General features: G+C 34.5%; 2 pseudogenes; both read left to right on the forward strand.

The window, feature by feature from the left end:
* The first annotated feature begins 4,502 nt into the window (after positions 1-4,502).
* On the forward strand, positions 4,503-116,775 carry LOC118893963 (annotated as a pseudogene).
* A 4,393-nt stretch (positions 116,776-121,168) lies between these two features.
* LOC118893964 lies at positions 121,169-124,304 on the forward strand (annotated as a pseudogene).
* Positions 124,305-144,179: the final 19,875 nt, after the last annotated feature.

Raw genomic sequence — 144,179 nt, forward strand, 5'->3', positions numbered from 1 at the left:
AGACAGAAATAAAGACAAAAAAGAAAATAGATCAATGAACCTAAGAGTTGTTTTTTTTTGAAACGATAAACAAAATTAACAAACCTTTAGATAGACTCACCAAGAAAAAAAGAGACAGAACTCAAAGAAATAAAATCAGAAATGAAAGAGGAGCTGTTACAAATGATACAATAGACATACAAAGATTTGTAAGAAGCTACAAGGAATAATTATGTGCCAACAAAATAAACAACCTAGAAGAAATGGATAAATTCCTCTAATGTCAGGAACAAGACAGGATGCCCATTTTTCTACTTTTCTTTCAACATAGTCCTGATAGTCCTTGCCAGAGTAATTAGGAAGGAAAAAGAAATAAAAGGCATCCTAATTGGAAAGGAAGACGTTAAACTGTCACTATTTGCAGATAACATCATTTTATATACAGAAAACCTAAAGACTCCACCAAAAAAACTGTTAAAACTAATAAACAAATTCAGTTAAGTTGCAGGATACAAAATCATTGTACAAAAACCCATTGCATTTCTATTAATAATGAACTATCAGAAGAGAAATTAAGAAAACAATGCCATTTACAATTTAATCAAAAATAATAAAATAACTAGCTAGAGATAAATTTAACCAAGGAGGTGAAAGACCCATACCCTGAAAACTATGACCCACTGATGAAAGAAACTGAAGATGACACAAATAAATGGAATGGTATTCCATGTTCATGGACTGGAAGAATTCTTAATATTGTTAAAATGCCCACACTACCCAAAGCAATCTAGAGATTCAATGCAATCTCTATCAAAATATCAATTGCATTTTTCACAGAAATAGAGCAAATAATCCTATAATTTTTATGAGATCATAAAAGATCCCAAATAGCCAAATCAATTTTGAGAAAAGAGAATAAAACTGGAGGCATCACACTTCCTGACTTCAAACTATACTACCAAGCTAGAGTCATCAAAAATAGTTTGGTACTGACATTAAAAACAGACAAATAGATCAATGGAACAGAATAGAGAACCCAGAAATAAACCCACACATATATGGTCAATTAATTTATAAAAACGTAGCCAGAAGTATACAATGGGGAAAAGGCAGTCTCTTCAATAAATGGTGCTGGGAAAATTGAACATCTGCATGAAAATGAATGAAACTGGACCACTACTTTACATCATACACAAAAATTAACTCAAAATGGATAAAGACTTAAATGTAAGACTTGAAACCATAAAACTCCTAGAAGAAAGTACAGGTGGTAAACTCAACAGACTTTTTAGATTTGACACTAAAAGGAAAGGGAAAAAAAGCAAAAATTAACAAGTAGGACTACATCGAAATAAAAGCTTCTGCATAGCAAAGGAAACCATCAACAAAATGAAAAGACTACCTACTGAATGGAAGAAAATAATGTAAATCATACATCTGATAAGGGTCAATTTCCAAAAAATTATAAAAACTCATTCAACTCAACAGAAAAAAATAAACAAAACAAAACTCAAAAACAATGGGCAGGGGATCTGAATGGACAATTTTCCAAAGAAGACATATAGTCAACAGGTACATGAAAAGGTGTTCAACATGACTAATCATCAGAGAAATGCAACCACAATGAAATATCACCTCCTATCTGTTAGGAGGACTATTGTCAAAAAGACAACAAATAACAAGTGTTGGCTAGGACGTGGAGAAAAAGGAACGCTTATCCCTGTGCAATGTTGGTGGGGATGTAAAGTGGTGCAGCCAGTATAGAAAACAGTGTGGAGGTTCCTCAAAATATTAAAAATAGAACTACCATATTATCCAGCAATTCTACTTCTAGGTATTTTTATGAAGGAAAAAAAAACCCTTAACTCAAAGATATATGCATCCCCATGCTCATTACAACATGATTTACAATAGCCAAGATATGGAAGCAATGTAGGTGTCCATCAGTGAGTGAACGGACATACACACAATGGAATATTATTCATCCAAAAAAAGGAAGGAAATCTTGACATTTGTGACAACATAGAGGTTCTTGAGAGCATTATGCAAAGTGAAATAAGTCAGACAGAGGAAGACAGATACCATATGATCTCACTTATATGTGGAATCTAAAACCAAAACAAAACACCAAGCTCACAGATACAGAGAAAAGATTGGTAGTTAGCAGAGGAGGCAGTGAGCAGAGGAGGCAGTGAGGGTTGGGGGAAGGGCAAAGTGGTTGAAGGTGGTGAAAGGTAAAAACTTCCAGTTATAGAAATAAGCCTTGAGGATGTAATGTACAGCATGATGACTATAGTTAATACTACTGTATTGTATATTTGAAAGTTGCTAAAGGAGTAGATCTTAAATGTTCTCATCACAAGAAAAAATTATAACCATAGTGATGGATGATAACCTGACTTATTGTGGTGATCATTTCACAATATATATGAATAAATATCAAATCATTATGTTGTACACCTGAAACTAATATAATGATGTGTCTATTATATCTGAAGGAGAAGGAGGAGGAGGAGGATGTAAAAAGAAGAGGAGGATGAAGAAAAGGAGAAGGAAGAAGAGGAAGAGGAAGGTGAAGAAGAAGAATAGGAAAAAGAAGAAGAAAACATGCCTTATTGGCCTCTGTAAAGAAAGGAAACAGGGACGGCTGCAGCGCGTTCTCTCTATTCTTCTGTACCTCGCTTCCTGGTTTGAAGACAGGAGCACTTTATAGCTCTAGTGTTCTTCCTCAGAGTTGATGTGATAGGGACAGATGAGTTCTGAGTATCCCTATGACTTGATCTTTATGGTTTGCTAGTAAGATTCTCATTACAGTAAAGTTGAAGGAATAAGATTAAATTCTGGAAAATATTAAAATTAGAAAAGGTGTCTGCCGTAACAATCCCAAGGAATACATTATTTTCTAGCCACATTTTTCTAAAAGAGACTCCTTTTTCAATTCAGTATTAATATCTCCAAGCCCACATCTCTAAGGGTATCATTAAGGCTTTCCTCATATTAACTTACTAACAATGCCCTCATAGAGGATCACATGCTTAATTCTTATTTTCTAAATTCTTTATCTTTCTTAGGAAAATGTTTCATAACACTAGGAACTCAATCATTCTTATAGTCAATATTACAGCCCAAGGAATACTTATTAATTGAAATACACTTTTATTCTAATATCCTTTGTGTTCACAATACCTAGGTCAGCGTCTGGAAGACAGTAGGTACTTAAAAGAATTTGTGAGCAACTGAGGAACATTTAACTTTATTTTGAAAATCTGTCACTTACTTTTCTGTTCTCATCCTCTTGAGTGAGATAATTTCAAAGGTAACTTTACTGATTCCTGAGAATGTAAGTTTAATGGGAATAAGGATAGTATCTGCCTTTTCACAGCTACAGCCCCAGTACCAAGAGCAGTGACCAGCATACAGTAGGCCTTTAGTAAGTGTTTATTGAATGTAGTGGAAACATTTACATTCACCTGTAATTATAAATTATAGCAAATGTACCAAGAAGAATATGGCAGCCATGTATCTCTCAGATATGTCGATATTTGCTCCAATTTCTTTATTTGTTAAAAGAAACAGCTATAGTTCTACCACCTCTGCCTCTTCCCACTTCTTTTCCAGACCTACTCTTTTAAATTTCTGTGTAACACACATATGTTTTTATATGTTTAAAATAAATATATGATATTTTTGTATTTAATTTATATTTATATATGGAAATAAATACTTTGTATTCTAGGAGAATCTGGCTTTTATTCTAAAATTGTATTTCATTTAAAATTGTAAGGCTATGACAATATTTAAAAAATCTTTTTGTTTTCTTTTTCCCAAACCCTAAATTTATTTTTGTTCTTCTTTAACAACTCAGAAAAACTCCTCCTTAGCCCTACTCTTCATGCTTTTATTGCTCTTTTCTTTTTTACCTGATCTTAGAATCTGAATCATAAAGGAACAAAAGAAAAGGTTCATGAGGGAAACATGGAGAAGAAAGGGAAAATGATTACATTTATACTTTGATCCTATTATAGCATCAAATATAGACTGCTGACACCAAAACATAGACCTCATTTTAAGATGATCCCCACAATCCACTAACCAGTGCATGGATATTGTGTACAGGCATACCTTGCTTTATTGCCCTTGGCTTTATTGCACTTTGCAGATATTGTGTTTTTTACAAATTGAAGATTTGTGGCAACTCTGAGTCAAGCAAGTCTATCAGTGCAATTTTCCAACATTTGCTCACTTCATGTCTGTGTGTCATATTTTGGTAATTCTTACAATACAGCAAACTTTTTCATTATTATATTTGTTATGGTTATCTGTGATCAGTGATTATTGATGTTACTATCGTAATTGGTTTTGGGCACCACCAACTGTGCCCATATAAGATAGTGAAATTAATTCATAGATGTGTGTGTTCTGACTGCTCCACCAACCAGCCATTCCCCATCTCTCTCCCTCTCTTTGGACTTCTTTAATCCCTGAGATACAATATTGAAATCAGGACAATCAATAACCCTACAATGGCCTCTAAGTGTTCAAGTGAAGGGAAAATTCACAAATCTCTCACTTCAATCAAAAGCTAGAAATGATTAAGCTTAGTGAGGAAGGCATGTCTAAAGCTGAGATATGCCTAAAGCTAGGTGTTTTACACAAAACAGTTGAGTTGTGAATACAAAGGGAAAGGTCTTGAAGGAGACAAAAAGTGCTACTCTAGGGACCACACAAGTGATAAGAAAGCAAAACAGCCTTGTTGCTGATATGGAGAAAGTTTTAGAGCTGTAGATAGAAGATCAAACCAGCCACAACATTCTCCTAAGCCAAAGCCTAATCCATAGCAATGCCCTACTTCTCTTCAATTCTACATACAGCCATGAAGGCTGTAGAAAAGCAGCTTGAAGATAGTGGAGATTGGCTCTTGAGGTTTAAGTAAAGAAGCCATCTCCATAATATAAAAGTTCAGGTTGAAACAAAATGCTGAGGTGAAGCTGCAGCAAGTTATCCAGAAGATATAGCTAAGGTAATTAATAAAGGTGGCTACACTAAACAACAGATGTTCAATGTAAAGGAAACAGCCTTATATTGGAACCAGATGCCATCTAGGACCTTCACACCTAGAGAGGAGAAGTCAATGCCTGGTTTCAAAGCTTCAAAAGACAGGCTGACTGTCTTGTTAGGGGCTAATGCAGCTGGTGAATTTAAGTTGAATTGAATGCTTATCTACCATTCCAAAAATTCCAGGGTCCTTAAGAATTATTCTCAATCAATTGTGCTTGTGCTCTGCAAATGAAACAACAAAGCCTGGATGAGAGCATATCTGTTTACAACATGGTTTACTTAATATTTTAAGGCAACTTTTGAGACATACTACTCAGAAAAATAGATTTCTTTCAAAATATTACTGCTTACTGACAGTGTACCTGGTCACCCAAGAGCTCTGATGGAGATGTACAATGAGATTAATGTTGTTTTCATGCCTTCTAACACAACATCCATTCTGCAGCCCATGGATCAAGAAGTAATTTCAACTTTCAAGACTTACTAGGTAAAAAATACATTTTGTAAGGCTACAGTTGCCAGATAGTGATTCTTCTGATGGATATGAGCAAAGCTAATTTAAAATCTTCTGGAAAAGATTCACCATTCTACATGCCATTAAGAACATTCATGATCTGTGGGAAGAGATCAACACACCAACATTAACAGGAGTTTGAAAGAAGTTGATTCAAACCTTCATGGATGACTTTGAGGGTTTCAAGACTTCACTAGAGGAAGTAGTTGAAGATGTGGTGAAAAGAGCAAGAGAACTAGAATTAGAAGTAGAGCCTAAAGATGTGACTAAATTGCTACAATCTCATGACAAAACATTAATGGACGAAGAGTTGCAAAGAAAGTGGTTTCTTGAGATGGACTCTACTCCTGGTGATGAAGATACTATACAGCTTATTGAAATGACAAAGGAGGATTTAGAATATTACATAAACTTAGTTGATAAAAGAATGCTAGGATTTAAGAGGATTGACTGCAGTTTTGAAAGAAGTTCTACTGTGGGTAAAATGCTATCAAACAGCATTACATGCTACAGAGAAATCATTTGTGAAAGGAAGACTTGATGTGGCAAACTTTATTGCTGTCTTATTTTAAGAAACTGCCACAGCCACCCCAACCTTCTGCAACCACCACCCTGATCAGCCAGCAGCCATCAACATCAAGGCAAGAGCCTCCACCAGAAAAAGATTACAACTTGCTAAATACTCATATGATGGTTAGCATTTTTTTAGCAATAAAGTATATTGACTAAGGTATGTACATTGTTTTTTATACATAATGCTATTGCACACTTAATAGACTACAGTATAGTATAAAAATAACTCTTATATGCACTTAGAAACCAAGAAATTCATGTAACTTACATTATTGTGATATTTGCTTTATTGTGCTAGCCTGGAACTAAACCTTCAATATCTCCAAGGTATACCTATACCAAGTTTGCATTTTTTTAAATCAAATAGTTGTCCTTAGTAGTTGTCCATATTCTTAAGCACTGTGCTAAGAATTGAATATCTATTGCTTAACAAGACAGTATCCAATGCCATCCCTATCAAATTTCCAATGACATTTTTCACAGAACTGAAATGAGAATTTTAAGTTTGTATGGAAAGACAAAAGACCCTGAATAGCCAAAATAATCTTGAGAGAGAAGAAAAGAGCTGGAAGAATCATGCCCTCTGGCTTCAGACTATACTACAAAGCTACAGTCATCAAAACAGTATGGTACTTGCACAAAAACAGACACATAGATCAATGGAACAGAATAGAGAGTCCAGAAATAAACCCACACACGTATGGTCAATTAATCTATGAAAAACAAGGTAAGAATATACAATGAAGAAAAGAGAGTCTCTTCAATAAGTAGTGCTAGGAGAACAGGACAGCTACATGTCAAAGACTGAAATCAGAACATTCTCTAACACCATATACAAAAATAAACTCAAAATGGATTAAAGACCTAAATGTAAGACCAGATACCATAAAACTCCTAAAGGAAAACATAGGCAGAATACTCTTTGACATAAATCGCAGCAATATCATTTTGGATCCATTTCTTAGCATGGATTTAGGAAATAAAAACAAAGATAAACAAATGGGACCTAATTAAAATTAAGTTTTGCAAGCAAAGGAAACCATAAACAAAATGAAAAGACTACCTACAGGATGGGAGAAAATACTTGCAAATAATGTGACCAATAAGGAATTAATTTCCAAAATATACAAAAAGCTATATAGCTCAATATCAAAAAGACAAACAGCCCAATCAAAAAATGGGCAGAAGACCTAAATAAACATTTTTCCAAAGAAGACATACAGATGGCCAACAGACACATAAAAATATGCTCAACATAACTAATTATTAGAGAAATGCAAATCAAAACCATAATGAGGTATAACCTCACACCAGTCAGAATGGCCATCATCAAAAAGTCTACAAACAATAAATGCTGGAGAGGATGTCGAGAAAAGGGAGTCCTCCTACACTGCTGGTGGGAATGTAAATTGGTGCAGTCACTGTGGAGAACAGTATGAAGGTTTCTTAAAAAACTAAAAATAGAGATAACATATGATCCAGCAATCCCACTCTAGGACATATATCTGGAGAAAATAACTAGAAAAGAGACATGCACCCCAATATTCATAGGAACACTATTTACAATAGCCAAGACATGGAAGCAGCTTAAATATCCATCAATATATGAATGGATAAAGAGGATGTGGTATCACAAATATAATATCAAAAACCAGCAATCATGAGAAGAGGAGAGTACAAATGCAGATATTGGATATGCATTTGAAACTAAGAGAGCAGGAACTTAAAACAATCTTGTTTATATATAGACTGCTATATCAAAACCTCATGGTGACAGCAAACCAAAAATCTACAATAGATACACACACACACAAAAGAAAAAGGAATCCAAACACAACACTAAAGACAGTCACCAAATCACAAGAGAAGAGAACAAAAGAAGAAGGGGGAAAAATAAAGACCTATGAAAATAATCCCAAAACAATTAACATAATGGCAATAAGAACCTACATATTGGTAATTACCTTAAATGTAAACGGATTAAATGTTCCAACCAAAAGACTGGCTGAGTGGATACAGAAACAAGACCCGTATATATGCTGTCTAAAAGAGACCCACTTCAGATCTAGGAACACATATAGCCTAAAGTGAGGGGATGGAAATTGTTATTCCATGCAAATGAAAATCAAAAGAAAGCTGGAGTAGCAATACTCATGTCAGACAAAATAGACTTTAAAATAAAGACTGTTACAAGAGACAAAGAAGGACACTACATAAAGGATAAAGGGATCAATCCAAGTAGAACCTATAATAATTATAAATATATATGCACCCAACATAGGAGCACCTCAATATATAAGGCAAATGCTAACAGCCATAAAAGAAGTTGACAGTAACACAATAATAATGAGAGACTTTAACACCCCACTTATGTCAATGGACAGATAATCTACACAGAAGATCAATAAGGAAATGAAAGCATTAAATGACACATTAGACCAAATGGAGTTAATTGATAGTTATAGACCATTTATCTGAAAGCAGCAGAATACACATTCTTCGCAAGTGCACCTGAAACATTCTCTAGGATACATCACATGCTGGGCCATAAAGCAAGACTCAATAAATTTAAGAAAATTGAAATCACATCAAGCATCTTTTCCGATCACAATACTATGATATTAGAAATCAACTACAGGGAAAAAAACTAAAAAACACAAATATGTGGAGGTTAAACAAGATGCTACTAAACAACCAATGCATTACTGAAAAAATCAAAGAGTAAATCAAAAAATATCTAGAGACAAATGAAAAAGAAAACATGACCAGAGGGGCAGAGTCAAGATGGCAGAGTAGGAGGATGCAGAGTTCGCATCCTCACAACTAGGGCACCTACCAGGCCTTGGTGGGGGACCTCAAACGCCTAAGGGGATGGGAGGAACCCCTGAATGACCAGGTAGGACATGGGGGGAGGAGGATTGGAGGTGGGACGGGACTGGCGCCCCTGAGAGGCAACTGGGGAAGGGGAGGGGTTCCCATGCCTGGAGAGGCCCACTCAGGTGAGGGATAAGCAGGGATGGGGAGAGACTTTCAGGGGATCAGGGGATCAGAGGGGAATGCGGCCAACATTTCCCCTGCTCCCTTCAGCCCAGGCAAGCCTGCTAGGGTCCTGGGCATGAATCTCCACCATCCAGGGCCTCCTTTAGCTGTGCTGAGCCGAAGCCCTGCCCCCCCACACCTCATAGCCTTTTCTGGTCATGTGCCTGAGCCTATGCCCCGCCCCTGCTTAAGCCCCACCCCTGCCTAAGCCCTGCCCCCCACTGCCAAGGCCTTTTCTGGCTTTTTTTTTTTTTTTTTGGCCGCATAACTTTTGGGATCTTGGTTCCCAGGCTAGGGGTCAGGCCTGAGCTCCTGTGGTGGGAGTGCCAAGTCCAAACCACTGGACTAACAGAGAACTTCAGACCCCAAGAAATATTAATCGGTGTGAGGTCTCCCAGAGGTCCTCATTTTGGCACCAAGATCCAGCTCTACTCAACTGCCTGAAAACTCCAGTGTCAGACACCTCAGGCCAAAGAACCAGTAAGACAGGAACACAGCCCCACCCATTAAAAAAAAATGAGACAAAAAACAAATATGTTACAGATGAGGGAGCACTCCCAAACTCGTTCTACAAGGCCACAATCACCTTGATACCAAAACCAGACAAAGATATCACAAAAAAGAAAATTACAGACCAATATCACTGATGACCATAGATGCAAAAATCCTCAACAAAATACTAGCAAACAGAATCCAACAATACATTAAAAGGATCATACACCATGATCAAGTGGGATTTATCCCAGGGATGCAAGTATTCTTCAATATATACAAATCAATCAATGTGATACACCAAATTAACAAATTAAAGAAAAAAAATATGATCATCTCCACAGATGCTGAAAAAGCTTTTGACAAAATTCAACACCCATTTATGATAAAAATGCTCCAGAAAGTGCATAAAGGAACCTACCTCAACATAATTAAGGCCATATACAACAAACCCACAGCAAACGTCATTCTCAATGGTGAAAAACTGAAAGCATTTCCTCTAAGATCAGGAACAAGACCAGGATGTCCACCCTTTGCCACTACTATTCAACATAGTTTTGGAAGTCCTAGCCATGGCAATCAGAGAAGAAAAAGAAATAAAAGGAACCCAAATTGGAAAAGAAGACTGTCACTGTTTGCAGATGACATGATACTATACATAGAAAATACTAGAGATACTACCAGAAAATTACTAGTGTTCACCAATGAATTTGGTTAAGTTGCAGGATACAAAATTAATACACAGAAATCTCTTGCATTTCTATACACTAACAACAAAAGATCAGAAAGAGAAATTAAGGGAAGAAGCCCATTTCCCATCACATCAAAAAGAATAAAATACCTAGGAATAAACCTACCTAAGGAGGCAGAGACCTGTACTCTGAAAACTATAAGATGCTGATGAAAGAAACTGAAGGTGACACTAACAGATGGAAAGATATTCCATGTTCTTGGATTGGAAGAATCAATATTGTCCAAATAACTATAGTGCCCAAAGTGATCTACAGATTCAATGAAATCCCTATTAAATTACCAATGGCATTTTTTACAGAACTGGAACAGGAATTTTTAAATTTGTATGGAAACACAAAAGACCCCAAATAGCCAAAGCAATCTTGAGAAAGAAAAACGGAACTGGAGAAATCAGCCTAGCTGCCTTCAGATTATACTACAAAGCTACAGTAATCAAAACAGCATGGTACTGGCACAAAAATAGAAATATAGATCAATGGAACAGGATAGAAAGCTGAGAAATAAACTCACGCACCTATGGCCAATTAATCCACAACAAAGGAGGCAAGACTGTACAGTGAAGAAAAGACAGTCTCTTCAATAAGTGGTGCTGGGAAAACTGGACAGCTACATGTAAAAGAATGAAATCAGAACATTCTCTAACACCATATACAAAAATAAACTCAAAATGGATTAAAGACCTAAATGTAAGACCGGATACTATAAAACTCTTAGAGGAAAACCTAGGCAGAACATTCTTTGACATAAATTGCAACAATATCTTTTTGGATCCACCTCCTAGAGTAATCCATCTCCTAAAATAAACAAATGGAACTTTACTCAACTGAAAAGGCTTTGCACAGCAAAGAGAACCATAAACAAAATGAAAAGACAACCCACAGAATGGGAGAAAATATTTGCAAATGTTGTGACCGTCAAAAGATTAATCCCCAAAATATACAAACAGCTCATTGAGCTGAATAGCAAAAAATCAAACAACCCAATCAAAAAATGGGCAGGAGATCTAAATAGACATTTCTCCAAAGAAAACATACAGATGACCACAAAGATATAAAAAGATGCTCAACATTGCTAATTATTAGAGAAATGCAAATCAAAGCTACAATGAAGTATCACATCACACCAGTCAGAATGGCCATCATCACAAAGTCTACAAAACAATAAATGCTGGAGAAGGTGTGGAGAAAAGGGAACCCTCCTACACTGTTGGTGGGAATGTAAATTGGTACAGCCACTACGGAGAACAGTATGGAGGTTCCTTAAAAAACTAAAAATGGAGCTACCATATGATCCAGCATTCCCACTCCTGGGCATATATCCTAAGAAAAACATGGTTTGAAAGGATACATGCACCTCAATGTTCACTGCAGCACTATTTATAATAGCCAAGACATGGAAACAACCTAAATGTCCACCAAGAGATAAATGAATAAAGAAGATGTGGTATATATATATATATATATGTAATAGAATATTACTCATCCATAAAAAGAATGAAATAATGCCAATTCCAGCAACATGGATGGAAAAATTGTCATATTAAGTGAAGTTAATCAGACAGAGAAAGACAAATATATGATATCACTTATATGTCAAATCTAAAAAAATTATACAAATAAACTTATTTACAAAACAGAAACAGACTCACAGATTTCAAAACAAACTTATGGTTACCAAAAGGGGAATGGTGGTGGGGAGGGATAAATTAGGAGGTTGGGAATTAACATATACACATTATTATATATAAAATAATCAACAAGGACCTATTGTATAGCATAGAGAACTCCACTCAATACTCCATAATAACCTGTATGAGAAAAGAATCTGAAAAAGAATACATATATGTGTATGTATAATAAATAAATAAATAAATAGATAGATAAAAGATGAATGGGGAAAAAAACGATGTGGTATGTACATACAATGGGATATTACTCAGCCATAGAAAAGAATGAAATAACGCCATTTGCAGCACCATGGATGGACCTAGAAATTATCATATTAAGTGTAGTAAGCCAGACAAAGATAAATATCATATGATATCACTTATATGTGGAAACTAAAAAAATTATACAAATGAACTTATTTACAAAACAGAAGCAGAAAACCAGAGGAAACCAGAGGAACATCTTTGAAGTGGAATGACACTGACTTATCTTATTGGGTTGCAATAACAAATATAATAGACTCGGTGGCTTAATCAACAAAAATTTTTTTCTGGTAGTTCTGGATGCTGGAAAGTCCAAGATCAATGGGCTGGCCAATTCAGTTCCTGGAGAGAACCCTCTTCCTGGTATGCAAATGGCCACCTTCTTACTATATCCCTACATGGTGGAGAGTACTCTGGTGTTTTCATCCCCTTAAAAGGCACAGTATTAAGGTTCTCTAGAGAATCAGAACTAATAGGATATATATAGCAGGATATAAATCCTGCTTAGATTTGTATCCTATTTATATATAGGATATAAATCTTTTATATAATAAAAATATTTATTATAAGTAATTTGCTCACACAATTATAGAGGCTGAGAAGTCTCACTATCAGCCATCTGCAAACTGGAGCCCCACAAGAGCTAGTTAATGTAATTCGGCTAGAGTCTTAAGGCCTGAGAAGTAGGAGTGCCAATGGTGGGGGAAGATCAATGTCCCAGCTCAAGCAATAACTCAAGTCTTCCTTTCTCTGTGTTTTTGTTCTATTCAAGGACTGAAGAGTGTTCACCCACACTGCAGAAGGCAAACTGCTTTTCTGAATCCACTGATTCAAATGCTAATTTCATGCAGAAACATTCCCACAGACACATCAAAAAATAATGTTTAGCCAAATATCTGGGCACCTGAGAGCCAGTCAAGGTGACACATAAAATTAACCATCACATGTCCACTCCTTAACAACTTGAAACCCATATATCCTTAAACTATACTTAATTTCCAAATAAAGATAATAACAAGGTCTAATGTGGTACAATTATCCTGTGTACAACCAAAACTGCACTAACCCCTTGCCCCGGAGAGGAAGTAAACTCCTTGAGTGATGTTTATTCGTCTTTTTGATATTGTACTTTAGGTAATATGATATATAAAGTCAATACATCTTATCTTATGTGATAAGGGAATAAGAGAGGAAAGAAAAAATACATGCACACAAGGATATTCATAACAAAAGTATCAGTTAGTTTCATTAGTTTTTTAAAAAGATTCAAAAGTATCATATACAGAGTCACCTGGCTTCTTGTTTCTTTTAAGTGGTTGACTAGGAGTATCTAATGCGGATCATTTGTATATCTCTATAAATAGTCCGTACCCTGGACTGTCAGTGCTCTATTTACTACTAGAAATAGAGTCATTAGAGATTAAAATTAACTATCATAGACATGAATCCCAGCATGGGGGCACCACACCCACAAAACTCATCCAAACCCACTTACATGCCAAAGGCCCCATCTCCAAATACCATCACACTGGGGATTAAGTGTCCAATATAATGACTGCGGTGGTTGGGGGGGGACCCAAACATTTAGTCAACAGCAAACGTCATCAGATGGACATGTTAGGAAGTTCATTTGTGCTGCATATCTGAGCAGAACAACCTGGAGGCTAGTATCTGCCTAGAGTAGTGATAATGAGGATGAACATAAATAGATATACTCAGCAAATATAGGAGGTAGAATTGACAATTCTTGGCAATAACTGGATTTGGAGAGGATGGAATTAAATAAGACCCAGATATACAGTGCTGATGGCATATTGCAAGGCATGATGAATAATACATTACAGATTATTAAACCCCAATCACCTTTTTCCTATGCTTCTTCCCTAAAAGTTGAGAGAACCTCTGAGTAGATGGAGTCTTTATGCTGAATGATCCAGCTCTACCCTCAAAGATTTTGATTCTGTTTATTTTCTGAATTTTAATGGCATTTTGTCTTTAAATATGTTAGCATCCTAAAAAATATTTTAAGATAACAAGCAACTGAAAAGTATCTCAGTTTTCACCCAGAAGAGACAATTTAGCAAGAAACAGCAGATCAAAGGGATACACACAGTGAGACCGAAAAGTGTAATGAAAGTATTCATAGCTTTCCAAATCTAATTATTTTTCAATAGCTGCCCCACAGAGAAAAATGTAGACTTAGTTACCAGGGATCATCTATATTTGCAAAATAAGTATTTTCAGGAAAAAAAGGACACTAAAATTAAGCACCTACTTCGTGGTAGAAACTGTGTTAAATCAACATTGTCTCCTTTTATTTCCTTAAGACCCTGTGAGGTGTTTCTATTTTAAAGAAGGAAAAAAAAAAGGAAAATAACAAGGTTGGTAGAGCTTATGTAAATCATCCAAATCCAGGGAAATGTACTATTAGAATTTAAATATGTTTACCTCTTTACATTAAACTTTCATCAGAGAGTAAGACTTTCAGAAGTATTATGAAAAAGGTGATTTTAAGTTTTAAGTCCCTCAGGTATCAAAATTTAATCTCTAATTAAAAGAAATTAAGTTTCTACATCTGAAAGTTTGGAGTCTAGACAATAATATCAAGACAAAAAATGATGACAAAGCCTCAGGAAAACTTTTCCTGAGTTGCAGGCGAACGCTAGTTAAACTAATTATAATAATCTTTAAAAAGTTGTTCAAAATTATTTTAAATAGGAACTTTAGTTTGAATATTATTTTTAAAATGGCTTATTTAGTAATATTTGTTAAATTTTAATTATATTGTCATTTACTATAAAATGTCAGTCATTATAATAGTTGATCAATTTAAATGAATCAATATTAGAGAAAAAAGTAATAATTAAAATAAATTTTTATCTTAAATTAATGTATTAAAATACATGTTTCCTTTTAGAGTGATTTTTTAAAAAAATAACAACATATATGCCCTTTTTAAATATTTTACAATTTATATATTTATTAGAGTCCACAGCCTGCTAAATAAAAACAGTAACGAGATATTTCACAAACTATTATATAATTTAAAATTATGAACTTAATTTCATAAAAAAGTTAGGTGTAAGTGCATACTGGCTAATCTAAAAATGTTATATTCCATCTCTGGTCTAAAATATTTTATGAGAGGGATTCAGATCAAAATGGTGGAATAGGAGGACACAACTCACTTTCCTCAATAAACACATCAAGAACGTCTATATGTGAAGCAATTCTTACTGCAAATTATCTGGAGACTGACAGAAAGACTCTTGCACAACCAAGGCTGTAAGAACAGCCACAAGGAATTGGGTAGGAAGGGAAGTGCAGCAATAGGGTCACGACCTGTGCCCTGGAAGGGGACTCAGAAGAGGAGGGTTAACTTCCCTGGAGAGTGAGCGGTTTGAGCCACATACTGAATGCCCCAGCCCTGGAGTCCAACACCAGGAAGACAAGTACCCTTGGCTGGTTGGAGGGCTGGTGGGACTAACAGGAGGACTATGGGAAGCCTGGACTCCACTTTTAAGGAAGGCATACATGCTTGCTTACTCCCAAAGCAGAGCAGAGGTGGGGGATTGAAACTGCAAAGGATGCTGGCCAGTTTCCTGTGACCATTCAGGTGCATGCCCCAGCCTAAGCTGAGTGCCTGCTCCAGACCCACTTGCTTCATGATGCAGCTGCACACTGGGGCAAGGGCTGCTCCAGCTGAGGGGAGAGCTCAGCTGTGAGGGACAAATGTGATTCAGACCCAGAGCTGTATCTGAACAGGGCAGGGACAGCTATTATAGGTACTTACAGAGGTAGCATAGCAGAAGCAGTCTGGGTCTCTGACTGTGGCTAGGGCCACCATAGCACACACCGTGGCTGACACTGAGTACCCACACAAGCCGCACCTGCTCTGCAGTGCAGCTTCACTCTAGGGTGAAGGTTGAAGCAGCCAAGGGGACAGCTCAGTTGTGACAGACGAAGGTGTCTTGGACCGCAGCTGCATCTCAATGGGATGAGGGCAGCCATTACTGGTGCATATAGGGGCAGCACATCAGAAGCATTCTGAGTCTCTAACCATGGCTGGGACTGCCAATGGCCACAGCCAGACCCACACTGAGCCCTGGTGCCAGCCCCTCTTGCTCTAGCACTGGTTCCCTTTGGGGCAAGGGTGTTGGTGTTAGGAAGAGGGAGAGCACACACTTAAAGGGAATGGAGCCAACTCAGACATGACTCTCAGGGCTTCTACACCAGCATCTTGGGACCCAACCCCAACCATCAATAGGGTGGTACAGGCCCCTGAGTAAAGGAGAAGCCTGAGCTCACACACGGCTCTGGACCTAGCTTTTCCATCTCCAGCTCCACCTCCTACCAAGGCTGCCAGCACACCCTGAAGAAAGATATGATTTGTGCTCACATCAGATCAACCTTTCCCACCAAAGCCACTGGGCACACACAGACTGTATAAGGATGCTCCCAAACAAGGACACCCCTTCAAAATTGCAATAGGTAACTGTTTCACTTGATTTTATAGAGATATAGAAAGTTAAGAAAAATGAGAAGACAGAGGAATTTGATTCCATTGAAAGAACAATAACCAAAAAAATCTGAAAAACTAATGAAACAGAAATAAACCATTTATCAGATGAAGAATTCAAAGCATTAATAATAAGAATGCTAACTGAATTAGGGAAAAGAATAGGTGAACACAGTGAGAATTTTAATAAGTAATTAAAAAATAAAACAGAGAACCAGTCAGAACTGAAAAATACAATAACTAAAATGAAAAATGTACTAGAAGGAATTAACAGCAGACTAGGTGATACAGAAGAACATATACATGATCTAGATGATAGAATAATGGAAATCACCCATTCAGAATAGCAAAAAGAAAAACAAATTTAAAAAATGAGAACAGTTTAAGGGACCTCTAAGACATCAAGTATACCAATATTCGCATTGCAGAGGTCCAAGAAAGAGAAGAGCGAGAGAAAGGAGTCTAAGATGTATTTGATAAAATTATGGCTGAAAACTTCCCAGACCTGAAGAAGCAAACAGATATCCAGGTACAAGAAGCACAGAGGGTCCAACAGAAGATAAGTCAAAGAGAGCCACATCAAAACATATCATAATTAAACTGGCAAAAGTTAAAGAGAGAATTCTAAAGGCAGCAAGAGAATAACAGAGTGTAATATACAAATGACCCCTATAAGGCTATCAGGTTATTTTTCTACAGAAGCTTTGCAGGCCAGAAGTGAGTGGCATGATGTAGTCAAAGGACTGAAAGGGAAAAACCTGCAAACTAGGATACTCAACCCAACAAGATTATCATTTAGAATTGAAGGAGAGATAAAGAACTCAGTACAGCAAAAGCTAAACGAGTTCATCAATACTAAACCTATCCTAAACGAAATGTTAAGTGGTCTTCTCTAAGTGGAAAGAAAAGGCTATAGCAGAATATAAGTATATATAGAAAAGGAAAAATCCCACTAGTAAAGACAAATGTACAGTAAAGGCTGACTATCAATCCCTTTAATAAGCTATTACAAAAATAAAAAGACAAAAGAATTGTAAAATCAACTACAAGTACAATAATCAGTAAGGGAACGGACTTGAAGATGTAAAATATGACATCAAGAACACAATATGTAGGGGAGGGTAGTAAAAAAATATATAAATCTTTTAGAATGTGTTTGAATAAATGACTACCAGTTTAAAACAAGTGGGTATAGTTATAGGTCAACATATATGAACCCCATGGTAACCATAAATCAAAAACCTACAATAGATACACAGAGAGTAGAGAGAAAGGAACACAAGCACACTATTAAGAAAATCATCAAACCACAAGGGAAGAAACTAAAAGAAGAAAAAACAGAGAACTGAAAAAACAACCAGAAAACAAGTAACAAAAATGCAATAAGTACATACCAATCAATAATTACTTTAAATGTCAATGGACTAAATGTTCCAACAAAAAGACATAGAGTGTCTGATTGGGTTAAAAAAAAAACAACAAATAAACAAGATCCATCTACATGCTGCTTACAAGAGACTCTCTTCAGAGCTAAGGACACCCACAGACTGATAGTTGACAGAATGGAAGATATTTCATGCAAATGGTAATGAGAATAAAGTGGGGCTAGCAATACTCATACCAGATGAAATAAACTTTAAAACAATATCTATAACAAAAGACAAAGAAAGATATTACATAACAATAAAGGGATCGATACAAGAAGAGGCTATAACAATTTTTAACATATATGCCCTTAATACAGGAGCACCTAAATATATAAAGCAAATATTAACAGATATAAAGGGAGAAGCTGACAATAATACAATAATAGTAGGGAACTTTAACAGCCCACTTACATCAACAGACAGATCATCTAGACAGAAAATCAATAAGGCAACAGTGGACTTAAATGGAAGATTAGACCTGATGGACCTAACAGATATCTACAGAACCCTACATCCAAAAACAGCAGAATACACATTCTTTTTAACTGCACATGAAACATTCTCCAGGATATATTACATGCTAGGTCATAAAAAAATCCTCTACAAATTTAAGAGGATAGAGATTATACTAAACATTTTTTTTTCCAACCACAATGGTATGAAACTAGAAATCAGTTATAGAAAGTAAAATGGGGGAAAAAACACATGGAGACTAAACAACATGCTACTAAAATACCAATGGATCAATGAAAAAATCAAAAGAGGAAATCAGAAAATACTTCCTGATAAATAAAAATAGAAACACAACTTTCAAAAATCTATAGGATGCAGCAAAAGCAGTTCTAAGAGTGATACAAGTTTACAGTGATACAAGTGATGCAGTGATGCAGTTTACAGTGATACAATCCTATCTCGAGAAATAGGAAAAGTCTCACATAACCAACCCAACTTACCATCTAAAGGAATTAGAAAAAGAAGAACAAACAAAACCCAAAGTAAGCAGAAGGACGGGCATAATAAAGATTAGAGAGGAAATAAGTAAAATAGAGACCAAAAAAAAAAAAAAAAACAACAGAAAAGATCAATAAAACAAGAGCTGATTTTCTGAAAAGATAAACAAAATTGAAAAACCTTTAGCCAGGCTCATCAAGAATGAGAGAGGGCACAAATTAACAAAATAAGAAATCAAAGAGGAGAAATAACAAGTGATACTACAGAGATACAAAACAATGGTAAGAGAATACTATAAATAGTAATATGCCAACAAATTGGACTATCTAAAAGAAATGTACAAATTTCTGGAAACATACAATTTGCCAAGACTGAATGAGGAAGAAATAGACACACAAGAAATAGACCAGTCATTAGTAGTGAAATTCGATTCATAATTAACAAAAAACAAAAACAAAAACACTCAGCAAACAAAAGTGCATTACTGGACAGCTTCACAAGGGAATTCTACCAAACACATAAAGAAGAGCTCGTACCTATTCTTCTCAAACTACTGCAAAAATTGAAGAGGAGGGAACACTTTCAAATTCATTCTATGAGGCCACCATTACCTTGATACCAAAACCAGACAAAAACACTACAAAATAGAAAATTACAGGCCAAAATATCTGATGAATATAGGTGCAAAAGTCCTCAAACCAAATTAGCAAGCTGAATTCAACAATATATAAAATGGATCATACACCATGTTCAAGTGGATTTATTCCAGGGATTCAAGGATAGTTCAGTATCTGAAAATTAGTCAGTGTGATACACCACATTGACAAAAAGGAAGGCTAAAAATCACATGATCATTTCAATAGACACAGGAAAAGCATTTGACAAAATTCAACATTCCCTCATGATAAAAACTCTCATTAAAGTTGGTATAGGGGGAACATATCTCAACATAATAAAGGTCATTTATGATAAACCCACAGCTAACATCATAAACAAAATCTAAAAGCCTTTTCTCTAAAATCAGGAATGAGACAAATATGCCCACTCTTGCCACTTCTATTTAACACATTTAACATTGGCAATTCTAGCCACAGCAATCAAGAAATAAAACATCCAAATTGGAAGGGAAGAAAGAAAACTGTCACTTTTTGCAGATAACATGATACTATTTATTCAACCTTAAAGCTTCCACCAAGAAAGCTATTAGAATAAATGAATTCAATAAAGCTGTAGGATGTAAGATTAATATTCAGAAATTTGTTGCTTTTTTATACATTGATAATGAATTATCAGAAAGAGAAAGCAAGAAAATAATCCCATTTAAAACGGCATCAAAAATAATAAAATACTTAGGAATAAATTTAACAGAAAAAGTGAAAGACTTATACCCTGAAAACTATAAAACACTCATAAAAGAAATTGAAAATGATACAAAGAAATGGAATGATATCCCATGTTCATGGGTTGGAATACTTAATATTGTTAAAATGTCCATGTAACCAAAAGTAATCTACAGGTTGACTGTAATCCCTATCACATTGCCCATGACATTTTTCACAGAACTGGAACAAATAATCCTAATATTTGTATGGAACTACAAAAGACTCCAAATTGCCAAAGCAGTCTTGAGAATATTCAAAGCTGGAGGTATTATGTTCCCTGACTTCAGCTATACTACAAACCTACAGTAATCAAAACAGCATGGAACTGGCGCAAAAACAGACACATAGAACAATGAACAGAATAGAGAACCCATCAACAGATGAATGAATTTTAAAAATGTGGTGTATATACAATGGAATATTATTCAGTCATAAAAGATTGAAATTTTGCCATTTGCAACAACATGGATGGACTTGGACGGAATTATGCTTAGAGAAATAATTCAGAGAAAGACAAGTCGATTAACATCTTTACATAACCTTAAAGATGAACTGCAGAGTCAGAGTGATACCCTACTTATAACAAAAGAAAAATTTTATTTAAAGGGCTTTATAATATTTGTAGAGACAACTGTATTTTGAAAAATAAAAACATAAACATTATGAAAACAATATTTTCAAAGAAGTAGGAACCTAGATTGATGCCAATATTTTCTTCATATTTAAAAAATTTTATTCAATCTATTTAAGCAAAATAAACAAATAAATAAACAAGCTCGCCCATTTCTCCCACGCACCTCTTGCAACAACCAATATGTTCTCTGTATCTATGAACTTGGTTTGTTTTTTTTTTTTTTTCTCAGATTCTAAATATAAGAAAGATTGTATGGTGTTTGCCTTTCTCTGACTTAATTTCACTTAGCATCATGTTCTTGAGGTCCATTCACAGTGTCACAAGTGGCAAGATTTCATTCTTTTTTATGGCCGAATACTATGCCACTGTGTATATACCACAATTTCTTTATCCATTCATCCATCAATGGACACTTAGGTTACTTCCATAAACAACTATTTTAAATAATGCTGCAATGAACATAGGGGTACACATATCTTTTTGAATTAGTGTTTTTGTTTTCTCCAGATAAATACTCAGAAGTAGAATTGCTAGATCAGATGATAGTTTTTATTCTTAGTATTTTTAAATTTTTGAGGAACCTCCAATACTGTTTTCTACAATGTGTGACTGTACAAATTTACAGTCCCACCAACAGTTTCCTATGTCCTCACCAACACATGTTATTTCCTGTCTATTTGAAAATAGCCATTTTTATGGGTGTGAAGTGATATCTCATTGTGGTTTTGATTTGCATGTCCCTAATGATTAATAATGTTGAGCATCTTTTCATGTACCTGTTGGCCATCTACATGTCTTCTTTGGAGAAATGTCTATTTGGATCCTCTACTCATATTTTAATAGGATTTATTTCTTTGTCATGATTTTTGTCTTTTGTTTTTTTTTTTAGAAATGTGTTTGGCTTTTTTAATTAATTAATTAATTAATTTTTATTTTTGGCTGTGTTGGCTCTTCGTTTCTATGCGAGGGCTTTCTCTAGTTGTGGCAAGCGGGGGCCACTCTTCATCGCGGTGTGCGGGCCTCTCACTATTGCGGCCTCTCTTGTTGTGGAGCACAGGCTCCAGACGCGCAGGCTCAGTAGTTGTGGCTCACGGGCCTAGTTGCTCCGTGGCATGTGGGATCTTCCCAGACCAGGGCTCGAACCCGTGTCCCCTGCATTAGCAGGCAGATTCTCAACCACTGCGCCACCAGGGAAGCCCTTTTTGTCATGATTGACTTGTATGAGTTCTTTATATATTTTGGATATTAACCCCTTATCAAATATGTAATTTGCAAATATTTTTCCCATGTAGTAGGTTTTTTATTTTGTTTATGTGGTTATCTTTGCTTTTTAGTTTGATGCAGTGCTACTTTTTATTTTTGCTTTTCTTGCTTTTGCTTTTGGTATCAAATTCAAAAAACATCACCAACACATACGTCAAAGAGCTTACTACCTATGTTTTCTAAGAGTTTTATGTTTTCAGGGTTTAAGTTCAAGTCTTTAACCCATTTTGAGTTAATTATTGTGTATGGTATAAGATAGTCATCCAATTTTCCCAACACTGTTTATTGAAGAGACTGACCTTTCCCATGGGATATTCTTGACCCCTTTGTCATAAATTGACTATATATGCATAGGTTTATTTCTGGATTCTTGATTCTGTTCCATTGATCTATGTGTCTGTTTTTATGCCAATACCAAACTATCTTTGATGAGTAGATTTGTAATATAGTTTGAAGTAGGGAATCATGATGCCTCTGGCTTTGTTCTTCTTTCTCAAGATTGCTTTGCCTATTTGGGGTCTTTTGTGGTTCTGTAAACAGTTTAGGATTGTGTATTCTATTTCTGTGAAAAATGTCATTGGAATTTTGATAGATATTGTGTTGAATCTGTAGACTGTTTTGGGCAGTGTGGACATTTTAACAATATTAATTCTTCCACTCCATAAACATGGAATACCATTCCATTTATTTGTGTCTTCTTCAATTTCTTTCACTAATGTCTTATAGTTTTCAATATAGAAGTCTTCCACCTCCTTGGTTAAATTTGTTCCTAATTATTTTACTCTTTCTGATGAAATTGTAAATGAACCATTTTCTTAATTTTTCTTTCTGATAGTTCCATATTAGTGCAAAGAAATGCAACAGATTTTTGAGTATTGATTTTATATCCTGCAAATTTGCTGAATTCATTTATGAGTTCTAATAGTTTTTTAATGAAGTCTTCAGGGTTTTCTAAATATTATAGCATGTCATCTGCAGATAGCGAAAGTTTTACCTCTTCCTTTCCACTTTGGATGATTTCATTTATTTTTCTTGCCCAATTGCTCTGGCTAAGACTTCCAATCCTGTGTTGCATAAAAGTGGCAAGATTGGACATCCTAGTCTTTTTTCTGACCTCAGAGGAAAAGTTTTTAGTTTTTACCATTGAGTATGATGTTAGCTATGAGCTTGTCAACTACAAACTTTACTATGTTGAGGTATGTTCCTTCTACACCTGCTTTCTTGAGAGTTTTTCAATGTCCAAAAATGGACATTGAATTTTTTCAAATGCTTTTTCTGCATCTACTGTGATGATGATAAAATTGTTATTTTTTTTTTTTTTTTTTTTGGCTGTTGGGTCTTCATTGCTGCGCACAGGCTTTCTGTAGTTGCAGTGAGCAGAGGCTACTCTTCATTGCAGTTCATGGACCTCTCATTGCAGTGGCTTCTCTTGTTGAGGAACATGGGCTCTAGGCATGTGGGCTTCAGTAGTTGGAGCACACAGGTTCAATAGTTGTGGCACACGGGCTCTAGGGTGCAGGCTTAGTAGTTGTGGTGCACGGGCTTAGTTGCTCCACAGCATGTGAGATCTTCCCAGTCCAGGGCTCGAACCCGTGTCCCCTGCATTGGCTGGCAGATTCTTAACCACTGTGCCACCAGGGAAGTCCCAAAATTGTTATTCTTCATTTTGATAGTGTGATGTATCACATTGACTGATGTGCAGATGTTGAACCATCTTTGTATCCCTGGAATTAATCCCACATGATCATGGTGTATAGTGTATTCTTTTATTTTTGAACTTGGTTTGCTAATATTTGTTGAGGATTTTTGCATCTATGTTCTTCAGGGATATTGCACTGTAAATTCTTTTGGTAGTGTCTTTACCTGGTTCTGGTATCAGCATAATGCTGATCTTGTAGAATGAGTTTGGAAGCATTTCTTCTTCTTCTATTTTTTTGGAAGTTTGAGAGGATTGCTATTAATTCTTCTTTGAATGTCTGGTAGAATAAACCAGTGAAGATGTCTGGTCAAGCACTTTTTCAATCTCCTTGCTAATCATTCATTTGTCCAGAGTTTCTATTTCATCATGATTCAGTCTTGGGAGGTTGTATATTTCTGGGAATTTATCCATTTCTTCTAGGTTGCCAAATTTGTGGGCATATAATTGTTTATAGTAGTCTATTATTATCCTTTGTCTATCAATTATATTGTCTCCTCTTTTGTTTTTTATTTTATTTGAGTCCTCTTTTTTTTTTTTCTTGGTGAGTTTAGCCAAAGGTTTGTCAATTTTGTTTGTCTTTTAAAAGAACTAGCTCTTAGTTTCATTGGTCTTTTTTATTGACTTTTCAGTCTCTGTTTCACTTATTTCTGCTCTAATATTTGTTATTTCCTTCCTTCTACTAATTTGAGCTAAATTTGTTCTTTTATTTTTTAGTTTCTTGAAGTGTAAAGATAGGGTGCTTATTTGACACTTTCTTCTTTCTGGAAGTAGGCATTTATCACTATGAAATTCTCTCATAGATCTGCTTTTGCTGCATCCCAAAATTTGGTATGTTCCATTTCCATTTCTATTTGTCTCAAGGTATTATTTCTCTTTTGATTTCTCCTTTAACCCATCAGTTGTTCAGTAGTATGTTATTTAATTTCTACATATTTGTGAATTTCCAGTTTTTTTTTCCATGTGATTGATTTCTTGTCATACCATTGTGGATGGAAAACAGACTTAATAGGATTTAAATCCTCTTAAATTTATTACCTTATTTTGTGGTTTAACATATGATCTATACTGGAAAAATGTATGTGCTCTTGAGAAGAATGTGTATTCTGTTGCTTTTGGATGGAATCTTCTCTAAATATCTGTTAAGGCCATCTAGTCTAACATGTTTAAGGCTTTTGTTTTCTTTGATTTTCTGTCTAGACGCTCTATCCATTGATGTATGTGGGATACTAATATCTCCTACAATTATTGTATTGCTGTCTATTTCTTCCTTTAGGTCTGTTAATATTTGCTTTATATATTTAGGTGCTTGTATGTTGGGTGCATAAATATTTACAACTGTTATATCCTGTTGGATTGACCTCTTGGTACACTTATATTCCTTGCTTGTCACATCTTGTATAGCTACTCCAGAATTTTTGGTTTCTAATTGCATGAAGTACCTTTTTCCATCCTTTCATCTCAGTCTGTGTGTGTCCTTACACCTAAAGTGTCTCCTGTTGGCCGCATACAGATGGGTCTGTTTTTTTTCTTTCTTTCTTTTTGTTTAATCCATTCAGCCACTCTGTCTTTTGATTGGAGAATTTAGTCCATTTACATTCAAAGTAATTATTGATAGGCACGTTCTTATTGCCATTTTGTTAATTGTTTTCTAGCTGTTTTGGTAGCTCCTCTTTGTTCCTTTCTTACTCTCTTGTCCTCTTTCTTTATGGTTTGATGACTTTCTTTAGTGGTACACTTATATTCCTTGCTTGTCACATCTTGTATATTTACTATAGTTTTTTTGTTCTGTAGTTACTATGAGGCTTACATATCACAACATATCTGTAACAGTCTATTTTAAGTTGATAACTTAAATTTGATCCCATTATGAAGCTCAACATTTTTACTCTTCCTACTTCTCAGAGAAGTAGGAACCTAAATTGATGTTCATTTTTCTCTTCATATTTTTAACACTAAAGAAAATAAATACTGTTCCCATATACTCAAAAGAGGCAATCAAATGCACTTAAAGAATTCTGGTATCTTTATTGCTTTGTTCTTAGTGATACTGTCAACAGCTGCTATGCAAACCGGACAAATTCCTTGGACTTCAGACAGGAGGCTGGAAGAACATATCCCCGGGGTTGCTTTATTTGTTGCCTACCTTACTGATTACCTGCTCTACTTAAGACACTTCTTTAATAATTGATATCTCTGTGAGGGGTTTGTTCTTGAACAGCATCATAAATGCAAAGAGAAGTGAAATTCAAAGACTTGCATATCCACTTATGAGGATCTTAAAACCCAATACAATATAAGATAGTTAATGAAACTGTATTTTTTTTTTTGATCCTTGAGTAGTGTCATCTTTAAATTTTGTGACGATATACCCAGAGACAACAGTACCTAACTTTGGGAATGGCGGCAATAGGCTCAAATTACTACATATATAATATGTATAATATACATAATTTTCACAATGTCCTTATACACCAAAACCTTAAAAAGTTCACTTTAATTTTATAAGATGGGAAAATTTGTGTTAGGTATATACTATTTTCTGAAATTATAAAAATACTAGCATAAACTATTTAATATAGAATTATTAATATTAATCACTATATGCAGTAATATAACTATTATATTAAACATATTTGTCTCCATATGCAAGTAATAGAGCAACTTTGTCTTTTCCTAGTCTCTTCATATTTACTCATTAGCTTGGTTCTGTGTGCTTCTGGGATAAATTCATGGGTAGGTCCTTAGGTATTTCCAAGCCTCAAAATAGTTCCATTTCATGAAGTGAAATGATGAGTTAATAAAATTTTCAGAACTCTGAACCTCAATTATATTAAAGTTTCTCTCCTCCTCCAACTGAATGCTGCTATAGGTCTGCAAGTCTGCACTTAGTGAGAAGAAAATCCCAACTTTTTCCCTCCTTTGCCAAGTCTTCCCTCACCACTTAACTTCATTTTCTGGTCCCACAGCCCCCTTCAAGGGTTCAATCAGATGAGAGGTGATTCGGGGTTGAGGAGGGTAGCTTAATTCTATTTCAATCTACTACTGTCCCTCTTTGAACCTGGCAGTTATTCTATGCTTACTTCATTCTTGAAATGATTTCCTGTGTGTTTTCAGAGAATCCTCCCTCCTACACTGGCAAGTTCCAATTCCTGCTTTCTTGTTATTGAGGTCCCCTCCAGCTGACCTTTTATGCCACTCCTCACCCTCACTCAGGTTTGGACCTAACAGGACACAAGTGTAGTCATCTCAACACTACTTCAGTTGGGAAAGTTCCTTTCAGTACCTGACAAATACTCTGTGGCCCACATCTGACTCAAGGGAAATGTGTACCTTTGTCCTGCTGTCTATCCTGCCACTTCAAGCAAATAATAAAGTTCTTTTATCATTATACTTCTCAGATGTGTTTCAGACTCACTTCTGTGGCCGGCAAGACATGGGGATACACAGGAAGTTTGGTTAGTGGTTCTCATGAAAATCTTCTTATTTGGTTTAAGGTGAGGAAAAGAAATACCACAGCACTCCAACAACTCTTGCCAGTGTAATTCTACTTATCTCTTTAACTGCACCCTCAATTTTCTACCTTTTACATAGACGATGAGCTAACAGTTCAAAACCGTTTGTCAGCTCCCCTTTTGCCAGTTCCTTATATGTCTTCTAGCACATTCTGTTGGAATTTGAGTGTTCTTGGCCATAAACCTCAAGTAGTGGGAGCCATTTTGTGTTGATCAGCTGTTGACTCCCTCACTGGAGGGTCACAAACTGCAGTAGCAGTACCAGAGCTGCAGCACCAAGTTTACTGTGTTCTGACTCCCACAAATTTAAGCAAGGTCTATTTTATGCCATTTCCAGAAGAGGATACTGTTGCAGACAATGTTTGTTGCTGAAGCACTAACCCATGAGGTATTACGAGAGGGGGGCCTTTGGGAGGTAATTAGGGTTAGATTAGGTAGGGTGGGCTCCTCATGATGGCATTGGTGCCCTTATAAGAAGAAGAAGAGAGGTCTCTTTCTCTCTCTCTCCCTCTGCATGCACACACTGAGGGAGGGTTATGTGAGGACATGACTAGAAAGAAGCCATCTGCAAGCCAGAGAGCGAGCCCTCATGAACCCCAAATGAGCCAGCACCTTGATCTTAGATTTCTCAGCCTCCAGAACTACGTGAAATTAATTTTTTTGTTAATGCCACCCAGTCTATGGTATTTTGTTATAGCAGCATGAGCTAAGATAGATACCAAGGTTCAAAACTTTTGGAAACTTGTCCAAAATATGACAGCTAAGTGGCTAAGTTGGGAGTCAAAACTAGGACTGTTTGAATGAAACCCCTGCTCTTTTGATTGCTGTCTCCTGTGGTTTTGGACTTCTTGTATACACTTTTGTGGCAATGTTTCACAGTTTTTCTGTTTCTTTCATAATTGTATTCATTCCTTCACTAAATATTTCCCAGCACCTCAGAATTGAGTTGAGATTTATTCCCATTGCTAGTCACTAGAGGTACCCCTGTCCCTTTGGTTGCATTTATGTACTTTGTTAGTTAGCCAATGTACATACACACAGTGCACATATTATATGTATACGTGTGCATATGTATTTTTTATTTATGTGTTCAATTAATGCCAATTGCTATATTTTGTTAACTGCTAGAGCCTTGAAATTGGTGTATATACATTCCTTGGAAAGTAAAGCATATATTTGGAACTTTTCTGTTAGCAACACACATAGACCTGAAAATATGATTTAATTGTTACCTACTTTGGCTTTTCAGAGGTCTTCAAGGGATCAAAATGTTTTAGAGTAATTCATGTTGAAAGATATTTGATAAAGCTACGTGAAGATTCACATTTTTGAAAAATAAAGCATAGAGACAAAAGTCAGAAATATAATGTACTATAATTCTATATAAATCCTGGCAGGCCCTCTCCACTATTTTTCTTTTGGGAAGTCCTCTCTCTGAAGGAGCAAAAGGACTGGAGTAGCACCAGCCCATTGCTAATATTACAGCTTAACAACCCTGCAGAGAAAATCCATTCAAACTTACTGAATCCAATTAAGTTGCTGATATACTTTCTTATTTGATTACAAACAGTGTGAACTGCAGTTAAATGATTTCAATATTCCACATATGATCTGAAATTCATCAAGTATTTCCATATTTCTTTCTGTTAAAGATGCTATTTACTTGGCATTTATCCAAATGTATGAGAAAGAGAAATAAACATTGAAAGGGTTGAGATGTAATGATCACAACATTTACTGTAATTAAAATATTCCAGTGAAGATCTTAGCGGGGTGTCAAACTTCAGAATGTGTAATATATCTCCGTTTTCTTTGATCATGCATGTGTTTGACTAAAAAGAAAATACATTTTCTAGTCACCTAAAGTTGATATTTCAGAACAATTCCATTTTGAAATAACCAATATAGGTTCCTACTCTATAAAAAAGGAATTGAGCTAAATCACTTAAATTTATTTCCAGCTCAAATATTCTGCTTTTAAATATGATGTTTTGATTCTTTGTAAAAATAAAAGCCCTCCTATAAATCTGATCAGTGTTTTTTGGAAAGGAAACTAAAAAGGCAACTGATTGCACAAATATAATGTATATTTGACACAGTAAGGTGAATAAAATCTCCTTAATTTCCTAAACAAGTATTATTCAAGAGAAACTAGAACTCAAATACATAAGCCACAGTTGTATTCAACGTGGCTAAGAATTGTATATTTTGTGTCCTATCGTCTAGACCATACACGTTGCAGTTGCTAAAATTTAGGCAATTTATATTATGGGGTAATGCTGACTGGATAAAATGCAGTTTGAACAGCAAGTTGTCCTTAGCAATTATAGAAACAGCATAGCAGAAACCTGACCCAATGCATATATGATATTCATCTGTTTGTTAAAACCTTAAAACAGTGTTTAATGCCCTATCAAGAGGGATAGAGGGACCTGCTGTTGTTGTTCTGTATTACTTTTATTCCATTAGCAAGTGTCATTATTCAAGCCTCATTATTGCTCCTAAGGAAGCAACATGCCAAAGCTAAATTCAAGTCAGTATAAAATATTTGAATGAGTTCCTGCAGTGCATTGAACTTGATGAGAGAGCTTTTGAGAAAAGGGCAAAGCCAGAGAATAATCTTTCAAGTATCTTAATTTCCCTGATAAATGGTGACACTCTTAGTTCAATATATGCCCCAAACTGATACTCATATAAATAACACAAAAGCTATTTGTAGGGCTATCTACTTCTCTTGGTGCTTCAGCAAATAGCAATTTTATTATCTGGTTTGTAGGCAAGGCAACACAAAACAAGGGTACTTTCTTGAAATCTGCAAATCACTAGGCAGGTATGTTTGTCAAGGGAAACAATGATGAAGACTTTGCTTTTAAATATACAAGTTTACAGTATTAAGTTTCTCTGGTTGGAATTCTTTACTGTATAAATATTCCATCAGAGAACCAAAGATTTAGAGCCACATTTTTATATGTTCCCATGACCAAATGTAAATATATCAAAAATAATGTCATAAAATGTCACTTTAAAAAAACTGTCTTCTGTTATCAACTTTCAGACTACAACCAACCTAAATGGTACTACCTCCAAAGATAAATAAGTAATGTAAGGTTAAGGTATTTACATTTTAAATAGTGAGTAATAAGATTAAAAGTGAAAAATTATTAAATGATTGAACATTTACATAAATAAGTGATAAAGTATGAAGTTGAAGAAATTTAGTCAAAGAAAACAGGGAACTGAAAAATAGAGCAATGGGACTGACGGTGAAAAGGTGGAGTTGGGTGGGTTGCTTTTTGTTTAGGGAGGTCAGTTAGGCCTTTTTAAGGAGGATGTAGAACAGACCAGAATTCATCAAGAAAAGGTCTAGGAGAACCTCTGGGAAGAGTATACTAGGTTGAAAGCAGAGCATAGCAGGCCATCTTGGATGGAGTTGAGATAGTATGCCCACACTGTCCTCTACATGCAACTGGCTCACCTAGCTCAGTGAAATTTCTAAAAACAGACCCAGAATTCAGAAATTCAGAAATTCTCTATAATGATACACATTTCTGGCACCCTACGTGGATGATAGATTAGATACATTATGGCAGGGCAGGATCTCATGCTACCCATCAAAAATACCATCAGGTGCTCCTTTTGTAAAGTAGCATTTATGACAGATACATCTAACTAATAATATCTTCATAAACTTGGCTGTAACTTGGTTTTCTTTCTTTTTTTAATGGGAATAATATTACCTAACTCCCAGAGGTTTAATTTTATTATTCATCTATTTTCTTATTTTGAACCACATATTCATTGAAGTGGATTAATTGTAATGTTTGCTTTATGACACTCATAATTTGTCCACAGGAAGTCTTCTTTTATTTATGTATTTACTTTTCTATAGTAATATAATAAGCATCCATGAGACAACTGAAAACAAACCTGGGCAGTTGGCAACATTTCATATCTACCAATATATACCCCCTGATAAACCCATTCCAAATTAACCATTATCCTGAATCTTGTGTGCAACAGTCCCCTGCTTTTTTATATGCAATTTTATCTCTTTTCTTAGATTAACTTTTTTGTTTAACTTTTTTAAAATTAATTTTTATTGGAGTATAGTTGATTTACAATGCTGTGTTAATTTCTGCTGTACAGCAAAGTGAATCAGTTATACATATACATATATCCACTCTTTTTTAGATTCTATTCCCTATAGGACATTACAGAGTATTGAATAGAGTTCCCTGTGCTATACAGTATGTTCTTATTAGTTATCTATTTTATATATAGTAGTGTGTGTATGTCGATCCCAATCTCCCAATTTATCCCTCCCCTATTTAACTTTCAATAAAACTTCTAAATTTATTAAAAGTATATCATATTCTATGTAATATAAGGAGGCTTTTTATTCAAATGTATATTGCTATTTCATTAGGTTTGTTGCATGTAGTTATATTCAGCCTTTCTCCTATAAAATATTTCATTTTAAATATGCTACAATTTATTAATCCATTCTACCAGTTCGCATTCAGGTTCATTCAAATATTTTGCTATTATAAACCTTTTTATATTATGTCCTCTTTAATACCTGAGCAGTTGTTTCCTTTGAGCATATATTGGGGGATGAAATTTCTGGGATTCAGGACATGTTAACACATAAATGCTTGATTTTATATAATTATGCCAAATATTTTTCTTAAGAGACTCAACCGATTTACATTCCCACCAGCAATGTATAAGAATCCACTTTCTCTCCAACACTTGGCAGAGAAACTCTCCATTTGAGGAGTCATTTGGGGATTGGTGATTGAGAAGTTTTGTCCCTGAGAAATATTTAAATGCAATGAAAAAAGTTAATGTGATTTCATTAGTATTCAGAGATTGGTATAGCTTGTTATAAATCAGTTACTAACACAAAATAACTATCAAAGTTACTGGCAGATAATATTAGTTTGAACCATATAAAATTACTGTGCTATTAGATTTTAAAAATCAAATATTAGTAATTTCATATGATTCAACCCAAGAGTTGCTTAAGACATTCTGTGGTTGTCCCTTTTTTCAACAATCCAGAATGACTATTTCAGTAATGACCATATTTTCAGTCATCATCTCTTAAAACCATGAACCTGAAATTATTCTTGTTTATGCTTAAATGAATCACCAGTATAGAGTTCTTTTTTCCAGACCTTTAACTTTTAGTAAAAGGTGACTGATTCTATTTCAATTAACAGTGTCTGTTTATTGCCTCTTCTTTCTACTCTTGAATTCTTAGGTTTGTGATTATAAATATTTTTTAATAAAAAGCTTTTACTAAATAAAAAGTTTATTATAAAAAAATTTCTGCCCAGTAATAGTATCTCAAAGAGAGCACATACATGCAATTAAGGGGTAAATATTCTAGTCATTAATGCCAGGTGGCAGAACAAATGAAAATTTAGGGATTAAGGTGTGACTAAATCCTGAGTCTCCAAATTTCCATTTATGCTGGATAGTTATTTTAGATATAAAAGAAAATATGAAATGAGACTATTAATTTAGAAATTTAATCCAAACATTTATTCTGGATATATGAGAAAATATTAGATTAAAAGTAGAAATGACAAATTTTTTATAAAGTATTGACACAGCTTGCTTTAAAGAAACTAAAGCCATATTGCTTCTATACTGAATTTGACTTTTGCTTATTTTTAAATGTACAGAAACCATAGATGAACGTGATACCCTGATGTCCTTCCTTGTGCCCTGAACAAAATCAGGAGGCTTTCTTTTTCTTTTTTTGAACACAGATCTTTATTTTTAGTAGAACCTTAATATTTGGACACTTTGGGTATTTGGTTATACAGCCATGATCTCCTCCACAACAGCTTTGTGAACAGTGTGCTGCTGCACAGAGGCTGAGTGTAGACACAAATTTCAGCTTAACTACTGACTTCTGAACCCATCCTTCTAATTTCAACAGCAAGTTGTCACTTGTAGATATCAATCAATTTAACCTTTATATTAACACTGAAAATTTTAAAGTGATTTTTCTCTATGACCTACTGTTTTGTAATATATGTCAGTGCCTTAGGCTCTTGAGGGAATGATGGCATTAATAGAAAGAAAAGTTATTGTCTCTAAATGCAAGCAGTGTCCTTATCAAATAGAAAATAATGTTCCTTGACACACACACTATAAAGTTCCATTTTTACCCTGAAATGAGATCCTGACATAATATAGCAAAGCTGACAAGTACTAAATTGCTGGTATATTAGTACAATAAAATGTAGAATTTCTTGAATATTTTGCTCAGTGGATCAAAAATGTCCCATAATTTTTAATCCATTCATTCCTTAAACATGCATTTATGGAACAGCCACTATCTCTCAAGCATTGTCTGGTTTCAAACTTCAAAGAAATCAGAATCATGAGTAAATAGACATGTATAAAACTGTAATAAAATGTGATAGATGGTACAAACTAAGTACTCTGTTAAGGGTGAGTGTCTAGTAAAGACTCCACAGATAAAGATTTCCAAAGAAATAGAAAATATTTTGACTACTTCTTGAAAAATAAATATTTCTCAAGTAGCAAAATTATTTTTCAAGTAAAACAAGTTATTCAGTTATTCATTCACTCACTCACTCACTCAGTCATTCATTCACTAAATATACAAATCAGACACAGAGGTAGAAAAAACTTATCCAGATAGAGCCTATGACAAGAGCAGTATGGGGGTGGACAGGAAATACCATTCAAAAAAAGTCATAATGTAATTTTTAAATGTACTCAATTACTGCTCACATTAGTAATCCTGATTACATAGTTTATTTATTTCCTTGTTTATTATCTGTGCTCTCATTTCTTGCATTTATACAATGTGTAAGCTCCAAGAGGACAAAAGCATTTTCTGTTTCTGTGTCTGCCTTGTATATTAAATGAATGACTGATTTATTGCATGAATAAATATATTACTTTTGCTTGGAAAATACTTTTGTGACTTCAGAACTCATACTTTTAACAATACACTCAGTGTTGAAAACATCTCCCTAAACCTGGCAGCACCAAATCTAGAATGTCAGCCTTTACTACCCACATCTATTCAATGTTGGGTTGAAGGCCCTAATTTGTGCAAGATGGTAAACAAAAGAAAAACAGACATGAATATTAGAAACAAAGAAGGACAACTCTCTTTATTCAGAGATGACTTGATTGTTAACATAGACTATCTTATGGAATCTGAGAAAAAGAAAACTACACAAATTATTAAGTGAAGTTAGCAAGTTTGCAGGATTCAACATCAACTTCACCAATCATGTGCATTTCAATAGCTAGCTGAGAACAACTGGAAAATAAAACTACTGTTTAAAATAGCATCAAACATATCAAAACTCTATAAGAAATAAAACACTATATGATTTAGATCTCTATAAAACATGGGTAAATAACTAAATAAAACAAATAGAGATATACACCATTATCATGAATTTGAGGAGTCAGTATAAATATTAAAAAACCCACAAGTTTTAATGTTTAATTTGAGAAACATTATAGTGCTGTATGTGAAACTCTAAATTAAGTCTAAAAATTCTTGATGAAATTTTAAAATACCTTTGAAACTTTTGGAAAGACAAACATTTTTATTTCTGTAAAACATTTTTAGACAGAACATTTTTTAGACAGAACCTAAAAACATTTTCCACAAAAACAAATTAGACTTAATTGTAAACTTCTGTCAAAATTGTAAACTTTTGTCAAGACACTTTTACAGAAATAAAAAGGCAAGTCACAAACCAGGAGAAAAAAAATGCAATGCTTATGTCTAAGAAAGAACTTATATTTAGGATATATAAAGAATTTTTATAATTTTATATTAAGAAAATAACCCAATTTGAAACTATTTGAATAAGTCCTTCACTAAAGTAGATATATAAATGACCAATAAGGACATGAAAAAGTGCTCACCATCATTATTGATCAGAGAAGTAATGATAACATCATGATGATGTATCACACTTCACACCCACTTGAATGACGAGAAATGACTGAAAATACCAAATGTTGGTGAGGATGTGGAGAAACTAGAATTCTCATATGTCATTGGAGGGAAGGTAAAATATTATAACGACTTGGTAAAAGTGGTTTCTTACAACATTAATCACGCACTTACCCTCTAGCTTAGCAATTTCACAATGCATACTTTACTCAAGAGAAATGAAGACCTATATATACAACATGACCAGGAGAATGGATAAGTAAGTTGTGGTATATTCATACAAAGGAATACTATTTAGTGATAAAAAGAATAAACTAATGATGCAAGAGCAAGGATGAATCACAAAAGCTATTTTGAACAAAAAAAATAAGGCACAAGAATGTTTACTATATGCTTCATTTTATATAATATTCAAAAACAAGGAAAACTAATGTATGAGAATATAAATCAAAACTGAATGACTATGGGAGTGGAGGTCAACTCGAAGGGACCATGTGAACATTTTCTAGAATGGAAACATTTTATGTGTGAATTTTTTAAAGATGTATAAATTTGACAAATCTCATCAATCTTCACACTAAAGATGTGTATATTTTACTGTATGCAAATCCAACATAGACACACACTCACTGGATACATTTTATAGCAGATATGACATGCTGAAAGGAATTAGTGAACATAAAGTAGGTGAGAGGAAAATTCACGGAAATACAGTGGCAAATTACTAAAAAATAGAGAAGAAAGGTAAGACATGTAGAGAATACACTGAAAAAATCTTAAATACATTTAATTTTCAGGGAAGATGAAGAGTGAGAGAATGGGACAGAAGTCATATTTAAAGAGATAATGGCGGGAATTTTCCAAAATTGATGAAAGAAATTAATTGATAGATTCTAAGAACTCAACAATCATCAACTGGGATGAATAAAAAGAAATCCATGAAGAAAAATCAGAACAAAACTATTGAAAACCAAAGGTAAAGAGAAAATCTTCAAAGATGCCAGAAAAAAGAATGCAAGGTGGGTAAAACAAATGAAAATCTATCAATGAAACCAGTTACACCAACAAAATAAAGGGGAAAAAATGACTACCTCAATAGAAGCAGAATATGTATGCAATAAAATTCATTCTTTGTTCATGTAGTAAGAAGAAGGATGAAATACTGGTAAAAGCACTGGTGGGTGTCAGAGATATGGGGGCAGTCCTAGGTCTGACATTATTCTTTTTAGTTATCCTAGACAACTTGGTTACCTACCATCTCTACATAGCTAGATACAGAAAAAAATCAATAATTCTTAAATCCTATTCTTGAAATCTTTTAACGCCTGATATGCAAAATAGAAAATAAGGCAGTTTCTCCATTTTTCAAAAATATCACTATGTAGTAAGAGAACTGTGAGATGGCCCCCAAGACTCTTTCCTCCTGTTGCATTCACTCCATGTAATACTCTCTCCTTTTGTGTGGGCAGGATGGGGAAAAGAATAGATTCCACTTCCATGATTAAGTTATGTTACCTGACAAAAATGAAAGGATTTGAAGATGTAGTGAAGGTCCCAAATTAATTTGAGTTTGTTGAAAGGAAAATTATTGTGGGTAGATAAGACCCAATTAGGTGAGCCCTTAAAAGGACCTGGGTCTTTTTGAAGAATGAGATTAGAGTGTGAGAAATATTCTCCTGCTGGCTTTGAAGACGTAAACTGCCATATTTTGAGAGGGCCAGGACCTGAGGGCAGCCTGTGGGAAATGAGAGTGACTTCTGCCGCACAACAAGCAAGAAAACAGGGACTTCAATTAAGAGCAACTGAATTCTGCCAACAACCTGAGCATGGTTGGAAGACAGCCTCAAGTTCCAGATGAGAACACAGACCAGTGACACCTTGATTTCACCCGTCTGAGCTACGGATGCCTGGACTTTTGACCTGCTGAAACTGCGAGATAATAAATCAGTGTTGTGGGGGTTTTTTGTTGTTGTTGCTGTTTTGGCCACACCTTGCGGCTTGTGGGATCTTAGTTCCCAGACCAGGGCTGGAACCCCGGCCTTTGGCCATGAGAGCATAGAGCCGTAACCGCTGAACCACCAGGGCATTCCCATGAGTGTTGTTTTTAATACACTAAATTTGTGGTTACTGTATTTGTTACATGGCAATAGAAAACTAATAGAGTTGCCATCGAAGAGCAATTATTTTTTTATAATTCAGAGAATGAAACCCTTATATTCCATCAATTAATTAACCGTAAACAAATAAGACAGGTTCATTTACAACTGCAGATTTACAACTTTTAAAATGTTAAAAAATATATTAAGATTGTAATAATATTGAATTATAAAATAGGCGACAACCCTTTGTTTTTCAAATATTCTTGATTTGTTTGACATTCTCTTTTTATATTAGGTTTATTTTTATGCGCTACATATAGTGGTTGCTCATTCGGAGTTTTCTATACTCTTCATGGATTTGTTTGCTAGTAGTATGTGCTGTGAAAATGACTTGAAAATACATGCTGTATGTAACTCAAAATGTGTTTGTTGTAGATCTGATGTCTACAGAAGGGGAATCATGTTAATAATAGCTCTACAAATTAAGCAGTTATAATTATGCACTGAAAAACTACACTTCTCCTCAAGGCACTTTCCCCAAAGCTCTAAATTCCCTTGTCTGGATCTCAATTAGTTATATGTATTTTTTCAAATTGTTATATTAATTCCAATTTTTTCACTTAAAAATGTGTCAGCATGCTTTTTTCATGTGATTCTTAAGCATTCCATATATTTTCAGATTTAAATAGTCATGAAACAGCATAATTTTGTAAGAAATAAATGCAATTGAGACCACACTATCTTTATTTGCTGATGTCCATTAAAAAAGCACATTCTGCAATTCTACTTCTAACAGAGTTGTTCTCAGACTAAAAATACTGGGTATGTTCATGCATATTCTTAAACTACAAGTGCCATTTTTTTGTGAAATTGAACAAAGCTTTCAGTTAAAGTCAGATATATAGAAAACAAGACAAGTATTCTACTGATGTGTAAATAAGGACCTAAAACTTTATTGTTCAGGGAATAAATCTTATCACTTCTCTGCTAATACAATGCTATGATACTGCATGACCTACAACTCAAACTGCTAAAAATTTCTCTCCCAAAGGACTATAAAATGGTAAAAAGGCAGGGGGTAATTTACATTATTGCCTTATTGTGACTCTATCAAAAATTCTATTCTCTTTAATTTGAGATTTAATCCATTTCAATTTGAGAGTTTCAGGGGAAGTCAAATAGAATTGAAATTAATTGATAAAACTCATTTTGTCTTCTATTAAAGTTCTTGGCATAATTGCCCACACTTTAGTCTGATCTCATTTAAGCCAGTATTTATTATTAACTTTAAATTGTATGGTAATTAGGTTAATAGCATGAGGGCAGGACAAATTAAGATACTTTCGCTGCAGGTTTCCAACCTGTGTCTTACTGTGTGCGACTCAATTCATTATTCTTTTTTATTAAAGAGAATATATCAAGCTACCAACCCATAGACATTTAACTAAAGACTTAGCTGAAACCATGCCTCCTGATGTTTGAAATAAATATTTTATTAGATATGATATTACCCAGCATAATTTATTAACCAATGACAAATATTTGGGAAGGCTTAGCATATTTATAAATTTTGCAGAATGCCGTCCTGCTGGGAGGATAGAAACTCTGAGGACTTGTAATGAGTTACATATTCTTATATCTGTTCTCAGAGGGAAAAGCTATTATCACATTGTGATTAAGTAATTTTTATATATTTGGGGTCTTGAAGAAATTAGCCATTGGATTAAAAAAAGACAGCTCTAAAACAATCTGTAACTTGCATGGTAGTTTTGAAATGAAACTAGATTTCGAGTTTAAACCTAACCTTACCTAGGACTATAAAACAAAAATTCAGAGCCAGAACAGAATTGCTTTGTTGTAACTCAAGTACATATTTGCACCAAAGGCCCCATTCCAAGGCTGCTACCATGTAAGGTTTTTAAGAATTAGACACTCACTTATTAAAACCTGGTGCAATTGAGAGAGGCAAGGAAACCAGTGCTGGACAATATTTCTGGTCAAGGTAGTAGTGACTTCCCATTTTTATTTGATAGATTTTTTAAGTGGGAAATTAAATCAGCTTATTATTTTCATTAATACAAAAACGTAAGTAAGTCATTTGGTACATCAGAGTAGTGATGGATTTAGTGTCAGGGCACTTGGGATAAAATCCTAGCCCTGCATTTATTATGACAAAAAATGAATCAACTAAACCACTGCACTAAACCATTACAGAGAGTTCAGAGATGCCCTCCCAGAGATGCTGAGAGTGAAGAGTGAAGGAAGACAAAACTGTCCTGGGAACAAAGCTAAAGGGTTTTCCACTTAAAATGAAAAAACTCTGTAATATTAATAAAATTGATTTGTTTCAGTTGGAATTATTATGAGGCATTGAAAGCTGAGTGAGGATCTGAATAGTGTTAAGATTGATATATTTATTTCATATGCTAAGTGGCACCTCGAAGTTAACACCAGTACTATGTGGTATTTATAGGCAACTATTTATTTACTTTAATACATAATTATTTTTAAAGAAAGCCTTTGGGGGAAATGTATAAGTTCTATGTTTACAGAATGAGTTTATTTATTTACAGTTACATTTACAATTAACTACTGTTGGTTCTTATAATCTAGAGTAAAGGAAATCCACCAATGATTAAATATTATTCATGCGATCCTGCACACACAATCAGTAATACGTCTGCAAATTCACTGAAACTATATTGTGGTGGCCACTTGCCACACAATTTAGTTGATTGCTTATCATATCCACCTGTTTTAACATATTGACCATTTTAGCAAATAGACTTTTGTAGAAGTAATTGTGGAGCCTTTGTTTAGTCACTGAAATCTTAAATAACTGATTTTACATTGGACAGTTAATATTTTACCATTTAAATTATGAAAATAAGCAACTGAGATATTTTAAGTTGTAATAAACCAAAGACATGATATCATATTTTAACTCTGTATTTGTAATTTAAGTTTCATCCTCAATATTTTTATTATCCATTGGATTTGGGTGGGGATTTCCTAAATCAAATACTTTCACACACAAAAAAATACATAAAACATAATCCTGGTAGAATTTACTGTGAATGACTTTTTAAAATACAGAATTTGTTTTACTGCTTTATTTCTACTGTTATTAACTTGGAATCTACAGAGAAAGATTAATTACTTAGCATGTCAGAAGTCACACAGCCCATAAATGGCAGAAGTTAGTACACGTTTTTGAATTACGTACCTTGTTCTAGAACCCATGCGCATAACGGTTATATACCATACTGCTCTCCTTTGGCTGATAATGACTTTGAGACAATATTCATCTCACTGATTTGGATCTTAAATTTCAATGAATGAGAAAGGGAATTAAAAGAGGCAGAAACATAATTTATTATGCCACATCATTAATAAAAATCGAACTTCTGTCCAAGATACAGCCTAGGGGAAAGTTTAGTCCTTCTTGCACACTAACACTAGGATATCCAATTCAGTTGAGTTGCACATTTGAGTTTAAAATATATAGCTTAAGAACATCAGGAACAGTGCCAAGAAGTAAAGTGAGCTAAAAAATTCTACCAATAAGACAGTAGATATATAAAGTATCTGCACTGACAACAGACAGATGATAGAGATACAAAAATTTAATCCCAATATTTTGATCACCCAAGGTCTTTTCAATCTATCCACACCATTTTTTCTGATTTTTTTTTCAACATCTTTATTGAGTATAATTGCTCTACAGTGGTGTGTTAGCTTCTGCTGTATAACAAAGTGAATCAGCCATACGTATACACATATCCCCATATCCCCTCCCTCTTGTGTCTCCCTCCCACCCTCCCTATCCCACTACTGGGCTGGGACGAGGTGAGAGAGTATCCATAGCATTTTAATCTCCTCTTCTACCTTATTCAGCCTTCACTAAAATTCTGATACTCATTTCCAATCCCTGACTTCAATCAATTAAGTTCATGTTTGTCTTTGAGACATGGGTATTTTCAATTCTCAATTTCATTCTCAGGATCTTCAGAAATTTCTTTTACCTTTTGTAAGCCGCTTTTAGACTCTTTAATTTTTCTTCAGACATCCTCTGCATTTCTATTAAATTGCATTCCTGCTCTAATAAAGTTTAGACACTTTCAATCCTGGAAAGCCTTGAATACATTTTAAGGTGCTGTTTGGGACATCTAGTGGGCTTTGGAATTACAGAAACTGAAAAATTCTGTCACATTTCCTTACCTCAATTCTCTGATTAACATAAGTCTCTAGGCAAATGTTTCTCAATTCTGCTTGCACATCTGAGTCATATGGGGGCTTTTAAAAATTCACATACACAGGAGTCACCCCAGAATCTCTAGGAGAGGGACACAAACATTGGTAAATTTTCAAACTCTCCAGGTGATTACAGTGTACACTCAAGGTTGAGAACCCTTAGACTAGAATTTTTTCTTGTTAATTAATTGATCAGATTGTTTTATATGCCTTCTCTCACTACAATGCATAAGCCATAGGACCAGGCAATTAAGACTTTTTCTTTTCTTCACTCTTTAATTCAGTGCCTAAAAGAACGCCTGACAGAGTACTGAGCAAAGAAATGTTTGTTAAAGGAACAAATAAAGAAATGAGTACTATTTCAGTTTTTCCAGGTGTCTATGATTTTGTGACAAATAAGACTATCTTCCTTAGATCTGCAGTTTTAGGAAATTAATTTTATCAAGTATCCCATAGATATATATGCTCACATGTTAAATAGGTTTACAATGATCATTAAAACCAAATGACATTTATTTAAATTAGCAGAATGATAAACCATTTCAGTACTCTGAACATGAAGCAGAGAATCATTTTTCTGGTTCTGAACGACTTGGGAAATCACAATAATTCAGAAAACTCTGCAATAAGTATGGAATCACTTTGACAAATACTTTGACAGTTATCTGATGATGATGCTATATGTATGCATTTTCTCTTTTTGATTTTCTAAAAATTTTTATGGGATTACGTTGTACTACAGCATTTTTTAAGTGGTAAAAATTTGTAAATTTATTATGCCCTTTATACCATTTAACTTACAAATACCAAAGTATAAATAAAGCTGATAATTATATAACTTAAAAAAAAAAAACTAGTCCTTGATGGAAACTCTCTTCAGAGGCTGCAATGCCCTGGCTGTTCTCCAAATCTGGTGTGGGCAGGGCAGCTTTCCCATGTGAGGGCTGCCACAGCCTACAGCTCTCTATTAAGAATGCTGAATTAATGTGATAGTGTTAGCAGAAGTTATTCTGCTGTGGACTGAAGAGTTAATTTGTGTGAGGGGAAGGAGAGAGAGAAGAAAGAGACTAAAAGGAGGACACCTTAGGGTGCTGCCCAGAGGGGTGGAGATTTGCTCCTGATGGACCCTGTTAACACAAGGGAAGCATAGAGGAGGGACAGTTTTTTTGGAGGAATAGAATATTTGTGGTCCATTCGTAAGTAAAGAAAAGGAAGCAATGACATAATGCCTAGAGTTGGAGCCAGTTAAACTGGCCAAACTTTGCTATCTTCAGAAAATAATTTAAGAAATGAGAGGCAAGGAAGAAAGGACATTCATCTTGGAAGAACCCAAAGTACTTTGAAATTTTAAAGAAATGTAATGATAGCTGCTAAAACCACTTTTGTCACCATAATGGATGCAGTACTTCAAATGTAAATGGTAAACAGAATTCTCCTAGCATGTTACTTTTCCACCAAGAACTCTAGATGACCTAAAGGATTTGTTTTTAAGTTTAAATATTTACCTGTCAGAATTTAAATCTTGTTTTATTGAAACCTGTTTATATATATATATATATACTTCATTATTACCTAGCCTATCATTGTATGGGTGTGTGAGTGAAAAGTAATAAATCTTATTAAAATAGACTAGAAATCTATAGGCAGCTTAAATCTATTCTTAATTACTAATGGTAAACAGTTTAATACATTACCAGAGTCACAATGGAAACTGAGCAAATCTTTTATTCGAATGTCAATTTTGAATATTTTGAAGAATTTGTTATCAGGTATCATACTTGGAATTCATACGCCAGGGGGCTTTTATTCAATTTGAGCCAAAATTTTTAAAAAATAGCATGCCTTGAACAGAAGGAGGAAGTGTTCCTATCTACACTAATAAAATCTTTTATCATTTCTGCTTCCCTCAGGAGCAAGATATATAATGATGAACTTTTGAGAATATTTATGGCACAATATTAGCTGTTACCATGAGTTACTGCTTAAAGCAGGGTTTGAAAACTCAAATGCCTATAGCATTTATAGTAATATGAATGTTTGAAATATGCCAAGTTGAAAAATATTCTTCACTTATGGGGGGGAAAAAAGCACCCCTTATCTTTTCTTGAAAGATGAAGCCTTCTGCGTCAATTTTTACTTTTCCCACCTGTGAAATAGATAAGGGTACAAGCAGTGGTTTGCTTTCGTCTTAACTCTACTATGAGAAGAATAAAAGTGGAAAGATGACGCTGAAAGCCTCTGCTACTAGACTTAAGTGCTGCTATGACAACAGAGAGTGATGGGGAATAGAGCAAAGTGGCCTGCTGGTTCCTTATCCAAAAACACAATAGCTATCTGGCTCCAGGAAAATTGCTGGCATGCTGAAAGGGCCAGATCTCTAAAGTGTCAAGCAAGAGAAGCTGGAAATCTGTATCTTTACACAGAAGAGTTCAATTCTTATGCACATAGCTAAGTCTTTTGTTTTTGAATACCCTCCAGTATAAATAAATGGGGAAAAAAGTGAACGATACTATCTGTTTAACCAGATCTAAATCTCTATCCACCCTTTTATAATGTCCTTTTCAGAGACTTAAGCTTGATAAATCAAATCAACTACTTTTAAAGAAAATACTATGTCCACATGCAAAAGAATGAAGTTTGACCCTTACCTTAAACAACAGCCAAAAATTAACTCAAAATGGTTTAAAGACCTAAACGTAAGACGTAAAACTGTTATACTTCTAAAAGAAAACATAGGGGAAAACTTCCGTGACGTTGGATCTGGCAATGAGTTTTTGGATATGACAGCAAAAGCACAGGCAACAAAATTAAAAATAGGCCAATGGGACTACACAAAACTTGAAAACTTCTGTGAGACAAATAAAACACTTAACAGAGTGAAAAGGTAACCTATGAAATGGGGAAAATAATTGCAAATCATATATTTGATAATGGTATAATGATACCCAGGATATATAAGGAACTTTTATAGCTCAACAGTAAAAAAAAGAGTTAAAAATAGGCAAAGGACTTAAGTAGATCTCTCTCCAGATAAGATTACAAATGGCTAATAAGTACATGAAAGATGTTCAACATCACTAATCATTAGGAAAATGCAAATCAGAACCACAAGGAAATATCCCCTCACACTCATCAGGATGGCTACTAACAAAAGTGCAGAAAATAACAAGTTTGGTAAGAATGTGGAGAATTTGGAACACTTATACACTGTTGTGGATATAAAATGGTACAGCTATTATGAAAAACAGTTTAGGAGTTCCTCAGAAAATTAAAAATAGAATTGCCATTTGATCCAGCAATCCAACCTCTGGGTATATGTCCAAAAAAACACAAAGCAAGATCTCAAAGAGGTATTTGCACACCCATATTCATCCAAGCATTTTTCACAATAACCAAGAGGTGGAAGCGACCCAAATTTCTATTGACAGATGAATGGATTTTAAAAAATGCTATGGGGCTTCCCTGGTGGCGCAGTGGTTGAGAATCTGCCTGCTAATGCAGGGGACACGGGTTCGAGCCCTGGTCTGGGAAGATCCCACATGCCACGGAGCGGCTGGGCCCGTGAGCCACAACTACTGAGCCTGCGCGTCTGGAGCCTGTGCCCCACAACGGGAGGGGCCGCGATAGTGAAAGGCCCGCGCACCGCGATGCAGAGTGGCCCCCACTTGCCGCAACTAGAGAAAGCCCTCGCACGAACCGAAGACCCAGCACAGCCAAAAATAAAAATAAATAAATAAATAAAATAAAAATAAAAGTAGCTTAAAAAAAAAATGCTATATACATACAATGGAATATTACACAGCCTTCAGAAAGAAAAAAATCCTGGCACTTGCTACAACATGGATGAATCTTGAGAACATTATGCTAAAAAAGATGAGTCAGACACAAAAGGACAAAAACTGTATGATGACACTTACAATATGTATCTAGTGTAGTCAAAAGCAGATAACTAGAAAGTTGAAATGTGGTCACCAAGGGCTAGGGAGAGGGGGAAAGAGTATTTAGTGGGTTTCAGTGTAGCAAGATGAAAAAGTTCTGGAGATCCATTGCACAACAATGTGAAGATACTTAACACTACTAAACTGTACAATTAAAAGTAGTTAAGATGTTCACTGCAGCACTATTTACAATAACCAGGACATGGAAGCAACCTAAATGTCCATTGAGGGATGAATGGATAAAGAAGATGTGGTACATATATACAATGGAATATTACTCAGCCATAAAAAAGAACAAAATAATGCCACTTGCAGTGTATGGATGGACCTAGAGATTATCATACAGGGTGAAGTAAGTCAGACAGAGAAAGACAAATATATGTATCACTTACATGTGGAATCTAAAAAAAGGGTACAAATGAACTTATTTACAAAACAGAAAGAATCAAAGATGTAGAAAAAAAACTTACATTACCAAGGTGGATGGGGGGGAGGAATAAATTGGGAGATTGGGATTGACATATACATGCTACTATATATAAAATAGGTAACTAATAAGAACCTACTATATAGCACAGGGAACTCTACTCAATACTCTGTTATTGACCTATATGGGAAAAGAATCTAAAAAGAGTGGATATATGTGTATGTTTAGCTGATTCACTTTGCTGTACAGCAGAAACACAACATTGTAAATCAATTATACTCCAATAAAAATTAATTTTAAAAAGTAGTTAAGATAGTAAGTTTAATATTATATGTTCTCACTACAAGAAAAAGTATTACCATATTTTAGAGCTGTCTCATATGCATAATCATTACAATTTGGAGAACATTTTAAGATTTAGTTTAATAATCTCCTTGCTTGTCTTTGACTTTATTAAATGCACATTATATAGGTAAATAATTTATTTTAAACTACAAAGAGAGATAGACATATGGATCATGCACTAGGAGCTTACCACAGGGGTTTTTCCCACTGCTTCATTACTGAACCAATTTTAATGGTATAAAAATTTAATTAAATACTTTAGCAAGTGAAGTCATATAAATTTAAGTTTCATAAATGTAAGTAGCCACTTCTCAAGGGATACTGTCCATAATATTCCTACAGAAACTTGTCAATAGCATTAACAGAATATAAGTATGCTTTCTGTAGTAGGTGAAGATCAGTACTAACTTAATACATTCTGCCCTGAGTTTTGACCGTCAAAGTGTGCCCACTGATTCAGATGTTGAGGAGTGCAGTTTTTCAGAAGTGTCACTGTGAGAAATTTTAACTCTTGCAAGTGTAGAGAAGGGAAATATAAGGTTAAATGGTCTGGGGTACTTTCATAAAAGCTGTTAGAATAAAGTGGGTTTTACACACATACCACACACATACACACACAATCCAGCAATGGCTTTTCCATAACTGACATCTGATTGTAGTATCAGTTATTGCCTTGAGAAATCCCAAGACCTTTCCCGTTAAGGGAATGCTACTTCTCTAACTCAGCCTTAATTCTCTTATTATCTGAAAAGATATCCTTAGAAATGGCAAATCACTTTTTCATGAAATCTATATAATCCTAACACGTTGAAGAATATTGAAATTCAAAGGGGAAGTCTAAAAAGCATATTATTGTTCATGGTGTTGAGACATGTAAAATCTGGGGAAATTTTACTCTTTCCTGATTACAGGAAAAGGCAATCACCATTTGGAATAAGGAATTTTTAATGAACTATTTCAAATTTTCCATCTTGACACTGATTATGACCCTCCTCAAAATATGGGGAAAAGGTTTATTTGCTGTAAAGATCAATGAGTTAAACTATTCTATTTGTAAGTATATTTTCAGATATTGATTTTGGAAGTGGAAAAGTGAAGAGTCTTTAAGAAAAGTAAGGATGAAAGATAGTTTTCATGTTGAATGTAACCAAGCTAATAGCAATTTAGTTATTTAAGTTCCATCATATCCATATATAATACTAGAATGATGTAATCTTATATTTAGCATCTTCATTTAAAATTTTTTATTATATCAGTAACACCTAGAACCAGGAACCAAAATACTTAACAAGCCATGCCTCATTACAACTTTTGAATAACTATGTTTAATTTTTCTTATACTGACAAAAGATCAGCTTTCTTTTATTATAAAATATATGTTCAATTTTTTAGGTTATTGGCTTAATTTCTTTCTGCACTGATGGATGATAGTTCTTTAAAATAATATATTCTTCATAAATTCTGTATATGAATGGAAGAATCAACTTGGTTAGTTTTTCAAGCAATACATATAAATGTTCAGCAAAGAAAAATAGATATTTGATGAAAAAACAGAAAAGGCAGTAGAAAAGCCCAATCTATTGTAATTGCATAAAAATAATGAGGTTATTTTTCATTCCACACTTTTTTTCTGGCATGGAAGCTATAAATTGAAAGAGAGCTCAGGAATAGTCATAGGTCATTACCCACACCTGGAAAAATATGTTTGCATCTCTAAAATAAATAACTGTGGGTTACAAAATATTTGGAAAGATTATAATTACAGGGATGTACATGACATATACTGTACCAAATTGAATTGTGGTCAAAGTCATATGTTGTTTTAGCTTCGTGATCAATTATTTTTCTCATTTACCCAAAGCTAAGTTATGTTACATTGACAACACACCTCTAGGGAATTCTCTGGTGGTCCAGTTGTTAGGACACCGCACTCTCACTGCCGAGGGCAGGGATTCAATCCCTGGTCGGAGAACTAATATCCCACAAGCCATGTGGCTTGGCCACCCACAAAAAAACATTTCTATAAAGACAATTTATAAACTGCTTTAAAAAGCAATTAGTAAGGAATATTAAAAAGATAAGACTCAAAGATTTTAAAAGTAAATTACTTTCTAATTTGATCCTAAATATTTATTCTACATATATATTACTTTGAAGAAATGTTATATCCTAAAGGTGTTCACAAAGGACTATTAAATACATCCTTTTTAGCCTTGGTTCCAGAACAAAGTTATCATGTTATCTTTACCAGACTGGACTTTTCCACTTTCAATAATAATAATTGAAAACACATACTGAGCTCATACAGTGTGTCAGTGTGGTGCTAAATTATATGCATTATTACACTTTATCCTCACCATAAACACAGCCAGGTGAGGAGATTAAAGCTTAAAGTTCAGTTACCTTTTGTTCATACAGCTGGTAAGAAGCCAACTGAAAGACACCAAATCAAATACATGATTACTTTCCTGGACTAAATGTTTGTGTCTGCCACAAATTTATATGATAAAGCTTTACCCCACAATGTGATGGTATTAGAAGTGGGGACTTTGGGAGATAATTAGGATTAGATGAGATCATGAGGGTGGAGCCCTCATGAATGCAATTAGCGTCCTTATAAGAGTTAAGAGAAAGCTTGTTCCTTTCTCTCTGTCCTCTGCCATGGGAGGACACAAGGAGAAGATAGCCATCTACAAGACAAGAAACAGGCTCTTAACAGACATTGGATCTGCTAGCCTCTTCATCTCGGACATCTCAGCCTCTAGAACTTTGCAAAATAAATGTTTGTTGTCTAAACTACTCAGTGTATAGTATTTTGTTACAGCAGCCTGGACTAAGATAATTACTAATGAATATTTCTCCAAACATTGAACATAAAATTAATATATTCAGAGTTCTAACTTTAAATTTTAAGTTTCAAAAGAAAAAGAAGTTTTTAAGAAATTTTGTCCCCATTCTTAAGTGTGAAAATAGGTTGGTTCTAACTTAGTTACTTTTGCATCTACCTTTGGAGCTAGAAGAACAGAAAAAAATTAAAATAGAAACGGAAATCTCCACCTAAGAATTCCTAATGACAATCACCTCATCATATAGATTTGAGATCTAAATCCATATTACCTGGGCCGTAATTAAAAACAAAATAAGCAATAAGGTGTATTAGTGATGTACTGATATGGTATATCATTGCCCATAATATGAAATGGTGAGAAGGGCAATTCACCACTGTGTTCATCTTTCCCAAAACCTATAACCCCAGTCTAACCATGAGGCAAACATCATCCAAACCTAAATTGAGAGACATTCTACAGAATATCTGACCAGTAATGCTCAAAATTGTCAAGTTCACAAAAATCAAGGAAAGACAGAAAAGCTGCCATAGATCAGAGGAGACTAAGGAGGCAGGAAAACCAAATGAAGTATAAGATTTTGAGTGGGATACTGGAAAAGAAAAAGAACATTAGTGATAACAGTAACAAAATACAAATAAAGCCTGGAATTTAATGTACCAATGTAGGTTTCTTGGATGAAAAAATCTACCATAGAAATAAGACGTTAATAAATGGGGATACTCAGTGAAGTATATGAGAACTCTCTGCTATGTTTGCAACTTTTCTGTGAATCTAAAACTATCCTCAAAAAAGGCTTTATTTAAAAACAAACAAAACAAAAATCCCAGGCTTACAATAAAGTTGAAAATAATCCTGAGTTTGTAGTGTCATAAGTATATGATGGAAGCAAAGTCAAATCCTCTCTTGAGGAACTTAATCCCAAACAAAGCTTCAAAAATGCCACAGAAAAAGTTCAAAGGAAAACACATTCATTAAAAAAAATCCCAAACAATGAAAAAAGCAAGAAAGTACAGAGGCTTAAATCAAAGTCTTCAAAAATCAGGAGCAGTTATTGGATTTATCAGACACACAATATATTCAGCCAAAATGTTACAAGTTTCTTATCCTTCAACATAATTTAGTGAGTATTTTTGTATTAAATCATTAAAAAAGATATTGAAAGTAGGATGAAGAAAAACTGTCCATAAAAAAATGAACAGAGAGATCTGAATGAAAAGCAAATTGAATTTCTAGAAAGGAAAATATAATGATTAAATATGGAAACTAAATTAATGATTTAAAACATCATGATTAAATATGGAAACTAAATTAATGATTTAAAACATCAGACTAGACCCAGTCAAAGGTCAAATTATTGAACATGAATTAAGAGTTAGGTTATTATATGAATGCAGCAAAGTAAAACAAAGAAATAGAATATATGAAATGGAAATTAAGGGTAATGGGGAGAGAAAAAGGGGGGGAAAATCTACCAAAGTCAAAACATATCTCCATCAGGAAGGAAAACAAGGATATAAAGAGGAGGATATTTGGTGAGATCACACTTAACAAATCTTCCCAGTTGATGAATGTCAACAGTTTTACACTCTGAAATCCTAATGTATCTTGAGGAAAATAAATATAATGAAAACCACTTTGCGGATTTACTGAAACTTTAGAACACAAAAGGAGTGAAGTAAGAGTTTAAAACTTGTGGAGAGGACAATGGCAATTTGAAAACTCTCATCTTGACAGAGATAATGGAAACCATAGACAATGAAAACACATCTTTAAAATGCTTAAATTCACTCAAGAATTCTATATTCCATGGAACTATTTCTCAATAGCATGTTTCAGACAAACAAAAACTGAGTACCCACCATTGAGAGTACTACCAGGAGACTCTTGATAAAGTAACTTTTGAAAGGTGGTTTTCAGGAAGATAGGGAATGATCTACAGAAGAAGGTTTGACTCCCAGGAAAGAATGTTGGGTAAAAGAATCGATGATACACATGAGGAAAGCTAAATATGCATTGCATTTATAAAACAGCAATAATAATTTATACATTGTGGGTTTAAAAAAACAGAATTAAAGTAATGGGCAAGAAGGGTTTGCTAATTGAGAGGAGAGATGCCAGACATAATAGCAATTTACTTTACCTGTATTCTTTGGGATGTGATTTAAGGTATTCATTAACTTTGGATTTTATTATTATAAATATGCATATTTAAATTTATAGCATAACCACTGAAAAAGTGGAAATACAGTGTGTAATTTTCCAAGTGGTAAAGAGGAAAATGGAATAAAAATTCAATTTAGAAATTGACTAGAAATAAAAAAATATAAAAAGGGAAAAACACAAAGCACAAATAATGCTAAAAAATGAATCTAAAAATATCAGTAAATGTAAATTATTAAAATCTCCACTTATTAAAAATTATCAGTTATATGCTGGTTATAAGACACGGGCATAAAACATAAGGTCCAGTAAATATTTGAAGTCAAATGATGGAAAAAAACTATGCCATCTTTAAGCAAATATCAGTTATTCCAAAATATTAATATCAGGAAAAAGTACTTTAAGGGACAGCATTATGAAGAAAAAAAAAAGAAACCATTCCATAATGGTAGAAGTTTCATTAATCAAGGTGATATAACAATTCAAAATATATTTCCCCTAATAATATAGCTTCAACTATAAAACTAAAAGAGTAACAGAACTGGAAGGAAGAATTCATAAGTCTACTATCATACTGTGAGGATTTAAAGACAGTTCTCTCAGTAAATGATAGAACAGAAAAACATTCAATAAAATATAGATTTAAACAAATTAATTATCATGATTGACCTAACATACATGTATAAAAAATTAATCCTAGACTTGGAGCATGCATGTTTTCTAAAGCACACAGGACAAATTTTAAAAATTACTTTTAACTAACCAAAGAACATCTGCAAAAAATATTAAGATTATCCTTAATTAAGTTATCCAGACTAATTTTTATATCTATAAAAGTATATACTGATAATTATTTAAGTGTTATAACTACAAACATTTTAAAATAATACTTTGTATGGTTTATGATTATAACAGTTTAAAATTATAATATACTTTATATTAAAGTGGATTCATAATATAAATTATTAATTTCATTCAAATATTTTATCTGATTTGATAATGATAATCTGAAACATAACTGTCCATTTTCAATTTGTATGGATATATTAAAGCTTGAAAAATATATGTACATATTTATATATGCAGAAAGTAAACAAAAAATGAGTTTTTTCCTATCTTGTCTGATGTATTTAGGATGCACTTTTTAATTAAAGCACAAATTAAGGGCTTTACCAAAGAAAATTTCCCAAATAATATTGTTTTAACCATGTTAATATATGTAAATATCTTTTCTCCTTAACCTACTTACTGAGATCTAAACCACAGAATCCAGTATAATTGAGATTTTTTTCTAGGTTCTCTTTATTAAACTTTTGAAGTCACTTTTATCCACTGAAAATAATATATTAATATTATGGACACTCATTTAAAAACTTCCCAGGTTTTAGTAAATCTTAACATTATGCTATATTCACCTCAGACATTTGAAAAAGAAATTAAATATTAAATACAGCAGATACAAATGAGACCCCATTTCTCTTCCCTTTCCCATTTTCCTCTGCTGGGTGAGAATCAATCCATCATTTGAACGTTTTGCTACTATGAACAATGAATAATATGAACTTCTTATAAATATATCCTGATGCACATTTTTGAGAGTGTCTCTAGGTTATAGACACACACACACACACACACACACACATAGAAGTGGAATTACTGAGCCTAGAGGGTTTGAATAATTTCAACTTTACTAGGTGGTATAAATACTGTCCTCCAAAGACTTGTACCCATGTCCACCCACTCAGGAGCACATGAGATATTTTTGTTTACTCCTCACCAAAAACTTGCCATTTTCAGAGTTTAAACCTCTGGTCAATACAATGTTGGATAAATATCATTTCATCATAGTTTTAATTTACTTACTTGAGTACTTATAGATTGAGTTTATTTTCAAAGTTTGTAACAGATCAAAGATGGCCACAAACTTTTTGAAGCTCTGCTCACTGAGTTGAGGTATATGTCCTCATCCCTTGAAACCAGGTGAGCTCATGATTGCTGTGTCCAATAGAATATGGCAGAGTAGAAACTGTGCCAATTTGGGGGTTCAGGCTGACATTTTAATCTTCGTTTCTTTTGGAATGCTCACTCTGGGTGAAGTCAACCATCATGTAAGAAGTCCAGTATGATGTTAGAAAACCTAAGGTAGCCTCTTGGCATTTTAGAGAGATGCCTGACAGACCTCAGCTTTTCTAGCCATCCAACCTGAGTGCTAGACAGTACAAATGATGACTCCAGTCCCAGCCATATTCTGACTGAATATGTTTTAAAGACTCTTAGGGAGAAGGAGGTGAAGTCAAGATGCTGGTGTGGGAATATGTAGAGTTCACATCACCCCACAACTAGGGTGTCTGCCAGACGCTGGTGAGGGACACCGATTCCCAAGGAGATGGAAGGAACCCCCAAACAAACTGCCAGGGATCAGGCCTGAAGCTCCTGTGGTGGGAGCTCTGAGTCCGAACCACTGGACTAACAGAGAACCTCAGACCCCAGGGAATATTTATCAGAGTGAGGTCTCTCGGAGGTCCTCATCTCAGCACCAAGACCAAGCTCTACCCAACAGCCTATAAACTCCAGTATTGGAAGCCTCAGGCCAAACAACCAGTAAGACAGGAACACAATCCCACTCATTAAAAAAAAAAAAAAAAAAAAGAGACAGCAAATATATATGTCACAGATGAAGGAGCAAGGTGAAAACCTACAAGACCAAATAAATGAAGAGGAAATAGGCAGTCTACCTGAAAAAGTAAAGTTGACAGTAATGATAGTAAAGATGAGCCAGAATCTCAGAAACAGAAGGGAGGCACAGATTGAGAGAATACAAGAAATGTTTAACAAAGATCTAGAAAAACTAAAGAGCAAACAAACAATGATGAACAACACAATAAATGAAATTTAAAATTTTCTAGAAGGAATCAATAGCAGAATAACTGAGGCAGAAGAATGGATAAGTGACCTGGAAGAAAAAATAGTGGAAATAACTACTGCAGAGCAGAATAAAGAAAAAACAATGAAAAGAATTGAAGACAATCTCAGAGACTTCTGGGACAACACTAAATGCACCAACATTTGAATTATAGGGGTTCCCAGAGGAAGAAGAGAAAAAAAAAGGGTCTGAGAAAATATCTGAAGAGATTATAGTGGAAAATTTCCCTAACATGGGAAAGGAAATATTCAGTCAAGTCCAGGAAGCACAGAGAGTCCCATACAGGATAAACCCTAGGAGAAACACACCAAGACACATATTAATCAAACTAACAAAAATTAAATTCAAAGAAAAAATATTAAAAGCAGCAAGGAAAAAACAAAAAATAACATATAAAGGAATCCCCATAAGGTTATCAGCTGATTTTTCAGCAGAAACTCTGCAGGCCAGAAGAGAGTGGTAGGATATACTTAAAGTGATGAAAGAGAAAAACCTAAACCAAGAATCCTCTACCCAGTTAGGATCTCATTCAGATTCAATGGAGAAATCAAAAGCTTTTCAGAGAAGCAAAAGCTAAGAGAATTCAGCACCACCAAACCAGCTTTACAACAAATGCTAAAGAAACTTCTTTAGGCAGGAAACACATAAGAAGAAAAAGACCCACAAAAACAAACCCAAAACAATTAAGAAAATGGTAATAGGAACATACATATTGATAATAACCCTGAATGTAAATGAATTAAATGCCCCAACAAAAAAACACGGACTGGATGAATAGATACAAAAAGAAGACACATATATATGTTGTCTACAAGAGACACACTTCAGACCTAAGGACATACAGACTGAAGGGGAAGGTATGGAAAAAGATATTCCAAGCAAATGGAAAGCAAAAGAAAGCTGGAGTAGCAATACTTATATCAGATAGAATAGACATTAAAATAAAGATGGTTACAAGAGATAAGGAAGGACACTGCATAATGATCAAGGGATCAACCCAAGAAGAAGATATAACAATTATAAATGTTTATGCACCCAACATAGGGGCAACTCAATACATAAGGAAAATGCTAACAACCATGAAAGGGGAAATCGACAGTAACACAATAATATTAGGGGACTTTAACACCCCACTTACACCAGTGGACAGATCATCCAAACAGAAAATAAATAAGGAAACACAAGCTTTAAATGACACAATAGACCAGACAGATTTAATTGATATTTATAGAACATTCCACCCAAAAGTGGCAGAATACACTTTCTTCTCAAGTGCACATGGAACATTCTCCAGAATAGATCACATCTTGGGTCACAAATCAAGCCTCAGAAAATTTAAGAAAATTGAAATTGTATCAAGCATCTTTTCTGACCACAACACTATGAGATTGGAAATCAATTACAGGAAAAAAAACTGTAAAAAACACAAATACATGGAGGCTAAACAGTGCTACTTAATAACCAAGAGATGACTGAAGAAATCAAAGAAGAAACAAAAAAATACATAGAAACAAATGACAGTGAAAACATGATGACCCAAAACCTATGGGATGCAGCAAAAGTAGTTCTAAGAGGGAAGTTTATAGCAATTCAATCTCACCTCAAGAAACAAGAAAGATCTCAAATAAAAGATCTAACCCTACACCTCAAGCAACTAGAGAAAGAAGAACAAAGAAAACCCAAAGTCAGTAGAAGGAAAGAAATCATAAGTATCAGAGCAGAAATAAATGAAATAGAAACAAAGAAAATAATAGCAAAGATCAATGAAACTAAAAGCTGGTTCTTTGAGAAGATAAACAAAATTGATAAACCCTTAGCCAGACTCATCAAGAAAAAAAGGGAGAGGAGGAAAATCAATAAAATTAGAAATGAAAAAGGAGAAATTACAACTGACACCGCAGAAATACAAAGGATTATAAGAGACTACTACAAACAACTATATGCCAATAAAATGGATAACCATGAAGAAATGTACAAATTCTTGGAAAGGTACAATTTTCCAAGACTGAACCAGGAAGAATTAGAAAATATAAACAGACCTATCACAACTAATGAAATTGAAACTGTAATTAAAAATCTTCCAACAAACAAAAGTCCGGGACCAGATAGCTTCACAGGTGAATTCTGTAAAACATTTAGAGAAGAGCTGACATTGATCCTTCTCAAACTCTTCCAAAAAATTGCAGAGGGAGGAACATTCCTAAATTTATTTTACGAAGCCACCCTCATCCTTATACCAAAACCAGAAAAAGATATCACAAAAAAAGAAAATTATAGACCAATATCACAGAACATAGATGCAAAAATCCTGAAAACAATACTAGCAAACAGAAACCAACAACATATTGAAACAATCATACACCATGATCAAGTGGGATTTATCCCAGGGATGCAAGGATTCTTCAATATACGCAAATCAATGTGATACACCATATTAACAAATTGAAGAAGAAAAACCATATGATAATCTCAATAGAGGCAGAAAAAGCTTTTGACAAAATTCAACACCCATTTATGATAAAAAAACTCTCCAGAAAATGGCCATAGAGGGAACCTACCTCAACATAATAAAGGCCGTATATGACAAAGCCACAGCAAGCATCATACTCAATGGTGAAAAATTGAAAGCATTTCCACTAAGATCAGGAACAAGACAAGGATGTCCACTCCTGTCACTCTTATTCAACATGGTTTTGGAAGTCCTAGTGATGGCAATCAGAGAAGAAAAAGAAATAAAAGGAATACAAATTGCAAAAGGAGAAGTAAAACTGTCACTGTTTGTAGATGACATGATACTACACGTGGGAAATACCAAAGATGCCACCAGTAAACTACTAGAACTAATCAATGAATTTGGTAAGGCTGCAGGATATAAAATCAATGCACAGAAATCTCTGGCATTCTTATATACTAACAACGAAAAATCAGAAAGAGAAATTAAGGAAACAATCCCATTTACCATCACAACAAAAAGAATAAAATACCTAGGAATAAACCTACCTAAGGAGGCAAAAGACTTGTACTCAGAAAACTATAAAACACTGATGAAAGAAATCAAAGATGACATAAACAGATGGAGAAATATACAATGTTTGTGGATTGGAAGAATCAGTATTGTGAAAATGACCATATTACCCAAAGCAGTCTACAGATTCAAAGCAATCCCTATCAAACTACCAATGGCATTCTTCACAGAATTAGAACAAAAAATTTTACAATTCGTATGGAAACACAAAAGACCCCGAATAGCCAAAGCAATCTTGAGAAAGAAAAATGGAGCTTGAGGAATCAGGCTCCCTGACTTCAAACTGTACTACAAAGCTACAATAATCAAGACAGTATAGTACTGGCATAAAAACAGAAATATAGATCAAAAGTACAGGATAGAAAGCCCAGAGATAAACCCACACACATATGGTCACCTAATTTATGACAAAGGAAGCAAGAACATACAATGGAGAAAAGAGAGCCTTGTCTATAAGTGGTGCTGGGAAAACTGGACAGCTACCTGTAAAAGAATGAAATTAGAATACTACCTAGCACCATACACAAAAATAACCTCCAAATGGATTAAAGACCTAAATATAAGACCAGACACTATAAAACTCTTAGAGGAAAACATAGGAAAAACACTCTTTGACATAAACCACAGCAAGATCTTTTTTGACCCACCTCCTAGAGTAATGAAAATAACAAAAATAAACACATGGGACCTAATTAAGCTTAAAATTGTTTGCACAGCAAAGGAAACTATAATTAATACAAAAAGACAACCCTCAGAATGGGAGAAAATATTTGCAAATGAAGCAACAGACAAAGGATTAATCTCCAAAATATACAAACAGCACATGGAGCTCAATATCAAAAAAACAAACAATCCAATTAAAAAATGGGTGGAAGACTTAAATAGGCATTTCACCAACGAAGACATACAGATGGATAAAAAGCACATGAAAAGATGCTCAACATCACTAATTACTAGAGAAATGCAAATCAAAACTACAATGAGGTATCACCTCACACCAGTCAGAATGGCCATTATCAAAAAATATAGAAACAGTAAATGCTGGAAAGGGTGTGGTGAAAAGGGAACCCTCCTGCGCTGTTGGTGGGATGTAAATTGATAAAACCACTATGGAGAACAGTATGGAGGTTCCTTAAAAAACTAAAAAAAGAACTACCATTTGACCCAGCAATCCCACTACAGGGCATATACCTTGAGAAAACCATAATTCAAAAAGAGACATGTACCACAATGTTCATTGCAGCACTATTTACAATAGCCAGAACATGGAAGCCACCTAAATGTCCATCAACAGATGAATGAATAAAGAAGATGTGGTACATATATATAATGGAATATTACTCTGCCATAAAAATAAACGAAATTGAGTTATTTGTAGTGAGGTGGATGGACCTCGAGTCTGTCATACAGAGTGAAGTAAGTCAGAAAGAGAAAAACAAATACCATATGCTAACACATGTATATGGAATCTAAAAAGAAAAAAAAAATGGTATTGAGGAACCTAGTCACAGGGCAGGAATAAACACATAGACATAGAGAATGGACTTCAGGACATGGGGGGAGGGGGAAGCTGGGGTGAAGTGAGAGTAGCATCAACATATATACACCACCGAATGTAATATACTTAGCTAGTGGGAAGCAGTAGCATAGCACAGGGAGATCAGCTTGGTGCTTTGCAATGTCCTGGAGGGGTGGGATGGAGGCTCACGAGCAAAGGGATATGGGGATGTATGTATGCATATGGCTGATTCACTTTGTTGTACAACAGAAACTAACACAGTATTGTGAAGCAATTATACGCCAATAAAGATCTATTAAAAAAAAAAAAAAAGACTAAGTGAAAACCTTCCGAATGAGCCTATTTGATCTTGATTCATCACATAGCAACAAGTGACTAGACTAGTGGTTTACTGATGATTCAAACATCCTCTACAGTGAAGCATCTATTCATATTATTCACTCATTTTGAAAATAAATTTCCTGTTAATCAGGATTTTGTAAACAAACATTCTAGGTCAAAGATTTATGTACATATCTTTCCCACTCTCTGCTTGTCTTCTGACTTTATGTTCTTCCTTCTGTTTTGTAAATTCAAATTTTAATGAACACAATTTTCTCCTTTTACAGTCAAATTCATTTTAAAATTTTTCCTTAAAAATAGTAGTGTTTTATCCAACATTAATAAAATATTCATTATTTTTCTAAGAATTGTGTAGTTTGCTGGTAACACAAATTTCTAACCTACCTGGAATTGATTATTATATGTAGTGAGACATGGATATAGATTTTATTTTCCACTAATCTAGATTATTAGCTCTGCCATATATCAAGTTTCTATATTTGCACTGAAACGTTTCTGGGCTTTTTACCTTTCATTGGTCTCTTTGCCTATCAGTATACCAATCACATAATCTTAATATAGCTTTGTAGTCAGATGTGTTATATGTACGATTTATCCTCATCCTGTTCTTCAAACATTCCCCATATGTTCTTCAAACATTAGCTCATATTTTCTGACATAAATTTTAAAAATAGCTTATTTACTTTCATTAAAACTCTTTGGGTTTTGAATGAAAATTCACTGCATTTACAGACTAACATGTCATATTATTAGAGAGTTCCAGTAGTAGATTATCTATGCTTTTTGTTTGATAATTATATTTTTTAAATTTAGGCCTTTTACATATTTTATTAGGTTCATTCTCAGGTGCCATATAGTTTTGATTACTATTGTCAACTGAGTCTTTTTATTATGCTCTATGTCCTAGTTTGATATCAACAGTGTATCCAAAACTAGTGACTTTTAGTTATTCACAATTTTGTTTTTCCATTGTGTTTCTGATATTGCTTACTATAGTTGGTGGGTTCTACCTACCAATGCAATGTTGAAAAACAGTGGTGCTAGTGGATCTCCTGATCTTGTTCCTAACATAATGGATGATTCTAGACAACTTCCAGTAAGTATGATTTTTAATAGATGCTTTTCATTAGATTATGGAAGACTGCTTATATGCCAAGTATGAATAATGAAAGAATGATGAATTTTGCCTATGCCTTTTCTACATTTATTAATATGTTCTTAGGCTGTTCTCTTTAGCCCGTTAAAACAGTGTATTGCATTAATGTTCTACACACTGAGGCATCCTTGCATTCCTGGGATAAGCATCCTTAGTTATGATTTATCATATTTCATCTAATCTAACCTGCCATTGATTGTGAGATGCATTATTATTTAATGAACATCTAAGGAATAACAAAAATAAAGTTTCATGGAAATTATGACCCCATAATTTCATATCACTCAGAATTATTATTTCATACTTATTGAAAGACCTGTTAGGTTTATACAAATACAGTTTTTATTACTTGACACATAATAATATAATTTATATTATATAGAGAGAAATAAATTCCTTAATTTTTTTTATTTTTTACATTCAGAGTTTGAATGTATTGCAATAAGAAACTATAATGCAGATTTATCTATGGGGATTTTTATTTCACAGGCCCCATAAAGCACTTAGTTGTTACTTCAAAAGGAATATGAAACTGTTGTCATTCCTTCAATAACAAATATTTACTTCATACGTATTTATTCTTCATTAGTTTTTTTCTAGTCTTCTAACACACAAAATAACTTCAGTTCAAATGCTAATTCATTCTGTGTTTTTTGTTGAACCAATTTCAAATGGAAAATAACCTTAACAGACAAAATACCTAAAGTGACAGTAATAAGAAGAGCTGTGAACAAGGTCATGTATGTGCAGTTCATGGAAACTACTTATAAATTTGCCAAGACTTAACAGAGCCCTCCCTCAAATGTTTTCAAGGACTGGGCAGGATTACAAAAGGAGGGCCATTTAACATGTCTCCATAATTTTTTTCTGTATTTAAAAATTAGAAATTAATCTAATAAGCTGTTAAATATAATGCTTCTTACATCTGATTTGAAAATTATTCTTTCAAAAAGAAATAAATAAAACACACACATAAAGCTTTTTATATGATTAAAATTTGGCAAAATACCAAAGAATTTTTAACTTACTCTTGTGCATGACTTAGTATATACTTAATGGGTCAGCAATATTTAGATGACTGACAATAAAAGAAATACATAATTAATAGCTTATTTTATTCCATAAGGCTAATTTTTATAGCCTTAATGTCAAGAAAATTTATAATTTTGTTATAACAACTATAAACATAATTTGTGTTCTATTGAGATTAATGATCTAATAAATTTTTAAAATTGCATCTAATTATATTAATAGATTTAATACATGTTCTTCAAAAATATAAATTAGATAAGAACATAATTTTAATCTTTAAAATATAATCAATTACTATTCTTAAATGTAAAATATAAATCATAATTTAATATTATAAAATTTTAATCAAAATTCTTTGAATAAATGTGAAAATGTTTACTGCAAATTATATTACATATTAATAATATAGTCACAGTTCTGTGTTCAATATGCATCTAGTAGGCAATGTGAAATATTGATATTATACTTAGATAATACATCCATACATATAAAAGATATTTAAAGTTAATATAGCTTCTTTAATATCACAAAATATTCCTTAGCTAACATGTGCAATTCTTTTATATACTATGACTCACAAATGGGAACTATTAGAGAAGCAATAAAATATGCACACCACAAATAGGAAATGATACTTGCTGTATAAGAATCAGTTGTATCCATGCTACTCTAGAGGAAGGATGTGATAAGTTAATTCACCTGTCTTTTCTCGTACTCTATTTGTTTTCTATTGCTGTCCTAACAATTAGCACAAACTTAATGGCTTAAAAAGAAATTTATAACATTTATTATCTTATAGTTCTGTAAGTCAGAAGTCCAACATGGGTCTAACCAGACTATTATCAAGGGTGTTATAAGGTTATCTGGAGGCTCTGAGGGAGAATCCATTTCCTTGTCTTTTCCAGATTCTAGAGGCCATCTACATTCTTTGTGTTAACCAAAATTTCAGAGACAGAGACCTGATTGAAATAAAAGGGTGTTTTGACAGTGGGGGCTGGGGGTGGTTAGCCTGGGAGGTGCAGATGCAAGAAGCAGTTGAATTGTGTTCCTCCCGACTACAAAATGGAGGAGGCTTATAAAGGCAAAAACCACAAGGTTACAGTAAGTTACATGAGTTGTTTATCAAGAATTGTAATTGAAGCTGGCAAGAGGTAGGGGTGCTTATTAAGTAAGGATAGGTTGGGGTCTGAAATAGTTGTATAGTTACAAAGGGGAACAACCTTGAGACATAAGGTTGCAGCTTGCAGATGTTGTTCTTAAAAAGGCTGGTGTACTTGGGTTGGGTATATTTCACATAAAGTTCAAGTTCTCAGTGGTGCAGGGACATGTCTGAGACCAGGTCTTCAATGGCTGCCCGAATCCATTTTTGTATGCCTGAACTATGATTACTCCATTATAATTTCAATTTGTCCTCACTTGGTTCCTGTCTCCCACCTCTATCTTCAAAGCCAACAAAGAGTTGTATCTCTCTGACCATCTTGCATAGGTACTTAATCTCCTTTGGTCACGGCTGGAAGAGATCCTCTGCTTTAAGGTTCTATGTGATTAGCTTGGGCTCACCTGGATAATCCAGGGTCCTTAACCTTAATTACTTCTGCAAAATTCCTTTTGCCATGTAAAGTAACATATTCACAAAATCTGGATATTAGACCCTGGAATCTTGGATGGGCCATTATTCTGACTACATTTAAGCATAAATCTTTCTCTGTATAAATCTTTCCCATACTGTAAGGCAGTCTTTGTTTCCAACATATATAGCAGCAGAGCCCAGGCATATTCATGCCACTCAGATATAAGCAACTTTTGCTTCAAGGGAAAGAAAGATGTAGAAAAGTGTTTACTTGGGACTGGAAAAATGTTAGTCCAAGAATGAATATTATATTTATCACTTTGATTTATGCTAATGCTGAAAATCAGAACACAAGTGAAAGAAGTCTCTGAAATTTCTTTAAGTATTTATATTTTTGTAATATTTGTGATATATAGGATTCATCAAGGAATGGAGCTCAGAGCCCCTAAGGACCCTTCTTATCTGGGTCTAACTGCAGTATTAAAAATAAGTACAGGGTTACTACAACCAGGATGCCTTCCATAAAATATGAGAAACCAATGAACCAAAAGAATTATCCCCAGTTTCTTTCTAGTGGTTTACTGTTATTCCCAGATATATTCTTTCTAAGCACATGTTAAGACTGTACTTCTCTGACTCCATATTGTTAGTGTTAGTTCAGAAACTGTGAAGTTTTTGAGATTTTACTCTATTTTCAAGATGACAGGCTAGCTGTCAGAGTTTTATATTTATACCTTGACAGAAAATCTGAGGCCTTTGGGTCAGAGACAAAGAATTTATTACTCATGAAAAAAGCAGCAACAGCCAAAGTAACATCATAATATCTATTCCCAAATCCCAGTCCACACAGGGTGACATGGTGAGGGCTAGATGGTATTTGCACACGCAATGGAATGTAATAAAGGAAAGGAATTCTGAGTTTATGAGACTTTGATCTTATATCAGGATACCTGCAACAGACCCATCTTTCCTTCTGGAAAGAAAAAAGATTTTTTCTTCACTCTGGAGGGTAGACTAATCTTTCCCTAGAAATGGAAAGAAAATGTCTTTTTCTTTACTATCCTGGAACATCTCCAGGGAGGAAGACATCCCTAAACTTTACTATCCTGGAATATGTTCTTATACTAACATCATTACCTAAGTATAAATGTCTTAGCTCATATCACTCAGAAACATGAGATATGCATGGGTAATCATCTCTCAACAGTTGGACATGGTCAGATGACCTGCTTTGGTTAATAAGTTATGAATGGAAATATTCTAGACGGACTCTTCCAGTAAGTGATTCATTATGTTGCTTCCTCCGTCCTCAGAGACAAGCAAAAATATAAATGAGAGATACTACCTACAGTAGGCAGCTTTTCAGAATTACCATGACATGAAACAAAGCCTATGGTAACCCAAGATATGCATATAAGCAAAAAATAAACCATTATTCTTTAAGTTACTAAGATTTAGGGATTGGGTTTTTGTTACTGCACCATAATTTAACCTAGTCTAACTGATACACACCATGAAAATTAAGTGTTATGTTCTCTGAATTCTGGCTCCATTTACTTTTTTACCTTCTAATACATATCTTTGTTTTACTTAAAAGATGGAAAACAATATTTACTATTCTTTAAAGTATTTGGTAGTTCTATGCATTCTTTTCCTTTGCTCAGTCTTTATCTTACCTACCCATGTCTCCAAAAGATAAAATCCTGCTCATCTTTCAAGACAAAGACTTAGTGTCACCTTTTAAACAAAGTCTTCCCTAATTCCTCTGAAGAAAAATTATAATTTTCAAGCACACCACTATTTGATAATTATGTGTTGTATTTTTTTTCAAATTCTCCGTTATTTCATAGTCATATATACATATCTGTCATACAAGGAACAGGAATAGGTTACTGGACATCGGGGGCTATATCAAAGGACTTAGCATCAGGCTTTGCACAAATAGGAATTAATAATACTTACAGAGTTGCATGATTTTCAGTTTTAACATATTTATAAGCTTCTAAGAGGTATGCAAAAGCATTTTCTTACAAGTGAGTTAAAATTCTTTGTTTTATACAAAGAGTCTGGAATTGTTAAACACATTTACATTATCACATATTTTAGAAATGTAAATCACAACAAAGATATATCTATTTTTATCACAAACCCAAAATTATTTATGGGCCTGCACATATACAAGACAATAATCTAACTCAAGTGCCTCAGGAGGCTAAGCATGTAAGCAGTTGGAGAGGCTGTGACTCTATGGCAAACTGGAGAACGTTGCTTCCTTTAAAAGAGGCAGCCACTGAAGAGTCCTAACAATCACACAATGAAGAAATGTAGGGCTAGTAATACCAGATCTTTCAAATTATCAACCAATGCTGAACATAAAGAAATTTATGCAAAGTATATTTATTTTAAAAAATCAGGGCAAACAATGAACATTGCCTAGTTTTAACTTCAGGTATCTAGCCTTCAGGTATGTACATTTTAAAAAATCATCTAATATCTACTTCATTAAAATAAATTAATTAGCATAGCTACATTAATAATTATCAAAAAACGATTCATTGATTTTACAATTAGAATTATCACTATGGAATTTATCTTTTGCAAATTATGTTGTTCTAACGCCTTTGTCTTTAATCAATGCATTCAAAATCACATAGAATCTTTTGTTTTTAAATTATGTGATTTCCAATAACAAATATATGGGGAGATACTATCACTTTTATCCATATTGTATAATTGTCTTTTGTTTTATTCTCTGACAATTCTAGTTGCTTTGAAGATCATAAATTCCCTAATTAAAATTCCTAACAGTTGTATCCTATTTGCATTTTTCTCTCTTAAGAGCTTTGCAATAAGAAATATTGTTTCCATGAACTCCCAGTTTCCCCTATCCCATCCGGTTTCTATCAATATTTCTCAAAAGAAAAGAATAGTTTCAATCCCTTTGACTTTTTTTCCAAAGTCTTAATTTGTTCTGAATTGAAAAAGATGGATAGACAGCTATCTTGAAGAACATGATGTTGGTTGGTTCCCAGTATGAAAAATGAAATGCTATAAATTTAACATTAGTCTACCTGGCAGGAGAGAAAGGATTTCTACCTGTCTTTTTCTCTATAGTTAAAATTTCTGAACTCACTCTCAATTCAAGTACTAAAGTTTCTGAGAAAAATCACATTTAAGCTCAGGGTACCAGCCTACCATATCCAGATTTTGTTTGCAATACAAATTGTACCCTCAGGAAAATATTTTTAAAATTGACCTAATGATGACTCCAAGGTCTAAAATATGCAGAAATTTTGACCCAACAGTCCTAATACTTTTTAGCTGAGAACTTACATTTCAACACAGCTTCTCACTGTTTTTCTACAGGTGCATCCACATAATATCCACAATGCACTGGTCAATGGCCTTTCCTTCTAGAACAGGAAACAAGTTTCAGGAATCCCTTTTCCCCTATAGGTCCAAGATTGCTCCAGCACAGGGCCTAGTGCGCTGTGACCTTTTGTTCAATGAATACATTTGTTCGAGTACATTTATTGAGTTTTAAGGTATCAAAACAAATATAATCTAATCTTAACGAGTAAATTTCAATGTTAGAATCAGCTTTAAACTGTTCACACAGGTTTCTTGATATTGGCCACGATATATTTCTTTTCTCAACATTTCTGTATGTCAGTAATGCAAAGAAATTGACCTAACTGCAGTTAAGTACAGCATAACAATGAGGATCACAGGATCTGTAGTGAAATTACTGGCCTTCTGATCCTTATTATTCATTTATAGATTTAACTAATTAAATGAGCTCATGCACAAAAGTGTTTATCCCAGTGCTTGACACATGGGAAGCTTATGTTTTATTTCATGTGTATGGACCCCTCCCAACACCGAAGGAGGGACCCTAGAAACATCTTTTCATTTTCTCACACGTGGAATTTTTACAAGCTTAAACTAATTTAACTCTGGTGATTCCTATCTCTTTCCATTAGTATTTCCTCTTCACCATTTTTTTTTTTTTTTTTTTTGGCTTTGTGCCAAGTACAATGGAATAGTTATGGACATTTTCAAGATCAGGCTAAGGGGAAGTTGAGTTGGAAATACAAATTTTAGTTTAGGGTTAGGAGATATATGTATGGGTTCTGTATAATTTCTGTGTATTATTACTATATTAGTTTTCTGTCACTATATAACAAATAACTGTAGATTTAGTTGCTTAAAACAATATTGATTTTTTTATCTAAAATTCATAAAAGTCAGAAGTCTGAACACGGCTGTGCAGGGTTCTATAACTGGGGTTTTACAAAGCATAAATCAAGGTGTTGGCTTGACTTCTTTCCTTTCTGTAACTCAGGGTCCTCTTTTAAGCATATGGGTTTTTTGGTAGAATTAAGCTCCTTGCTTTTGTAGGACTGAGACCTCCACTATCTTTCTGCCTATCAGACAGTGGTTCTCTGTTTCTAGAGGCCGCCTGCAGTTCCTTGCCATGTGTCTCCCTCTATAAGCCTTCTTTTCGATAGATCTCCATGCTCTGAATCTCTTACTTCAGGAAGAGCCTTTTAGGGCTTACCTAATTAGGTCAGGCCAACCCAGGATGATCACCCTTTTGATCAACTCAAAGTCGACTGATTTAGGACCTTAGTTACACCCATAGAATCCTTTCACCTTTGTCATATAACTAAACTTAATTAGGGGAGTGCTGGACATCATATCGACAGTTCTGCCCACACTCAAGCAGAAAGGATTATACAGGGTGTATACAGCAAGGGGCTGAAATCTCAGAATTCATCTCAGAATTCTGCCTATCATAGTGAATTACTGCTAGCCATACCAGAGTAGAGATGGCTTTCAGTAAGATGCTTACCAAGTGCTTTGATGACTCACTAGGCAATATGACCCTAAAGAGCAGAGCCAGATATCACATAATGATATGAATGGGTCTTTAGCTCCTGGTAATAAAGTTATGATAGTACATAAATCTAAAACAACTTGAAATTTCCTGAAGTCTGACAGCATGCATGAAAATTAGTAGAATTTCCCTCAAATTTGACAGTAATCCTAAAAATTTACATTGTACTAATAAGGAGTGAGGCTAAAAGAAACTTTTCAAAACACCAAATTATAAAAATCAGATCCCAGTCAACCATGCTAGAGGAAAGAATAAATTGCCTTTCTCTTTGGAAAATCTTGTTATTTAAAAGGACAAAAACTGTAGAACATGTAAGAATATATTATAGAAGTGCTGTTGTGGTTACCCTTGTTGCTTTTTAAATTGTGGATATATATGTGACTTTTGACAGCTTTTAAAATTATGTGATGCTTGGGGAAGCGACAACTGGATGAAGTTAGTCAAAAGGTACAAACTTGAAGTTATATGATAACTAAGTACTAGAGATGTAATATACAAAAGGATATACATGGGATAAATATAATTAACACCGTTGTATGTTATATATGAAAATTATTTTTCTATCCTTTTAATTTTGTACTTATAATATATGAGATGATGGTTGTTCAGTAAATTTACTGTGGTAATCATTTCATGATGTATGTAAGTCAAGTCATTATGCTGTACACCTTAAACTTATACAGTGCTGTATGTCAATTATATTTCAATAAAACAGGAAAAACATTTTTAAAATTTGTGATGTGTTTTAATTATTTTATTCATTCTAGAAATATTTAATTTCTAATTATTCTTTTTCTTGAGGAGGTTCCATATTTGTTTCCACAAAATTTTTCACTCCGTTAACATTATAATGGTTATTGTTAAACTTTAAGTATATAGAGTTTGGGGTCACATATGCCAGGATGTCTGCAGTTGGGAGAAAACTGACTCATGGTCATTAATATTAAAAACAGAAAATATAAAATATAAATAAATAAAAAACCCCAAACTCCATCATATAAAGATGAACACTGCTAACATTTCATGGTAGAATCAATCTGTCATCCTCTAAATGATCTGGACATGTATTTTATTGGTTATCTTTATTATGAATATAGATCTACTCATTAGGGGTTTCTTACAGGTTTTCTTTTAAAAATCATATCTATAATGCATCATCCAAGAGTTCATGTTTTGGTTTCTTAAAAGTAGAGTAAGAACTTAAAAGCAATTGTAAAGTAATCTGAGGGCAGACTTCTAGATTTCATATTATTTTTTCCCTATGAAAGTACTTGTTTTGTTTAGCAACCCAGATGGTTGAGTCTTCTAAAATATTAACTTATGAATCATAGTGTCAATAGAAATAATTAATAAACAGTCTATAATAGGAAAATAAAAGAGTTTTATCTGAGCCAAACTGAGGACTATAGCCCAGGAGAAACAGGTTCAAGAAGCACGGGAATTGTGTTCCATCAGACCACAAAATGGGGGAGGCTATATAGGCAAAAACTGCAGAATTATATAAGTTGTTTGTCAAGAATTATAATTGGAGCTGGCAAGAAGCAAAGATGCTGGTTAAAGAAGGATTGATTAGGGTCTAAAATGGTTGCATAGTTACAAGGGGAGAGCTTGAGACCACAAGTTTGCACCTTGCAGCTGCTAGCAGATATTGTTTTGAGAACAGCTGGTGGTGTCTTTGAGTCTGATACAGTTCAGAAAATTCAGGTTCTCAAGGATGCAGGAACGTGTCTGAAACCACATCCACAATGGCCACCCAGCTCCATTTTCGATGTCTGAACCACAGTTACTCCAATTTGATTTTTAAATGCATTCTTTTCTTTAACGGTTAAAACAAATATAAAATGTATGTTTAATAGGTCACAGAATTTGCAAACGAAGCAACCGACAAGGACTTAATCTCCAAAATATACAAACAGCTCATGCAGCTCAGTATCAAAACAACAAACAACCCAATCAAAAAATGGGCAGAAGATCTAAATAGACATTTCTCCAAAGAAGACATACAGATGGATAAAAAGCACATGAAAAGATGCTCAACATCACTAATTATTAGAGAAATGCAAATCAAAAACTACAAATAGGTATCACCTCACACCAGTCAGAATGGTCATCAAAAAATCTACAAACAATATATGTTGGAGAGGGTGTGGAGAAAAGGGAACCTTCCTACACTGCTGGTGGGAATGCAAACTGGTACAGCCACTATGGAGAACAGTATGGAGGTTCCTTAAAAAACTAAAAACAGAGCTACCATATGATCCAGCAATACCACTCCTGGGCATATATCCTGAGAAAAACATAACTCGAAAAGATACATGCACCCCAGTGTTCCTTGCAGCACTATTTACAGTGGCCAAGACATGGAAGCAACCTAAACGCCCATCAACAGAGGAAGTGGCACATATATATGATGGAATATTAGCCATAAAAAGAACAAAATAATGCCATTTGCAGAAACATGAATGGACCTAGAGATTGTCATACTGAGTGAAGTAAGTCACACAGAGAAATACAATTATCATATGATGTTGCTTATATGTGGAATCTATAAAAGGGGGGGTGGTACAAATGAACTTATTTACAAAACAGAAATAAAGTTACAGATGTAGAAAACAAACTTATGGTTACCAGGGGGTAAGGGGGGGTAGGGATAAATTGGAAGATTGGGATTGACATATACACACTACTATATATAAAATAGATAACAAATAACGACCTACTGTATAGCACAGGGAACTCTACTCAATACTCTGTAATGACCTATATGGGAAAAGAATCTAAAAAAGAGAGGATATATGTACATGTATAACTGATTCACTTTGCTGTACACCTGAAACTAACACAACATTGTAAATCAAATATATGCCAATACAAATTTAAAATTAAAAAATAGGTCACAAAACAGGCTATTCTACTGATAGTATAAAGTTTAAGTTAAATCATGTATAAGCCAGATTGACCTCCCTATACCTCAATATGTGAAAATTTCTTCCATTAATAAAAACATTTTTTCACAGTAACATTTTTGCAGTGCAAATTCAAGCACATAAGATTCTTGGTTAACTGGAGCATAGCTTACTATCCTAGATTTTTTAGAATGAGTTGGCTTTCTATATATTCTACAGGTATATTAAGAACATTGATTAATTAGTTGATCAAACAGAGGTGAGTTAAGAGGAGATGTAGTGAGCAACATTCATATATTTTTACTTTGCATATATTCAAGTATATACTTACTGGCATGATTAGGATTCTTTTGTTTATACTATTGTACAATGCTTTTATCTCTTGGTAATACAGCATAGATATTTTTCTCTGTCATTCACTATGTTTCTACAATGACAATTTAGCTTTGATTTTGACTTCACCATAGCTAATTTAATCTGATCTTGGGATTTTTTTCCAATAAATTATTTGAAGTACACTGTAATATTTTGCAAATATTGCATAGTAATATTTGTACTATTTCCTGGAGTTATTTCTCCTTTCTTTTACAATTTTATACTTGTCTTTTCTACTAAATGAAATTGATGTTTTCAAGCTTTTATCATGCTAATTACCCATAGATTGAATTTTTAGTTATAGAATTTCTAATTTCTAGAATATTTATTCACACGTTTACTTTTGTATCCTTATTTTTTTCTTTAATGTCCACTGATGTCTTTAAGGTTGGCATATATATCAAATAAAAATATAGAACACCGAGTTAAATTTTAGTTTCAGACAATGACAATCAATATTTAGGACATACTTATAAAAAACCTGATATTCAAATTGGACTGGGTATCCAGTATTTTATCTGGCCATTCTATCATTTTTTATTGAATTTTTAATTAGTATGTTTCCAGTAGTTATTGTCTAACAATGAAATTATATGACTCCGCACTTGCCTCCCACAAAGTTTTGGCCATAGTTTTGAGTGTTTGTACTGTTTTTTATTTAAACATAATATTCCATTTACCTTTCTGACTGCATTTTTTACTCAGTTATTATGAAGAGTTTTAAATGTGGGTGTTCTGAAATACTTAGAATTCTATCAAATTTTATTTAATTAATGGTTCTGTTGTTGTTTTATCTGACATTAGACATAATTTAGTGGAATTGTGGAAATTTAGTGAATGTTTATTTGTACTTAATAATATGATTGACAATAGAGAGATGATCATACGTCAGACACTGTTTTCAATAACCTAGGAAGAATATCTTACATTAGCCTTATAACAACACTGTGCAGAAGGTGTTATTTCCAATAGACAAGTAATCTATGATTCAGAAAGTTTAAATAACCTTCTCCAAGTGTCACAATTCACATGTAAGATTGTTAGATTGAAACCTAGGACTTTCTGAACACAAATGCTGAGCTCACCTGGAGACCAACAGAAACCTGGGAATTGAGCACCATTCATTACCAACAGCCCAAGGTCAGAAACCTGCAGTGGTTCTTCAGAGTTCAAGAGAGGATGGTTCTTCCTTCCCTCAATGTTTTCTTCAGCCTGTGGTGCTCCATGCCAAAAGTGGTAGCATGCAGTTCTTAGATTCACCCACTCTACTACCCCACTGGTATGTAAGCTGCCAACATGTTTGGGGCACAGCAATTCTCAGTTTCTTGCATCCAATAGATTTCAGTTCCAGAAAATTTTTTCTTCAAAGACAAATGTATATGGTGCAAAAACCTGCCTATTTGTTTTGTCTTTACATTGATACTAACATCTTAGGTATGTTGTATTATTGATATTTGCACTGGGCTTTTGACACAAAGTTTTTCTTTGAATCAAAGTTTATCTTTGATTCATGGATGGAAAGGTCTTATCACTCTAACCCTGGCTTCTTATGCAAAAATCTTCCTATTCTTTCCTCAACATTATTAATTGCTGGCAAAAATATTAAAGTTTCACCCATAAGATAAATATTGTCCTCAATTATAGGATTAATTTTCTGTACAGTTTTTGTTTATAAAAAACAAAGATTTTTTAAAAAATCTTTCCTAATATATACTTCTGTTTCCAACAATACTTTAATGCTAGGCTATTTTGTATAAAAAGCATCAATTGCTATGTTAATTTTCCTTCAAATTGTTATGGTTATGAAAATAAAATAGTTATGTTACATTGAATTACTTTTGCCTTGAATTTCAATCTTCTTAATTTTGATATGAAAGGTTTTTTGTTTGTTTTTAGTATTTCTGCTTGTTTCATATCTTATTTTTAAAATGTCTATGATATACTTATGTATATCTCTTCTGAATAGCTTATATATTTTCTTTTATACAATAGGAGACTGTTGACTTTGAAAAAAATTATATTTATTTTCAAAGTTGATTTGTTAGATATAAAGAGTTTTTTGTTTTATATATTTATACAGCAAATTTTTCCAACTCTTATATTTTACTTACATATAGTAAAAAGAATTTTTATAGATATTCTAGGGTGAGTTTGATTCTGCATGTTATTCTTTTTTTTGCATGAATTTGTCACCTACAAATTGGCACTTGCCATCTACCTCTACAAATTAAGAGCCACTGCAGCTACTGACCTTCAACACCCCCTGAAAGGAGCTCAGGGTGCAGATCAGGGATGAGGCACTCTGTGCTCTGAGAAAAACTGGCAGAACCGGTCTTCAGATAGATATTTTCAGGAGATGATTTCATGAGCCCAATTTTTGCATCTCCTCATATCTAGAAAAGCACTAAAATCCTTCACGATGACGTCTGCTCCTTGTGACTAACAGTAACCTTCAAGAGACTAGCAGAAACCTTCTGCAAACAAATATGTGCTTGATTGCATATACTCCCCCTTCACCAAAATCACATATATACTGATCTTTCCCCCTACCTCTTTGGAGCAGTTTCAGAGAGGTATCTGAAATGCTGTCTCCCAGGCTATAGTCCTCATTTTGCCCCAAATAAAACTGAACTCACAGCTCTCACGTTGTGCATTTTTTCCCTCAGTCGACACTTTTGACTCCTAAATGTACACTGCATTCATAAAAGTATAGATACTCGTGGAATCCTATCACAAGAAAGGATATTGACTATTTTATATATATCTGAATGGATTCTAATCTAACTAAGTAAAATCTCTCTTCAATAGCACTGACCTCACTTATTCATCTCAGGTTATTCTTTTAAAAAAATGTTTTGTAAGTTGCTTTCATTTCTGCTTTTTTCTTTCCAGTTAGTTTTATTGTTGTTTCTTTCCACGTTTATAGGTAAGTTTACATTTTACCTTACTTTTACTAGTGACAGTTTGAAAATATTCAAAACACAATATTCCTTAATTATTAAGAGACAACTTTAAAATGTGATGACTGGCAGTACCCTCAGTAAAATGAGGAAATTAACAAATGTTTCCTTCATCCTTAACCAATTATTTTGATTGTTACTGTATTAATCTATAATTGACAGATTTTACTTCCAAATACCTTTTTGAAAGATTTTATATTTGCATTTTTTGCAAACATTACCATTGTTTCTACTCAGTGCTTTCAATTCTCACTGCAAGTCTATCTACTTCAATACTCCTGAGATACTCTGATCCATATCTTTGTAAGCTAGACGTTTTTGTATTTTTGCTTTTCATCATTGTTTTTATTTTTCCTTTCAGAAAAGATATGTGAGTAGAAAAATAGTTGAGTCTGTGCATACTTGTTACTTTCCCAAATGCAGAATATCTTCAACTTGGGTCACAGCTTGGGTAAAACATTCTTGAAATATTTTGATTATGAGAAATAGACAATGAAATATTCAAAAGAAAGGATTTTTTCCAATTTTTAAAAAATGAAAATATCTGCCTTTCTAATATTGAGACATTTAAGCAAAGGATTAATTTTTTTTTACAATTTTTAAACACTCTGAGTCAATAGTATCCTAATTTTTTTAAATAATTGTTCCAATTTCTAGTAAAACCTAATAAAATGAATTGAAGATTCTTATCCCCAAAAGCATGAAACTGACAATCATGTTCATTTCAACTTTGGAAAAAGGGATGCAATATTATTAAATTAATCCTGACCAGTGAAGATATTTATAAGCAATTGCAGTGCAAACATTACAGGAACAAGCCTATAATTTGAAATCAGGTTTAATTGACTTAAGGTAGCAACAGAGGCTCTTCAGAAGAACTGTGGGAAGTGGTAAGTGGTGTCATTTCTAAGGTTTAGGTTCCCACTAAAGGTTTTGAGAAGGATGTAAGGGAAGTAGGGATAAGTGGTGGATGGTTTTGTTTCTGAGTCAGATTAGTAAGGGGGATTCAGTAAGGACAGCACATCCACAGCACCGTTGTGTGTGTGTGTGTTTAAAAAGCAACATCACTGAGAAGGATTGGCTGTGGTATTTTATAGCTACCACATGACACTGCAAGAAACTATGTTTCTGATCTTTGTAGCTGGCTTTATCTCTATCCTCACAACCTAAGTGAACTGCACGACTGCTCTTTCCTTTTGCAGTTTGATGTGCTTTTAACTTTTTCAAAACCCAGGATTTTTTTTTTTTTTTTTTTATTCTTTGAAACGTGAACATCTGACTTAGAACTTTTTCATTCATCAAGAAAAGAAGTATCAACTTCAACTACAACATCCAATAAGGGATAACTATTACTTAATGGCCTGTAGCTACTGTTTTATGTAAAATGATGATCTCAGACAGTTTAAACAAAGAAATTAATACGGCCAAAGAAAGGAAAGAGAAAGGTTGACTTAGTCTGATTATTTGTCAAAGAGAAAGAACAAGGTCAAAGACAAGCACAGGTCTTTGCTTGTCTCTTGTGTCTTATAATTCTATAGCTGTATTTCTCCAATGGCTTGTAATAACTGTGTAGTATTCACTGCCCAGATTACACTGTTTATTAATCTCCTGGTATCTGAAGTATATCAATAAAAAGAAAAATAAAGCCCTAAAAAATCTTTAAAAATGAAACAGCTAGCTACATTTTAGATGACTACCTTAAATTTGCCCAAATAAAAGACATATTCAGTTTGTAATTTATTGATAATTGCCCACTATGTAAAAAAAAAATGAGAACTAAAATTCAAAGTCTAAGGGAAGATAGGAATAACTATAAGAATTCCATCAAATATTCTGAAACAGGAAAAGGGACCATATTGCAGTATTGAGACGATAAGAAATATGGCTCAAAGGGTGGGAGGGAGGGAGATGCAAGAGGGAAGAGAAATGGGAACATATTGTATATGTATAACTGATTCACTTTGTTATAAAGCAGAAGCTAACACACCATTGTAAGGCAATTATACTTCAATAAAGATGTTAAAAAAAAAAAAAAAGAAAGAAATATGGCTCAAAAGCAATATCCACTTTAGTAAGCAATAGCAGTTGGGGCTCTGGGAGTATAGTTTCACTGCAAACATAAATGTACATCATACATGAAGTGTGATAGTCCCTGAATCAGAGATCTGTAAAAAAATTTTAAAAGGCTACAGTGGATGCTTAAATGTCAGAAACATGAATGTAGTTGGTTAATTTCCCTCAATTTTATTGATATAATTTACATTCAGCTCTGTATAAGTTTAAGTTATACAGCATAATGACTTGACTTACATATATTGTGACTTACATATATCCCTTATTTTTAATTAGGCAATTTAGCATTGCTCTTTTTATCCCTTTCTGCTATTTGATAGTCTGAGAATTATAGACAGTACCTAGAATTTATTTCAATTATTTTATTGTTTATTATTTATCTGATTAGCATGCAAAGTATTCAGTGTTCAATTCTATGCCACTTATATGTTCTAACAGTCCAATTCAGTGCTCTTAATACCTTGCAAATTCCTTCCTGTCTTTTAATCCCCATATCCACTGCTTTGGCCCAGGTTATTATCATTAAAGTGAATAAGATAACCTTTTATATGGTCCCCTCCCTTGCTTTTGCTCTTGCCTATTCCATCCACATTGGGCAGCAAAAAGTAGTTTCTGTTAACACTAGTATGAAGACTCCAATCTCTTTCCTCATGCTAAAATTTGGTAAGAAATAACTTGCTGTTATATTAAAAAAGTTTTAACACTTTGGACATACAATAGTAGAGTTTTTAAAATCGGTTTCTTAACAGATAACTTGCTCATTTATAACTGCAGGAAATTTGAGAGTTTTAAAAAGATCCAGTGACCTAAATATTTTGTTTTTCTGTGAACAATCTGCAAAGACAGAAGGCACTCAAAGTTAACATGCTGTCAAAATCCATATTATATTCTCAAGTGTTTAATTTGTAATCAAGTATGGATAAGCTTAAGTTAAATGTAGTTGTAACAGTACTTTGCATTTTCACTCTGATTTCCAAACATTTTAAACATAAGTTTTTAAGATTCAATCTGGTTTCTAAGTTATCTGGTTACTTATAACACTTTGCAAATGACAAATAAAATATGAGTAGCTGCAATGAGCAGGCTAATTTCAATGGCTTATTGGAATACTTTTCAGATGTGTCTAAGTATTAAAATGCTGCAGGGGCACAAATACCATCAAATACCTATTCCTCTGAAAATAATGGGATACTAAATATGTTCAAATTCCAGATGGTTATAACAATTAATGGAACAATAAGCCAAAAGAAGAACAATTTATTGGCTTTAAAAAAAAAATCTGTCTTCTACTTTTAAGATTATAGCATAATAAATGTACTAAAATGAAATTAACACCCTTCTTGGATTTTTGAAATCTTTGCTTGTCTCTTATGTCTTATAATTCTATAGCTGTATTTCTCCAATGGCTTATAATAACTGTGTAGTATTCACTGCCCAGATTACACTATTTATTAATCTCCTGGTATCTGAAGTATAGCAATAAAAAGAAAAATAAAACCCTAAAAAATCTTTAAAAATGAAACAGCTAGCTACCTTTTAGATGACTACCTTAAATTTGCCCAAATAAAAGACATATTCAGTTTGTAATTTATTGATAATTTTCCACCATTTAAAAAAAATAAAGAGAACTAAAATTCAAAGTAACAGTGGGAAGTATAATTCATCCCTATGACAAATTAACTTGATTAACTTGTGTAATTAGTGACCACTATCTCTTGTGATTGAAGAAAGTATCTTTATGGAACACATTTAATAAAGAAGAAATTTATTTTATTAGAGCAGTTCAATGTGACCAATGAGTTTTTAGAGGTACGTGGATGAGAAAAAAAATTTTAGTACAGCATTTATTATAATTCAAGAAATTTTCTTAACCTAATAATCTAAATGGGATATTAAATTCAATGTTCAAATGTAATAGGGGAAAAAAAATCATTAAAAGAACAACTTTTGGAAACCATTTATCTAATCCTCTCCTCGTACTTTTTTAGGGTGATGGTGATGATATGTACACCTTAGTTAATTAGATGACAGGCTACAGTTAGAAACATCCAATTAACAATAATCCATACTTTCAAATTCTAAAACTCTTTTATGCCATTGTAAACCACCAAGATCTTGTGTGTAAGACAAGAGAATATGTCCAGACACTGGGAGGATGAGCTGAGGCAGATCTGGAGAGTGAGAACATGTTTTCTCCCAAATCAAGAGGTAGATGCTTATAGAAAACCTTGGCTATAAGTATAAATCCTGAAAATTTTTTACTTTGGAGGGTAGAGGCAGATGTCTTTTATGACAGAAATTGGGGGAGAGAGGCTAGAGAAATTTTCAAAAGATAAAGACATTTCACTTTTTCTTCATCAGCATGTACCTAGAAGGTTCTTATTGGAACAAACATTTGGGGACCAGGTATTCATAATTTTGAACTAGTTAGTTTACACCCTGACAACTAATATCCTTTAGAAAAGAATATACAATATATTTCCAAAACCCATAGAAAATTCCAGGGACCTCTTCATGTTCCTTTATTAACTCATTTAATGAAGGACTTAATTTTCAAGCTGCAGTGGTTGTTGTTGTTCCATTTATTTCTTCTTACATAACAAATGGCCCAAATTTAGTGGTTTAAAAACAAACAAACAAAAAAATCTCTACTGGTTCAGTGACTTGACTAAGCTCAGGTGAATGATTCCCACTTGAGGCCTCCTATTTCGGTCCACTCAAAGGAGGTGACCCACTAACTTGGGTGGCAAAAGTGTCTGGTTGTTGGCTGGGAACTAACCTGGAGTCATAGACCAGAATCCCTATATGTGAACTTGCCACATGGCTTGGGTTTCTCTTCTCACAGCATGGTAGTTGGTTCCTGAGTGAGAGCATTCCAAGAGTGATTGTCCCATAAGATAAGAAGTGACAGATGCTTGCTACTAGACCAGCATCATTCCTGACATATTCTAACGGTAGAACACTCACCCTACACTTGCCTTGATCAAAAAAAAATATATATATATATAGACACACTCCAATTTTTGATGGGGAAAAGGCAAGACCACATTGCAGAAAGAGTATATGGAATAGGAGCTATTGTTGCAATTCTTGGAAAATATACTGTCATATTTGTAATAGAAATAATAAATTAGGGAGAGTTCTATGTGCCTTGTTAAATATTTAGCCATATAAACTTTTGTCAACTATTCTTATCATTATCCCAAATATATAGACCTGTATAATTTTTCACATCTTGATTTCTATTTCATGTAGCTGGTATGAAGGAATACTTCATTAATCTGGCTTGGGTCAACAGCTTGGTTACAAGGTAGGAGAGTGTTGCCCTTACCACAAAACTAGCACCCTTATAAATGTACTCCAAAAGTCAGAAAGAGAAAAACAAATACTGTATATTAACGCATATATGTGGAATCTAGAAAAATGGTATACATGATCTTATTTGCAAAGCAGAAATAGAAACACAGATGTAGAGAACAAAGGTATGGATACCAAGGGGGAAAGGGGGGTGGGATGAATTGGGAGATTGGGATTGACATATATACACTACTATGTATAAAACAGATAACTAATGAGAACCTACTGTATAGCACAGGGAACTCTACTTGGTGCTCTGTGGTGACCTAAATGGGAAGGAAATCCAAATAAAGAGGAGATATATGTATACATATGTCTGACTCACTTTGCCTTACAGCAGAAGCTGACACAGTAGTGTAAAGCAACTATACGCCAATAAAAATAATAAAAATTTAAAAATAAAGTGAATAAATAAACAAAAAAATGTACTCCAACTCACAAGATGGATTCAGAGTCTAGGAGTGAGAAAGGTAAAGTATATAAATTCCCATTAAGAAAAGACTGATAAAACTCGGGTGAGTAGATAAATCCAAGTTTAGGTTCTTTTGGCCCATTAGGTCACTGTTTTTCCTTCTATGTAAGGTAGGCAGCCTCACAAATATGGTATAATTCCCTAATATTAGAACATCAGACAGCAATGTCTATTAGTGCTCAATAGTAAGAAATTACCTCATTTCTTCAACATCAAATTGTCATATTCTTAAATTGAGCTATTTTAATTTCTCTATTCCTTCCTTGCTCTTTGTTCTCTCTTTTGTGGGTATTATTTTGACCTAATCTCTTTATGTTTCCCCATACAAAAGAAGTAATTCACGCAGAGCAGTGAATGTAGAAGCATATGGGTATGTATGTGTGTTCATGTGAGTGTGTATGTGTGAGATACAATATTGGACAAGTATAATAACATGAAATTACTTTCCAATGTTCCTGTCTAAGCTACATGAAATAAAACACATCAATAAGACATCTAATGTTTTCTATTTAGGACTTTTTTTTTTCAATTTCCAAGATATCCTTTCATAGCTTTGAAAAGCTGTGTACTCAATGAATGACTGATGGATAAGAAATATGAAAACATATGATTATTTCAAGCAACGCAGTATATACTTGTGGTTCTTTCAGCCTATTGATAGGCACCTTTACCACCAAAAGAGCTGCATTTTTTTCCCTAATGTTATATTAATGAACCTGTAACTAATAAACTTGAATATGGGCAAATAAAATATGTCTCATGTTATACCTGGCCATCTTTCTTTTACCTCTCATCTTTAACCAATTCTTGATTATAACATGTATCAAACCTACTCATGACATTGATATTTGCCAATGTTTCTTTGGGAATTACCAACATTTTGTGGTTTCTGTTCTTCGATGCTTCCAACATCTGCTTGTGGGCTACTTTGTGCTCCCAATCTCCTGATATGACTGCACTTACTTTGTCTTTAAGTGTCAAGTTATCTCTAAGATGTCTCCTAAATCTATTTGATAAAGTGTCAAGAATTTAGCTCATTTCAATAAAAACTCCCTTCATATTTTCATGGGAGGTATTAATTTCTATCTACTTCAGGTGATTCTTATAAAATTAGTTAAGTAAATGTATATGAAATTGTTTTCAAAATTCAGGGTACTATAAAAACGTAAATTATTTTTGTTATTAATACCATTTTGTATAGGGACACATGAAACTGATATCACTATAACTTTGAAATCAACATGTTTCCTTTATTTTTTTCTTTAGTTTACTAGTCTCCTGTATGTTCAGCTTTCCCTCAAACATTTAAAATAATTCTGATGATGTTATTTCTTCATTTAAAGCCAACCAAGACATTTTTATATTTTATTTTTTTAACTAACATGGCCTACAAGGCCCTGAAGGATCCTGCTCTTCCTGGATCTCTCTCGCCAGCATTTGCGCTCTTCTCTAACTACCTTGCTTTCACTATTCACATTACAGCCTCATTGCCAGTCTTTTTTAGCTTAAAAGAAAAAAAAAAAAGGAAATCAATCCCTTCCCGCTTACCACTTAAAGATTTCAGGAAGCCTATTCATACCAGAAATTGCCCTTGCTTCCTAGGTCTTAACTTAATTACCTCTGAATCAACCTTCAGACACTTAGAAATTATAAATCGATCATTGGTATTACATAGCTCAATATTTTTCAACAGTGGTTTTCAAAATCTGATCCCTGGACCAGAAATAACAGCATCACTTGGGAACATGTTAGAAAGGCAAATTCTCAGGCCCAAGTCCCAAAATCACTGAATAAGAAGAAAACTCTGGAGATGAGGCCTAGCAACATGTTTTAACCAGCCCAACAGTGAACTCTGATGCTTGCTAAAGTTTGAGAGCTACTCCCCTACAATGTCTTTCCATTATATTAAAAATTAAATTCATCATATGATGTCATAATCCCTTTGGAAACTTGTTTGAAATATAGACCATGGGGCTCTTCTACCTCAGAAAAATTCAACAATGGGGTGTGCATTTTTACCTAGCATTCTAGGTATTCTTTACTGGAAATCTCTATCATAAAGCCCTAAACTATGACATCTCTGCCTGCATCTCAAGCTGTGTCTCCTTTTATAACTCCTTTTCCATTGAACTCCAGATTCAGGACCTTTGTCTTTGCGCAGAACGGTTTCAACACACATGTTAATAGGCTTTCTCCTTTATTTCATTAGGATCTCAACTCAAAAGTCACCATAACAGAGATGTATTCCATGACCACCCTATAAAGAAATATAGCAGCCCTATCATTCTTTATGCCCTTATTTCTTCAGAACACTTATTATAGACAATTTCTGTTTATCTGTATACTTCCCTTGGCACCTCTCAGCATGAAGAAATAGGGAGTATTACAAACAATTTTGTACTATTAAGCTTAAAATATGTTAAATGGTGGGAAACAGCCAGGTCATCTAGGGTACAGCAGGTGGACACAAACAGATGGAGAGATATACCATGTTCTTGGATTAGAAGAATAAATATTGTGAAAATCACTCTACTATCCAAAGGAATCTACAGATTCAGTGCAATCCCTATCAAATTATAAATGGCATTTTTCACAGAACTAGAACAAAATGTTTATGATTTGTATGGAAACACAAAAGACCCCAAATTGCCAAAGCAAACTTGAGAAAGAAAAATGGAGCTGGTGCAATCAGACTCCCTGACTTCAAACTATATTGCAAAGCTACAGTCATGAAAACAGTATGGTACTAGCACAAAAACAGAAATATAGATGAATAGAACAGGATAGAAAGTCCAGAGATAAACCCATACACCTATGGTTACTTAATTGATGACAAAGGAGGCAAGAAAATACAATGGAGAAAAGACAGTCTCTTCAATAAGTGGTGCTGGAAAAACTGGACAACTACATGTAAAAGAATAAAATTAGAACATTCCCTAACACCATACACAAAAATAAAATCAAAATGGATTAAAAACCTAAATGTAAAGTTGGATACTTAAAACTCTTAGAGGAAAACATAGTCAGAACACTCTCTGACATAAATTGCAGTAATAACTTTGGATCCAATTCCTAGAGTAATGAATATAAAAACAAAAATAAACAAATGGGACCTAATTAAACTTAAAAGTTTTTGCACAGCAAAGGAAAACATAAACAAAACAAAAAGACAACCCAAAGAATGGGAGAAAATATTTGCAAATGAATTGATTGGCAAGGGATTAATCTCCAAAATATACAAACAGCTCATTCAGCTCAATATCAAAATGAAACAAAAGAACAACAACAACAACAAAATCACAAAAACCCAATTAAAAAATGGCGGATGATCTAAATAGACATTTCTCCAAAGTAGACATACAGATGGCCAAAAATCACATGAAAATATGCTCAACATCACTAATTATTAGAGAAATGCAAATCAAAACTACAATAAGGTATCACCTCATACCAGTCAGAACGGCCATCATCACAAAGTCTACAAACAATGCTGAAGAGGGTGTGGAGAAAAGGGAACACTCCTGCACTGTTGGTGGGTATATAAATTGGTACAACTGTTATGGAGAACAGTATGGAGGTTCCTTAAAAAACGAAAACACTACCGTATGATCCAGCAATACTATTCCTGGGCATATATCTGGAGAAAACCATAATACAAAAAGATATATGCACCCCAGTGTTCACTGCAGCACTATTTACAGTAGCCAAGACATGAAAGCAACCTAAATGTCCATCAACAGAGGAATGGATAAAGAAGATGTTGTACATATATACAATGGAATATTACTCAGCCATAAAAAAGAAATAATGTCATTTGCAGCAACATGGATGGACCTAGAGATCACCATACTAAGTGATGTAAGCCAGACAGAGAAAGACAAATATCATATGGTATCACTTATGTGGAATCTAATTAAAAATGATACAAATGAACTTATTTACAAAACAGAAACAGACTCACAGATCTCAAAATCAAATTTATGGTTACCAAACGGGAAACATGAGGGGAAGTGATAAATTAGGAGATTGAGATTAACATATACATACTGCTATATATAAAATAGATAACTAATAAGGACCTACTATATAGCACAGGGAACTTTACTCAATATTCTGTAATAACCTATGGGAAAAGAATCTGAAAAAGAATGGCTATATATATATATCTGATTCACTTTGTTGTACACCTGAAACTAACACAACATTGTAAATCAACTATACTCCAATAAAAATTTAAAAAATAAAATAAAACAAATGTAGATTCCTGACCCCATGTAGATCCTGCTGGATGAGGCTTTCTGAGGGTTAGGCTCTAGAATTTAGCAAGTGAAGTGAATCTAACAGGTTCACCAAGTGATTCATATGCACAATAATGTTTTAGAACCACTCATCTAAGTGATTGAATGTATATCACACGCAAAGTAATGAGAAACTATCTAAAGATGTAAAATGTTTTGTTTTAGATGAGTCTCCCTGGAAGACATGTAAAGGTTGTAATTAAATAAAGCTAGAACAGAGACTGGAAGAGAAGTTAAAACTGCTTAGTATAGTACAGATATGGTCCTATCACTCCTCATTTAATTACAGTATTAACGATAGATGTGGAAAGAAAATAGCTTTAAAAAATATTAAAGGTATAAAACCAACAAAATTTGGTAACAAAGATATGGAGTTATCAGGTGAAAGACAGGATTGAGATAATTCAGATGACTGCCAGGTGCCTGGGATGGGGGACTGAATAAATGATAAAAACTGCAAGAAGTTGGTCCAACACTTAGCATACAAAAATTATTTTTATGACAGTTTTTAATACCTTCCCGATATCAAAAAACAACAACATAAAAACAAAAACACACCTATGTGAAGTACGGCATTTTAATTTGCTTAAGATATTTCAATATTATTCTAAGTAATAAATTCAAATTTTCTTTTTTCTTTTTTGGAAAATACAAAGTTCAAGTTGGCTATTTGATATTTACTGGTGACAGTCCCCCTAGAGCTTGTGATACTGGCTCATATTCCTAAGTGGTATTGTGACCTGTAATGCTTTACTACTGATAATGGCAGCATAAGTCCTTATGAGGAATAGATTATGATTATTACCCAAGCTCAATCATCATTATATTGGAGACTGGCATAGTTATATGTAATTCAGAACTTGTTCACTGACCATTTAATACAGCATATACCCAAATACCACTTTTTTCTCCCTTTTCCTTCCATTATATATTTATAGAAAGAGCTTTCTTTTTTTAATTACTGTACTAATACCACAGGGTGTAATGATATACTAGATGACTTATGTACAACTCATTTAATTACTTTCTACACTTATAACCAAATTTGGACCAAACACATTCACTGGTGAAAGTATTTCCAAATTATGCAATTCTTCATTAGAAATTATATGAAAATAACATGAACTGTTTTTATGCAAATACTTTTGTATATCACTTGCTATTTTGTAAGAATTGTGGCGCTTTATATTACCTTACTTTATATTAGTTGAGATTTTAACATACAACTCCTAATATAAATGAAGCAGTGTATTTTATAGCCTTGTGGTAGCACATTTCCCTTGTTGTCTAGATTTAATAGCATTACCATTTCAGTGATGATTTATTGCTTAATTATTGCTGTAACAGCCTATTGTTGATCATATCTAAGATCTAGAAATTGACAGGATGCCATTTTAGTTTGCTGGGTGTTTCAGACCTAATAATTTGTCATAACAAGTGACTCCATTGTCATTGATGGTACCATTACTACCTTCTGTGATGGGCACATGATGCTTATCAACACTGTGGGGAAATGGCGCACAGATTTTGACTATTAACTGGAATTTAACGTGCAAAGATTAATTCAGTGAGCTATGAGGATTTTATAAGAGGCTGTAATTATGAAATATTGATATCATTAATCTCAATATTGAGGTTTTGAAGAAATATAACTTCTACATACATGTTTCATATATATACCTACACATGTATTTGTACATATGTGAATATATATACACATACATGTACATATATGTACATTTACTTTTAATGATTTAAAGTTAACTAAATATGTTATATTAAATTTAACAAGTATGTTAAATCAACCAAATATGTTAAATTAAAACTGCATGCAAATATCCTTTTCTCATACATCCCTATGTCTAATATTCTTTTTATATTTGAAAATTTATTATGTAATACTTCTTTATTGTTTAAAAGTATCTATACTTCCATAATATTTATACTGAAGCAAATTTAACACCAGATTATCCTTAATAGTTAAAAAAAATTCAATTACTATTTTATATTCTTTTCTTTTGAACAAGGGATCCCAGTAATTTAATTTTAATATTTCATTTGAGAAACTTCTGGAAAAAATAAGTTTAACTCTATACAACTTAAGTACATTTAAACTTATATACAGTCTGCTTCAATACTAGCAGAGGCAAACATTCTTAGTCTTCACAATTGTCTTGTTATCTGGATTAGTGTAGAACACGACTAGTCACAAGTTACTCTCGTTCTTCATATTTTTTTCCGAATGTTTATTAACTATGCAAGCAATGTAATATTGTATTATATAGAGATGAAGGAAAAATATACATCTAATAGCAGCTTAAATTCCATCTCATTCTCCATTTCTTTAGGGTTCCGTTTTAAATGTATTTGTTTTAACTACATCAGTAACGTACCAGTTCTAGTTCTTAGAAATATTATTAAATATATTGAATTTCTAAATATTTAAATATGTCAAAACTGATATTATATAATGACATTAGTAACCTTAATTGCTCTTGGGACTTTATTATATTCCCAAAATTTTTTGTATTCTATCAATTGTTTTTAATCATGTAGTCTGCCCTTTTAATAATTTGAAAGTTCATTTAAGATTTGTAACATTCAATCATTTACTCCCCCTAGGAGAATATATTTTCCCGGTATGATAATTATATTCTAAATAATTAAACTCTTTGTAACTAAGTACCAACAACAAATTGGCAAAAATGGGAAAAGGCTGCTGAGAGTCAAAATTAGATTTAGGCCTCTACGTCTCAAAATATCTTATAGCTTTTAACGTAAGGCAGTCTATTCTCATAAGCCAGCCTCTGTATATACTGCTTCAAGTGTAGATCATAAATAGATTACCTACAGAATTAAAGAAGATATTTGGTAATATGGCAACTTCTCCTGAAGCCAGAAAATGCACATTTTATAACCAGATCCTCATTCCAAATTATTTCCCTACTACAAATTAAGGAATATCTTTAATTTTCACAGACTATCCACAGTCTTGAATATGCCGAGGTTACTCACAGAGATGAAGTACCTAGTTCTCAGGAAAACTAGGATCATGAGTTGTAATTTGGTATAATGATTCATTAGGAGGAAAAAGTACACACACAAAAAAAACATGAAGTCAATTAAAATTGAATTCTAATTATTTCCTGTGTCTTGAGTCTGTGCAAGTTCCATTTTAACAACTGGCATTCTTTTACATTTGTTTATATATTTAAATTTTTTTAGGTTTGTTTTATTTGCAGATTAAATGTGAAACACATGTGTATGTATACTGTTATTTATATTTTGGTTTTAATGTTATGCTGGATCCTTAAAAAGAATTGTGGAGATAATTATGCTTTTATATGACCTTAAATATTTAAAATATAAATTATAGCTTTAAAATATAAATTTTGGACATTTTAAAGATATCTAAGCCTATAAATCTGAGTACAGATTTCACTGTTCCATAAGTAGACAGTGTTCTTTTCATTATCTTCTAGAATTTTGTATTTCCTTTTTTTTTTAACATCTTGATTGGAGTATAATTGCTTTACAAGGTTTTGTTAGTTTCTGCTGTATAACAAAGTGAATCAGTTATATGTATACATATATCCCCATATCCCCTCCATCTTAGATTTGCCTCCCACCCTCCCTATCCCACTCCACTAAGTGGTCACAAAGCACCGAGCTGATCTCCCTGTGCTATGCAGCTGCTTCCCACTAGCTATCTATTTTATATTTGGTAGTGTATATATGTCAGTGCTACTCTTCCACTTTGTCCCAGCTTACCGTTTGCCCTCCTTTTGTCCTCAAGTCCATTCTCTACCTCTGCGTCTTTGTTCATGTCCTGCCCCTGGGTTCATCAGAACCAATTTTTTGTTTTTTTTTGATTCCATATATATGTTAGCATACGGTATTTGTTTTTCTCTTTCTGACTTACTTCACTCTGTAGGACGGACTCTAGGTCCATCAACCTCACTACAAATAACTCAACTTCGTTTCTTTCTATGGCTGAATAATATTCCATTGTATATATGTGCCATATCTTCTTTATCCATTCATCTGTCGATGGACACTTAGGTTGCTTCCATGTCCTAGCTATTGTAAATAGGGCTGCAATGAACATTGTGCTACAGGTCTCTTTTTGAATTATGGCTTTCTTAGGGTATATGCCCAGTAGTGGCATTGCTGGGTCATATGATAGTTCTATTTTTAGTTTTTTAAGGCACCTCCATACTGTTCTCCATAGTGGCTGTATCAATTTACATTCCCACCAACAGTGCATGAGGATTCCATTTTCTCCACACCTTCTCCAGCATCTATTGTTTGTAGATTTTTTGATGATGGCCATTCTGACCGGTGAGGTGATACCTCATTGTGGTTTTGATTTGCATTTCTCTAATTATTAGTGATGTTGAGAATCCTTTCATGTGTTTGTTGGCAATCTGTATATCTTCTTTGCAGAAATGTCTATTTAGGTATTCTGCCCATTTTTGGATTGGGTTGTTTGTTTTTTTTCCTATTGAGCTGCATGAGCTGCTTGTATAATTGGAGATTAATTCTTTGGCAGTTGCTTCATTCGCAAATATTTTCTCCCATTCTGAGGGTTGTCTTTTCATCTTGTTTATGGTTTCCTTTGTTGTGCAAAAGCTTTTAAGTTTCATTAGGTTCCATTTGTTTATTTGTGTTTTTATTTCCATTTCTCTAGGAGGTGAGTCACAAAAGATCTTGCTGTGATTTATGTCATACAGTGTTCTGCCTGTTTTTCTCTAAGAGTTTTATAGTGTCTGGCCTTACATTTAGGTCTTTAATCCATTTTGAGTTTATTTTTCTGTATGCTGTTAGGGAGTGTTCTAATTTCATTGTTTTAAATGTAGCTGTCCAGTTTTCCCAGCACCACTTACTAAAGAAGCTGTCTTTTCTTCATTGTATATTCTTGCTTCCTTTGTCAAAGATAAGGTGACCATATGTGCATGGGTATATCTCTGGGCTTTCTATCCTGTTCCATGGATCTATATTTCTGTTTTTGTGCCAGTACCATACTGTCTTGATTACTGTAGATTTGTAGTATAGTCTGAAGTCAGAGAACCTTATTCCTCCAGCTCCATTTTTCTTTCTCAGGATTGCTTTGGCTATTTGGGGTCCTTTGTGTTTCCATACAAATTGTGAAATTTTTTGTTCTAGTTCTGTGAAAAATGCCATGGGTAGTTTGATAGGGATTGCATTGAATCTGTACATTGCTTTGGGTAGTATAGTCATTTTCACAATGTTGATTCTTCCAATCCAAGAACATGATATATCTCTCCTTCTGTTTGTATCATCTTTAAAGTCTTTCATCAGTATCTTATAGATTTCTGCATACAGGTCTTTTGTCTCCTTAGGAAGGTTTATTCCTAGGTAGTTTATTCTTTTTGTTGAAATGGTAAATGGATTGGTTCTTTCTCTTTCAGATTTTTCATCATTTGTGTACAGGAATGCAAGAGATTTCTGTGCATTAATTTTGTATTCTGTTACTTTACCAAATACATTGATTAGATCTAGTAGTTTTCTGGTACCATCTTTAGGATTCTCTATGTATAGTATCATATCATCTGCAAACAATGACAGCTTTACTTCTTCTTTACCGATTTGGATTCCTTTTATTTCTTTTATTTCTCTAATTGCTGTGGCTAAGAATTCCAAAACTATGCTGAATAATAGTGGTGAGAGTGGGCAAACTTGTCTTGTTTCTGACCTTAGATGAATAGATTTCAGTTTTTCACCATTGAGAATGATGTTGCCTATGGGTTTGTCATACATAGCCTTTATTATGTTGAGGTAGGTTCCCTCTATGCCCACTTTCTGGAGATTTTTTTCATAAATTGTTGTTGATTTTTGTCAAAAGTTTTCCTGAATCTATTGAGATTATCATATGGTTTTTAATCCATTTTGTTAATATGGTGTATCACATTGATTGATTTGTGTATATTGAAGAATCCTTGCATTCCTGGGATAAACCCCACTTGATCATGGTGTATGATTCTTTTAATGTGATTCTGGATTCTGTTTGCTACTATTTTGTTGAGGATTTTTGCATCTATGTTCATCAGTGATATTGGTCTGTAGTTTTCTTTTTTGTGTGACATCTTTGTCTGGTTTTGGTATCCGGGTGATTGTGGCCTCGTAGAATGAGTTTGGGAATGTTCCTCTCTCTGCTATATTTTGGAAGAGTTTGAGAAGATGAGGTGTTAGCTCTTCTCTAAATGTTTGATAGAATTCACCTGTGAAGCCATCTTGTCCTGGGCTTTTGTTTGTTGGAAGATTTTTAATCACAGTTTCAATTTCAGTGCTTGTGATTGGTCAGTTCATATTTTCTATTTCTTCCTGTATCAGTCTTGGAAGTTTGTACTTTTCTAAGCATTTGTCCATTTCTTCCAGGTTGTCCATTTTATTGGCATATAATTGCTTGTGGTATTCTCTCATGATCCTTTGTATTTCTGCAGTGTCAGTTGCTACTTCTGCTTTTTCTTTTCTAATTCTGTTGATTTGAGTTTTCTCCCTTTAATTCTTAATGAGTCTGGGTAATGGTTTATCAATTTTGTTTACCTTCTCAAAGAACCAGCTTTTAGTTTTATTGATTTTTGCCATTGCTTCCTTCATTTCTTTTTCATTTATTTCTGATCTAATCTTTATGATTTCTTTCCTTCTGCTAACTTTGGGGTTTCTTTGTTCTTCTTTCTCTAATTGCTTTAAGTGTAACGTTAGGTTGCTTATTTGAGATTTTTCTTGTTTCTTGAGGTAGGGTTGTATTGCTATAAACTTCTCTCTTAGAACTGCTTTTGCTGCATCCCATAGGTTTTGGGTCATTGTGTTTTCATTGTCATTTGTTTCTAGGTATTTTTTGATTTCCTTTTTGATTTCATCAGTGATCTCTTGGTTATTTAGTAGTGTATTTTTTAGCCTCCTTGTGTTTGTATTTTTTTACAGTTTTTTTTTCCTGTAATTGATATCTTGTCTCATAGTGTTGGGGTCGGAAAAGATACTTGATATGATTCCAATTTTCTTAAACTTACCAAGGCTTGATCTGTGACCCAAGATATGATCTATCATGGATAATGTTCCATGGGCATTTGAGAAGAAAGTGTATTCTGTTGTTTTTGGTTGGAATGTCCTATCAATATCAATTAAGTCTATCTGGCCTAATGTGTCTTTTATAGCTTGTGTTTCCTTATTTATTTTCATTTTGGATGATCTGTCCATTGGTGAAAGTGGGGTGTTTAAGTCCCCTACTATAATTGTGTTACTGTCGATTTCCCCTTTTATGGCCGTTAGCATTTTCCTTATGTACTGAGGTGCTCCTATGTTGGGTGCATAAATATTTACAATTGTTATATCTTCTTCTTGGATTGATCCCTTGATCATTAAGTAGTGTCCTGCTTTTTGTCTTGTAATAGTCCTTATTTTAAAGTCTATTTTGTCTGGTATGTGTATTGTTACTCCAGCTTTCTTTTGATTTCCATTTGCATGGAATATCTTTTTCCATCCTCTCACTTTCAGTCTGTATGCGTCCATAGGTCTGAAGTGGGTCTCTTGTAGGCATCATATATACAGGTCTTGTCTTTGTATACATTCAGCCAGTCTGTGTCTTTTGGTTGGATCATTTAATCCATTTACATTTAAGGTAATTATCAATATGTATGTTTGTATTACCACTTTCTTAATTGTTTTGGGTTTGTTATTGTAGGTCGTTACCTTCTCTTGTGTTTCCTGCCTAGAGAAGTTCCTTTAGCTTTTGTTGTAAAGCTGGTTTTGTGGTGCTGAATTCTCTTAGCTTTTGCTTGTCTGTAAAGGTTTTAATTTCTCTGTTGAATCTGAATGAGTTCCTTGCTGGGTAGAGTAATCTTGGTTTTAGGTCTTTCCCTTTCATCACTTTAAATATGTCCTGCCACTCCCTTCTGGCTTGCAGAGTTTCTGCTGAAAGATCAGCTGTTAACCTTATGGGGATTCCCTTGTATGTTATTTGTTGCTTTTCCCTTGCTGCTTTTAATATTTTTTCTTTGTATTTATTTTTTGATAGTTTGATTAATATGTGTCTTGGTGTGTTTCTCCTTGGATTTATCTCGTGTGGGACTCTCTGTGTTTCCTGGACTTGATTGACTATTTTTCCCATGTTAGGGAAGTTTTCAACTATAATCCCTTAAAATATTTTCTCAGACACTTTCCTTTTCTCTTTTTCTTCTGGGCAAATATTTTCTCAGACACGTTCCTTTTCTCTTCTCCTTCTGGGACCCCTATAATTCAAATATTGGTGCGTTCAATGTTTTCCCAGAGGTCTCTGAGAATGTCCTCAATTCTTTTCATTCTTTTTTCTTTATTCTGCTCTGCAGCAGCTATTTCCACTATTTTATCTTCCAGGTCACTTATCTCTTCTTCTGCCTCGGTTATTCTGCTATTGATTCCATCTAGAGTATATTTAATTTATTGTGTTGTTCATCATTGTTTCTTTGCTCTTTAGTTCTTCTAGGTCCTTGTTAAATGTTTCTTGTATTTTCTCCATACTATTTCCAAGATTTTGGATCATCTTTACTATCATTACTCTGAATTCTTTTTCAGGTAGGTTGCCTATTTCCTCTTCACTTGTTTGGTCTGGTGGGTTTTTACTTTGCTCCTTCTTCTGCTGCATATTTCTATTTTTTCTCATTTTGTTAAACTTACTGTGTTTGGGGTCTCCTTTTCACAGGGTGCAGGTTCATGCTTTCCATTATTTTTGGTGTCAGCCCCCAGTGGATGAGGTTGGTTCAGTGGCATGTGTAGACTTCCTGGTGGAGGAGGCTGGTGCCTGTGCTCTGGTGGGTGGGGCTGTATCTTGTCCTTCTGGTGGGCAGGGCTGTGTCTGGTGGTGTGTTTTGGAGTGTCTGTGAACTTAGTATGACTTTAGGCAGCCTCTCTTTTAATGGGTGGTGCTGTGTTCCTGTCTTGCTAGTTGTTTGGCATGGGGTGTTCAACACTGGAGCTTGCTGGCCATTGGGTGGAACTGGGTCTTAGTGTTGAGATGAAGATCTCTGGGAGAGCTCTTGCTGATTGGTATTACATGGGGCTGGGATGTTTCTGGTTGTCCAATGTCCTGGACTCAGCTCTCCCACTTCGGAGGCTCAGGTCCAACACCTGGTTGGAGCACCAAGACACTGCCAGCCACATGACTCAGAAGAAAAGAAAGAGAGAAAAGAAAAGACAAAGCAAAAACCAAAAAACTAACAGACAGAACCCAGGACAAATGGTAAAAGCAAACCTATATAGACAAAATCACACAAAGAAGCATACACATACACACAGGATCAGCCTTCCAGAACAAAACCAGAGCCTATCCTATACAAGGTTTTGGTTAGCTTGGGGATTTAAGCATTGGAGAACATTTAGAAGTGGGAGTGTTTAGGGACTGACAGACTTTCAGGGGCAATTCTGTGGTCACTAGATTAAGGCCTGTATTTCTTTTTTAGTGTCATTTTTTCTAGGGCAGTGGCTCTCAAATTTTAGGTTGTATCATAATCACTGTGAGAGTATGTTAAAATACGGATTGCTGGGCCCAGTCCCAGAGATTCTCATTCAGTAGATCTGCAGTGAGGCCCAATAATTTAAATTTCCAACATGTCCTCAGGTGATTTAGTGCTGCTGAATAAGGGACCACATTTTGAGAAACATCATGTAGGATTGCCTAACAGCGTCTTCCTTAATTTCCAAGTAAAGATTTTTGTTTGTTTTTGTTTGTTTTTTTCAATTTTTTATTATTGTTTCATTGAAGAGTGAATTTTTATCTGAAAATTGAGCTCATTTTAGGCTTTGTGGGTTCAAGGGAGATAAGGAACATATAGGAGGGCTGGTTCCTCTCCATTCCATCTAACTCTGCCCTGTGAAGGATACACCCAATCTCTCTTCTTTTCCAGGCAAAATAGTGTAACATATTTATAAAAGACATTAATTAATTAAAGAATCAATGGCTTCCTGTTATCAGGTATGGGTCTGGTATGTATTCAGTTAACTTATAAATACAGAGTTGAGACTCCTATGTGAAGTACTGAGAAACAATTGTATATAATATTTCAGGACTTCCTGATAGCCACATGACATTTACATGATGAAATATTCAGTATACACTTGTTTTACCATCAAAAAGACCTGCCATTACATTACTTTTTGTTAAAAATCATGAAATTTAGAATTCATGTTTTAAGCACTTATTTCTTCAAAAAAGAGATATATTACTATTTTCTTGCTTTTACATAGCAAGGAAATACATGCAGCTTGGCAAACATGCAATTTATTTTATTTATATTGAACCATCTGTTTTGCTGGGCAGTTTGAGTCTTTTTTCCCCACTCTAACACATCTAAAGAATTTTTTTTTTAAGAAGCCGCTCTTGAAAACATTGCCAATTAGTTTTAACTTCACAAAATGAATGACAACCTGATGAATGCCATCACAGAATACATCATTACTTGAAAATTTGGCAGTTATAAAGAAATTCAAAAAGGCAGTAATTAAAATTAGCTGAAAAAGGCAAATTGCTTCAACTTGGTGTCTTCAACAAAACATATCCTTATATGTTAATGATGGCCTTCAGTGATATTTTCAACAACTTTTCTACATATAGTATAAATCTTATTCTTTCATTTCTCAATTCTGATTTTTGGCAATGAATGAAAATGGAATGCAGTGTTAGCATTTCAAGAAGAAAAATAAATAACAAAGTTTTCTTGATATTGTACTTATTCACATCTCTTTTATTCTAAAATTCTAGATTCACTATAGCAGTGGCATGACATCATTGTTAACTAATATGTTTCAGAAAATTTGAAGAACATAGAAACACAAATGTTTGATATGAACCAAATAAAACTGATGAAAAGCCAAGCCATACATCACACAATATATGAACATTAATGTTTTTCTCAGTATAATACATATATGAAGAGGGAAGTGAGGAATACCCTTCAGCAGAGACAGGTATCAAAGTACTATCAATTTCACAACGGAATTGTTTAGAATCTATTTGAAAATAACAGTTTTTCAACATTTAAATTGTGCTACAGCACCAAAATAGTAAGTGCATAATTACAATTGGACTGAATAAAATATATTCTAACATAACTATAAAATATCCTTTAAAATAGAGTGTTAAATTTCAAGAACTGGTGAATTATATGGTATTTCTATGTGAATATTAGCTAATTTTGACTGGTATGTAATATAAAAAGTAATCATTTCTTGTGGGGAAAATCTGTTAAATAAATTTTAAAATCACATCAAAGTTTTAAGCATAATATAACAGACTGTTCAGAACAAGAATGAAGTTAAATACTTTCCATATCAACAAATGGAATATAGCAAGAGCAAAAACTTAAGGGAAAATACATTTATTAAGGAAAAGGAAAGAACAATGCAATTAATGTTGTATTAAGTTTGAACAGGAAGTACAGAAAGCTAGTGGAAATAAGAGGCATTTATGTATTTTATTGCAAATGATTATCTAGCTTTCCAAAAAAGAATACCTTTGAAATCTTTACCACATAATGGATTTCTGTATGTAGTTCAGTCTATTTCTGGACTTTCTATTCATGTGCCAGTACTACACTAATTATAGGACCTTTTCAGTATGTTGTAGTATCTAGTAAAACTACTTACTTCCTTATGTATTGTATTTTCACTTTTAGTCTATATACCTACTAGTCTTCAATGTTTATTTCTCCTAATGAACTTTAGTGTCTATTTGACTGGCTTCATTTTAAAAATACCACTGTTATATTTACTGGGATTGCATTAACTCTAACAAGTCTTAGTTCAAGTTATCTGACCCCAAGTTCCATTTGCTTTCTTATACATCATAATGTTTAAGAAACATAATCACCAAATTTTATACAGATTTTAGATATGACATTGCTTTTCATAAACAGTGGCACTCCATGCACTGTACAATCAAATGAAGAACGTATATTCAAGGATAATCGGGAATAGAATGACAAAAATCCATTAAAAACCCATTTAATGGCTTTATCCATTAAAGACATTCTTCTAAAAACAATAAGATAATTCAACTTATTTTAATAGGATTCTATGGAGTCAACAAGCCAACAACAGACTAGAATACATGTTTTTGCAAAAGATTATTATAGAGAGAGAAGAAGGCCGAAGAGTAAGACGCAGAGATCACCTTCCTTCCCACAGATACAGTAGAAATACATCTACACGTGGAACTGCTCCTACAGAACACCCACCGAACACTGGCAGAAAACGTCAGACCTCCCAAAAGGCAAGAAACTCCCCACATACTTGGGTAGGGCAAAAGAAAAAAGAAATAACAGAGACAAAAGAATAGGGATGGGACCTGCACCAGTGGGAGGGAGCCGTGAAGGAGGAAAGATTTCCACGCACTAGGAAGCCCCTTCACGGGCAGAGACTGCGGGTGGCAGAGGGGGGAAGCTTCAGAGCCACGGAGGAGAGCGCAGCCACAGGGGTGCGGAGGACAAAGCGGAGAGATTCCCGCACAGAGGCTTGGCGCCGAGCAGCACTCACCAGCCTGAAAAGCTTGTCTGCTCCCCCGCCGGGGTGGGCGGGGGCTGGGAGCTGAGGCTCGGGATTCGGTCGGATCGCAGGGAGAGGACTGGGGTTGACGGCGTGAACACAACCTGAAGGGGTTAGTGCACCACAGCTAGCCGGGAGGGAGTCCGGGAAAAAGTCTGCAGCTGCCGAAGAGGCAAGAGACTTTTTCTTGCCTTTTTGTTGCGCGGCGCGCAAGGAGAGGGGATTCAGAGCGCCGCCTAAACGAACTCTAGAGACGGGCGCGAGCTGCGGCGATCAGCGTGGGCCCCAGAGACGGGCGTGAGATGCTAAGGCTGCTGCTGCCGCCACCAAAAAGCCTGTGTGCGACCACAGGTCACTCTCCACACCGCCCCTCACGGGAGCCAGTGCAGCCCACCACTGCCAGGGTCCCGTGATCCGGGGACAACTTTCCTGGGAGAACGCACTGCGTGCCTCAGGCTGGTACAAAGTCACGCTGGCCTCTGCCACTGCAGGCTCGCCCCGCCTCCTCTGTACCCCTCCCTCCCCCCGGCCTGAGTGAGCCAGAGCCCCCGAAGCAGCTGCTCCTTTAACCCAGCTCTGTCTGGGTGGGGAACAGATGCCCTCAGGCGACCTACATGCAGAGGCGGGTCCAAATCCAAAGCTGAACCCCGGGAGCTGTGCGAACAAAGAAGAGAAAGGGAAATTTCTCCCAGCAGCCTCAGAAGCAGCGGATTAAAGCTCCACAAACAACTTGATGTGCCTGCATCTGTTGAATACCTGAATAGACAACAAATCATTCCAAATTCAGGAGGTGGACTTTGGGAGCAGGATATATTAATTTTTCCCCTTTTCCTTTTTTTGTGAGTGTATATGTATATGCTTCTGGGTGAGATTTTGTCTGTATAGCTTTGCTTTATAATAGCTTTATTTTACTTCACTATATTATAGCCTCTTTCTTTCTTTCTATTTTTTCTCACTTTTACTCTGAGCTGTGTGGACGAAAGGCTCTTGGTGCTCCAGCCAGGCATCAGGGCTGTGCCTCTGAGGTGGGAGAGCCAACTTCAGGACACTGGTCCACAAGAGACCTCCCAGCTCCACGTAATACCAAATGGCAAAAATCTCTCAGAGATCTCCATCTCAACATCAAGACCCAGCTTCACTCAACGACCAGCAAGCTACAGGGCTGGACACCCTATGCCAAACAACTAGCAAGACAGGAACACAGCCCCATCCATTAGCAGAGAGGCTGCCTAAAATCATAATAAGGCCACAGACACCCCAAAATAAACCACCAGACATGGATGTGCCCACCAGAAAGACAAGATCCAGCCTCATCCACCAGAACTCAGGCATTAGTTCCCTCCACCAGGAAGCCTACACAACCCACTGAACCAACCTTAGCCACTGGGGACAGATACCAAAAACAACGGGAACTACGAACCTGCAGCCTGTGAAAAGGAGACCCCAAACACAGTAAGATAAGCAAAATGAGATGACAGAAAAACACACAGCAGATGAAGGAGCAGGGTCAAAACACACCAGACCTAACAAATGAAGAGGAAATAGGTAGTCTACCTGAAAAAGAATTCAGAATAATGATAGTAAGGATGATCCAAAATCTTGGAAATAGAATAGACAAAATGCAAGAAACATTTAACAAGGATGTAGAAGAACTAAAGAGGAACCAAGCAACGATGAAAAACACAATAAATGAAATTAAAAATACTCTAGATGGGATCAATAGCAGAATAACTGAGGCAGAAGAACGGATAAGTGACCTGGAAGATAAAATGGTGGAAATAACTACTGCAGAGCAGGATAAAGAAAAAGGAATGAAAAGAACTGAGGACAGTCTCAGAGACCTCTGGGACAACATTAAACGCACTAACATTCGAATTATAGGGGTCCCAGAAGAAGAAGAGAAAAAGAAAGGGACTGAGAAAATATTTGAAGAGATTATAGTTGAAAACTTCCCTAATATGGGAAAGGAAATAGTTAATCAAGTTCTGGAAGCACAGAGAGTCCCATACAAGATAAACCCAAGGAGGAACACGCCAAGACACATATTAATCAAACTATCAAAAATTAAATATAAGGAAAACATATTAAAAGCAGCAAGGGAAAAACAACAAATAACACACAAGGGAATCCCCATAAGGTTAACATCTTATCTTTCAGCAGAAACTCTGCAAGCCAGAAGGGAGTGGCAGGATATAATTAAAGTGATGAAGGAGAAAAACCTACAACCAAGATTACTCTACCCAGCAAGGATCTCATTCAGATTTGATGGAGAAATTAAAACCTTTACAGACAAGCAAAAGCTGAGAGAGTTCAGCACCACCAAACCAGCTTTACAACAAATGCTAAAGGAACTTCTCTAGGCAAGAAACACAAGAGAAGGAAAACACCTACAATAACAAACCCAAAACATTTAAGAAAATGGGAATAGGAACATACATATTGATAATTACCTTGAATGTAAATGGATTAAATGCTCCCACCAAAAGACACAGGCTGGCTGAATGGATACAAAAACAGGACCCATATATATGCTGTCTACGAGAGACCCAATTCAGACCTAGAGACACATACAGACTGAAAGTGAGGGGATGGAAAAAGATATTCCATGCAAATGGAAATCAAAAGAAAGCTGGAGTAGCAATTCTCATATCAGACAAAATAGACTTTAAAATAAAGACTATTACAAGAGACAAAGAAGGACACTATATAATGATCAAGGGATCGATCCAAGAGGAAGGTATAACAATTGTAAATATTTATGCACCCAACATAGGAGCACCTCAATACATAAGGCAAATACTAACAGCCATAAAAGGGGAAATCGACAGCAACACAGTCATAGTAGGCGACTTTAACACCCCACTTTCACCAATGGACAGATCATCCAAAATGAAAATAAATAAGGAAACACAAGCTTTAAATGATACATTAAACAAGATGGACTTAATTGATATTTATAGGACATTCCACCCAAAAACAACAGAATACACATTTTTCTCAAGTGCTCATGGAACATTCTCCAGGATAGATCATATCTTGGGTCACAAATCAAGCCTTGGTAAATTTAAGAAAATTGAAATCGTATCAAGTATCTTTTCCGACCACAACGCTATGAGACTAGATATCAATTACAGGAAAAGATCTGTAAAAAATACAAACACATGGAGGCTACACAATACATTACTTAATAACGAAGTGATCACTGAAGAAATCAAAGGGGAAATCAAAAAATACCTAGAAACAAATGACAATGGAGATACGACGACCCAAAACCTATGGGATGCAGCAAAAGCAGTGTTAAGAGGGAAGTTTATAGCAATACAAGCCTACTTCAAGAAACAGGAAACATCTCGAATAAACAACCTAACCTTGCACCTAAAGCAATTAGAGAAAGAAGAACAAAATAACCCGAAAGCTAGCAGAAGGAAAGAAATTATAAAGATCAGGTCAGAAATAAATGAAAAAGAAATGAAGGAAACAATAGCAAAAATCAAAGAAACTAAAAGTTGGTTCTTTGAGAAGATAAGCAAAATTGATAAACCATTAGCCAGACTCATCAAGAGAAAAAGGGAGAAGACTCAGATCAATAGAATTAGAAATGAAAAAGGAGAAGTAACCACTGACACTGCAGAAATACAAAAGATCATGAGAGATTACTACAAGCAACTCTATGCCAATAAAATGGACAACCTGGAAGAAATGGACAGATTCTTAGAAATGCACAAACTGCCGAGACTGAACCAGGAAGAAATAGAAAATATGAACAGACCAATCACAAGCACTGAAATTGAAACTGTGATTAAAAATCTTCCAACAAACAAAAGCCCAGGACCAGATAGCTTCACAGGTGAATTCTATCAAACATTTAGAGAAGAGCTAACACCTATCCTTCTCAAACTCTTCCAAAATATTGCAGAGGGAGGAACACTCCCAAACTCATTCTACGAGGCCACCATCACCCTGATACCAAAACCAGACAAAGATGTCACAAAGAAAGAAAACTACAGGCCAATATCACTGATGAACAGAGATGCAAAAATCCTCAACAAAATACTAGCAAACAGAATCCAACAGCACATTAAAAGGATCATACAACATGATCAAGTGGGGTTTATCCCAGGAATGCAAGGATTCTTCAATATACGCAAATCAATCAATGTGATACACCATATTAAGAAATTGAAGGAGAAACACCATATGATCATCTCAATAGATGCAGAGAAAGCTTTCGACAAAATTCAACACCCATTTATGATAAAAGCCCTGCAGAAAGGAGGCATAGAAGGAACTTTCCTCAACATAATAAAGGCCATATATGACAAACCCACAGCCAAGATTGTCCTCAATGGTGAAAAACTGAAACCATTTCCACTAAGATCAGGAACAAGACAAGGTTGCCCACTCTCACCACTATTATTCAACATAGTTTTGGTAGTGTTAGCCACAGCAATCAGAGAAGACAAAGAAATAAAATGAATCCAAATCGGAAAAGAAGAAGTAAAGCTGTCACTGTTTGCGGATGACATGATACTATACATAGAGAATCCTAAAGATGCTACCAGAAAACTCCTAGAGCTAATCAATGAATTTGGTAAAGTAGCAGGATACAATATTAATGCACAGAAATCTCTTGCATTTCTATACACTAATGACGAAAAATCTGAAAGTGAAATTAAGAAAACACTCCCGTTTACCAATGCAACAAAAAGAATAAAATATCTAGGAATAAACCTACCTAAGGAGACAAAATGCCTGTATGCAGAAAATTATAAGACACTGATGAAAGAAATTAAAGATGATACAAATAGATGGAGATATATACCATGTTCCTGGATTGGAAGAATCAACACTGTGAAAATGACTCTACTACCCAAAGCAATCTACAGATTCAATGCAATCCCTATCAAACTACCACTGGCATTTTTCACAGAACTAGAACAAAAAATTTCACAATTTGTATGGAAACACAAAAGACCCCGAATAGCCAAAGCAATCTTGAGAACGAAAAATGGAGCTGGGGGAATCAGGCTCCCTGACTTCAGACTATATTACAAAGCTACAGTAATCAAGACAGTTTGGTACTGGCACAAAAACAGAAATATAGATCAATGGAACAGGATAGAAAGCCCAGAGATAAACCCACGCACATATGGTCACCTTATCTTTGATAAAGGAGGCAAGCATATACAGTGGAGAAAACACAGCCTCTTCAATAAGTGGTGTTGGGAAAACTGGACAGGTACATGTAAAAGTATGAAATTAGAACACTCCCTGACACCATGCACAAAAATAAACTCAAAATGGATTAAAGACCTAAGTGTAAGGGCAGACACTATCAAACTCTTAGAGGAAAACATAGGCAGAACACTCTATGACATACATCACAGCAAGATTCTTTTTGACCCAGCTCCCAGAGAAATGGAAATAAGAACACAAATAAACAAATGGGACCTAATGAAACTTAAAAGCTTTTGCACAGCAAAGGAAACCATAAACAAGACCAAAAGACAACCATCAGAATGGGAGAAAATATTTGCAAATGAAGCAACTGACAAAGGATTAATCTCCAAGATTTACAAGCAGCTCATGCAGCTCAATAACAAAAAAACGAACAACCCAATCCAAAAATGGGCAGAAGACCTAAATAGACATTTCTCCAAAGAAGATATACAGATTGCCAACAGACACATGAAAGAATGCTCAACATCATTAATCATTAGAGAAATGCAAATCAAAACTACAATGAGATATCATCTCACACCAGTCAGAATGGCCATCATCAAAAAATCTAGAAACAATAAATGCTGGAGAGGGTGTGGAGGAAAGGGAACACTCTTGCACTGTTGGTGGGAATGTAAATTGATACAGCCACTATGTAGAACAGGATGGAGGTTCCTTAAAAAACTACAAATAGAACTACCGTACAACCCAGCAATCCCACTACTGGGCATATACCCTGAGAAAACCATAGTTCAAAAAGAGTCATGTACCAAAATGTTCATTGCAGCTCTATTTACAATAGCCAGGACATGGAAGCAACCTAAATGTCCATCGACAGATGAATGGATAAAGAAGATGTGGCACATATATACAATGGAATATTACTCAGCCATAAAAAGAAATGAAATGGAGGTATTTGTAATGAGGTGGATGGAGTTAGAGTCTGTCATACAGAGTGAAGTAAGTCAGAAGAGAAAAACAAATACAGTATGCTAACACATATATATGGAATCTAAGGAAAAAAAAAAAAAGGCCATGAAGAACCTAGTGGCAAGACGGGAATAAAGACACAGACCTACTAGAGAATGGACTTGAGGATATGGGGAGGGGGTGGGGTGAGATGTGACAGGGTGAGAGAGTGGCATGGACATATATACACTACCAAATGTAAAATAGATAGCTAGTGGGAAGCAGCCGCATAGCACGGGGAGATCAGCTCGGTGCTTTGTGACCACCTAGAGGGGTGGGATGGGGAGGGTGGGAGGGAGGGAGATGCAAGAGGGAAGAGATATGGGAACATATTGTATATGTATAACTGATTCACTTTGTTATAAAGCAGAAGCTAACACACCATTGTAAGGCAATTTTACTTCAATAAAGATGTTTAAAAAAAAAAGATGTGAGATATATATATATATATATCTATATATAGATATATAGATATATATATATATATAATATGCCATAAAAATTAAGGAAATCCTGCCATTTGCAACAACATGGATGGAACTTAGGGCATTATGCTAAGTTAAATAAGTCAGAGAAAGACAAATACCATGTGATCTCACTTATATGTGGAATCTGAAAACAAACAAAACTCATAGAAAAAGGGATCAGATTTGTGGTTACCAGAGGCAGAGGGTGGGGAGAGGAGAAATAGGAGAAAGGCAGTCAAAAGGTAAAAATGTCCAGCCTGATGAGTATTGTTAACACTGTTGTATGATATATATGAAAATTGTTACCAGAGTAAATCTTGAGTTCTCATCACAAGGAAAAGTGTTTTTTCTTTTCTTTTTTGCTTTTGCTTTTTATTGTATCTATATGAGATAATGGATGCTAACTAAACTTATAGTGGTAATCATTTCACAATACATGTAAGTCAAAACATTATGCTGGGGCTTCCCTGGTGGCGCAGTGGTTGAGAATCTGCCTGCCAATGCGGGGGACACGGGTTCGAGCCCTGGTCTGGGAAGATCCCACGTGCCACGGAGCAACTGGGCCCGTGAGCCACAACTACTGAGCCTGCGCGTCTGGAGCCTGTGCTCCGCAACAAGAGAGGCCGCGATAGTGAGAGGCCCGCGCCCCGCGATGAAGAGTGGCCCCCGCTTGCCGCAACTAGAGAAAGCCCTCGCACAGAAACGAAGACCCAACACAGTCAAAACTTGAATAAATAAATAAATAAATAATAATTAAAAAAAAAAAAAAAACACATTATGCTGTATGCCTTAAACTTATACCGTGATGTATGTTGATTATATCTCAATATAACTGGGGGAAAAGAAAAAAAAAAAGATTATTATATGCTCTTTAAAATCTGGAGGTCATTTCCTAAATAGTATTTTTTATTGAAGTATAGTGGATTTACAATGTTGTGCCAGTCTCTGCTGTACAGCAAAGTGACTCAGTTATACATTCTTTTTTAATATTCTTTTCCATTATAGTTTATCCCAGGAGGTTGGATATAGTTCCCTGTGTTATACAGTAGGACCTTGTTGTTTATACATTCTAAATGTAATAGTTTGCATCTACCAATCCCAAACTCCCAGGTTCCTAAATAGTATTTAATATTGTAAGTAAGTATTGTCTTAAGGTATACTCCTATTTGCCACATTATAATATTCCTTCAAATCATCACTTCCAAATGCTAATTTTTTAGCTATAGATATTTTGACTAAAATAATATGACCGGAATATTATGATATATATTTCCTATCCTTAGGAATTGTTTATATCTGAAGACATTTATCCACTTGATAGTGACTGTTCTAAATCAGGAAACAAATGTGAATTGACACTGAAGAATTTTTTCTAATATTACTTAAAATTGGCAAACAAAATTGCTTTAAATATTAATGAAGAAGTCATTACCTTTAAGGAAGTACTCTATTTGTGAGAGTTTAGAATAGGACTCATTTAAAGTAAAATAGCAATTGTAAGTAACACCACCAAAATTAGTTCAACCAAGCAACATGATACATGATGAATTAGTCTTTTGGCCCTAACTTTCAATAATATGTTCATATTTGATTCCACCACCCAAACATACAGTGCCAATATAAATTTCCTTCTTCACTTGAAATGGAGTCTAAGATAGTCCAATTATTATTTTGAGACTCAGAAGACTGTTCTTACAATTTAATTTGCAAATCCCATATTTTATAATTCAAGTTGAGAACTCACTTTCTATATGAAAAATATAACTGAAAATACAGTTAAATTCTTCATTTTCTACAGTGAGTCACTTTAAAAAGGTCATTTTTCATCTAATTTGAATTAATGGTTGATAGCACCTGTTAATGAAATAAAGCAAAAAATCTGATGAAGTTATGTAGTTTCAGATTTTTTGCTTTATTTCAGTAATATACACACATGCCATTCACACACATATATAAAATATAATTATGCTTAATAGATTTTTATAAAATGTCACTTACCAAACTAATTTTTGTCAGTTAAATTAGCTTGAACCTTTAGTTATCATTTATTGAAAGAATTGAGGGAACTATTGCAATTTATTTTAGTAAAAAGTATTCATTCTTGAAAAATGAGATCTATGAAATTTAATTTTCTTAGCAAGGGACACAATCTAAGATTAAGGAAACAAAAGCTATCATTTTCTAATGGCAGAGGAAATGACTATTGCAAAACCGAGTTTGTAAGTTACATTCAAAATAACTGCAAATGCTTGTTTTTATGTCTGACTTTCAGACACATTTTCTACTGGCTGAGTATACTGAATTAGAATTGCACTGATCAGTTATCTAGCTTCTTCAATATAAATTGAATAAAAGGGTTTTTTGTCTTGGCTCAAATATCATCATCCCCAATATGTATACCCTGACTACTTTTCTTTTGTAATTGAAACAAACATCACATATATACACACTCATAAACCTTAAGTTGGGATATTTTTCTTTTTTCATAGCATTTCATTCTAAGAGAGTATATAACTTAGTTATTTATGGTGTTTACAGTGTTTTATCTGCCTCATTCCCTGAGAATATAACTGCCATGAGAAGAGGTTATTTATTTTGGTTTATTCACAAGTGTATCCCACAAACTTTGTACATGCCCTGGAATTAAATAATTGTATATGAGTGAATAAACTATTACACTGGAACCTAAAGGGATCAAATAGTCTATAGAGTTTACAAAAAGGTTTAAATACCTTTCTCCAACTTTATGGACTGTATGATTTTTCCATGGGAAAAAGAGGCAGTTATACAAACTTTAAAGTTTAAAGAGGTTTAATAGGGCAATAATTTGGTATTTTCCAAACTAAACAACTACTCATCGGTATAGCAAGCAGGTCAGAACTGTTACTAAAATCCAATCAAAATGGTGGTGACCAAGACAAGATACATAATAGGCTTTGAGAGGGGACTAAAAAAAGAGGAAGCAAATTTAGATAAGTGAGGAAAAAACTACCAGAGATATCAGACTAGTTGAATGGCAAAGCAAAAGTCTAGGGTAAACACTTTGTTTTTGTTTGTTTGAGCAAATCTTTCAAATACTTGAAATATGTAAGTTCAGAAAGAAATGGTATGATTTGGTAGAATATGTCTTTGAAATTCAGAGCTTAGATTTAAATTTGTATCTGAGCTATCTATCTAAATGGAAATGCTTAATAAATTAAAAAGTGTTAATACCATGTTTAATGGAGATATGTTATTTAAGATAATCATTTTTTAAGAAATAAGAAAATTTATCTCCCATCTCTTTCCTTTAAGCTTCAGCCACACTAGTGGGCTATCACTGTAATATGCCACATTCTTTGAATTTTGATGTTGCTACTCCCTTGATTGAAATATTTTTCTTTCACAGTTCTGCCTACTTTCCATCACTTACCTCTTGGTTCAAATGTCACCTCTCCTGAAAGACCTTTATGAGCTCTCTAGCTAGCTAATGTAATACCACTCAAACACTATCAGGCACTCCCTGAATCAGTTACATATATTATTGCTTCATAAATTATGTAGCTATATAGTTATATAAATATGTTTAATATATATATTTACATTATTTTCTGTCCCCTCACTAGCCCCCCCCCCATAAAAAGGAAAGTTCCAAGAGAGTTAAAAGGTTATTTTTTCCTTGCCTTATTCACCATAATATTCCTGGTACTCATAACAATGCCTGGAACATAGTTGCTATCCAATACATTATTCTTGAATCAATGAATTATTCTGAGCAGTCCATTAATTCTGGTCTGAGGAATAGCAACTCGCCAAAATACCTTAGGCATGTTTTGTTGATGTGGTCCATGTTAATATCTTCACTTGAGAACAAACTTTTATTTTGCCTTTTTAGAGAATATTAAATTCAAGGACTTAAATATAGAAATTGTCCCCAAATATTTATGCATGGTGAGGTTGTGTTTATTAGTTATGAAAATAAAAATACGAAATTACAAATTACCAATGAAAATATACACATTAATATAAAATTTGATTGGGTTTACTATTTTTAATAATGTAATAAACTATAATTTTTATATACTATTCACTAGTATAGAGGGTAAGTAAGGCAGGGTCATTCAAGTCAAATCAATTTATGAACTACCCAAGAAGACATATCATTAGTCTGAATACCAATAATTATTCCCTGCCCTTATTATATATAACATATATTAAGCAAATTTATTTGTGTACGTATGTGTGTGTGTATATATATATATATAAAGTAGGTATATATATGCATGTATATATATATATAATGTATGTATATGCAAATTTATATATATGTATACACATTTTTCTGTTAAAAATTCTGGAACTACTCACATAGAGCAGTTGTTCTCAACCATTGTGGTTTCGACCCACAGGGGACATTTGGCAACATCTGGAGACATTTTTGGTTTTTGCATCTGAGCAGTGCTTCTGACATCTTGTGGACAGATTGTGCTTCTGACATTTAGCAGCAGGGATGCTGCTAAACCTGCTGCAATACACAGGATGGCCTCCCATAGCATAGAATTATCTGACCCATATAGTCAGTAGAACTGTTATGGACTAGATGTTTGGGTCCCTTCAAAATTCATATTTAACATTTGTACTATAAAAGTTATATGCCAAAAATTTGATTACCTAGAAGGAATGGATAAATTTCTAGAAACATACAACCTAACAAGACTGTATCATGAAAAACAAAATCTGAACTGAATTATTAGTTTAATCAGTAATCAAATTGAATCTATAAGGAAATTGAATTGGTAATCAAAAACCTCCCAGCAAAAAAATCCAGGCCAGATGGCTTCACTGGTGAATTCTCCCAAATATTTAAACAAGAACTAATACCAATCTTCTCAAACTCTTCTAAAATGTAGGAGAGGGGAGGACTCTTCCAAATGCATCTTACAGGCTGTGATTACTCTGATGCTAAAACTAGACAAGGATGCCACAAGAAAATTACAGGCTAATATCCCTGATGAACATAGAAAAATCCTCAACAAAATATTAACAAACTGAATTCAACAAAATATAAAAAGGATTATACACCATGATCAAGTGGGATTTATTCCACAGATGCAAGGATAGTTCAACATCCACAAATCAATGTGATATACATTAAGGAAATGAAGGATAAAAATCATATATCATCTCAATAGATGAAGAAAAAGCATTTGACAAAAGTCATCTGAATTTATGTTTAAAAACTCTCAACACAGATATAGAGGGAATGTACCTCAACATAATAAAGTCTATACATGACAAACCCACAGATAACATCATACTCAGTGGTGAAAAGCTGAGAGTTTTTCCCCTAAAATCAGGAACAAGACAAGAATGCTCACTCTCATCACTTTTATTCAACATAGTATTAGAAGTCCTAACCAGAGCAATTAGGCAAGAAGAAGAAAAGGCATCCAAATCAGAAAAGTAAACCTTAAAGACTCCACCAAAAATTGTTAGAACTAAAAACAAATTCAGTAAAGTTGCAGTATACAAATATCAATATACAAAAATCTGTTGCTTTTGTATACACTAATAACTATCAGACAAAGAAATTAATAAAACAATTTCATTTACAATTGCATCAAAAGAATACTCAGGTACAAATTTAACCAAGGAAGTGAAAGACCTGTACACTGAAAACTATAAGACATTGATGAAAGAAACTGAAGAAGACACATATAATTGGAAAGATATTCCATGTTCATGGATTGGAAGAATTTATATTTTATAAAGGTCTGTACTACCCAAAGCTATCCACAGATTCAATGCAATCTCTGCCATATGTCCAACAAAGTTTTCACAGAAACAGAGCAAATAATCCTATAAATTGTATGCAACCACAGAAGATGCAAAATAGCCAAGGCAATCTTAAGAAAGAAAAACAAAGCTAGAGGCATCATGCCTCCTTATTTCAAACTACATCACAAAGCTATAGTCATCAAAACTGTTTGATGTCAGCATAAAAACAGACACATATGATCAATGGAACAGAATTGAGAGCCTAGACATAAACCTACACATGTATGGTTGATTAATTTATGACAAAGGAGCCAAGATATACAATGGAAAGCAAAAGTCTCTTCAGTAAATGGTGTTGGAAAAACTGGACAGCCACAGCAAAAGAATGAAACTGGACCACTATATTATACCATACACAAAAATTAACCCAAAATAGATACAGATTTGAACATAAGACATGAAACCACAAAACTCCTAGAAGAAAACATGGGCATTAAGCTTATTGATATCAGTCTTGGCAATGATTTTTTGGACACTACTCCAAAAGCAAAGGCAAGAAAACCAAAAACAAACAAGTGAGACTACATGTAAATAAAAAGCTTCTGCACAGCAAAGGAAACCATCACAAAAATGAAAAGGCAACCTCCCAAATGGGAAAAAAATATTTGCAAATCATATATCTGATAAGGGGTTAACGTCCAAGCTATAAAAAACTCATACAACTCAATAACGAAAATAAACATTCCTATTTTTAAAACGGGCAGAGGATCTGAATAGACATTTTCCCAAAGACGACGTACAAATGGCCAACAGGTACATGAAATGGTGCTCGGCATCACAGTGAGAAATGCAAATCAAAACTACAGTGAGATACAACCTCACCCCTGTTAGAATAGCTATTGTCAAAAAGACAAAAAACAACACATGTTGGTGAAAAAAGGGAACCTTAGTTCACTGTTGATGGGAATGTAAATGGGTGCAGCCACTATAGAAAACAGCATGGAGGTTCCTCAAAAAATTAAAAATAGAAATACCATATTATCCAGCAATTCCATTTCTAGGTATTTATCCAAAGGATATGAAACACTAGCTCAAAAAAATATCTGCACCTCCACGTTCACTGCAGCATTATTTATAATAGGCAAAACATGGAAACAATGTAAGTGTCCATCGATGGATGAGTGAATAAAGAAAATGTGATTTTATGTTATATAGTTGACTCTTGAACAACACTGGGGTTAGGGTTGCTGACACTTCATGTAGCCAAAAATCTGAGTATATCTCTACAGTTGGCCCTCCCTATCTGTAGTTCTGTATCCACAGATTTCACCAACAGTGGATTGTTTTGTAATATAGTATATATTTCTTGAAAAATATCCACATGTAAGTTGACCCTTGCAGTTCAAGCCTGTGTTGTTCAAAGGTCAATTGTATATATATACAGTAAGTCCTCTACATAGGAACCTTCAAGCTGTGAACTTTCAGAGATGCAAACATATATTTGCATGTCCAATCACAAAAGTTAGTTCATGTGTCTGGCATATATTGTCACATGTGTGCATCTTCTATAAGTGGTTGTGCTTGTGTGTACTTTACTGTACAGTACTGTATAGAGTACAGTATCTTTGTTTCAAGTCCAGGATGTCTGGAAGCAAGCATAAAAGCAGCTGTGATGTAGCTGGTACTGCTAAGAAGCACCAAGCCATAACGATGGAAACAAAAATGAAAATAATTGAGAAAGTGGAGAGAGGCAAAAAGATGGTAGAAGTCACTCATTGTTATAACATTGAATTCCTTGCTGTGCAACACAAGGAGCTTACTAATGAAGACCTGATGGAATTGGAGGCCCAGAGAAAGGATGAAGAGAGACAAGAGGAAGAAGAAGTAACTGAAGAACTGAAGAGATTTGTGATGCAGGAAATGGCAAGGGGATTTTCTTTATTTGAGGAGGCACTGTTAGCTTTTCAGTCATAGGACCCGAATGTAGAATGGTAAACGAAGGCTGCAGCAACCGTTCAGTATGCAAACCAGTGCTACCGTGTCAACTATGATGAGAAAAAAGAGCTACTATCCAGACATCACTGGTTCATTTTTTCAAGAGGGTAGGTAGAATTGAATCCAGCAAGGAATCAGAACTTGTGTTATCAATGTCAGGCATGAGTGAAATTGCAGCTTGCCCTCCATCTCCTATTGCTGAGGATCCTTCAGCTGTACCATTTCCCACCTCCTCTCCCTCCTCCAGTCAGTAACTCTTCTTGCCTGTTCACTAGATGCCAGCCCCTGTATGCCAGCTGTTGTACTGTACTACTGTACTTTTCAAGGTACTGCACTGTAAGATTAAAAATGTTCTTTATTTTTTGTGTTTGCTTCTTTATTTATTATGTGTGACAAGTACTATAAACCTATTACAGTACAGTACTGTATAGCTGATTGTGTTATTTGGGTACCTAGGCTAACTTTGTTGGACTTACAAATGCACTCTCAGAACAGAACTTGTTTGTATGTAGGGAACTTACTACACACACACACAGGGATGTTATCCAGCAATAAAAAAGGAAATCTTGCCATTTGTGACAACGTGGATGGACCTTGAGGGTATTATACTAAGTGAAATAAATCAAAGACAAATACTATATGACCTCACTTATATGTGGAATCTAAAAACAAAACATAAACAAACCCCCAAAAACAAATTCATAGATATAGTGAATAGATCAGTGGTTGCCAGAGGTGGGAGGTGGGGGAATGTGTGAAATGGGTGAAGATGATCAAAAGGTACAAACTTAAAAGTGAAGACATCGCCCTTTCTTTTCAGTAAGTACAGATAATTAAGCATAATTCCGAAACACACCAAGTCAGTAGGTGTATTTGAATAATAGGTGGGTTTGATAAAATAAAATTTTTTATTAAGTATGAAATCCTTAACATTTGTATAGCTAACTAAGTATAATTCTAAATAAAAATTCTTATAATCACTGTAATAAATGTGTGGGGAATACAAAACTGAAAGCATCTATATCCACCTTTGAGCTTTTTCCTTTCAGATAAAGTCAAGATGTATTTTTATTAGCGTCTACTAACATCTTGCTTTCAACGAAATTGAAGCTGTATAAATAATTCATCTTGATATCAATATTTTTAAAGCACATTTTTATTGTTTCTGAAAGTAATCACGGTGTTCAAATATCAATTCACTTTTAAACTTTGAAAGTGTTTAATACTTGGTATTAATTTCAAGTTGACCTAAAGTAGGCATGTATACATGTGTGGATGCCTGCATATATGTTGCATGTTTAAGAAGTATATTGATATCATAATAAATTTAATATTATAAGATGGGAATTAAACCTGTGACATCAAACTACACTTATACTAACAAATTATTACTCTCAGCATCAAGTTCAATAGAAGTAATCACATTTCTAGCTAAGGAATTCTTATCAGCTCCTACTATCCTTGAAAATAGGTGACACATTGAGTTGCATTATATATTGTACTCATGAACTCTTACTTGATGTGCAATTTTTTAAATAGACTTTTCCATTAACATTTACTGAAAAGACTAATATTTTTCATAAAGCAAATAGTAAAATAATCACAGTATATTTTTAATTTACCAAATACATAAACTTAAATTGCTACCCTTTAGTGCTATTGTGCCATTGTTTCATTCATTTGTTCATTACCTTTGTTTATTTGTATCACTAACCTCCTCATTATTAACTGCGTTCTCTCCTTGATTTCACACATCCCATTAGATGCAAATGCTTGTCATTTATACTTCCTTAACATCGTGGAAATTTACCTTTATCTTCCTTTTTCCATTATGCTGAATTTGTTTAATGCATCATCAATGACATCACGACATAACTAATAAGAAGCAACCGATTGTGAAGCCTATGATGTCCTTATTTGTGAGGGAGTGGGTTTATCTAAAAGATGAGGTTCTTCTTAGGAAGGTAAAAGAAGTTTATTCTATTTGTTTTATTATCCCCCCCATGACAAAATGTTAGCAAGTTCTTCAAAACACAAAACTAACCAACCAGCAAAGGATATTATGACTCCATGGATTCCATGATGATGAAGAGTTGGTAATACTTAATGAAATCAGGAAATTTTAGTAAAATCTAGGCCAGCAGTAGACGTGGCTCTGCCCGGGCCAAAAATGCAGCTCCACAGCTGCACTGGGTTGGCGCTTACTCAAGATTCATCTTTAAGGGTCTCCACAATCTGCAGTAGCCTAGACACTCCCTTTTGTACTGTGTATGTCATATCCAGTTAAAAGTGCTTACTCCCTTTCCCTGAAAGTACCCTGCATTTTCCTCCTCCAGCTTTACTGTCATTTCAGTTTCATTCTTCAATGGCACCTCTATCCTATCTTTTTCTAGTTCTCAAGTGGATTTAACTTCTAACTTCACTAATTTCTAAACATGCTTGTTTCCTAAGAAATTTCTCATGAGCATTATACATTATCTCTAATCAAACCTACTTGTACGTAACACACATTCCATCCTAAGGATAAATTCAGAGTAGAGATTATACACCATTCAACAATTTTCACATGGTGATTCTTAATGAAAAACTGTCACATGTTGAATAAACATTTTCATGGTATTTTATCATATAAATTGATAATGTTACAGGAAGCACATAATACACAGATTATAAACTGTTGCAGTCATGGACGTTAAGTTGCTCATGTTTCCTTTCACGAGAGAAACTCCTACAAGGAGTATTCCCACCTGACTGCTTCCTATTGTAAGTGCCTTCAGGAACTGCCTCAGCTTCCAGGTTGAAGCCATGAGCATCTTGGAAAACAATATCAGAGGATATAGTGTTACAAACATGAAGGGGAATGCCCAGACCAGTGTAATGAACGAGGACTTTGAAAAGTTCAGGAAGTAGAATGCATACAAGGATCATGGAATTGGCTGGTATCTACAAAGTTACACTGACACCCTGCAGAAGGATGATGATAATCTGCGTATAGCTAAGGGAGGGAGTCAGAGAGCCTCTGCTGTAGTTTAAAATGAGGGCATTAGCTCTTACAGATATTATTGTTAAGATCACTGAGCTACAGAGACTACTGAATGCTCAGCCTAGGCAGGTCTGTTATGCTGTGTTTAGGGTCCTGGCTGAGAAAACCTGGGTTACTGAAGCTTAGAACGGGAATATCTGTGTGGATTCCTCTGAAGATTTTAACTGTGAGCCCTCAGAGTCTTCAGAGGGAGCTCACCCCTTCCCATTAAAGTATCAGCAGTTCCTTGATATGAGAATAAGCTGCAAAGGTCTCTTCCCTGCAAGGCAACAAGTGCTCCCTCAAGAGCTGTCCCCACCTTCTTTTTCTGGCTACCAGATTGATAACTGGGGTTAAATTCCAGAATAGCTCCAATGCATATATGCCCATTTTGATAACCCATAAAGTCATCATCAAATTGGGTAGATGCAGCAATAATTCATTGTAGGATAGAAATGGTACATCGTGGATCAAGCCTGAGCAGGACGAGAAGGCCTAAGTAAATTGCATGAGTACACAGCCTCATGTCACCCATGTTTTCATCCTTCCCTCGTCTTATCTATGGGTATATGGAGGGAATATGAAAAATCCAAGCTTGGTTTATAGATAGTTTGGCTCAGTATACAAAACGAACCCAAAATAAATGGAGGTTACATTGTAGCCACTCAGTGGTAACTCTGAATGACAGTGAGTGTGTGAAAATCTTCCCAATGGACAGAGCTATTGTTACAACCATTCACTGACTTTATGGGAAAGGAGATGTGGCCAGAGATGAGAATGTATGGAATTATGGGCAGTGGTGAATGGCCTCAAAATTAAAAGACTGGAATATCAGATAAAAGAGGGTATATGGGAGAGGCATGCAGGTGGACGTATGCAAAGGGACTTCAAGTGACATTTTTCATGTCAGATATAAATGCCTACCAGTGAGCACTCACCATGGAAAGAATACTGAACAACCACGTAGACAAAATTACTCAGCCAGTTGATACTAAATAGTCTTTGTTATTGGCTATGCCAGACCTGGCATGACAGGTATAGGAATGGAGTAATCACTGGGTAAAAGATGGAGATCACACAGGAACCCAGCAGCATGAATTCTAACAATCTAGCTTCTGCCTTCTCAGAAAGTTTAATCTCCCAGAAAAAACAAACAAACAAACAAACAATTTTGAATCACCCATATGGCATATTTCCTTGGGAAGACAAATTATCCTTTGTTACCAGGGGTAACAAGTCATTCTCACAGAAATTGACATCTATTCTGGTTATGGAGAATTTTTTTCTTACCCTAGAGCCCCAGTCAGCACCACCATATAGGGAGTCACAAAATGCTTGACATACAGGCATGAAGTTTCACACAATATAGCATCTAGCCAAGGAACACATTCACACTGAAGGCAGTACAGGACAATGCAACTGATACGTACACTTCATAGAAAATAATTAGTATGGTTATTTCTTGATGAAGGAAGCCCAATAAAACTCACGTTACCATTACACACATCTTAAGCTTTCCCAATGGACCCATGAAAACTCAGAATTACAGTGAAAGTGGCCTCTGTGTAATAATTGCAGCAGATAATTTACGTTCTAGATATAAGGTTAAAAATAGAATATAATGGTATAATCACATATTTTCTAAACACAGATCACAATTTATGTATTAAATATTAAATATTATATATTTCAGACAGATGAACAGAATTAAGCATATTTAAATCTATATTACAGAAATAAATATGATTCGCCACTTGAGTCTTTGACTATATTTTCAATTGGGAAAAAAAAGGAAGCCAGAATAAAATAGACCATCAGATTAACAAACTCATTTCCACTCTCAATTCTCAGAGCTAATAATGGTGTGCCACAGGAAATAGTAAAATAGACAATTGCGGACATACGATGAACTGACTAGAAATTGCATAATTTCAGGTATAGTATGGTTTGAGGAACTTTACAGAAATTATGTTTACCCCAACTATCTCACACAAAGTGCTGAAAGGCTACTTTAAATTACATCATTTGTTTTTTCTTTTAGTGTACTGCTCCCGATACACACCCTATATTTAAGTACAAAATTCTTAGACATGGATTAGAAGTGAAGGCTCTGCTTCCAGAAATAGTAGTCTAAATGGTTAGCGCCAGTCCCACTTATATATTATCAAGAAAAATAAGTAATCTTGTCAACAAAAGTCCTCTCCCTACCAACAGAGAACGGGCAGAGAACAATCACATAACTGGATAAGTACTAATAGATTATACGAATGTAAGGTAAAACAAGAGTGATTATGGGGTCTGCACAGAATTTCATGCACTTTATAGAAAAAAGTATAAGAGAAAAAAACTTCTCCCATTTCCTTGAGACAAGAAAATACACTTTGTGATTGCTTATCTTATGGGGGCCTCCTAAATTAATGTTGGAGGTTTGTGTTTATAGTTCAAGAATCAGAAGGCCCAGGACCTTGTGTTGTAAAATTAAAAGGTCTTGTGTTCTCAAGAATACATCCTAAGGAGGAGAGAAGCTTCTCCCTCTTCTTTTTTAAACAGAGAAGACTTAATCATCACATAATTTAGACACACACTCCTACTAAGGTGGTGAGGGATATAGATATAAAAACATTAAAATTTTTAAACTTGCTTTACTCCCATAAATGCCTTTTAATTTTGAGTCAAGTCAATGGCTCTCAAAATTCCCCTTGGGTATGCTCTGAATTTATAAATAAAATTTTTTTAATACGGATTGATGGCATGGATTTCTTCACCAGTTATATAGTTCTGTTTCTTTAAGAGATATCTTCCCTGAATGGAAGAGATGACTGAGAATTCTGTTTAATAAAGGTGGCTAATTTAATAGATTGGTAATTTTGAAAATGAAACCATTCAATGCCAAGAAAAGGTGCCTTTTCTCCGAGGAACCAATACCACAGAGCCCAAGCCTTTCCCAGACAGATCATGCCCTTTAGGGTTTTAACGTGGGGACCAACACTGGTGCTGCCAGCAGATTTATCTTCCTAAAAATGTGGGAAGGGTGAAAGATCTAGCTCTGCTATTCACTATACAGTCCTTTGTTTAAGCACCTGCGTTTCTGTCACACAACGCATTCTTGCTTTCCATACCAAACATACTCACATTCATTTTCTACTTTCGTTGGTCAGTGGCATTTCTGCTTTCTAAATTAAAAAAAAAAAAAAAAGTCTCCCACTGTTTCTCCTTTTTCTATTCTCAATAAAATTATTCATTTTTTACCTCATTTTTTTCTGTCATTTCAGCAGGATTTTTAGTAGAGGACAAATAAAGGGTGGCAGTTGCCATCTTAAACTAGAATCCTAAACTATAATTCTGACATGTGTCCTTTATTCCCACAGCCTGGAATATTCTTTATTCCCTGCCTTATCCCTAACACATACCTGAGAAAATTCTTAGGTAAATTTGAAGACACAATGAATCCTCCCTCTAGATTGGCATCTGAAACCCCTTCCCATGTTTGAAGAATTTATCAACATGTAGTTCTTATGGAGAAGTGATATTCTGCTTTCTACTACCAAAGTCACATAGTTCAGATGCTAGACTTCTTTGTTCCTTTGACAACTGACATGTAGAGTATGTGTATTGTACCAAAGACATTCCCATTTGATATACAATCTGGGGCTTTGAATTCAGATAATAATGGCAGAGAGAACCTTCATGTTAGATAAACAATATATTTCCTGTAAGTTCATGTTCTGTGTAGTTAACTGTGGTTGATCTCTGATATACTCAACCACGATCTTGAAACAGAGCAGAACCCTATGATCCTTCCCTGCCCATGTCCTTAGCCTGCCTCTTGCCTGTGGAAAAACTTTAGCCAAAGAATAAGTTAAATCAGAGAAGTGAGAGAATGCAGAAACAAAGGAAAACAAAGGAGACAAAATAACAATAGTTTAGTCATTAAGCAAAGTCAAGGACCTTTAGTTCCTCCTCAAAGACTGTAGATAATATTCTGAACCATATCCTTTGAGCTGTCTTACAGAGACTAAACCCCTCACCAGGTGGAAGAAGTTAACTACATGATGACCAGACATAAGTTGCCACAATTCCGAGAACTGGCCTCAAAGAAATGGGAACAAACCGACCCTGGTACTACAGACTAACTGTATTTAAAACAATGAAGATGACACTGATCAGACCACTGCATGACTAACTTCAAGATGACTGTCAGAGCCCACTGTGCTGTTTCTGCCTTAGCCCTCTCCCTCCATCTGTAAATGCTCTTGCCCACTGATTGTCAGTGCGGGGAATAGGCCTTTGGGCAGGAGTCGGCCCTCTTCCCTCCACCCCTCCCCCACTTGATAGCCTCTGAAAGCAAATTTTCCTTTCCACCAACCTTGCCTCTTTATTGGCTTCAGAGGGCAAGCAGCCAGAACCCCACTTTCGGTAACAATCTTGACTGATACAGATACTGCAAACAGGGTACAGGTTTCTAGCAAGAGATCCTCAGGAAGTAGAAACAATTCGAAGCTTGGGTATTTTGCTTAATTCAGACTTAATGCGGTAAAAATTTAGTTTTAGTATTAGAATCTGGGATTCCAAGACATGCATTAATGAAAGAGGTAAATAAATTGATATAGAGGATCTACTAGAATGAGGTGCTCATTGGAGCCTTTAGGGTTTTAGTTGGCTACTCCCTAAAGTAGGAAAAGGAACACAAGAAATTTAATAACTGCAGTGTGGATTGGTTGTCACCAATAACACAGAAAGCATAGAGGAAGAAAATACCATGCTAAAATTCTTATTTTATTCATCAACCCAGGAATTCTGTGACCTTGCTAAAGAATATCTTATTGCCTGTAGCCTCAGGGTAAAGAAAACAGATGAAGTTTGATCCTATGTTTTGCTGAATCACTGCTCTATTTCATCAAACTGAAGACGCTAGTAACTGTTAAAGTAATATACCATTATTTTAGATACCACCACTATGAAAAAAGAAACAAAAATTACTTACCTCAACTCCTTTGGAAGCACAGAAATGAGACCGCTGGTCACAGTTGTCCTTTTGGAGGGCCAACATTCAGCCTACCATATTCCTCTTCTATCGCTGTCTTTAAAAGCATAACCGAGCAGGACCCTATTGGGCCTTCCCAGAACAGACCCCTCCCTGCCCATGTCCTCTGCCTGCTTCTTGTCTGTAGAAAAACTTTAGCTCCCTAGGCTTTCCCTGAGTTCCAAAGAGTGAATTTAATCAAAGTGAGAAAATACAGAAAGGAAAACAGTCGAGCAAGACAAAATAATAATGGTTTAGCCATTAAACAAAGTCAAGGATTTTTAGTTCTTCCTCAAGGGCTAGAGATAATATTCTGACCCACATCCTTTGGGCGTTTTGCAGAGACTGAAACCACCCCCAGGTGGAAGAAGTTAACTGTATGCTGCCCACAAGCATGTAGACCCCACACAGGTTGGAACCAGAAGGTTAATGATGCTGACTCCCAATTACCTCACCACCAACCAATCAGAAGAATGTTCACGAGCTGATCATGCACCCCATCACCCACCTCCCTCACCCTATCTTTAAAACCCTTTCCCTGAAAGCCTTCAAGGAGTTGAGGCCTTTTAAGCACTAGCTACTCAGATTCCTTGCTTGGCACCCTGCAATAAACGCTGCACTTTCCATCACCACAACCTGGTGTCAGTAGATTGGCTTTACTGCATGTGGGCAAAGGGACTCAAGTTTGGCTCAGTGAAAAAAGGAGTATTTCTCAACCTTGTCTATGCATTGGAATTGCCCGGGAGCTTTAAAAAATCCTGATGCCAGAGTTCCTCCCCAGGAATACCAATGCAATTAGTTTGGGGAATGACTTGGACATTAGGAATCTTTAAATCTCCCCAGCTGATTTTGAAACAGCCAATGTTGAGAAACACTGAATTAGGTAGCAGCTGAAAATCCTCTGGGGATTGTCAATTAAAGACAACTTTGAAAAGAGGTATTATACCAAAAGATTTTCAGTGTTTCATTTTCACAATTTACATTAGTATTTATATTATAGAAAATCTGCGGACTGTAGATAGGAGGTATTCTGAGTACATAATTACAGAGTGGCTGCATTAATATCAATCTATCTGCTAGAGTTTCTAGATTCACTATGATAGCATAACAGCTGTGAGTGGTCCACACAATTGACCAGGTGGCACTGATAGACAATGATAAATTGAATGAAAATGCCAGCAAATCCAAGTACTATGTTGAGAAGGAACTTGAAACAATTTTGACAGAAAGAAAAATGCTGGAGTGAATTTAACATGGACCATCCACTCCCTAAAAATCCCCTGGAAGGACCCAAAGGACACTTTCTCCACCAAGGGCAAGGGATATACTTTGAGGAGGCGTGTCATCATCTTTGACAAGTGATTTTTGTGGCAATTTTGTATAGAATATAGATGCTGGTAGAATTTTCTGTGGTTGAAATGGATTCAATTCAACTGCAATTAAGGGAGTGAGATGACCCCAAGGAAGCAGAGATCAAATAGTGGCACAGAGCTCAAGAGATAAAATGGGTATGGTTGTCAGGATAGATTTCAGATCTAGCATAGTCATCAAGATGGTATGCCTTAAGGAATTTTTGTAGGTTTATGCTAATTGTTCATGACCCTGAGGACTGAAATACAGGGCAGTTTCTCAAAGGTCATCTTTATTTTAACTACATTTTACTTTTGATTGTATAACTGAAAAATATATTTTCATGTATATTTACACACACATATGTATATGTACATATATACACACACATATACATATATATATGGTGTGTTTATGTATGTAAAATAAAATCCTATAAACAGATTTTGAGTCATAGTGCCTAACACATTTCCTAGAAATGTGTGAATTTAGAGACTCAGAACTCATTGAATGAAAGGAAGATTATATACCCCTGTGAGACTCTAATAATTTCTGATGTATGGACTTGGGTTTTTCCTTAGCCTCTTCTCAGTGGGGCCAGGAAACATTCTTCAAGGTAACTATGCCTAAGGAGAGAAAAATGCAAAGATACTTCAAGGAATTTTAAAGACAGACTGTCAGGTAACACTTCAGATACTCACATTGTTATGTCAAACAGCTGTATCATTTTAAACATCACCAGAAGTATAAACTAGGTCCCATTGTTCCATATACTTTAATTATTATAATTACTATGAATGTTATTTTCAATGTGTGAATTACATGAAAATTCATTTTAGAAAACATGATTTTGATTCACATTCTCCTTTTGAGATATAGCATATTTTTGTATCCATTCATATTTCCTTGGAATCTTTTTTGATGTCCTAATTTTTTGATTTGGTGGTTTATCTTTTTAAATTTACATTTAGAAATTCTTGATATATTCTGGATACTAATCTATTTTCAGTTATATTTGTGTTAATTATTTTCTTTTTAGAGGGTTTTCTAATAGACTCTATTTTCAAAGCAGCTTCAGGTTCACAGGAAAATTAAACAGGAAATACAGAGAACTACCATATACACATTGCCCCCCCACACAATCTGCCACTAGCAACCCCACACCAGGGTAGAACATTCGTTACACTTGATGGACCTACACTGACACATCAGTTTTACCCAAAGTCCATAGTTTACATTAGGGTTCGTTCTTGGTGCTACACTTTCTGTTGGTTTTGACAAATATATACTTACATGTATCCACCATTATTTTATCATACAGAACAGTTTCACTGCCCTAAATATCATCTGTGATCTGCTTATTCATTCCTCCCTTTTCCTCAACCCGTACCCTAGTATAGGTTATTTTTCTGGTGGAAAGTAAGGAGGGGAGACAAATAGTAGAAAAATACATATAAAAGAGTAAATTGCAAGTTGATGTTTTCCTTGGGATAAAATAGAGTTGGGTTGAGTGGATTGGGAATGCCAGGGGGAGAGGGCAGATTGCATTTGGAAATGGGGTAGTCAGTAGAGACTTGAGGAAGAAGAGGGAGTTAGTCATGTGGGTATCTGAGGAAGAGCCTTTCTTCAGAGGGACTAGCAAGTGAATGCTTGCTAGTCACTAGCAAGTGAATGCTCCACTAAAGTGGAGCGTATCTGCCTTTATGAAGGAATAGCGGAGGCCAGTAGGACTGAAGCAGGGTGAGGAATTAACAGGAAGTCAGATTACTCAGGTGCTTGTACCTAGCCATTCAATGAGTTTTGCTGATTTGTGGTTTCCTCTGAGTGAAATAGCAAGACATTGGAAAGGTTTGAGCAGAAGAGTGAAACGGTTTGATTTATGATTTAAAAGGATCACCCTAGTCGCACCCTTGAGGACAGAGAGTAGAGTGAAAGCAGGAAGAAATTTACTGTAATCTAGACAAGAGACCACGGCATGCTTGCATTGGGGTACAGTGGGCATAGTGAAATGTGGCCATATAATGCATTTATTTTAAAATTAAAGAGAACAGATTTTCCAGAAGATTAGATGTGAAGTGAGTGAAGGAGAGAAAGTATTGAGTCACACATAACGCTATTTTCCTGAATTCAGTTTGTAAAGGCTGATGCAAGACTCTTTAACGTTCATTTCATCATCAGGAGCACCCAGTGCCCAGCAGCAGCTGTGCCAGCAGGACCAGAAATAGTGATGACAGCATCCAGGTTCTCTGGGAGTAATGTCAACAGTGGTCCTCCGTCATCAGCAGCAGTAATGATGGCATTCCAATCCGACACTTATTTTAGTATGATCTGTTGTGGATCTGTTGTGGATCAGACTATCTGTTCCTGCTCATTTCCCAAGCAGTATTTGAACTACACAGATATTTGAGCTATGTTTTAAGTTCATTGCTACTAGGTTAACTAGAATTGATTTCTATAAATAAGAAACTTGAGTTATACAAAGATTCTCCTGAGTCTCTAAGTACAAGCACAAGGATTATATTTTATTCAGTTCTTGTGCAGGGGCCAGTTACACAGTCATGCCTCAAATATACCTTTTTGTTAAATAAAGGAATAAACTATTAGTAAAGGAGTAAATTGAGGGATGAATTAAATTAATGGATTAAAAATATTTGTGGTTGTATTATCTTCTGAAATGTCTAAGAATTTTCTACCATAGAACTTTTATTTATTTACAGCTATATATTAGTTCAAAGTGGGGTATATTCAGAAGGCGAAAAGGCAGCATACATAATTCAAAGCAAAAGAGTAATCTTTTGGCTGGCAGCTTCCACCAGAGCCGCGGCGAGTGCCTAAGGCCCGAGGGGGAGTGCGTGGCGGCCGCCGACACGCAAAACTCTCTGTTCCCTCTCCTCGCGGAGCGGCGCCGCGTCGCTGGCCTCCATCGTCTGCCGTGAGCGAGCGCCTCCGCCCCAGGAAAAGGAGAAGGAACGGCAGTGAAGAAGACCACCATCTCCCCCCACAAACCACAAGGAGAGTAGAAACCCTGTCTTTCACGATTCGTGGGACACGGTCCTCAAGCAGTGACAGTGGCGGGAACAGCAACAGCAGCAGCATCAAGAGCCCGGGCCAGGCCAGCGGGCTGGAGAGCAGCTTAAACCACCCCACCGCCCGGTCCAGCCCCCACGCGCTCCCCCAGCCCGCGCCGGGGCGATCCACACTGTGCCAAGGCCCCTTACTTCCACATCAACCAGACCCTGAAGGAGGCCCACTTTCACAGCCTACAGCACCAAGGACGGCCTCCCACATGATGTGCCGGCACTTTCTTGCCTTCTGTGAAGGGACAGCGCTGTGCAGATTTGATATATCAACTTAACGATGTTTTTAAAAAATTGCACAAAAAATTGCCTCTTGGCTTTTCAGTCTGTATTTGAAATAACAGGTTAACAGGCTGCTGTTTACTTGTGGTTTTGCTGCACTACTGCAATTTCAAAGGGGCTTTGAAGCAGTTTTTTATAGGATTCTTTTGAGGGTGGGTATCAAATCCAGGGCAAGTTAACAGTAGGAGGAAATCTCATCTGCATGTTGAATCCATAGTTTGTCCAAGTCAGGCTAATTTCCAGATCTGTCAGTTAGAAATGCTACTTTCTGTAAAAAGGTCTTCAAAATGAGGGATCTTCTTCTTTGGAGAAATGTCTATTTAGGTCTTCTGCACATTTTTGGATTGGGTTGTTTGTTATTTGATATTGAGCTGAATGAGCTGCTTGTAAATTTTGGAGAGTAATCCTTTGTCAGTTGCTTCATTTGCAAATATTTTCTCCCATTCTGAGGGTTGTCTTTCGTATTGTTTATAGTTTCCTTTGCTGTGCAAAAGCTTTTAAGTTTCATTAGGTCCCATTTGTATATTTTTGTTTTTATTTCCATTTCTCTAGGAGGTGGGTCAAAAAGGATCTTTCTGTGACTTATGTCATAGAGTGCTCTGCCTATGTTAACCTCTAAGAGTTTTATAGTATCTCGCCTTACATTTAGGTCTTTAATCCATTTTGAGTTTATTTTGTGTATGGTGTTAGGGAGTGTTATAATTTCATTCTTTTACATGTAGCTGTCCAGTTTTCCCAGCACCACTTATTGAAGAGGCTGTCTTTGCTCCATTGTATATTCTTGCCTCCTTTATCAAAAATAAGGTGACCATATATGTGTGGGTTTTTCTCTGGCCTTTCTATCCTGTTCCGTTGATCTATATTTCTGTTTTTGTGCGAGTACCATACTGTCTTGATTACTGTAACTTTGTAGTAGAGTCTAAAGTCCGGGAACCTGATTCTCCAGAATCCGTTTTTCTTTCTCAGGTTTGCTTTGGCTATTCGGGGTCTTCTGTGTTTCCATACAAATTGCGAAATTTTTTGTTCTAGTTCTGTGAAAAATGCCATTGGTAGTTTGATAGGGATTGCGTTGAATCTGTAGATTGCTTTGGGTACTGTAGTCATTTTCACAATATTGATTCTCCCAATCCAAGAACATGGTATATCTCTCCATCTGTTTGTATCATCTTTAATTTCTTTCATCAGTGTCTTATAGTTTTCTGCATACAGGTCTTTTGTCTCCTTAGGTAGGTTTATTCCTAGGTATTTTATTCTTTTTGTTGCAATGGTAAATAGGCATGTTTCCTTAATTTCTCTCTCAGATTTTTCATCATTAGTGTATAGGAATGTAAGAGATTTCTGTGCATTAATTTTGTATCCTGCTACTTTACGAAATTCATTGATTAGCTCTAGTAGTTTTCTGGTAGCATCTTTAGGATTCTCTATGTATAGTATCATGTCATCTGCAAACAGTGACAGCTTTACTTCTTCTTTTCCGATTTGGATTCCTTTTATTTCTTTTTCTTCTCTGATTGCTGTAGCTAAAACTTCCAAAACTATGTTGAATAATAGTGATGAGAGTGGAAAACCTTGTCTTGTTCCTGATCTTAGAGGAAATGGTATCAGATTTTCACCATTGAGAATGATGTTGGCTGTGGGTTTGTCATATATGGCCTTTATTATGTTGAGGTAAGTTCCCTCTATGCCTACTTTCTGGAGGGTTTTTATCATAAATGGGTGTTGAATTTTGTTGAAAGCTTTTTCTGCATCTATTGAGATGATATATGGTTTTTCTCCTTCAATTTGTTAATATGGTGTATCACATGATTGATTTGCATATATTGAAGAATCCTTGCATTCCTGGGATAAAGCCCACTTGATCATGGTGTATGATCCTTTTAATGTGCTGTTGGATTCTGTTTGCTAGTATTTTGTTAAGGATTTTTGCATCTATGTTCATCAGTGATATTGGCCTGTAGCTTTCTTTCTTTGTGACATCTTTGTCTGGTTTTGGTGTCAGGGTGGTGGTAGCCTTGTAGAATGAGTTTGGGAGTGTTCCTCCCTCTGCTATATTTTGGAAGAGTTTGAGAATGTTAGGTGTTAGCGTTTCTCTAGATGTTTGATAGAATTCACCTGTGAAGCCATCTGGTCCTGGGCTTTTGTTTGTTGGAAGATTTTTAATCACAGAAAACTTTGTTTGCCAACAACACATGAAAGAATGCTCTACATCACTAATCATTAGAGAAACGCAAATCAAAACTACAATCAGGTATCACATCACAGCAGTCAGAATGGCCATCATCAAAAAATCTACAAACAATAAATGCCAGAGAGGGTGTGGAGAAAAGGGAAGGGAAACCTCTTGCACTGTTGGTGGGAATGTAAATTGACACAGCCGCTATGGAGAACAGTATGGAGGTTCCTTAAAAAACTAAAAATAGAACTACCATATGACCCAGAAATCCCACTACTGGGCATATACCCTGAGAAAACCATAATTCAAAAAGAGTCATGTACCACAATGTTCATTGCAGCTCTGTTTACCATACCCAGGACATGGAAGCAACCTAAGTGTCCATCGACAGATGAATAGATTAAGAAGATGTGGCACATATATACATTGGAATATTACTCAGCCATAAAAAGAAACAAAATTGAGTTATGTGTAGTGAGGTTGATGGACCTAGAGTCTGTCCTACAGAGTGAAGTAAGTCAGAAAGAGAAAAACAAATACTGTATGTTAAGACATATATATGGAATCTAAAAAAAAGAAAAAAAAATGGTTCTGAAGAACCTAGGGGCAGGACAGGAATAAAGATGCGGATGTAAAGAATGGACTTGAGGACACGAGGAAGGGGAAGGGGAAGCTGGGATGAAGTGAGAGAGTGGCATGGACATATATACCCTACCAAATGTAAAATAAATAGCTAGTGGGAAGCAGCCACGTAGCACAGGGAGATCAGCTCAGTGATTTATGACCACTTAGAGGGGTGGGATAAGGAGGTTGGGAGGGAGACACAAGAGGGAGGAGATATGGGGATATATGTATATGTATAGATGATTCACTTTGTTATAAAGCAGAAATTAACACACACACACACACACACAAATGAGGAATCTTCAATTTTTTAAATTCAATAAACTAGTAAAGAGTATCTACTTTCAAAAAAAGTAATCTTTTTATTATTAAAAATAAAATTATTTTATATAACTTTATGCAGAGTATGAGATCTGCATAAATCTGAAACACATATTCCACATGTATTCTTGATTTTCATACATTATTTATTAGAAGAGCAGTTTTTAAATTGTAGTTTGTAGTTTCTGAAAGCTTTATGTCTTGTTTTTTCCCTCATTTGTATGTCCCAAAGCCTAAAAACCTAATATTATCATTGTTGCATGCTCTACTTTATACATAGACACACACACAGGATACATATTTAATATACTTTTGTAACTATGGGAGAGTGTGTAGTTTGTCAAGCAAAGCTGTTACATCCTAGGTGGCTAAAATTGCAGGCATGAGTACCAATATGTTAACATGATGGTAGAACCTCCTGACTTTGATATAAAAGCTTTAAGTAATGTCTTAAAGAATATAAAAGCATTTTTATACCAAAAAAATCTCACTTAATAAGTTAATTGGAGTACATGAGCTAGGCTTACATATCTCTTATTAATTAAACTCATATAACTCACATTGTTATATTGTTTTTGATTTTTTATCATTCATTTTGATTCTTAGAGTCTCCATTTCTCTTTTTATATTACACATGTGTACTTGCAAATTGATTACCTTTCACATTAGAGTTTTTAATATAGTAACATAATTATCTTAAACTCTCTGTCTGATAATTCCAAACTTTGTGTCATATCTGAATCCAGTTCTGACACTTGCTCTGTGTCTTCATTCTGTGCCATTTTCTGACTTTTATCATGACTTGTAATTTTTTGTTGAAAGCTGGACATGACACATCAAGTAATAGGAACTGAAGCAAATAGACCTTTAGTGTGAGATTTATATGAAGCTGGCTAGGAGTTGAGCTGTGTTTAATGTTTATTATAACAGTAGGTGTCAAGTTTTTTATCTTCTTTGTTGACTTTGTGTTTCCCTAAAAATGTTTTTCTAAAGATTCTGTATGCCTTGCATCATTTCCAGCTATAATTCCCTGTTATTATACTGAAGCCCTGTTCAAGTGGTACTAAGGAATTGAGAAGGTAATTTTTCTATCATTTTTTGATTAAATCTCAGTCTTTTAGTGGGCCTGTGTAGGTTGACAGTGACCTTCACAAGTGGTTCTTATCTTTTTTTTTCACTCCCACTTATGTGAGGTTGAAAGGTTAGTGAGTGTTTGTGTTAAGTAATTATACCCCTGCCTATGTGGGCTAAGGCGCTGGTCAAGTTTTTTCACTGGAGAGCAGGCCTTATATGGAGTGTACACTTGGCCTATTTCACAATGGTTATTTTACCTCTTGCCGAAGACAGGAGGTAAGTTTTCTTAGCTGCTCAGTGTGAGGAACTTGTGGGTTCCTAGAGCTAAAACCCCAAAAAAGTGTGAGAGCCCCCTCTAAGACTGTACTCCTCCAGGAGTTTCTCACTCTCAAAAGAGTCCAAGTTTGGCCTCCAGCAATTCATCAAAATTATCATTTAAGTGTCCTACCAGTTTATGGCTCTGGCAGCTTCTGTTCCAGGTTAGCTGTGTTTCTCTGTAGTAGCCTGTCTCTCCAGATTTTGAGATGGCGATTTGCCGTGCAATCTCAATTTTCTGATGTCTAAGGAAAACTTTGATTTTCAGTATGTTCAGCTTTTATCTTGTGCCCACAGGACTTCTAAGCTGTTTACATGTCATAGCTGAACTACAAGTCCCATCTTTACATTTTGACCTCATGAAAATAAAACAATATTCAGCATATAAAAGATAGCAAGTATGTAGAATACACAGATAGTTGCCCTAATTGAAGGAGAAGTTGGAGTTAGTAGAAAATGAAATTTGGAAGTGATGTTAACATCAGAAAGAGATAATAATAATAGGGTAAGTAGAGAATAGCATATGAGAGATTAAAAGCAACAAGTAGAACAGGTATCAGCACTGTAACTTCTAAAAATAAGCAAACCAAAGGTAAAAAAGAAGTGTGTATAATATTGTAGTGTGTATGTATATATGAATAGAGCAGCCTTAGAGAGCCTATGATATAGGAGATCTTGAAATTAGGACAACAACCAGCTCAGTTTTAAGATATTTCATTCACACTGGGGCTATTGCCGCAACGATTCCACATAATTAGTGTTTAAAAATAGTTTTTGTTGCTTAGGTAAATTTATTAGATTAATGTCTATTATTTCCATTTTAATCTGTTACCTAGAAGACGCACTTTCATTTATTTAACAAATAATGATTAAGCATACCCTATACACTGGAGATAAGCAGGTAATTGAGAAAAGGTCAAAGGATTATTTAAAATAAATCTAAATAATCTTGAATAATTTATTCTTTTATTGTTTTCTTTTATTGCAAGAAAATATCATGTAATTACAAATGATATTTGAAAGCTCACAAGTCAAGTCTTTTATATTAATACACCTTCATACCTACCAAGATTGATATTAATTATATAAACTTGTGGCAAATACTTCTTTATTTTAAGAGACAGAAATATATGTACCTAGTAAGAATTATGTTAAGGTAATACTGAAACATAACAGAATATGCATTTAAGACCTTCAAACAAAAGTGAAGATATTATGTTACTCTGATCTGTGAATTGCAAATTATTTACTTTGAACATATTTTATGTAGGGTACATATGAATAGCCTTATCTTTCCACATCATAAACTTATTGCATACTTCCCTATGATAAATTAACAATATATCCTTTTTAATTCTGGTAATTAACATTTACTTTTTTAGTGTTCATTTGATTTGCATTGGGATGATAGAGAATTTTCAATCCCATTTAAATGCCAGTGGACTGAAAACAGTTGAGAATCACATTTTAGAGGAAGAAAATCATACACTAAAATGTAATAAACTAAGCGTGACAGTAACTATAAACCGTAAAAGAAAGATTAATAGATTTGGCTACATGAAAATTAATATTTATATAAAGCAGCAATTAACACATTTATACATGAAAGAGAATCTTTTCAAGTCCTGAAATACAGTGTTAATATAACTAATATATACTGAGCACTTACAGATCAACAAGAAAAAAGATGAACACCCCAAAGAGCAAACGGGTAAAAGGCATAAAGAAGCATTTTATAAAAGAAGTAATGTTCGTAAAGAAATGTAAAACATCACATTGGCTTCTACAGGCAATGAAAGAAATTAAAAACTAAAAAAAGAGAGAGAGAGATGTAATATTTTACTCTTAGATTGGAATGCTTAACAAAATTTTTAATCCCAAGTCTGAATGAGCATGTGGAGAAATAAATATTTTTACAAACACACGAATATGAGTCATTATAAAATTATGGAGGGCAGTATTGCTATATATTTGAACATTTAAAATATGTATATTGGTTGACCTACATGTCATACTTTTAGCAATCATTCTACAGTTAATATAATAATAATGATTATGCACAAAGGGGCATGCCAAGATTTTGCCACTACAGCATTTACTATAGTAACAGAACAAAACAAAACACTAAATATTTTAGACAGTAATAAGCACATGCCGAAATAAAATAACATACATCTATACTATGCATTACTAAAAATTCATAAAAGCTGAAACTATGAATTTTAAAATCAATCTACTAATATATCTATTAAGAGGTGGGAAGAGTAACTTAAAAGGTTTAAATATTATAAATATATGTATTGTATGATTTTCTGTTTATTTAACTTTGCTCTATTTGCCAAAGCTCTTTGACCTGCAAACAGTAGAGAATCTAACTAAAAGTAAATTATGCCACAAGGTATTGGATTTGATAATATTCAAAGGAGTCCCAAAGTTTCAGTTTTTGTTTGATCTAGCAGTTTAATAATATTTTCATGGGCTCAGATTTTTTCGGTGATTTTCTTTTCCCTTCTTCTTTGTCAACGTCATTCTAGAACTTTTTCTATTTTGGTTGTAGAATGGCTGCCAATTGCAATCAGTGCTATATTCATCTTTCTCGTGTCTATCTATAATGTTTTACAATGGCTCACTATCTTAAAACCAAAGAGAAACTTCCCTAGAATTTTAAGCAGACTTTAAAAAAAATTATACTGTATATGTCCTTCCTGGACTATTCCCTGGAAATGTAGACTGGGTCACTTTTATATCATTCATACCCCAAATTGAAGCTGAGTGTTGCATCAGTCCCTCTTATAGCACATGACTGCATGGAGAAGGGATAGATTCATTTTTCAGAAAGGACTCTGTTTTACTAGAAACTGATGCTAGGTTAGTAATAAAAGTTACATATTACATGAGCATATAGAGAAATATCCGAAAACATGTTCATCAAAATGTTAGCAGTAGTTTTCTCTAGGTGCAGGTGTTTGAATATTTAATAGTGAAAATGTATTATTTTATAGCCAGATTAAAAAATACTGCTCTAAGGGTTTTTCCCAGCTTTACTGAGATAAAATTGACATATATTAATGTGTAATTTTAAAGTGTACAATGCGACGATTTGATCTATGAAATACATTGTGATATGATTATCATAAGATTATTGTGGTAATCATGATAAAATATTATTGTAATAGGGAAGAACAAATCTGACCCCATATTAGATCTGTTCCTTTTACTTTAGCCTTTGTGTTCTGTTGTCTGTGCTTAGTCATGCTGGCTCTGTACCTTTTGTAAAAGAATGTTGCCTGCCTATAGCCTGAAATATAGAGGGTAGCCTATTCTCAAGGCTCTGACCTTTGAGAGTCTATTCATATAGAGATAAAAAGTTGCAGAACAGAGAACAACATTTGTCTTGTTGGAGGTTTACAGGAATATCCTGACCTGATCTACCTGGACAGCCACAAGAACAAGGGATTCTGACACCAAGAAGTTTGCAACAACTAACCACGCCCCTCCCTCACCTTGCCTTTAAAAATGCCTTGCTGAAACCCTTCAGAGAGTTCAGGGATTTGGGGGCACAAGCCACCCATCTCTGCATAGCCCTGCAGTAAACCTTTCTCTGCTCCAGACTCCAACATTTCAGTTTGTTTGGCCTCACTGCGCGTCAGGTACATGAACTTGCATTCGGTAACATTACTAATAAGTTAATACATCCATTACCTCACATAATTACCATTTTTGTGTTTGTGTGTGGTGAGAACATTTAAGATTCACTCTTTTAACTTTCAAGAATACAATACAGTTTTGTTAACTATGGTCACCATGCTGTACATTAAATCCTCAGAATTTATTCATCTTATAAATGGAAGTTAGTAGCATGTGACCGACATCTGCCCATTACCCCCACCCTTCCACACTATGGCAATCACCAATCTACTCTCTGTTTTTATGAGATTGACTCCTGGATTCCACTTGTGAGATCATACAATATTTGTCTTTCTCTACCTGACTTATTTCACTTAGCATAATGTCCTCAAAGTTCATTCATGTTGTCAAAAATGTTTCTTCCTTTTTACACTAAATACGATTCCATTGTATATATGTGTCACATTTTCTTCATCTATTTATTAGTTAATGAACACAGGTTGTTTCCATACCTTGGCTACTGTGAATAACTCTGCAATGAATGTGAGGGTGCAGATGATCTTTTGCTCTAAGTTATTAAACTTTGATTTTATTGGCAAAATATCAAGTAGAAATTGAATCAAACATTATTATTTTTGGTAATCTATTCTGAACTCCTTCATATATTTGTGAAATTAATCACTTCATGAAATCTGGTGCTAGTAGAGTTCCCCTTCAACTATGGAAGCAAGAAAGACCAGATATTTATTTTCTCAGCCTTTCTTGCTTAGCAAATCAAACCCAGATTCCTAGGCTTTGAACTGAAATATTTTGATAAAAAACAGCATAGAGGGTGGGGAATTAACTCTGAATCAGCAGCAAAGGTGATATCTAATTTCCAGAAGTAGCAATTGCCATAGAACCTGTGGGGCTCCCATTATTCCGTCCTGGCCCTGTCTACAGTGAAGTCAGAAATACAAGTGTTCGGTAGCAGTGGAAATGATGTCCTTACCCAAATGGTTCTGAAGTTTTGTTTTGACTTTAGCTGTGATTTAAACCCTTCTTTGTTCTTTTCTGTTTTCCAAGACTGGTTCTCCAGTTTTTCCTGCATTACTCTGAGTGACTCAGTACTAAAACTGCTTTTGCACTTAAATCTGCTTGAACCAGTGTCTGTTTGCAATCAAGAACTGTGACAGATAGAGAACACACGCAATAAAGTGGAGAAGAGATTTGCTTCATGAGGAAAATATTGAGACTTTAGGTATCACAATCTAGATAAAAAATCTGAAAGCACGTGAGCTGGCTCCAGCATACCATTATTTTAAACTGCAAAGCTGTTCTTATGATACTCACAGAACTGAGCATAAAAATAATACCAAATATTAGTTCTAATTGTAGGAAGATTTTCAGACATTTTGGTTCCTTATAGAGAACATACTTAGTTCATTAATAAGGGAGTTGTCAACTTTGCAGTTACTGATACCATTGCACTTTGGATAAGGCAGTCCATACAACTATCATCTTACGCTTAAGAGAGGATTGAAGAAATCCCCAAACCATTGCAGAGGTGTGGCTTTATACTAACAAATGTAATCTTATAATATTGGATGTGATGTAATTAAACAACGCCTTTAGCCACAACTTCCTAGGATGCCTGGGGATATTCCACAGGAATGGCAAGGTGCCCGCATTTCTTAGCATTGAGAGACTTGTGTCCATTGTAAAATTCAAAAAGGGTAGGGCTCCACCTAAAATTTTCTGCCTGAAAATTTTACTGAAAGTTCCTGAAAAAGTAATTATTTGATGAAAAATATATGGACAACAAAGAAAAACCACCCTTGATAAACACAGAGTGCATACGTTTGAGACACAGTGAGAGCAAGAGTGAGAGTGAGAGATAGAGACAGTGACCGATAGCATGACAAAAGCATAAGTGACATTTCTTTAAATGATCAAGCAGAAATTGAATTCTACCATTAAAAATCTGAAGACTCAGTTTTTACATGTTTTCTTTGATCAAGTGCTCTCAGGGAAAAAAAAGAAATATTATGAGAAGAAGTTAGAAAGAAGCAAGAATTTGATACTCTAGCAGAAATGTGAGAGACACATAATGTTAGCACTTACTATGTGCCAGACACTGTTATAAGTGTTCTTATTTAATCCTCACAAAAATCCTATGAGACATACAATTATTATCTTTAATTTCCAGATATAGAAACTGAGGCGTAGAGATACTGAATAGCTTGTCCAAGGGTACACAGTTAGTAAAGAGAGAGCTGGGATTTCAGCTAGCACTTTAATTCTGGAGTGTACACTTGACTACTATGTGACATGAAAAATCTGTAGAAAAATGGGTACAGAATGAGGACAAAGATAGAAAAGGCTTATAGTTTACTAGTTTAATAAGGGACAATAAAGAATCAACAATACATATAAGTACAGTATGTCACAAGATGATTTTCAAATGGATGGAAAAAAGGTAGATAATGGTAAGGGAAACTGGGTATGCAAGGTGATTGTAGTGAAATTATGCCCAGTAAAGAGGTATAAGAAAGAGTGGCAAATAATGTGTGAAGAAAATAAAGTAAGTGTGGCACTTTGGAAACCAAGTGAAGAAATGAATTACAGAATAGGAGATGATCACCTACACCAAATGTTGCTGGTAGCTCAAATAAAATTAGGTCCGGAAACTGACCTTTGGATTCAACAGTGTGGAGAACATTGGCTTTCATAATAAAAGTAATTTGGTTGGAGTACTGGGACTGAAAGCCAGAGGAGAATGGATTTAAGGCAGTATGGGTAAAAAGGAATTGGAGACAGCAAATATAGAGAACTCTTTTGAGGAGTATTATTGCAAAATAAAGTGATATCTCATTAAGGTATGTGTGATCAAGAGAAGGGTTTCTTTCTCTTTTTTTTAATGGAAGAAATTAAGCAATGTTTGAATGATAATGAGAATTATCCAGTAAAACAGGAAATTTTGATGTAGAAGAGAGAAAGAGGAGAACATTGCAGGAGGCAATATCCATGGGTGGGATATTGAAATGTGGTGGGATTTAGTATCACAGAGTGACTGGAATGATAAAGATTCATGTAAAGTTCATCCTTGATAATAGGCAGGAAGGGAGCTCTGATGTAGCTCTGATGCTGAAAGGTGAGGCGATATGGTGTTAGAAGCCTGTGGAAGTTCTCTACTGACTGCTTCAAATTTACAAAGAAGTAAGGAGTGCCATTAACTGAAAGTATAGGCATACTTCTGCATATGTGGGTAGTAGGGTGTCTGCTCATGTGTATATTTGTGTTTGGGGTGTAAAGGAAGAAACATGTCATTTTGGTGTTGTATTTTATTAATTTCTGTTAAAATGTAGCCTAATAGTGTCAAAATTCCTGAACACTAATATGCAGTAGCATTATTTCCTAGCAATATAAGAACATATGGAAGCCTATTCCATGAAATTTGAATCAAAGAATAAGAAAATTGTTGAGGAACTTGAAAGATTACCATTAAATCTTTGACCTTCAGTAATGTTTATTCAAACCATCCCAAGGAAGATGATTTCTATTTTGTTTATAATGACTCAGATGTAGTTATATTTCAAACTGAATCCAAAATGTTTACTCTTAAGTTTCACTTACATATCAATAATTTCTATCAGTTTCATCACAGGTTTTTACGTTGTAAATAAAAGTTTGACATGATATTCCTGTTCACATTTGGATTTTAGGTAGTACATACATATGTAAATAAAGAACTTGGAAATCAACAGGTTCTAAGCACTTTGTGATACAGAGTATTTATTACTTAGGGCAAACAAACATTACAAAATTAAAAATGATAAACCTGAGATTTCAAATTTTCCAAGATAAAACTAGATATTCTTAGAAATGATACAGCTATCAGAAATTGTTGAAAAAAATTGAAAATATGTGACCTACCATGATTAACTTTATGCTATTTCAACACAAAATATATAAGTAAAGGACATTCAGAATCTTCTTTATCCATCTCTAACCTCAAAGAAAATGCATTCTAGCAGCCCCAGGATAAGCCAATTTTCCAAATGTTTTCTTTGACTAACAGAGGGTCAAAGTTAGTGAGTGGGAATGTTCTTATGCAGGTCATGCACTCACCAATACTTTATTGGCACCGCCACTCTCTCTGTTTTATATTTAACCTGACCCAGACATTCATGCAACCTGCCTAACCCTTGTCTGTATGATTTCAAACCATGGTATACATGAGTACATGATTTTGTCCATAAATTTTATTTGTGTCATTTTATAGTTTACAGGTGCTATTTGCTTTTAAATATTGGGGTTTTTGCATACACAAAATAACAATATTTACCTTCTAAATTCTAAGCCAATTGAAAAATGGACACAAGAGTTATGAGTAAAAAATCAACATAAAACCAGATCAGAAAATATGGCTTAGTTTTTAAAGTGGGCTTAGAGTTTTCTTCTCCTGAATTAAAGTTACCTTCTAGGTCAAATAAAGCACCTAGAGGCACCTGCAGGCCTCTTCCAAAGGAGAATTTACATGGCTTGTAATTGTTAGGTCCTGAGAGAGAGCCACAGGGTTAATTGTTCTCCTTAAACTTTTTATTTAATAAATGATTTCCAAATCCTTTTGCTACGTTGGGGAATAAAGTGTGGAGAGGAGTGTTGAAGTTCTCCCGAGCACGGAGAACAGTACCTTCTTAGACCTGGGCAAGTGTGGCCCTGACTCAGGTCCTGGGCCTCAAGGGGCCTGGCACTGGGGAGGGCCTTCTTGGACATGTCTACTTCCCCCTCTGGTGTATGGGACTGACCAGACCACAGTGGCCATGGCCCTGTAAAATGTAGGGACAGCTCTCCTGATTCTTGACGGTTTTGAGGAACTGGTCATGTATTTTGTAGAATGTTCCTCAAGTGGGATTTGTCTATTGATTTTCTTGTGATTAGATTGGGATTATGTGTTTTATGAGAAAGACCACAGAGATAAATTGTAATTTTCATCATATCATATCAAGAGTACATACTATCATACTAACTTATCACTGTTGATATTAACATTAATCAGGTTTCTCCACTGTTAAGTTGCTCTTTATTTTTCTCCCCTTTTCATACTGTATTCTTTGGAAGCAAGTCACTATGCATACCCACACCTGAGTGGAAATTTTGTTGTATCTCCTTGAAAGTGGAATAGCTACGTAAATTATTTAGAATACTTCTACCCAGAGATTTGTCTACTCTTCCACATTTATTTAATTATCAGATCATTTATTTATATGGACTCATGAATATTTATTTTACCCTTTGGTTTATAAATCAATGCTACATTATTTTATTTCTAAAATTGTCCCAGTTTTGGCCATTGGGAGCTCTTTCAGTTGGCTCTTGTGTCCCTTGACATATGCCCTATCAATGTGATTTTTTTTCTTAGCACTTCCTTACTCTGTCATCATAAGATTCTTCAAGTTTATCTTGTACATTTCTTGCCCTAGTCCTAGAATTAGACATTTCCCAATCAGTGTGGTTCCTTTCATCGGCATATGGTATTAGAAGCAAATATCTGAGTAGTAGGTGTTTTCATTGCTACCGGGGTATGATTGCTTCTAAGACCTCTCAGCCTATAGATCTAAGAAATATATATGTGCATAGTGCCTATGTATAGACACATATCTGTAAGTTTTTCTATAGGTAAACACAGATATCTATGTTAACCTAAACAAGAGTTCATAATAATGTCTCCAACTCCAGTCCATTACTCTATGTATCATCTTAGCCTATTCCCAATGTTTATATGTAACCTTACACTCCAGTAGTAACAAACCTGACTCCTATGATCTGCCATCCATACATTAAGAGTTCAATTCCATTATATATGTATAATGTTATCAGAATCTTAACCATGCCACCACAGGAAACAACCTCATAAAGTATAGTACTTATGTATAATAGTTATGTACAGTTTCTTTTGCCTGTAGTCTTACAGACTCTGCTCATTTACAAAATTATATAGGTCAGCACATTCTTTTCCCATCACCTTCTGTGTGGTTGTTTTATACATCTGTAGTAGAGTTAGATATTTTGTCATACTCAGCATTCCAACGTGGGATTCTCTGACCTCCTAAATGATATTTTTTAAATTGCATTCATTAAGGTTCACTGTTTATGCTGTAAAGTTTCATGGGTTTTGACAAATGCTTGTGTCATGTATCTACCATTATAATATCATATAATATAGTTTCACTGCCCTGCAAATCCCCTGTGTTCCACCTTTTTAACCCCCACTTCCAATACTCTGGCAACCAGTGAGGTTTTCACTGTGAAGTTTCACCTTTTTCAGAATGTCACATAATCGAATCATACAGTATGTAACCTTTTCATACTGGTTTCAGTTACTTAGCAATATGCATTTATTCACCCATTTCTTTTCATGTCTTGATAGCTCATTTGTTAAAGTTGATGAATACTTTTTCATTGTATGGTTGTAACAGAGTTTATGTTTCCATTTATCTATTAGGGACATTGTGTTTGTTTCCAGTTTTTGCAATTAAGGAAAAAGCTGTTATAAACATTTACATACAGATTTTTGTATGTACATAAGTTTTCAAAGTCATTGGGTAAATACTTACAAGTAGAAAATGCTAAACATAGACTGCAATAGCCAATTCTTATGATAAGACAATGTTTAGCTCTATAAGAAGCTTACAACCTGTCTTCCAAAGTTGTACTCTTGCATTCCCACACAAATGAATAAGCATTTCTGTTCTCCACATTTCTTGCCAGAAATTGGTATTGTTGGAGTTTTGGGATTTTAGCCTTGCTAGCAGGTGCTAATGGCATCTCACTGATGTTTAATTTCAAATTCTCTAACGACAAATTATGTTGAGCATCTTTTCACAGGCTATTTGCCATTTGTATATATTAATTGGCAAAGTATCTGTTCATGTCTTTTGCCCATTTTTAATCAGGTTATATGTCTTCTTATTGTTGAGTTTTAAAAATCCTGTATAGAGTTTAGATACAAGTCCTTTATCAGATATGTGCTTTGCAAACAATTTCTCCCAGTCTATGACCTGTCTTTTCATTCAATTTACAGTGTCACTTGCAGAGCAGAAGTTTTAAATTTTATATTTATTAAAATTGTAACATCAATTTTTTTCTTTTATGTATTATGCTTTTATTCTTACATTTTAAAATTTATTACCAATCTCAAGATCCCATATCTTTTCTCCTGTTTTATCTTAGATTTACAGTTTTGCATTTTACATTTAGGTGTATTATTTAGTTTGTGTGTACGTGTGTGTGTGTGTGTGTGTTAATATTTTAAGTTCTGTGTCTAGTTTCAGTTACTTGCATATGGACGTCCAATTTTCCCAGCACCATTTGTTGAAAAGAATATATTTTCTCCACTGACTTGCCTTTGTTCCTTTGACTTGCCTTTGACTGCATTTGTGTGAATGTTTCTGGGCGCTCTATTCTGTTCCATTAAATTGTGTGTTACTTTCATCATCACACTGTCTTGATTGTTGTAGCTTTATATTAAGTCTTGAAATCAGGTAGTGTAAGTCTTCAACCTTGTTCCTCTTTAACATTGTTTTGGCTCTTCTATATGTTTGCCTCTCCATATAAACTTTAGAATCAGTTTATTGATATCTTCAAAATCCCTTGCTAAAATTTTGATGAAGTTTGCATTGAATCTATGGATCAAGCTGGGAAGAATTGACATCTTAAAAATATTGAGTCTTCCAATCAACAAACACAGAAGATCTTCTTTGTTTCTTTTCAGAAGTATTGTGTAGTTTTTCATATATCAATTCTATACATGTTTTGCTGGATTTATGCTTACTTTTTGATGATTCAGTAAATGGTATTTTAATTTTAGATTGCAATTGTTCACTGCTGGTATATAGAAAAATAATTGGCTTCTGTATATTAACCTTGTATCCTGCAACCCTGCTATACTTGCTTATTAGTTCCAGGAATATCTGTGTGTATTTTTGGGGGTAAGTGAGATATTTTACACAGATAATCATGTCTTTTGCAAATAAAAAGTGTTATTTCTTCTTTTCTAATATGTGTATGTATATATATATATATATTTTTTTCTTTTCCTTTTCTTATTGCAGTAGCTGAGACTTTCCATACAAGTTTGAATAACAGTGGTGAGAGAATAAATCCTTGCCTGTTCCTGTGCTTGCAATATTTTGTTATTAAAATTAAAGGCTCAATGAGAAACCTTTTGCATTTGTATGTATGAATATATGGCATTATGTATATAAAATGCATGCGTGTATTTTGATATTTTTAAAAGTAAACAATAAGTTTCTAAAAGAAGATTACTAAGTCAAAGGGTAAATGCATATGTAGCATTATTAAATATTGCCAATTCATGAACAGATAATTCACAAAGAAAAATATATAAATGGCCTAAAAACTTAAGATGCCAAACTTACAAATAATACAAACTAAAACTAAACTGACATACCTTTATTGTCTATCAGATTGGAAAAAAACAAGCAAAAAACAAACAAAACTGAAAACATGTGAGAAAAAACCCATTTGGCAAAGTTTTGAGGAAACAGATATTCTCAGACATTACATTTGGAATCTAAAATAGTCCAACACCTATAGAGGTGAATTTGACAGTATTTAATAAATATTTTAGGTTTTAAATCCTCTCAATTTTCTTTGTCATTTCATGATAGTTCCTGCTTAATCTTATCTTTGACTAGTTTTTTTAGCAACTAGTCATTAAACCATGGAATAAAGTAAAATGCCATGGAATAAAGAGATACAATATGAGAATTGTGAACGCTTTTCTCTGGAAATGTGTTTTAATATATAACTTTTTAATGTAACTTTTTATATATAGCTTTTTTATGTAACTTTAGAATTGTATGGAACATCCCTAACCTAATCTGTAGACTCACTTAGATTGAGCTCTTTTGTAATGAAAATGTTATTATTTGTGAACAATTTCCTAACCTGTCCTGAAACAGATAGAAACTTGATGGAGCTAGGGTGGACATTTTCATGTAAACACTGAAAACTCAGAATTCACAGTGGTAAATAAACTGACTGTAGGCAGTTTTAATTTATTTGGTGAATATAATTAGTAATTTATAGCCTCTGAAAGGGAATAAAGTTTGTCTTGTGAAATCAGTACTTTGCAGTAAAGATAGGTGAGCATCATGCTTAATGTTTGGACAAGGTGGTTTGATCATGTGATGTGTCCAAGGTCTATAAGGCTTAGATAAGTAGAGCACAGAGACACAATGGACTAGTGGGCTAGCGTTGTTCAGGCGAGCCAGGTGATCCATGGTTATTCGTATAGGACTAGAGAACTCTGTACTCCCTCTTGGAAGTACAAAGTGTTAACTTTGGTTACTTAGTTATCAGCCCAGCTAGGTAGACTCTGGCTTTCTCGTAGGTCATGTTTATCGTTATCAGGATTTAAGTTGAGCTCTCTTTCCAAACTAAGAGGAACAATGGTACCAGTTTATCTCAGTTTAAGAATGATTTAACTTCTATTATGCTAAAATTCAGCATGATACAATGGTAAAAAGGTAAGTTTTGCAATTATGATTGAGCACTTTTTTGTCACCGTCTAACTGCATAATTTTAGAAAATGTATTAATCATTTCTGAATCATTCCCACTGGAAAAGAGAGAATCATAATTCATTCCTTTAACTCATCAAACTGCTATTTATTTACTGAACTAATGAGAATAAAAATACCTGCCAGGATATTTTGGAAAATTAAACAATGTGAAAATACATAGCACATTTTCTCGAATATAGTAGACACTCAATAAATGGTCATCCCCTCCTGATCATTTTATTTTAAAACTCTTTCTCATTTAAAATTTTTCTTTGGTCATTTATCTTTGCTTCTTTGCCACTTCATGGCTATGATAAGTTTTTGCACTAAACTATTACTTATATCAATGTTATATGACATGATAATTCTAAAACATTGATAATATGTATTTGAGAGTCACAGATAAATAAATCATATATTCATGCAAATTCAGACTCATTGTCCTTTAGTATGGATGTTTTAAATGAAGTACAATACTGCATTTCAAATTTCAATTTTCTCACTATTGAGAATTTTTCCATTTTTTGATTTTTATACTGTATGTAGAGCAACTTCCAATTTCAATTTTATGATTTCTACAGTGTATGATTGTATTATATGTTTATCATGCAAATATACCCAAAGGAAATGGATTTTTTTAAAAAAATGGTAAATCAACAGTCATAATACATAGAAATTTAAATGTATGCAATGAATTACTCTTTGCATCATTAATTAACTTAAAACTTTATAAATACTAAAATTGTAACTGCATTCATATGAATGTATTAACCTTCAGGAGTATATACAGGTGCTTAATTTGTACTTGGCAAGATATAAATATCAAATTAGGTGTCAATTGATTAAAATATCTTATATTTGAGTAGCTATTTTAAATCTGACATTCAATAAACATCTATTAGAAGCAGAGAAAGTTTTGATTTGCATTTCCCCACCTATTTTTAGTCTTAAATTTTATTTACCATTTATTAAACTCCTAATATGTGTCAAGTGCCATGGGTTGTTCTCATTCTCTCCTAAGAAACATTTCTCTAATTTTAGCTCCTACCAATTATGATCAATTCTGCTGCTAAATATTTATTTATTCATCAAGCCAGCTTGAAAGAGTGGTCCCAGGAATGTTTCATGTAAATAAAGTGACAAAATTTTCTAGTATCTTTGACCTTTAATTCTTCTTAGATCCTGATTGATATCTACTTGATTCCAACTTAACTTCATTTCATCATCTCTCTATAACTCAGTATTTAATTAAGTCACCCCATTAGGAAATCATTTATGATTACATTGGTTTTAATCATTAATAATTAGTCACTCATAGACATCTTTCATGGCAATGATTTATCAATGATTCATTTTTGGTTTTCTTAATGACAATTTATCCACTAGTATTCTATAGATAGGTATATAAACTATATAAAATTCAGGAAGCTTCTCAGTTTGGTTTAATATTTACCATTCTTTCATTAGTGTATTTTATATGTTTTAAATAAGACCCCTTGATTAAATTAAAACTAATATAATTCAAAGTTAAACAAAGTGGTAGCATTTGCCAAGTGTTGTTGTATCTCAAAGTAAGATTAAGCAAAGATTATTGCTCAGATTAATACAAAGGCAATTTGGATTACTTATATAAACAACAATAAACCTTTATTACATGAATGAGAATAGAATGGTCATACTCATCACTTATCCTTCCTCTTCCCAAGAATCCCACACTCATGTGTAGTTATACACCATCTTAATTGCTTTTCATTCAGCTCTCTTGTTCACTATCAAAAATGCAATCCATAAGAGGCAAAAGTTAAGCTGTATAAAGTGATTTAAGTTGTATTTCATAATATACCATGGAACTATCTCATGGATTATTCAAGAAAATTCATTTCAATGATGCATTCTTTTTTTTTGGATGATATTTGAATAAAATATACAGGTGGCAACAATTTAAAAGCTCCAGTTTATGCTATGATCATACTTAATATTACATGGTATCAATTAATTTTTTTCTTTTTTCCAACTGTCAAAGTTCCCTACTGCAAATTCACAATCACAAGAGTGAAGCTCTGCAATATAATCACATTCTTTTACAGACAATTGTATTCTT

Source organism: Balaenoptera musculus, chromosome 4, assembly GCF_009873245.2.
Source record: "Balaenoptera musculus isolate JJ_BM4_2016_0621 chromosome 4, mBalMus1.pri.v3, whole genome shotgun sequence".
NCBI classification, from domain to species: Eukaryota; Metazoa; Chordata; class Mammalia; order Artiodactyla; family Balaenopteridae; genus Balaenoptera; species Balaenoptera musculus.